Source organism: Ipomoea nil, unplaced genomic scaffold (assembly GCF_001879475.1).
Source record: "Ipomoea nil cultivar Tokyo-kokei standard unplaced genomic scaffold, Asagao_1.1 scaffold0642, whole genome shotgun sequence".
NCBI classification, from domain to species: domain Eukaryota; kingdom Viridiplantae; phylum Streptophyta; class Magnoliopsida; order Solanales; family Convolvulaceae; genus Ipomoea; species Ipomoea nil.
The window spans coordinates 6501555-6645733 of record NW_017617070.1 but is presented as its reverse complement, the minus strand read 5'-3'; the positions used below and the strand labels follow the sequence as shown (position 1 = coordinate 6645733).

The following is a 144179-nucleotide window of genomic DNA, read 5'->3' as shown; positions in this document are numbered from 1 at the left end:
TTTATTTATTTATTTATTGTAAGTACCTCCACTTGTCAACTTATCCACTACACTTCTCATTAATTAACCATGGTGCTAGAAGAATAACTAACATTGATTATGCATATATTTTCTCTTTAACTCATTCAAGAAGAGCATCCACAACATGCCTTCACCGTATGTATCAATAATTGTTTTTTTCAGGTTAACAATGAGAATAACGAGTTTCACCAAGTTAAAGTCCATAACGAATCAAATTTCAAATTTTGAACCTTTTTAAAATAAGCTTTTGAAAACTAATCCTCCAAGCTTCAATCTTATCCCAAAAAAATTGAATCTTTACCCTATTAGGACTCTATCATCATTAGTGTTCGTTACCTATTATTATTAGTAATTAGTGTTCGTTACCTATTATTATTAGTATTCGTCTTGTAATAGGTTTACTATTCACTACTATATATACTCCTGTACAAACTCATTATTATTCATTCAGATATATCGTATCCTCATCTGGTATCAGCAGGTTTCTCTCTCCTCTCTCTAATGGCGCACCTCGGATCTGATGACGGCTCTGTTGGTAGTTCTGAACGGACCGTTTCCGAGGCCGCGCTTGTTGCACCGCTGCAGTCGGGGGTGTCTTTCTCTTCGGCGCATCACTTCGTCTCCATCAAGTTGACATCCCGCAATTTTTTGTTTTGGCGTACTCAGCTTCTTCTGTTCTTGGATGGCCAAGGGTTGTTGGGTTTTGTCGATGGTACTTCGGTATGTCCGCCGATCACCGCGCTTGCCGTGCCGCCTGCCGAGGGAGCTGTTCCTGCCGTGCCTTCGTCGGCTTCGTCTTCCGCTGCTCGGAGTGCATGGCTCCGTCAAGATAAGGCCGTGCTCTCCTTATTAATCTCATCCTTGTCCGACGAGATGATGCACCTCGCAATCGGTAAGTCCACTTCTCAGCATTTGTGGTTGGCAATCGAACAGGTTCTTGGTTCGACTACACGGGCTCGTGCCCTCCGGTTGGTGGGCGAGTTGCAAGGATTACGGCAGGGGGATGCTTCGATCCCGGACTATCTTGGCCGTGCGCAGGTGCTTATCGAGGATTTAGCGCTTGCCGGCCATCCGGTGACGCTAGAGGATCAGAATATGTATATATTCCGAGGCTTGCGGTCCGAATATCGTCCTTTGGTGGCGTCGCTCACAAGGGGTGCTCCGGTGTCTCTGCCCGAGCTATCCGATTTTCTTGTTTCGCAGGCTTTTATATGTGCCGATGAAGCTGGTGATGTTGCTGCTGCTCCGGTCGCCATGGCGGCTCAGCGAGGTGGAGGCCGTTCGGGCGGGCAGCAGCGTGGAGGCGGCAACCGCGGCCGTGGTCGCGGCAAAGGGCGTGGCCGTGGTCGTGGCGGTGCCGGGGCTGTCCAGTGTCAAATTTGCTCCGGCGAGGGCCATTCGGCTGCTTCGTGCTTTCGCCGGTACGATGGAGCTCCGGGGCCGAGAGCGCATGTTGCGTATCCTGTGGATGATGCGGCTTCGGTTAGCACTCAGCAATGGTTTCCCGACACTGGTGCGTCGAACCATGCCACCCCAGATCCGTCTTTGATGTCCTCGACGATCTCTTATAACGGTCCAGATCATCTTCGTGTTGGTGACGGTAAGTGTTTACCTATTGTTGGTACTGGTTCGTCTTCGGTAGCCTATTCTAAAACACTGTTTCGGTTGTCTGATGTTCTTTTTGTTCCTGGGCTTTCTGCGTCTTTATTATCCGTGCAACGGTTTGCCCGTGATAATAATGTATTCTTTGAATTTCACCCTGATTGTTTCTTTGTGAAAGATCGTTCAACCAGGGAAGTTCTGTATAGAGGGCAGGCTTCGGGGGGTCTCTATTCTTGGCCTGTTTCTCGTTCGAGTCCCGCTGCGTTAGTGGCTTCGCGTGTCTCCTCTGACGTTTGGCATGGTCGGTTGGGTCACCCTCATCCTGTGTCTTGCGACAGATTTTGAATTCGTGTTCCATTGATTCTAGTTTTAGTAATAGTTCGGTGTCATGTCGTGCTTGTATGCTTGGGAAATCATCTCGGTTTCCCTTGCCTCGTGTCAATACTACTACGTCGCATGTTTTAGAGCTTATTTATACTGATATTTGGGGCCCATCGCCTTTTCTTTCTGTCAGTGGTTTTCGTTATTTTGTTTTGTTTGTTGATGACTACACACGCTATGTATGGTTTTATCCTATGCGATTAAAAACTGATGTGTATGCTATCTTCGAGCAGTTTCGGTCACTAGTTGAGCGTTCATATGGTCGTAAGATTGTCTCTATACAATCTGATTTAAGGGGAGAGTATAAACGGTTGCACCGTACTTTTGTCTCTTTGGGTATCAATCATAGGCAATCTTGTGCCTATACCCATGAGCATAATGGTAGAGTTGAGCGTCGGCATCGTCACGTTGTGGAAACGGGTCTGGCTCTCTTGGCTCAGGCTTCGGTTCCACAGCGATATTGGGATTATGCCTTTGAGACTGCGGTCTATCTCATCAATAAAATGCCTACTCGAGTTCTAGACAATGTCAGTCCTCATTATCGTTTGCATCATTCTAATCCTTCTTATTCCTTCTTACGTGTGTTTGGCTGTCTCTGTTATCCTCTGTTGCGCCCGTACAATCGTAACAAGTTGCAGTATCGGTCATCCCCGTGTGTGTTTCTTGGTTATCCGTCTTCGTTTCGTGGCTATCGTTGTTTAGATCCTGCTACTAACAAGGTATTCATTTGTCGTCATGTACGGTTTGATGAGACCGTATATCCGTTTGCTTCTTCTATGCCTTCTTAGGTCTCTAGCTCTCGCCCGGTTGAGCCGTGGGGTGTTGGTGCCGTTCGGGTTGGTGTTGGCTCCGATGTTTGTCCCACTGGACCTGATCCTCATCCAGAGTTGGACGCGGATTCCGGGGCTGCCGCAGCTGGTTCAGATTCTCGCACCGTGACTGCTACGGCTCCGGAAGGGGCGGTCTCGGGTGCTCCTACTGCGCCCAAGCGAGGCCGCCGTACGGCGAAGCCTGTTCAGCCTCGGTCTCATGTCATGGCAACCCGTTCTCAAGGACCGACGCAGCATGTGGCTCTTATGATTGTTCCTGAACCGACTTGTTATTCTCAGGCAGTTCGGTATCCGGAGTGGCGTGAGGCCATGGATCTTGAGTTTAATGCCTTGCTCCAGAATCACACTTGGCGTCTGGTTAGTCGTACACCTGGCATGAACGTTGTGGGGTGCAAATGGGTGTTCAGAACGAAGCGCAAGGCCGATGGCACGATTGAGCGGCACAAGGCTCGATTGGTCGCAAAGGGTTTCAATCAAGTCGCTGGGCAAGATTTTTTTGAGACTTTCAGTCCTGTTGTCAAACCCAACACCGTACGGCTTCTTCTCTCTTTAGCCGTTTCTCGCGGTTGGGTCATTCGGCAGTTGGATGTTCACAACGCCTTCCTCAATGGTAATCTTGCAGAGACAGTTTACATGAGACAGCCGCCCGGTTATGAAGACCAGTCACGGCCGGATGATGTGTGTTTGTTACAGAGGTCACTCTATGGTCTTAAGCAGGCTCCTCGAGCGTGGTTCAATAGGTTGCATGCTTTCTTGGTGTCGGTTGGTTTTTCACCCTCCAAGACTGATGTTTCTTTATTCATCTATACGCGTGCCTCTATTTGTTTATATTTGCTTGTCTATGTTGATGATATCCTTGTTATGGGGTCTGATGCTTCGTGTGTTACTCGGCTTCTTACTGACTTAGCCTCGGAGTTTAAGATTCGTGACATGGGTGCTCCGTCTTTTTTTCTTGGCATTGAGACGGTCTCCAAGGATGGTGGTTTGTTTCTTTCTCAGCAGCGATACATGCGAGATATTTTGAGCCGTGCAGGTATGGTGGATTGTAAACCGTTGGCTACTCCGGTTCCTGTGTCCCGACCTTCTTCTGATTCTGTGGTTCCCTATGCGGATCCCACGCAGTATCGCAGTCTTGCTGGGGCTCTACAGTATCTTACTGTTACTCGTCCGGATCTCTCTTTTGCCGTGAATCGGGTCTGTCAGCATATGCACTCTCCAACCACTGAGCATTGGGCTATGCTCAAGCGTGTTCTGCGGTATGTAAAAGGAACTCTGCACTTTGGTCTTTTTATTCGTCCTTCCTCCTCTGTTGCGGTTCATGCCTTTTTGGATTCGGACTGGGCTGGTGATCCAGCTGACAGGAAGTCTACTAGTGGTTTTGCGGTTTTTCTTGGTGGCAATCTGATTTCCTGGTCTTGTCGGAAGCAACGCACGGTTGCTCGTTCGTCTACAGAGGCTGAATACAAGGCTCTGGCTGATGTGTCTGCGGAGATCACCTGGTTGGTTTCTCTGTTGCACGAGCTTGGAGTGTCATTGGCTGCTCCTCCCACTCTCTGGTGTGATAATTTGGGTGCGACTTATCTCTGTTCCAACCCGGTGTTCCATGCTCGTACGAAGCATGTGGAAATTGACTACCACTTTGTTCGTGACAAAGTGGCGAAGAATGAGTTGCAGGTTAGCTTCATTTCCACAAAGGATCAGCTCGGTGATGTGTTCACTAAAGCTCTCCCTGGTCCGCGTTTCTCTACTCTATGTGGCAAGCTCAATGTTGTTGCTAGTCCACCTTGTGCTTGAGGGGGAGTATTAGGACTCTATCATCATTAGTGTTCGTTACCTATTATTATTAGTATTCGTCTTGTAATAGGTTTACTATTCACTACTATATATACTCCTGTACAGACTCATTATTATTCATTCAGATATATCATATCCTCATCTACCCAACAAAATAATGTAATAATAGTAATAGCTAGGTCAAACGGCATAACTGTGACTCTCCCAAATGAGATGTCACAGGTTTGAACCCCAGTTTGAGACATTGACTCTTTGTGTTTCAATAGGTTGAGAAAGTATATATAGACATATACTACATTGTAACAAAGCCAATAGTACTCAAAAGAAATATAAAGAGAGAGAGAGAGAGAGAGAGAGGGGTTTGCGTTTATATGATAACCATGTCTAGGTGAGAACCTGCGAACTACTGCATAAAATGCGAAAGTGCATTGTATACATGTGTGAACCCTAAAGTGCAATGCACTTTCGCATTTTTGCAAGTCTAATATAAACGCGACCCCGTCGTTTTTTTTTTTTTTTTTTTTTTTTTTAAATTATTATTATAATTTATTAAAAATTATTTTAAAATTATTAAAAATGTCAACTCAGCTGTTACGTAAGCAGGTAACCTGCTAAAATTGATGGTAACTTGCTATTAGGTAAAATTGCATACATTTAGAGTATTCAGTGGCCTAATTACACTTTTTTTTTTCCGTTCAGTGGCCTAATTGCATTTTCAGGTTACGTTCAGTGGCCAATTTGAACCTTATTCCTAATTAATATTTTCATGCAAAAAACTAGACCATATTTAATTGTTGGGTTGTAATTAATTGTTATACCATAGACCTTGGTTCATATTGCATTGTGAACCCTGATATAAAAATTATGTATCTCCAGTCAACACATTATGCATCTACAATTAACATGTAAACAAATAACTTGATAATTGCTGACACATAATATGATAGCTATAGGTACAGAAACTATCAACTGCAGATACAGGATACGTTAATTATATATACAAAATCTGACTTGATAATTGCTGACACATAATATGATAGCTATATGCATGTATGGAAACTATCAACTGCAGACAGAGAATATGTCAATTATAGATACAGAATCTGAAAATTATTTTTAAGTCAGGGTCTACAATGCAAGGTAGATCTTGGTGGTATAATTTGCCTGCCGTAACCTGTAGGGTTGATTTTTATTTATTTATTTATTTTTTTGAAAAGCCAACCTGTTGGGTTGATGAATGATGAGGACTATGCATGTTCTGCATACATAAAGAATTTTGTCTTTTAAAAATCTTTTAGTATTAAAGACATAATTATGTTGAATTCCTGGTGTAGCTAGCTTAGCTAGGTATCAATGGACAACGGTCCTCATCATTATATTATTAATTATTGATTATTGATTTCTTGCAATAATATTTGACTGCTTTACGTTGGCATCATTTTCAACAATTTCCATTATTAACCCAAACCCATTATTTACTGGGGACAGTGATTATTTTCCAATAATTGAACAAAAAAGATAAAGAATTGGTGTATGAAAGTGTTGATTGTCATTTTAGTTGTGCAAAGTTGTTAGGCATGTTGATATATGGTTTCTCAAATATGTGTTTTTTAAAAGGGCCGGGTATACAATATTAAAAATTATGCATAAATTATGGTGTGAGTGGTCATTTGAGACCCTATTTTAAATGAGCCACTAATGATTCAAGTTATTGGGTCAACGTGAATTTTATTTTCAAAAATGAAAATATGAATTTCATATATTTATAAGTTCAAAATGGTTCATAAACAAATAAGAAATTTATTCTCAAAATGTGTACTAATGAAATTGGAAAAATAGGTTAATTTGGTAGGGTTTTGGAAAAGTTTTTTTTTTTTTTTTTCCCTACATGAAAATAAAATATAAGTTTAAGACTAAGATAAATATATTTCTACTTTTAAAAGATGTAAAACATGTTATTGCGTATGTCATAGTTCTTGATTTTCTTATTTTGTTATGTGCATTATACCTTGTGAATTTGATTTTGTTTTTTTTTTTTAATTATTATTATTATTTTTTTAATTTTTAAACATAATATAGAAGGTTATGTGGAGAAGCCTAATAAAAAAAAAATTAAAAAAATTAAACTACTATTGAACCTAAGAGCTTCTTTTGACTAAGATTTAAATTCTTGCACACCCCACAAAAAGTCCTAACTATCTTCTTTTTATTAAGTTAATCATATTGGTGCTCCGGTCCTAACTATGTTATGGATAATGTTATTTGTATTAATTAAGAGGTGGTTCAGCCATAGGTCCTTGTACATAGAAAATCTTAAGATACCATTTCTAATTATGCCTTCTCTCGCTAAGTACAATATATATAAAATAAATCCAAAGTATTAACTTAATCTTTTAATTGAGACATAATACATCCTTCAATTTTAAAATATTTTGATTATCTCAATTAGGTTACTAGTCCTAAAAAAGTGGGTTGAGAATAAAAAGAGAAAAAAAATGAGAATTAATAAAAACAACTTCTGAATAAAATGAAACTACAATATTTTTTGTTAATAAAATGAAATTACAGTATTTTTGTTAATAAAATGAAATTAAACTACAGTGTTTTTTAAGATATAATATAACACTTACGATAAGATCTAAGTATGATATGATTTGACCACATCTATAATTGGAAGCATTAAATACATACATGATTTCTTGAAGTTGAATTTAAAGGTTGATATCATGATGATTGTTGATGAAAAACAATCCTTTCTCCCTACTAGGTCTCTCTATGTAATTCTCTCACATTGATATAGGACAGGGAGATAATTTTTGTAATAATGTATGTTAGTTATTCTCCACCCGGTTATAGCACCAAATTTATATAACGATCGTTATACAATAGACCATGTATAGTCCAAAATACGATTGTTTCTTTTAATGAAAAGAAACGAAAGTAGTTATTCTCCACCCGGTTATAGCACCAAATTTATATAACGATCGTTATACAATAGACCATGTATAGTCCAAAATACGATTGTTTCTTTTAATGAAAAGAAACGAAAGTTGTTATGCTTAACTAATTTCGTACTTATGGTGTGCTCAGAATAAAATGAAACTATAACATATTTAAAATGAAATTGAATAACATGTCTCACATCATATTGAGTATATATTGTCAAATGAAATTGTGGTTGAATTAAATGATACTTTAGTTGTGCTATAACGAAACTACAATGTGTATAAAATGAAATTGAATTACAGGTCTCACATATTGAGTATATATTGGCAAATGAACTGTAGTTCAATTAGAATGATACTTTAGTTATGCTATAATGAAACTACAATGTGTATAAAATGAAATTGAATAACAAGCCTCACATATTGAGTGTATATTGACAAATAAAACTGTAGTTGAATTAAAATGATACTTTAGTGGAACTGTAATGATAATACAATGTGTATAAAATAAAACGGAATAACATATCTCACATATTTGAGTGTATATTGTCCAATGAAACCGTAGTTTTGAATTAGAATTATACTTTAAATTAGTGGTGTTGTAATTAAACTATAATGTATATAAAATGAAATTTAATAACATGTCTCACATATTGAATGTATATTGTCAAATGAAATTATAGTTGAATTAAAATGATACTTTAATTGTGCTGTATTGAAACTATAGTGTAAATAAAATTAAACTGAATGCGTTATAAAAATATGACTAGTTGGATGTAACGGGTGTAATTTCTTTTCATTAAAAGAAATAACACTATTTTGGATCATGGTCCATAGTAAAATTTGCCTTTAAATAAAAGCCACATAGTGGGATTAGAAAACTCCAAACCTAGGCCTAACCCAAATCTTAGCAATTGTTATATAATGGACCAGGGTTCACACTATACTATGGATCCCGATACATGTGTTTGTGTTTTGTGTTATGACTTTTTATGTATTGCATTATGAAATTTTATACCTTAAACAAATTAGTAATTGTATCTTATGTTATGAATTTATGTGTCGTGTGTTGTGAAATTTTGTGCCTATGAACACAAATTATGTACCTAAATCAGATTTGAAAAATAAGTGCATATATAACATGTACCTCGTCTTTTTAATCCAGCTGGGTCCATAATGCAATGCTTTGTGTCTTGTTTTGTGATTTTTTTTTTTTTTTTTATGTTTTGTGTTATGAAATTATGTACTTTGCAAGTATGAATTATGTACCTCATTGTTTCAATTCATGATCCATAATGCTATGTGGACCCTGGTCCATGATATAAATTGCAAAACCTTTGTGTGTGTGTGTGTGTGTGTGTGTGTGTGTGTGTGTGTGTGTTGGGGGGGGGGGGGGGGGGGGGGGGGGGGGGGGGGTTATTTGATAAGTGTTAAATTGTGTCACTTTTAGGGGTTATTTGGGAGTCATATTTTGCTTAATTAGAGTCCTTTAGGCCTATTATGTGCTTAGAATAGCTTAATTTGACTAAAGTTAGGCATAAGGATTAATTTTGGTTATATTGGTGAAAACAGCAAAATATTGATAATTTTAGGACATTCTAGCGATGTTTCGGTAGAATAATCATATATGGATCTATGAGTGTCCAAACCAGGTGATTCAAGTGGTCATGGATCAGCATCGAAAAGATCTACAACTTTCATGAAGACCACGAAGGTCGATTCGGACGTCTAGGCAGTCAAATCCGGCGAAGAAAGCGTCATAATACCTAGTCACGCTGGCGTCACGCGAGTGACAGCCGGCGTGAATATGGTCATTAATCCATTCACGCCGGCGTCACGCGCGTGAGCGTGGCGTAAATAGGGTGCCGAAATCTGTAGGCGAGATTTAAAGGCAGAATTTTCAAATCTAGATCTATCATTCTTCATTGTTCATTTTGCAATTTTTCTCTCTCTAGATTTTAAGGTTAGATTAGGTTAGAATTCTCTCTACATTCTCTCTAGAAATTAGCTCTCAATACTCTTGATTTGTAAGAAGAAGAGGCGGATTCAAGCAATTCCTTGCAAGATCTTCATCTTCTATTCCATTGGTTGACATTCTAGCTTAACCTCTTCATTTCTTTATTCTTTTGTTGCCTATTTTGCAAATGTTTAGATTGTTGATCTTGATCATGAGTAGCTAAGCTTCTAGGGACTAGGATTGCGGTGTAGATTGCAATTATTATGATTGGCTTGATTTGATTTGTGAAATTGTGGTGATTGAATGATGTTGTCATGAATGTCTTGTTGTGGAAGATGATTTTTTTAGCATCCTTGGAGTGGCGCGCAACTCCATGGATGATCTTGGAGTCCTAGGCTTAGGCAAGAGATTGCTAAGCCTAGGTGAGCCTCTTGATCTTCCTACATTCCCCGCCCTAGATCCGAGAGGACATGGTCCAGGAAGGAATGTAGGCAGGGTGTTTGTTAAAATGCCTTGTAGAGGATGTGAGCACTTGGGTGTCATATCTACCTACGGGAGGCGTATAGATCGAAATGACTACACACTAGCAAGCCATTCCTCTTGACTTGTGTCACAACACGCAATCACCACCCAACCTTTAGGTAGCTAATCTCACATTGCAATTAGCACACACAATCCTAATCCGCCTTTCTTTCTATTGTTTTACTTTCACTCATGCCTTCCTTACTTTGTTTCCTTGTATCCCTCTACTTGATAATGCAATCCGTTGACCAAGAACCTCAAGCCCAAACATCCTTACCATAACACTCTCTCAACACTTCCAAGTTATCACTCATTGAGTACGACACTCGGGGTTGTTCTCACTCCCGTTTTACATCCATTCATTCATCTTCACGACCCTTGCATACTTACACTTTTGACGGCGCGATAAAAAGAGAACCGTAACAAAAATCGTTTGTTAAAATGGCATCATTGACGGGGAGTGGTAAACGGTAGCTTGTTGAGTTTGTAATATAGTGAGGAAGTTTGACGCTTTGAATCTTGAGTTGAGTTTTCTTTTGCATTTGTTTGTTTTTGATTTTTTTTTCTTGTTTTTGTGTACTTGTGAGCAACTCCTTGTGGTTGCAAAATGCTTTTCTCAATATTGCGATTTTAGGAGACTTGAAATGATGAACTCTCAATATTGTGATTTTGGGAATCCTTCCCATTACTCCCACCAAACATACACCCTACCCTTTTCACATGACTACACCCCACCACCACAACCGTACTTTCAAAATGATTTTTCCTATGACCCCTACTATCAAGACTACCATTACACCCTACCGCCTTCATACTTTCATGAGCATCAAGGCTATATTCCATCCCTGCATCACCAATTCGAAAGGGTGCCTACTATCTATTCATTTACACTCCAACCGGCTTACCCAACTGAGAGCCAGCCTCACCTAGACCCACCTTTCAAGCCTCACCTAGACCCACCTTTCAATATGAGGATAATATCATTGACCCCTCAAGTGATTATGCTTGCTGGAATGAATCGAGCTATGCTATTCAACCATTGTTTGTGTTCATAGAAGAGTATGGTTGCCTCGACAGAAGAGTTGATGAATTTATACAGGAAGACAAAGAGGTCATAGCAGACCCCATGACTTCGATAAAGAAGGAAATAAAGGACGAAATGGCTGCCTGTCGAGAAGAAACTCAACAACCATTAAGAATGATGGAGGCTACACTAGCCAGGGATAATCCATTGGAAAACCACAATGAGTCTTACGGTCGTAACCATGTGCATTCAAATCATGGTCCATTTCATGAGGATACGCACCACGGTTGTGAGGACCAAATCTATGATTACCAGGTGGACTCCTTGAATGAAAGGACGGTGAATCCAACGGAGGAAAACAATCACGACTTGGCTAAGCTTGAGCAAGATGGTATACAAGCCTTCTGAGATGAGGACGTTCCTCGCGGGTGGGGCGGCGGGTAGGCCTCTGCCCGCCGTTCCGCCCGCGGGTACCACCTCTGTACACAATAATCCCTTCGGGGATTTTCAACAGCAAGTCCAAATTCAAGTCCAAAACACCCAAAATCTCACACACAACAACAATATGACTTGAACCCAAGAAATAGCCAAGCAATGGCATTCAAGAACCCTAAGAACAAGCTCTAAACATGCATCACCACAAGACAATGCATCAAATCTCACAAATCAACACAAGAATCACAAGTAGAAGCCAAGAATCATCATATAAGTAAGAAAATAGGTTTTGTAAAGCATGGGTTACCTTTGTAGCCTAATAACTTCCTTTTTTCACCCTTAGAAAGCCTTTCCTAAAGCTCCTCTTCCACACCAACTTCATACAAAAACCAAATCACAACAAAGATCCTATCTTTAGAAAAAGACACCTAAAAGGAGGTTAAAAACACCAAAAGACCAAGGATCATACCCTCCCCTATGCTTAAGATTAAGAAAGTAGGAATCTTGGGAGGCAATCTTGCAAGACTTGGATGCTCAACTTCTAGCATGGAGAAGAAGCTAAACCATTTTAGAGAGAGGCTAGAGGTTTTGTGTTTAGATTGTAGGGTGAATGAAATGAAAGAATATTGCTAGGTTAGCTTGAATCACAAACCTTAGGTAGAAAGACATTCCTACCCTTACTAATGTTGGAAAGACAAGGGAATAAGGGCACAACTCAAGAAGCACAAGGTACAACCCTTTGACTTAAGTGACTAGTCAAAATCTAGTCCCTCGACTATTAAATTTTAGGATTTTTAGGAATAGATTAGCAAAGAGAATTGGATTAATTCTTTAATTAATCATTGATTAGTGTTTGGATTTACGGGGTGTAACATCCTCTCCCCCTAACAAGAAGCTTCGTCCCCGAAGCTTGGGCACGACGAGTTCATTCAAACGGGTAACAACGAATCAACAATGTGAGAAAAGGAAGCAAGAATACCATTAAACAAGACTTCAAGGATCCAAAAGGTGAAAGGTTTTGCAAGAATCGAGAATTTGCAAGGTTCCAAATTACGGGGAAAACTTCTCGAGCACAAAGCCACTAAAAAACCAACTACCCATCACCCGACATAAGACTACACACCAAGAAAGATAACGCGAGGTACCTGAGGTAAACATATCTGGATAACGCTCCCTCATGGCGGACTCTAGCTCCCAGGTTGCCTCTTCTACTCCATGATGCGACCACCACACCTTTACCATCTTTACCGACTTCCTGCGGGTCTCTCTCATTTTGAAATCCAGAATCCAGTGCAGTCTCTCCTCATAACACATAGTGCCGTCAAGAGGTACTACTTCTGACGAAATCACATGAGAAGGGTCGTGTACATATTTCTTCAACTGGGACACATGGAAAACATTATGCACTCTCTCCAACTCCATTGGCAGCGCCATACGATAAGCTAGGTTCCCTATCCTCTCGAGAATCTTGTAGGGACCAATAAACCGGGGACTTAGCTTGCCTTTCTTTCCGAACCTCATTACTCCCCAGGTGGGAGAAACCTTCAACCAAACCTTGTCCCCAACGGCGAACTCTGCCTTCCTTCCTAAATCCGCATAGGACTTTTGCCGATCCTGTGCCATTTTAATTCTCCCTTGGATATGCTTGATTTTCTCTATGGTATCCTGTAAGTACCGCGGTCCCAACATCACCGGGTTAACCAAATTCTCCCAACATAGTAGGTTTCGGCATTTCTGACCATAGAGCGCTTCATAAGGTGCCATCTGTATGCTTGCATGGTAACTGTTATTGTAGGAGAACTCGATCAGGTCCAAGTGTTCCTCCCACAAGCCTTGAAAATCCAACATGCACACCCTTAGCATGTCTTCAATTGTCTGGATGGTCCTCTCGGTTTGTCCATCCGTGGCTGGGTGAAAGGCAGTGTTCAGATTCAACTTCGTTCCCAAAGTGGCTTGCAAAGACTTCCAGAATTGAGATAGAAACCTAGGATCACGGTCGGAGACAATATCTCGGGGTACTCCGTGGTACTTCACTACCTGACTTACGTACGCTCGGGCCAACTGTGTCATTGACCACGTTTCCTTCATGGCCATGAGCTGAGCTGTCTTAGTTAAACGGTCCACTATCACCCAAATCTTGTCCTTGCCTGTACAGGTCACGGGTAAACCACCAACAAAATCCATAGAAATGGAGTCCCACTTTCCTTGGGGTACCTCTAACGGTTGCACCAAACCCTTGGACCTACATCGTTCAGCTTTGACCTTTTGACAATTCAGACACCGGCTCACGAATTCAGCTATCTCTTTCTTCATGTTGGGCCACCAAAAGAGCTTTTTCACGTCCTTGTATAGCTTGTCACCCCCAGGGTGTACCAAATAAGGTGTGTTGTGACTTTCTTCCAGAATTTGTCGTTTCAAGCGGTCACAAGACACGGGTATGCACCAACGACCTTTGTATCTTAAACCCCCATCTTTGGATAATTCAAAAGATCCCTTCTTTCCCCCTACCAGTTCGCTTTTCAATCTTGCTAGACCGGCATCCTTCATTTGCTCGTCCTTTATCTCCTCCAAGAGGGTAGGTACGATCTTCAAATTGAACAGACGGACTTCATCTTCTACCTCGCCTTGCTCCACTACCTCCAAGTTCATCTTTTGCATTTCCTTACACAATTCGTCGGCCACCACCCAGATGGAGCTGATAGAATGCTTAGATTTCCTGCTCAGCGCGTCGGCAACTACGTTTGCCTTTCCCTTGTGATACTGAATATCCAACTCGTAGTTCTTGATGAGTTCTAGCCAAAGTCTTTGGCGCATGTTTAGGTCCTTTTGCGTGAAAATGTACTTGAGGCTTTTGTGATCCGTGAAGATTTTACAACGCACTCCGTATAAGTAGCGTCTCCAGATTTTTAGGGCAAAGACCACCGCTGCCAATTCCAAGTCGTGTGTGGGATAAATCTCTTCATGCACCTTAAGTTGTCTAGAAGTATAAGCGATCACTCTCCTATTCTGCATCAAAACACACCCCAAACCCTTCTTGGACGCATCACTGTACACTTCAAATCCTTCTATTCCCGACGGAAAGGTTAACACAGGCGCCGTAGTTAGCTTATCCTTTAATTCTTGAAATGCTGAGTCACAGTTCGGACTCCACTGAAAAGGAGTACCTTTCTTTAACAGCTTGGTTAACGGTTGTGCCACTTTGGCAAAACCCAACACGAACCTACGGTAATATCATGCCAACCCAAGGAAACTTCTTACTTCTCCAACTGTTGTCGGTACTGCCCAATCCTTTACTGCTCGGATCTTATCCGGATCCACCAAGATGCCATTGCTATTGATCACATGCCCCAATAACATTATACTGTCCTTCCAAAACTTGCACTTTGAAAGCTTGGCGTAAAGCTGTTTCTCCCTCAGAGTGTGAAGCACGATACGAAGATGTCTTTCGTGATCCTCCTTGCTCCGAGAGTACACGAGAATATCGTCGATGAACACGATCACAAAGTCATCTAGATGTGGTTTGAAGACTCGGTTCATCAAATCCATGAACACTGCCGGCGCATTGGTTAAACCGAATGGCATCACCGTGAACTCGTAATGCCCATAGCGAGTCCTGAAAGCCGTCTTGGGTACATCTTTATCGACCACTTTTAACTGGTGATAGCCCGACCTCAAATAAATCTTAGAGAATACGCCTGCACCCTTGAGCTGGTCAAACAGATCATCGATCCTCGGAAGTGGATACTTATTCTTAATGGTCACCTAGTTTAACTCCCGGTAGTCTATACACAACCTCATGCTTCCATCCTTCTTTTTAACGAATAGAACCGGTGCTCCCCATGACGAGGTGCTCGGCCGGATATAACCCTTGTCCAGTAACTCTTGTAACTGCGCTTTCAGTTCTTGCATCTCCTTGGGCGCCAACCGGTATGGGGCCTTTGAGATGGGCGCGGTCCCGGGTACAAGATCCACCGAAAATTCCACCTCCCTTGGTGGAGGCATACCCGGAATTTCTTCGGGAAAGACGTCAAGGTACTCACACACCACCGGTATCGATTGAGCCTTGCTCTCTTTGGCCTCCAAATTCTCGACGGTGCAAAGGAAAACTTCATGTCCCTTCTCCACATACTTCTTCATCCTAATCATAGATACCATCTTGATTTCAGGTTCCACCGCGAGGCCTCGGTATGTTACTCTCCTTCCGCCCGGTCCTCTTAACACGACCTTCTATTCCCCACAGAGAATTTGGGTTTTGTGTTGACCCAGCCAGTTTATCCCTAAGACTACATCCACTCCGTCCAAGTCGAACTGTATGAGGTTGCACAAGAATTCTTCTCCATTGATAACTATCCTGACATCCTTGAACATACGGTCACAAGACTTGGTTGCTCCCGAGGCCACCTTTACGCTGAACCGCACTTCTAGACCATCGGTCAAACCCAGCTTGGCAACTAGCTCCGGAGATACGAACGAACTAGACGCCCCGGAGTCGAACAGGACTAAAGCCGGAATCGATTGTACCAAAAAGGTCCCGGTCACGACCTCGCCGTCTCCGACATGAGCTTCACTTAACGCAAGGATCTTCCCTTGAGGCGATTCCCCTCTCAAACTCTGTACTCCCAAGCTCCCAAACGATTGTTGTCTCCGAGGGGGCGGTGCTACAACCGCACTGGGGCTGACCTGAGTGGAGACACCACTCCTGATCCAACGCTCGACCACGCTAGGGGTGCTGGGGGCTCCCACCAAACGAGGTTTCTTAAACGAATCGCTGGTAACATCTAACGTCTGAGCGCGAATACGGGGCAGAGTCATGACGAGACTTCTACAGAAACAACACAGTTACGGAAGACACAAACAAACAACGCACCCTTACCCGGCGCTAACAGCTAACTAGGCCCACAGGCCAACAAAACAACGTCTACACAGGACAGCTAATCTATCTAGCGATCCACGTCTAGTGCTCTCAGACATCTACTCAAAACCTGTAGAACAAGGGAATAAACATGGGGATAACACCCGGTCAGCGAATATTGCAGGTAACCCATCATTACGCGTTAAATAAAATATATAGATAAGTATAAATCAAAACCATTTCGAAACGGAATACAGTATATAACATTTCAAAACCACGGATAGAAGTCAACTTCAAAGACTCATCAAACACTCTCAAAAGAAATGGGAATTACCATCCTCACCACAACGAAAAGACATCAAACATGAAAGACAAACAACTCAGGATGCATTCTACTGATCACAAAGTAGAATACATCAAGACATGCTCATAAGCAAAGAATTCACATTCAAACAGTGGCAACTACATGCCACAGTGACAACTACATGTCACAAGTATCATAGTTCCAACCTTATGCCTTGTTCCAACCTTATGGCTACCCCCGGCCTTATTTCAGTTCCAACTATTACCTCCAAGTAACCCCTGTACTTCTGAGTCCAACCTTATGCCTCCGGGGACCGTCGTCCCCCCACCTGCATCCACCCACATTCCACCTACATTTCAGTACACGAGGGTACTATTCATTTCATTCACACAACCACCTACATGTGAGCAAAGCTCAAGTAACAACCACCCACATTCAAATCATAGTCACACAAGGTCATCATCATTACCAAGAAGACTAAGGCTCAACAATAGCCTCAATCAAGTATCAACAAAGAGTACAACGATTTGCATACGTTCACATCATAGGAATCAATCAAAAGATCACAATCAAGACATGAGACCATACTCAACAACAAATGATTACAATCCAACACCAAATGATTGTCAACACAAGTTGCCAATCCCAATAAGAAGGAACAAACCACCATACTAGCATTTCAACATCAAACTAGCATGCTTATCAAACGGGTAAACCAAAATTAGTTCCAAATAACATTCAAGACTCATATTTAGCCCAACGAATCACAAGGTTGGACCCTTAGCACGATTAAAGACACCAACTCCTACATGGATTCCTAACACACCGTTTTAGACATACGAAACATCAAGAAGACTCACAAATAGCCCAATAAAACAACATCGGGAGGTCAAAACATCAATACCGAGAAGAAAGAATCACGGGGAACAAATCCCCGACAACAACCAACAACGTTCCCTACGGGTGGACAACCACCCGCGTGTACATACACCCGAGAGCCACGTTCCCCGCGGGTGGGGCGGCGGGTAGGCCTCTGCCCACTGTTCCGCCCGCGGGTACCACCTCCTGTACACAATAATCCCTTCAGGGATTTTCAACAACAAGTCCAAATTCAAGTCCAAAAATTCAAGTCAAAAAATTCAAGTCCAAAACACCCAAAATCTCACACACAACAGCAATATGACTTGAACCCAAGAAATAGCCAAGCAATGGCATTCAAGAACCCTAAGAACAAGCTCTAAACATGCATCACCACAAGACAATGCATCAAATCTCACAAATCAACACAAGAATCATCATATAAGTAAGAAAATAGGTTTTGTAAAGCATGGGTTGCCTTTGTAGCCTAATAACTTCCTCTTTTCACCCTTAGAAAGCCTTTCCTAAAGCTCCTCTTCCACACCAACTTCATACAAAAACCAAATCACAACAAAGATCCTATCTTTAGAAAAAGACACCTAAAAGGAGGTTAAAAACACCAAAAGACCAAGGATCTTACCCTCCCCTATGCTCAAGATTAAGAAAGTAGGAATCTTGGGAGACAATATTGCAAGACTTGGATGCTCAACTTCTAGCTTGGAGAAAAAGCTAAACCATTTTAGAGAGGGGTTAGATGTTTTGTGTTCAGATTGTAGGGTGAATGAAATGAAAGAATATTGCTAGGTTAGCTTGAATCACAAACCTTAGGTAGAAAGACATTCCTACCCTTACTAATGTTGGAAAGACAAGGGAACAAGGACACAACTCAAGAAGCACAAGGTACAACCCTTTGACTTAAGTGACTAGTCAAAATCTAGTCCCTCGACTATTAAATTTCAGGATTTTTAGGAATAGATTAGCAAAGAGACTTGGATTAATTCTTTAATTAATCCTTGATTAGTATTTGGATTTACGGGGTGTCACGCGTGTCTTGTCTGATAAGTCTCCTCACTACTTCTTGCATCGGTCTCCGCCCTCTTACTCATACTTACGGGTTTTTGGTGTCTATGTTTTCCTAATCTGCGGCCCTATAATCGCAACAAACTGCAGTTTCGGTCGTCTCCTTGTGGCTTTCTAGGATATCCTCCGTCTTTTCGTGGCTATCGTTGTTTATACACTAACACTAACAAGGTTTTTATCTGTCGCCATGTGCGATTCGATGAGACTGTCTTTCCTTTTGTTGCTTCTGTTGATTCACAGGTACCCGCACCACGCCCAGAGCCATGGGGTGTTGCGCCGGTTGTGCTTCCTGGTGAGCCGAGTGCTGTCTCGGCCTTTGATCCTCCTGCCGTGCCCATAACCAGACCCGAGCCACACTGCCAGCAACTCGTTTTTGCTGAGCCGTCCGTGACCAAGTCCGAGCGGACAGTCACGGACCAGCTACATGCTCGGCCGAGGGGCCGACCCCGTGGTTGATCCCGTCCTGCGCCCTCGCCCGTTCGATCTCATACGATGAATACGCGGAGCTCGGGACCGCATGACCATGTTGCTCTATCTACTAACGTCACTACTGAGCCTACATGTTTTACTCAAGCGGTCAAATTTCCCGAGTGGCGGGATGCAATGGATTTGAAATTTAATGCCTTGGTTCACAACAATACATGGCGGCTTGTTCCTTTTAAATCGGGTATGAATGTGGTTGGATGTAAGTGAGTGTTTAGAACCAAGAGGAAAACTGATGGTTCGATTGAGCGTTACAAGGCTCGTTTAGTTGCCAAGGGATTCAATCAGGTTGTTGGTGAGGATTTCTTTGAGACCTTTAGTCCCGTGGTTAAACCGACTACGGTACGTCTTCTTTTATCTTTGGCTATTTCTCGTAGATGGACTATTCGACAGTTGGACATACACAATTCTTTCCTAAATGGCAATCTCGCTGAGACGGTTTATATGCGCCAGCGCCCTGGCTATGAAGACAAAACGATGCCCGGACACGTTTGTCTCCTTCAACGTTCTTTATATGGGCTTAAGCAAGCTCCCCGTGCTTGGTTCACTCGTTTGCATGATTTTCTGGATTCTGTTGGTTTCTCACCTTCCAAGACGGATGTCTCTTTATTTATATATTCACATGGCAATACTCGTCTATATTTTCTGGTTTATGTGGATGATATTTTGGTTATGGGTTCTAATTCGGCTCATGTGACTGCTCTTATTGACAAGTTGGCTCTTGAGTTTAACGTTCGTGATATGGCTGTGCCCTCGTTTTTTCTGGGTATTGAGACCGTTCTGTTGTCTGATGGCATGCTTCTGTCTTAACAACGGCACATGAAGGATATTCTAAAACGAGCAGGTATGGTTGATTGCAAGCCCGTGGCCACTCCGGTTTCAACCACGAAGGCCGAGACTGATGTCGTGGTACCATACGCTGATCCCACTCAGTATCGCAACTTTGCAAGTGCTCTGCAATATCTTACGGTAACTCGGCCTGATCTTTCCTATGCAGTCAATCGTTTGTGTCAGCACATGCACTCTCCCTCTACTACGGATTGGGCGGCTCTCAAAAGGGTGTTACGGTATGTAAATGGGACACTACATCTTGCTCTTAAGATTGCTTCTTCTCCTTCTCTGGATATTCATGTATATTCTGATTCGGATTGGGCTGGCAATCCTGATGATCGCAAATCTACTAGTGTTTTTGCTGTGTTTTTAGGACCAATCTTGTCTCATAGGTTTGTCGAAAACAGCGTACTGTGGCTCGTTCATCAACTGAGGCTGAATACAAAGGACTGACTGATGTCTCTGCAGAGGTTACTTGGCTCGTCTCTCCGATGAAGGAAATCGGGTTTGCGCCACCTTCTGTGCCCAAACTCTGGTGTGACAATCTGGGAGCTACTTATCTGTGTGCTAATCCGGTGTTTCATGCTCGCACCAAGCACATTGAGATCGACTACCACTTTGTTCGTGATAAAGTCCCAAAGAAGGAATTACAAGTCAATTTTATTTTTACCAAAGATCAGATAACGGATATTTTTACTAAGTCTCTTTCGTCTGTACGTTTTAATTTACTCCGTTGCAAGCTCAATGTTTTGACTGACCAACCTTGTGCTTGAGGGGGAGTATTAGGACTCTACTAGTAGTATTAGACTAGATCTCTATTATATTAGTAGTATTAGACTAGATCTCTATTTCATGTCTTTATATACTTTGTATCCGCTGCTCTGATCAATACACAGAAAATATATTCTCATCCATTAACCTACTTTTATTATAATTTATTTTGATATAAGCAGCAACGTTTTCGCAACATAATTTTTTATGTTGCGAACAACAACGAGCTAGATTTCTTACTGCTGTTCGTAGCAACAAATTTTTTTGTTGCGAGCATCAACAAAGTCTTGTTGCTATTCACAACAATGAATTCTTGCTAGGAATAGTAGCCTGTTCATAGCAACAAAAAAAAAAAAAAAAATTGTTACAAATAGGTTGTTCGTAGCAAAATAAATGAAGAATATTTAAATATATATAAACATAAAAAGATAAAAGTCAAAGTATATGAGTATTTATAAAACTTATGAAATGTATCATAAAATTTGGTGGAAAAAGATAAAAAGTTTGTATGGTTCAGACACGGAGAAAAATGATCGATAAAAAAAGTTAAAAAGTTTGGGGTTGTAAGGTTGATTTCAACTATTTATATTTAAGAGAAAAAAGTCAACATATATTATAATTTAATAGTCTTTAAAAGTAATAGACTTTTTAAAGATTCATTACAAGTTTAGATGATATATCATCATATGTTTAATTGTTTAAAGTTTTAGTCTTAATTGAATATACCCATTTAATTATCTATCAAAAATATGAGTTATTATATTACTTGATCAAACTTTTATAATACATGAATTACATATGGAGTAATAGTTCACAGGTTCGAATCATAGTGGGTGACTCTTTATACTTCAATAAGTTGAGAAAGTATGAATGGAGAGATACTATATTGTAATAAAGTCAGTAGTGCTAAAAAACATATGGAGTAATAGTTAATAGAGTTAATTACTAAAATGGTTCATTGACTATAGCGAAATTACCAATTTGGTCATTGACTATATTTTTTTGCCTAATTAAGTCCCTCAAGTTTAAAATTTTTAATCAATTTGGTCCTCCGTTTGTTTAGCCGTCAAACGTCCGTTTACTTGGGACCAAATTGGTAATTTCGCTATAGTCAAAGGACCATTTTTGTAATTAACTCTTCGGTTTAATAAGAGAGGAAATGGTGCATATGATGATCGAAATGGTCCCTTGACTATCACAAAATTACTAATTTAATTTAGTCCCGAGTAAATGGATGTATGGTTGCTAAACAAACGGATGACCAATTTGGTTAAGATTTTTAAAGTTGAAGGACTTAATTTAGCAAAAAAAAAAAAAAAAGTCAATAACCAAATTGGTAGTTTTGCTATAGTCAAGTGACCATTTAGATAATGAACTCTAGTTAATATTCTAAAGGTTTCTTAGAAATAGAAAGTTTAAAGAAAAAAATTGTCAGTTTCCCCACCCTCCCCACTGGTCACCGCAGAGATGAACAATAACACCACGAGTTCTATTACATGTACTCCCAAATTTTACTCGTTCAATTTTATTTTTTGATGTAGCAGGCTCTAATAAGCTGGCAATTTATATCGTGCACCAGGGCGCACATTGCATTGTGCGCACGGTGCAAAACGACGTCGTTTTGTATTTCTTTTTTTTTTTTGGAAATTCTATTTTTTCGTGTCTGTTGTTAAATTTTTAAAAAAAAATTCTCATGTTTCGAATGTACATAATTGTATAATAGAATGTACATAATTGTATAACAGAATACACATACTCTTTTTGAAAAGATAATACACATAATCTAACATAATACATAATACATTGGTATCCGGTTTGGCCCCTTATATGAGAGGTTTAGTGTTCGAGCCTCAGTGTAGGCGAATATTGTGTATATGTGGTGGATGTCCCCCTTCTTTTGTAATAAAAAAAAAAAACATAATACATAATACACATAAACTACGAACTTTTAACTCTTAAAAAATATCTCCAGTTTTGAATTTATATAATTGTATAATAGAATATACATAATTGTATAACAGAGTACACATGCACTCTGTCGCGTCAACTTCTTACACAACTTAATAAAACGACGTCGTTTTGGGCAGGGCGGGGTGCACAATGCAGTGTGCGCCCTGGTGCACGATATAACGATTGTAATAAGTTATTTTGTATTTTTTTTTATATGAGTCTCAATACAAGTGTCTACATCAAAATTTTGTATGTGAGAGTAAAAGTTTGAGAGTATAAAATGAAAATAAACATGTATTTTCCTAAGAGCATCTCCAATGTAGCGGTAAAATGGCAAAAATTCACGCCATCTCGCCATCTCTCTTAATTTGTGATCTCCAAGGTGAATCTGCATTACGGTATAACGCCAAAATATTTGGCGTTAATGAACAGTGTCACGCCATATATGGCGCGGCACTGTTCATCCACGCCAAATATGAGTGGGGCTGCAAAATTACATCTCTACCCTTTTTTTTTTTCTAATTCCAAATATATCTTTATTTGTTTTGCATGTAAATTTTATATTTTGTTAAATATTTATATTTAAAGTTTGTAAAATAAATATAAATTATACCATGTTAAAGATCTCATCGAGACGATCAAAACAAGACTAATATTGAATATATATTAATTAAAATTTCAAATACGTCATACATAAATAGAACAAAATAAAAAATAAAATACATAGACATAATATTGATATTAGAGAATAAAATAAAATTAATAATTTCCTAACCTACTCTCACTTTAAAAATTAATGTTAATAAAAATTATTATTTACATCACAAGTTATATTGTATATTAAACTAAAGTAGTTTAAATTAAATTATATTAAACTAATTAAATTTGAATTAATAATTGCGAAATCAAATTATTTTAGTGTAAAAATTTGGTGTTTTGGTGTTTTGGTGTAATTGGGTTGGAGATGAATAAAATTTGGTGTGAGAATATGCTGAGAATATTCCTTCTGATGTGACATTTGCTGGAAAAATTTAGTGTTTTGGAGTTAGATTGGTTGGAGATGCTCTAACACCACACCCACCATATGTACATGAAATCCAAAGAAAAATGATTGGCTTCAATTATGTAGCTGCAGATGAGATATGATTGATGTAATTTAGGTGACATCTCCATCTCTCAAAAGTACTGTTCAGTTGACTTGAGTGATGCTAAATTTGGATCTTTCACCATCACTCCCAAACAAAAAACACACTATCTTCTTACCACCCACTGCCACATGCCTCCATGTGAGAGCCCACATAATCAATCCATTCACACTCTTTTTCGACCTTAGCCCCTTCCCTGTCCAGGGCTAGACCTGTCACTTTTTGTGTGATGCCATGTGATACTTTATAATTGATCCAATGTATTTATCTTTGGGTAAAATTATAATTTACCATTATATTAATATAGTTGCCCTAGAAAAATTGTGGTATCCAACTATACCCACTAAACATGTACAACTGGAGCATCATATTTTTTTAATTAATAAAAGAAATTCACAATCACTATCTATAATAAAGATCAGTTTAAGTTGTTCATAACTGATCGGTTCAAACTAAGAAGGTTAATAGATTGCTCCCATTGAGAGTTGAATTTGTAATTTTATGATTAACAAGTCAATAATCTAACTAACTTGGTTAGGGTTACCCCACATCATCATATTTATATGATGTATGAGACAAATAAAAAAGGAAAATCTTATGTCTAAATAAAGGGTTTGAATACAAAAACCTAAACATATTGATATTGGCATTAGCATTACGATTAAAAAAAAAAAATGTATTGCGTCTAAAATAAAAATATTTAATGATAATTGTACTATACAATTATGTTTAATTTGTATATGCATATATATGATTAATATGGTTTTTTTTTTTTTTCTTTTTCATTCGGTGAGTCAAGATTCAAACTCATGATCTCGTGCATGAGATTATTTCTCATACTAATTAAGGGTGACGCTTTCTCTCAAATTTAACTTGGTTCTCATTTATGAAAGGTAAAAATATATTGGATGGACTACAACGACGTAACAGGTTGGCAAACATAGGATACATTTATGTTAATGTTAATTATGATTATTATATATGCGCATGGTTCTGTCTCTTTTGGCTTTGGCATTTGCTAAAATGACAAATAATGGTTCACGAAGTCTTTTATTTTAATCTTGAGGGTTCACAAATTACTAGACATGTGTGTTGTTGATTAGCTCCACATTATATATATATTATATATATATATATATATTATATATATATATATATATATATATATATATATATAGAGAGAGAGAGAGAGGAATCAGAAAATTAATAAATTTGATCATGTCTTTCTATAACATAATGAGACGATATATAGTGATTCAAGTAAAAAGACAAAACTCATACCCTTATTTAAACCTACTATGTTATAATGGGATAGAACTAAATTTGATCTAAATGACCTTTTATTCTTCTCCCATAGTGTGATGACGATATTTTTTATTGCAGACAACGGTCTTGTTTTAAGCAATGTATATGTCCCCTTACAGTAGAAACTATATATATATATTAATTTAAAAATGCCCTTTTTTTTTTTTTTTTTTTTTGATCAATTCCTAACTATACATAATGGCCCTATTTGATAAAATAATTAGTCTATTACTTAATTTTAACTTATTTGACTACTATTAGCTATTTGACTTAGTTAAACAATCGAGTTTCTTTTATTAATTAGCTTTTTGTAACAACTTTTATTACTCCAAAATGCTAAAATTTAAAAAGCTGTTCAAAGTAACTTTTTCGATCAACTTTTTAAGAAAGTTATTTTGTATGTAATAAGCTAACAACTAATTTATCAAACACTTTTCCACAATAAGCTAATGTTATCAACTAGCTAAACACACTAACTCAATTAGCTAACAGCTAACAACCATTTACCAAACACCTCCAATATGTTTTAAATCAAACTATTCTAATAATAATAAACATATTGGTCCTATTGCGTTATTATAATATAATAACACCATATTAATTCAAGTTAAAAAAAAAAGTTACGCAATTATTAAAATCAATTCGAGCATGCTAATGACTTTGTGGTCTAGTGACCACGAAGTGACTCTCCTACGCGCTGTTAGATCAGGGTGTGGAAACCCTTGAGATTAGAGATTCAACCTTTTGGGAGAACATTTCACACACTAAAGTGAACAAATCACAAATATCCTTGCAAAAATGTAGGTATGCAGAAAAGAAATATAATGTTACATATATTGACACAGATGAGAATTGAAGGAAACTGTATTATATGAATAGTAATTACAATGGTACAGACATGGGGAATATATACAAGAGGAATCATAGGAAGACTAGAATAGGGAGTCATACTATGACTCAAATACTAAAATCCTAATACTAGTCATAATACTCCCCCTCAAGCACATGGTACACTTGTAACTTGTAGCTTGTCTCTGAGAAAAGAAAATCTAGGACCAAGCAAGACTTTGATGAATATGTCTGCAAGCTGATCTTTTGTTGAGATGAAATTTACTTGAATCTCTCAAGTAGCAACTTTATCTCGCACAAAGTGATAATCTATTTCGACATGCTTGTGTGGGCATGAAAGATGGGATTTGCACACATATATGTAACTCCTAGATTTTCACACCATAATTTGGGAACCGAAATCCCTGGAACACAGATTTCACGCAGAAGAGACATGATCCAAATTACCTCAGCACAAACATCTGCTAGAGCTTTATATTCAGCCTCAGTAGAAGATCTAGCAACAGTTTTTTCTTTTTTTGCAGACCCATGATACAAGATTTATGTGTGCAGGCATGTAAGGTTTGATGAGACAATTTATTCTTTTGCTACTAAAAATACTGTGCAGTCATCTCAACCTGTGCAGCTTTATCCGTGGGCTGAGTCAGTCCTTCATCTCGCTGCAGTCTCTCCGCCTCTCGGCACTGTCGCTGACCAGCCCAGCTCTGCCGACAGCGATTCCGACTCGCCTCCACCACCACCCACTACCATCGGTGATTAGCCTGCCTCGCCGAACCGTGAGCTGCCTGCCGAGGCGATCCAACCCGTCAAACGCCCACATGGTCATCCTCGCAGGAAAACGATCAAGTCCACGGTCCGGACTCATGAGATGCACACTCGGAGCCAGTCTCAGGCTCCAACTTCTACTTTAACAGCTCATGTTTGTTATTTGGATCCCACTTGTTACACTCAGGCTGTTAAATTTTCATAATGGCGGGAAGCTATGAATAAGGAATTTAATGCCCTCCTACAAAATCAGACATGGAAGCTTGTGCCATCTCAGCCAGGCATGAACATTATTTGGTGTAAGTGGGTTTTTCGTACAAAATGAAAAGCCGATGGTTCTATTGAGAGGCATAAGGCAAGACTTGTAGCAAAAGGATTTAATCAAGTGCCAAGTCAGGACTTCTTTGACACTTTCAGCCAACCACAGTCAGATTACTTCTTTCTCTTGCTTTATCATCTGGGTGGACTATTAAGCAATTAGATGTTCATAATTCTTTCTTAAAGGACATCTCTCATAAACCTCCCGTGACGTACGACGACCAACGGCGAGGTGCATAACTTCTTCACCGAGAGAAGAAATCAGCATAGACATAAGAGCTCGATCATGCCGAAACCATGTTGCATGATTGGGATTAGGCTTCGGCAAGCCTCCTTCGACAGCGGGAAGGAAGGCCGGCGGACTGGGATTGGTCCCATCAACGAACGACATGAGACCATGTCCGTCAAGAAACGGAACGACTTGAGTTCTCCAAAATAGATAATTTTTATGGGTAAGCTTAATACTGATAAAGTGATGAGCAGTAGAAAGCGAAGAAACAGCAGGGCTAGCGGAAGACGTAATAGCTGCATCGGATACGGTCCGTTCGATGGAGTGAATAGATTCGTCAGCCATTGGGAGAGAGGAAAAGAAAAAACCTAGCGTAACTAATACTAGATGAGAACTGAAGAAAACTGTATTATATGAACAATAATTACAATGGTACAGACAGGGAGAATATATATGAGGAATCATAGGAAGACTAGAATAGGGAGTCATACTATGACTCAAATACAAGAATCCTAATACTAGTCCTAATAACACAAATTTAGGGGAAAAGCAAAGGAAAAATCGGCATGTTTCTTGTTGGTACAACTCTCCATACATCCACCTGGAGCTTGAATATATAATTATTAGGGCTACTGCACAGATTTCATCATTATCACTCATAATTAGGCCCATAATCAGGAAATTTCCTCTACCTTTCTTTTCACTTGTTTTACGAGAATCAAGCTGGGCATGCCATTAAACAATTCACGCACATGCATGCTGCGAATTTTGTTTATATATTTCTGATTTGAATTTAGAATCGCATGCTTTCTTCATTCAATACTAATTGGCCTATTGATTCGTGAGGTATAGTATAGGATTATTGGAGTATTCTGGACATAATAATTAAGTTTTTAGTTATCATAAGAGTTTAATTAAAAATTAGTGTTTTATCCGTGGATCACGCAGAAAAAAATTATGTTATCATTAATTTAAATTAAAATTTAAAAACTTAAAAAATGTTAAAATGTATAATTTAATAATAAAATTGGTATTCCATATATTTGGTCATGTATATATTTTTATAGCATACAAAATAAAAATAAAAATTTTGTATGGTTATGATGGTTAGTTTTATTGGGATGGAACCGGGTGGGAATATACAAAATGGTGGGAGGGGAGGGTAAGAACTTAATAATAATATTGATCGGGCCCTAAGCTCAAAAGAGTATACAACGGACCAAGATAACGATCCAAGATATAAATAAATAATAAATAGAAAAAATTACATTTTTCATCCCTAAGTTATACAGTAATTGTAGGATTCGTCACTAATTATTGGTCATGCTCATTTTTCATCCCTAAGCTATTATTGGCATTGCACTTTTTCGTCTTTTTACTAACAAAACATTAGGGACAAAATCTGCAACATTAGTATAGCTTAGAGACGAAAAGTGTGCATGGAAAGTTAATAAAAAGGATGAAAATGAGCACGACCATTAATTAGAGAAGAATTCTACAATTACCCTATAACTTAGGGATAAAAAATGTAATTTTCCTAATAAATAATGGAGCCCAAATGATGAGCTATGAATAATGTGAACTTATAAGGAATTGAACGCAGGTCTTTAAGTTGGAAGTTAGGACCAAACACCACCGAACTAGTTAAGATGTAGTGAACCAGATCGTTATGTCCAAGAGGGAGACAGGAAAGCCCTTTTATAGTGTCAAGACCCCATCCCTCGTTTCCATGTGTGATATCTATTCGCCCTTCATCTCCTCCACCCATGTGTCCCATGCATTCATGTCATGCCTCCACTACGTACCTCACCCCCTCCTTCCTTACCCCTTGCATCACCCCTTTCACCACCCCTGTCAGCAGGGGTGCCATCGGTAGGTCCAGGAGCACTCGGCCCTCGCTGGCCAAGCCACGACCCGGGGAGTCTGGCGGACCCTTACGCTAGCCAGCCGAGGCCGATCTCGACCCCCTCCTTATTGGGCCACCATGCTCACCCACCTAGCCTAACACATACTCCTTCACCCCCTGATAGGCTACTAAACCTCCCCCCCCCCCCCCCCCCCTCCCTTTTTTCCAACCCAACTACACCTCTTTACCTCCTCCTTTTGGGTCTCTCTACCTTCCCTCTTTCAAGCCCAAAATCACCCTCATCCTTTATTCTTCTTAGGCAAGACTTTGCCAACAATCCAATTAGCCCATGAGCCACCTATGATCCTATTACAAATCTCTCACTTTCGTTAGTTGTCTTTGACAGGCAAATGAAGTATAAACACCCTTGAACTCTTACACACCTTGACCCCCAGACTTCTTCAGTGATGGGAATTCTAGGCATCCATGTGTACTTATTTAATTTATTATTATTTTTACTTGGACTTGGCCCACTTGAAACTTAAAACCCTAACCTATAAAAAAAAAAAAAAAAACCCCTTTTCTCCCCCCCTCCCTCCCCCTCACTTTTTCTCTCTTTTCCTCCCCTCACCCCTTTCGGTGCTAATTTTCTCCTTTCCTTCTCCACTACTGAACTTCGTTCCTCGCCCCACCCATTCCACTGGTGATGGCATCCACCCACCTCACAATCCTCCATTGGTCTCCAATGCCACCACCTCACCCCAGATTCCAATCGCCCCCAGTCACACCATACCATCACCGCCATCCCCATCTTCCCTTCGACTTCTCGCACCGCTAGAGTCCACACCACCCCGCCAACTTCTCCGCCCCCCGCCCCTCTCATGGGGTTCAGTGCATTCGGGAGTCCTTTTAGGCCACAATCCATAAATAAACAGTCATTCTAAGTGGACAATGAATAGGTTTAAGGCTAAAGTGTGTGTAACGATTAGTATTTTGTTATATGACTTATATCCAAAGAGGCAAACATACGAGGCTATGTCCCTTGCTAAGGCTACATACTATTAAAGGAGACTGGAAGATTATTTCAATAAGTTTTTGATATATTACCTTAAGATACAAAGAATTAACCCAATTCAAACACAGCTTTTGTAATAAAGTCGAGTAATGTAGTGGTCAAGAAAGAAAAAAAGAAGAAGAAGAAATTTATGAGGTGATATATGTGTTGGGAAGCATCCAAAGAGGGATTTAAGCAACGTAGGAAAGTTATAGGAATTGATGGTCGCCATCTTAAGGCAAAATACGGGGGACAATTACTAACAACCAATACAATGGATCCTAATGAGGATATTTTTCCCATTGTTAGTTTATGCAATTTTGGAATGAGAGAATAAGGATTATTGGATTTGTGTTTTTACAATTGCTAAAACATGACTTGGGGATTACAAAAGTTGGACAACATTACTTTACTTTCGTATCTAACAAATAAAAATGTCTTATTTATGCATTTCAAACTATTTTTTCTGTGAGACACTTGTGTGCTAATATAAAGGTTGTTGGTTTCCCTGGAAAAGTAATTAAGTGAACAATTTTGAGTGATAGCATGGTAGTGAGAGTAAATGACTTTAGTGCAGCTTTGAGAAAAATGAAAACCATAGATTTAAAAGCATTTGAGTGTTTATCAGACAAACATCTACCGAACTAAATGGTCTAGATTACACTTCAATATAATGATCATGATGTGTGATATATTAGTGAACAATATTTCAGAGTGTTGCAAGGCATTGATATTGGAGGCAAGGGAAAATGCTATAATTAATTGTCTTGAGCGTTTGAGGTAGATTTGAATGAAAAGATTATTTGAGAAAAGGGAGCAAGTAAGACAGTGAAAAGAGCTAATTTTCCCCAATATCTTGAAGAAATTAGTTACCAATGAGGAAGGTGTCGAAAGATACATGCCTATGCAGTGTGATTTGATGTTGTTCGAAGTGAAACAAAATGTATATTGATGAAAAAGAAAAAGTTGATTTTGGGGAAATGGACATGTTCATGTAGGAAGTGAGATCTCATTGGAATCCCTTGCAAGCATGTTGTTATTGTTCTACATATGAAGAAAGAAAAACCCACTTATTATTAAGGTTGTTGAAAGTTGTGTACATATAGAAATAAAGTGTCTGAGAGAGTATCCTCACACCGGATATTGTCTCAAGGAGTGGACCGGAAGGGTGTTGAATAGTAGGTGATTAAGCACAAGAGTGTAGAGTGTTTGGAAGCTAGTTCAAGAGTGAGTTGCAAGCTATTAATGAACAACTAGGTGCAATGGTACAGCAATTGAGTAAGGTAATTAACAACCAATAGCAAAACTAAGAGCTTGGAATAAGTCACTAAAGTGTAGATGGTATAGTGTATCCTTGGTTAGAGCTCATAAAGGGAACTTGTTTTAAAGCCGAATCCTTTTTCGATTTTTTTTTTTTTTTTTTTTTTTTTTTTTTTTTTTTGCGCTAGCCTTCTCCACCGCAGCTTTCGCTTCTCACTTAACTACAAAGTCACCAAAAAACAGTGAACTCGGGTAATATCCCCTACTGACTCCGTAACCATTGTATCGCACAAATAACAAAAAACATGCCTGGAAATAAAATATATAAATAATATTATAAAATTATTGTTTTAAACAAAGCAATAATACAAAAAAAAATACATATAATACAATTTTTTTTAAAAAAAAAATAATTAAAAACAAAACAATAATTAAAAACTATGGAAGATCAATTACATACAAAAATAATACGAAAAAAAATAATTTTCTAAAAAAATTGAACTTTTTTGCATCGGCTTAGTTGGAGCAACTACAGTTGGTCTGGAGTGGCATCGATCCGGACAAATCCATAATAAAGAATGTAAATGAAAAAATAATAACTTTTTTTTCAAAGAGATAGAAATAGCTAGAAGAGAAATTGTACCTTTAATGCATTGAAATATGCATATTAGTTTGAGCAACTATTGAACCACAATGATTAAATTGGTGATGAGAGAGTCACCTGCAAGGGAAAAGAGTGATGCAATGTAAAATGAAGACTTTAATTTTTTTAGTCATCAACTCATTGTATTTATAGGTGAAAAATATGAGAATTATAAATTTGGAAGATTTTTTAAAAGGAAATTGTATTTATTTATTTAAGGTATTGCCATAATTAATTTATTATATTGATATTCCTAATCAAGTCATTATATTAATATTCCTAATTAATTTTATTCCTAATTAATTCATAATATTGATATTACTAAATTACCCTTAAGTTTGAGCAGGAAAATGAAATAGGAGAATTATATATATATATATATATATATATATATATATATATATATATATATATATATATAGATAATATCAATTAGCCATTCAAATAACTATATACTTTCAAATATTAGAATTATTTATAATTTTATCATTAATTTTATAATTTAAATATATAATAAAAAAATATATCCGTGGATCGCATGGGTAATTTACCAGTAATAATAATAACAATCACCTACTTTTGTCATTCTTTTTGTATTTTTCCCTTTCCCACAAACATTGAATTATTCAACAAAAGAAATGAATTGCAATTCCCTCCAACCAAACAATGTAATTGAGACCTTCATTGAATTACAATTCAATTACAACTCAATTACATTCAACCAAACACCCTGTAAGTGCCGTGATGGTGATGAATGGGATGATGTTAGATGGGGAAAATGAGCCCTATTTATAGTGTATACACCTCCGTGAAACGAGAATTTATCATGCCTCGATCAACGTCAATAAATAAGAGGCCGAGATATAGAGGATGTCAATTGTTGATGGATAATAGAGGGCCGTACATGGCAAATTATTGTGTGGACTATGAATATAAAGTATATTTTTAATTTATTAAAAGTACATTATTTTTGTGCTGAAGGTAATTATATAAAATAATGTACCCTTAGTATATTAAAAATATACGTTCAAAAAATATATCTTACGTATATAAATAATGTACTCTTAATATATTAAAAATATATTTTTTATTTATGATCCACAGAATTGTGTGGACCATAGTCCATGCAATAATGATGGCCATACATAGAGGACCACCAGAAATCATGCATGTTATTGTCAAACTTTGGATTTGAAGGTGGTCAGCACTCAGCTGTCACATACCTTTGTGACTTGGGTCGGTCTCCTACAATAATTCAATGAATCTGTGTTTCATTAATGCCAGCATATTATTGTTCCATTACGACTTTTCTTTTTAAAGTCGATCACACCCCATCTTTTCTTATATTATAAAGAACAAATTGCACTTTTAGTCCTATGACTATTAGGGTACTGATAATTTAAGTACGTGACTTTCAAAATTCTCAATTTAAACCTTTAACTACGCAATTATTAGCAGATTTGGTCCTGCCGGCCAATTTTGGCCGGAAAAATGTAATTCTTTTAAAATTATTTATTTATAAAGGCAAAATGGTCATTTAACGTCATTTCTTCTTCTTCTTCTTCTTGCGACTGCGGAAAAACAAATCCCCGGCAACCACCGTTTGGGTCTCTGCTGGGGTCGTAGAAATAGTGCCACAGAGCTTCTGGGATGGATCCTGTAGTCTGATTGAACCTTTCGCCGCCACCGCAGCCATATGTTTGCGGCGCAGAGCAGCCGCCGGACAGGGCAACTCCACGGCGGAGCGCTTCATCAGGGTCACACACGACCACCACCAGTGGCTCAACAATTTTAGTCGTCGCGTTCCAGATGAACGCGTCGATTCCTCCACGGGAGTTTAGTCGAATGAAACTGTATCCATTTGGACCATTTCCCACTTGAGAGCCACCACCCGAAAGGCTAAAATAGGCCTTTTTGGCACTGGAGTAATTGGTCATGTTGGCACCGGAACCCGCCGGGAAATCAAGAAAGGTGAAATTTTGGCGCTTCCACTCCCCACTTCGCCAATAAACAACCCCTCTTCGCTTGATAATAAACTCGTTTGTCTGGTTTGGATTCACCCCTAACTCAAACCCTCCCGGAGAAGGATTTCCGTCGCTTATCCACGACGTGATGGTGCGATTAGACGGCGTTTGTGTATCAGTGCCTGACAACCCAAGCTTCATCCCGGGGAAGAAAATGTTGTCGGGATGATCAAAGCTCTGCCAACAAAGATGGCTTCCGTTTGCCGATGCCGTCAGGACTAAATTCCCATCGTCTCGCAGAGTTGCACTCGTGTTGTTAAACACCGAACTCTGCCTATTGTTCACCACAAAAGACTTGTGGCTCGATCCGTCGCCGACTATCAGCCGCCCATTCCCTTTCATTTTCAAGAAAAGGCTTCCGGAAAATATGTCATTGGCATTAGAGATCCAAACGGTGGTTGCCGGGGATTTGATTTCCGCAGACGCAAGAAGAAGAAGAAGAAATGACGTTAAATGACCATTTTGCCCTTATAAATAAATAATTTTAAAAGAATTACATTTTTTCGGCCAAAATTGGCCGGCAGGACCAAATCTGCTAATAATTGCGTAGTTAAAGGTTTAAATTGAGAGTTTTGAAAGTCACGTACTCAAATTATCAGTACCCTAATAGTCATAGGACCAAAAGTGCAATTTGTTCTATTATAAATTACTCAAATATAAATTGATATTACAAGATTAAATAAAATCTTAATTGTCAACTAGCATGTAACGTGATAGCATCGCGATTCCCATTCTAACTAGGTGGCCATATTTCGAACTCCGGTTGTAGGGCTTAGATTTTTTGAGCTGAAAATGTTAAAAAAAAAGTATAAAATAGATACTATAATATATATAAAAATATACAAATATGTTCATAATTGTTGGTCTTGTAACCGATCTATTCTACTCATCATTTTCTTATCTCGATCGATGAATTCTAAGCGGCTAAAACCCTTTCATAGAAATCTTCTATATAATCAATCCTGTTGTTACTCGACTTCTGATTGTCCACCAAGTCCCCTTGCAATTGCAATGCTCATTGGGAACATCTACAAAGTCCCATTGGCCATTATATTGCTTGTAGAACATGACCTTTTTTTCATAAGAATCAATGATTAAGTACATTTGCAATATTCAGTCACCAACTATTTTTCTTCTCTCAAAAATAATATAATGTTCACAACTCACACGTTTATGCATGTTGTTTCACTTAAAAATTGTTGAAATTTGACAAGTTTCAAGTTTGACACTTAGAATCTAGATGCATGATTTTGTTAAGCTGAGAGACAGAAAGCTAGATGTTGCTTTTTGAAGAGTTATCTATTTATCTCTTGTAAGAAACAAATTTGTTCATTTTGAATTCAAATCAATTTAAATTTTTATGTTGGCTCTCATTTAAGAGCTAGTTATATCAAAACTTTACACCATATGTCCGTATCATATGTTTTTCTTCAAATTTTTAACAAATTTTGAGACTAATATTTTTTATTTTTTTGAAAAGTGTTGTTGTGACTTTCTTCACATTTGTCAAGATATACCTTTTCTTTTTTTTTTTTTTTGGGATAATTGTGTCCAATAGCTCATTTTCATGAACTAGGGGTATTTTGGTTTACCCTTTACAAAATATTATTCTTTCTTGTACTACTTCCTCATATTGCTTGGTTGAAATCCTTCGAAAATTATTATAGTTGTGATATGAACCTAGTCCAAGATTCAAATAAGATGGAATATTGTTCCAAGAATGCTCTCAAAAGTAAAGATAGAGATGAATCAAAATACCTTAAACCTCACGAGAAACACTTAGTCCCGAATCCTCAAAGACTTTGAAAAATCCCATGTAGCTTCAAGTACCTCAATGATGCAATCTTCAATCAACTAGAGTCGGATCTAGTTTCCTTCGATTCAAGGACGATTCCACGAACCTAAATCTAAGGTTGAAGAAAGGAAAATTGATTCGAGTCCACGAATCAATTTGCTAGTCGAGTCCACGACTAGCCACTAATTGAGTCCACAATTAGCCATAAGGTTTCTTACACAAGTGTAAAGAAAAACTTAAGAATTTTATTGAATTAAAGCCTTGAGTTCTTCTTCATCTTTTGCATATGGGCTTGACTTGGATTTCCACCATCTTTGAACATCACCAATGAAGAGTTGCCTTAATTGTTTGGACTTGGGCCTTGTGATTGGCCCAATTGGTACTCTTACTGGATCTTCATTATGTTGGGCCGCAACATCCTCCCCTTCTTGAAAATGATTCGACCTCAAATCTTGTAAGCATTGTCTTCGATCCATGATATCACTTGAAATGGACCACTATAATACTTTCCTCTATCGAATGGGATTATTATTGGACTTTCTTGTTTCTTCCCCCAATGATGCTTGAAGGTCGTAGTTATGGGCCTTGTGATGAGCCCATTATAGACCCTTATTGGATTCCATGTGTGCTGGTTCCTATTATTCTCCCATTGTTGAAAAGGATTCATCCTCGAATCCAAATCTTCAATGAAAGACAAATTAGCAAGCCCATTTTGTGTTTTATCACGCTCATGGGACTTTTTCTTGGGATGCTTGACACGAGTCGCTCCAATCTTCATCCTACAATCAACAAGTAAGGCAATCAAGTCTAATGACACATCATGGAATTTAAACATTCTGGATTGTAATAGTTCAACAAAATGAGACGTATTAAATTTAGCCATCTTGTTTGAATTGTCAACAAGCACAAAATATTTCCTACTAGAGCTTAAGGGTAAACCAAACACAAAATCCATGAAAATATCAAGTAATGATTTAGATGTATTGTGGTGGTAAGTAGCACAATTATGAACATAAGATTCTACATCTTTTTTCTTCTTTGGCCAATGAAAATATCCATGCAAAACATCATCACTCTTTTGAAAACCAAATTGTCCCTTATGTGAATCAACAATTAAAGCATTGCCCAAAACAAAGCAAAAAGTGTCAATTCCATTGACTTTGAACCAAAATCCCTTGAGCAAATAGTATTTGCCATAAGAAGTTTTCAAATGTGCCTTATAACTTCCCAATGATTCCTTATCTCTATCAAATAAAGTTTTAGTAAAATCAAAGTTAAGGAATCTCGGATGTATGGATGAAAACAAATTTCTAACACATCTAGCAAGTATGTCATTAATAGAAACATGGCAAAGAAATTTAGAGAATTTTAATGCATGCTTTCGAAATAAAAGTGAGTAGAAAGTAACTCCCCTTCCTTCCTCTTGCATACTATCCTTTTTAATTACCAAGAGAGGTTGCACTTTGACACCTTGGGCTGGTCCTTTCCACTGTATCACTGATTGTGGTCCATTTGTTTGGCTACAAACTAAGTTAGAGGATTGGAGTGGATATTGCAATTCCAAACATGGAGGTTCCACTTTTCTCTCTTTGATTTCTTCCTTCTTTGAGGCTGATTTGAGAGCTTGCATCAATGTCAATTGAATTTCTTCTACTTGTTTAGGATACAAACGAGGCAAGACATATGTAACTCCATTCATGTGAAACACATAAGTGTTCCTCATTCCATCATAACTTATTTTTCTGTCAAATTGCCATGATCTACTTAAGAAGATACGAGCAGTCTGCATTGGGATATTATCACGCAAGATTTTATCAGAGTAACTGTTAATAGATAAAGGAATAAGAACCTGTTTGGTTACTCTAGCTTCTCCTGCATCAGTTAACCATTGCAAACAATAAGGATTTGGATGATTAAGCAAAGGTAACTGAAGAAATTTAACCATAGCTGCACTAGCCACATTTGTACAACTTCTAGAATCTATTACCATAGCACACACATTCTCTCTAATTGACCCTTTAGCACAAAATATATTTTCTCTTTGAGACTGATCTTCTTTTAAAGGGTGAACATTCAAAACCTCCTTAACAACAAGAGTATGACTAGACTCATTATCTGCATATTCATAATCAAAATCTAAAGGTATGCATGGTTCCCCCTCAACATGTTCATTGGGGGTTTCAAAATGGTCATAAACCTCATCCTCAAATTTATATTCAAGACAAGAAGTAAAATTTTCAAATTGTGTTGTTATCTTAACTACCCCCTTGTTAGGACAATCACGAGCTATGTGTCCTCTCCCATTACATCTATAACAAATCAATTCTCTGTCATGTTGAGGCCTCACTGCCTCACTTACCTTTTCCTTGCCTTTAACTCGTGAATCATCGCTTGGAGGAGGATGTTCATCACGCTTTTGAAGGGTGGAACAAGTGTTATTCCATCTTGATGCACTCATGCACCATTGTTGGACTTGTGCATTTTCATCTCTTTGATTTTTGCCTCAGATTTACGTGCAGCATATAAGGCATTATCAAGGGTGTCATATCTCAGAGTACTCATTCCACATCAAATTTCTAAGTTCAATCCATGTAAGAAACGAGCAATAGTTTTTGCCTCTTCTTCATGTATGTTTCGCTGTTTAAGCAAAATATTTAAAGTTTGGTGGTACTCATCAATTGACTTTGTTCCTTGCACCCTTCCCTGCAATTTTCTTTCAAGATCATAGAAAAAAGATTTAGGACGAAAGGTTAGGCGCATATCTTCTCTCACTTGAACCCAAGATTCATAGGGAATCAAATTAGCAACTCTCTCTCTATTTCTTTTTCTCCACCAAGATATTGCATACCCCTTAAAAGATGTAGCAACTAGCCTAATTTTTGTAAGATTAGAATAATGCTTTAAATAAAAAAGAGTTTCAACAGCATTCTCCCATTCTATGTATTCGGTAGGTCCTTTCTCACTGGTGAAGTTAGGAATTTCATATTTAATGTTTCCTAACTCCGCATTACGCTGCTGGATCCTTTGACATCTAGGATCCACTCTTCCTGCTGGTGGCAGGTGTCGCTCATCATTGTGTGGTGGTTTCACTTACTGTGTGAGTTGCTCCAAATTATTCATTCGTTTGAGTAACCTGTTTATCTTTTGTTCTAATGTCTGGGGCAGGTTTGGAACTTGTTCAGCCATCTGTATAGGGAAAAAAAATATCTAAAAAAAACAAGAAGATGTGTGAGTAGTCACGTTAGTGAAACCAAAAAGTTGGCTCGCTCCCTCACTATTCTCAGCTCGCAGGTAAGAGGTGGATTATATGGCTCTGGGGGTGCACTACACACTCTTACAAACCCACACTTCACTCGTGTATCGCTCAAGGTGGCAGATACTCTCACAAACCTTTTTCCTAAAAGGAAAATTCTAGTCCGGAACTCAAGTTGATATGGATTCAACCTCAAAGTTCAAGAAAACGTACCTTAGAAAACTTAACAAGCCTTTGAGAGTAAGGTGTATCGCGAGGTAGGTAATAAAATTGAGAGATAGAAGCAAAGAAAAAGGATAATACAAGCAAAGAAACTAAGCAAGATTTGAAAGAAAAAGGGTAACAAAGAAAGAAGTATGGCATAAAGATATGCAAGACCAATATCAAAAGATAGACACAAATAGAATGTAAAAGGGGTTCAAGTGCACCATAACCATATAGGAATATATCAAGAACTCCTTCCAACCTTATACTTTTCCCCTTCCTTTTCCCTCCAAAATTCTCCTACGAACCAGATTCTTTCCCCAACCTTATTCTTCTTCTTCATTGCTTTCTCTTTTTTGCTTTTTTTTTTTTTTTTTTTTTTTTCAAATTTCTTGATTTTTTTGATAAGTAGCCTCCAAATAACTACTGTAAATATCAACAAAAATTCCGGACCAAGAGGATCCACACAACCCCTTCAAAACAGAATCAAGAATTTCAAGAATCACCCATAAAAACAGAACGCAACCCTAATTTCAAAGATCAATATCTCAATGAACATAAGGAATTAGCAGGTTTATAATATATCAAAAGAACTCCCCAGAAGATATCTACAACATATCAAAATTTCAGATAAAACTAACTAGTGGATCTCTAGATATAGGTCATTCTTTGAAACTGATCACAGAACGCGGAAATCTGGACAGGGTATGATTGCGACATGATTGCGCATAAATGAGCATTGGATATAGGTAAGGGTGAGATGGGGTTGTTTTCGTAACAGAATTTGTGGTAATTTGGTGCTTAGAAGGTGTGAGGTCTCGTTAATATTGGACGGGAAAAAGGGAAAACTCTTTCGGGATTGTTTTTCAAGAAACTGGAGAACATGTATCAAGATTCAAGAACACAATCAAGAATGCAAATGAAAATTTTTGGGGGGTTTTTTAATGAATAAGACACGAAAAAAAGTAGTATGTAAGATAAGAATGAGATAAACCTAGGCTCTGAATACCAAATTGATATGAACCTAGTCCAAGATTCAAATAAGATGGAATATTGTCCCAAGAATTCTCCCGAAAGTAAAGATAGAGATGTATCAAAATACCTTAAACCTCACGAGAAACACTTATTCCCGAATCCTCAAAGACTTTGAAGAATCCCATGTAGCTTCAACTACCTCGATGATGCAATCTTCAATCAACTAGAGTCGGATCTAGTTTCCTTCGATTCAAGAACGAGTCCACGAACCTAAATCTAAGGTTGAAGAAAGGAAGATTGATTCGAGTCCACGAATCAATTTGCTAGTCGAGTCTACGACTAGCCACTAATTGAGTCCACAATTAGCCATAAGGTTTCTTACACAAGTGTAAAGAAAAACTTAAGAATTTTATTGAATTAAAGCCTTGAGTTCTTCTTCATCTTTTGCATATGGGCTTGACTTGGATTTCCACCATCTTTGAACATCACCAATGAAGAGTTGCCTTAATTGTTTGGACTTGGGCCTTGTGATTGGCCCAATTGGTACTCTTAATGGATCTTCATTATGTTGGGCCGCATCATCCTCCCCTTCTTGAAAATGATTCGACCTCAAATCTTGTAAACATTGTCTTCGATCCATGATATCACTTGAAATGGGCCACTATAATACTTTCCTCTATCGAATGGGATTATTATTGGACTTTCTTGTTTCTTCCCCCAATGATGCTTGAAGGTCGTAGTTATGGGCCTTGTGATGAGCCCATTATAGACCCTTATTGGATTCCATGTGTGCTGGTTCCTATTATTCTCCCATTGTTGAAAAGGATTCATCCTCGAATCCAAATCTTCAATGAAAGACAAAAGCGACACACCATTGGAAGGTACAAAGAAGAACCTTCTTCTCGGCCTCCAGAGCTAATGACGCGTTGAAGCGAAAGCATAATCCCGCTACAAGCTGCTCGTTAGAGTCCCTCAAACATGCACCTCCCGCGGCTTCATTCGAGGAATAAGTAGCGTCTGTGTTTAGTTTGAGCCTTCTTACAGGTGGTGCAAGCCACCTTACCCAAACCGTCACTCTTCGCGGCGGAGCTACCAATCTTGTTGCCAACCCAGCAGTTATCAGGATGTGAGCACGGGAATCTTTTCGAATTGGCCGATAGAGAGATAAAAAACACTTCTTGCTTAACCTTTTTTATTAGGCCAATAAATGAGAACGGTACATCTTCATAAAGCCACAGATTATATGAGCACCACATAAACTAGAAAACAAAGCATGGTATCAGCTGCGCCATAAAATCAACCCTGAACCTGGAGCCGCCAGAAGCCACCACGCGTGGCATTTCGCCCGTATCGAACTAGCAATTGTGGCTGTCAAACCAAAAATCCCCCGAAAATGCGCCCAGACCTGTTGAGCCTTGTCGCATTTGTAGAGGAAATGGTCAATCGTGGCTGATGCATTCAAGTAGAGCGGGCAAATAGAGGGCAGGCAGTATCCAAAACGTTGTACAACTTCTGGAAAAGGCAGCAGCTGTCTAAGCAATTTCCACATAAACATGGAGATTTTCGAAAGCAACCCACCACCCAGATGCGAGACGAGGACATGCTATGGCAGGCTTTGAGTCGGAGTTTTTCATAAGCCGTGGAGAAGGTGAAGTCACCGTAGGGGGATGGCGACCAAACCCAAGCTCCGTCCAGATCAAGTGCTACATTATCATCGACAAAGTTTCTCACAAGTTGCATCCTCGTCCACGTGATCAAAGTGGTCATCTGGGTATGGCCATCGGGGTATCTTGCATGTAAAAAAAACACTCCATAGCGACTTCCCGTGAAGAAAATTGAAATAAAGCTTTGACGAGAAGGCCTTTTGAATTGAATCCAGCGATCTGATGCCTAGGCCTCCCTCTTCAGTGGGAAATCATAACTTATTCCATGATGCCCAATGTCTCTTCGGTTTTCCATTCTCCGCCCCCCCCCCCCAAAAAAAGTGGCAAATCTGGACACAAGAGTCTTCACAGCCCTCTAGGCAAGAGGACCGAGGCAGCAGTATATAAAGGAATAACGGATAACACGTGGTTGATTAGAGTTAGGCGACCTCCTAGCAAAAGTAACTTGCGCTGCCAGACGAGTAATTTACCATCAACTTTTTCTATCAGATCCTGATAGTAAATTGGCCGGTTCCGGCCCTTGAATAGATTCACACCCATACTGAAGTTGATTTTCTGTCCCGACCCCTCCTGGTACTGCGCCAAAACCTCTGCTAGGGCCCTTAATGAGCTCGAAGCCCCATTCACGAATATTACAATGTCGTCAGCAAAGGCTAAATGTGTGATCAAAGGGCAGCCTATAGCCGACGAATACGGGGACAACATACCAGCTCCCACCTTAAGAATATGGGAGCGGGATAGGGCTTCTAAGGCGAGGATAAAATGAAGCGGCGAGAGCGGGTCTCCCTGCTTGACACCTCTAGTTGGTTGGAAAAACCTGCAGATGATCCCATTTACCAAGACAGACAGTCTCGTTGCCCCCAAATTATTCATAACAATGTTAACGAAAGAACTCGGGAAGCCACGCTTGATTAGCACCGCTCGAAGAAAAGGCCACGAAACCTTATCAAAGGCCTTCATCATATCCAGCTTGATCACAATATTCAAGCCCCGACACTTCTTATCAATGTACTGCAGCAGCTCAAACGCTAGAAGAACGTTGTCTTGAATACTTCGGCCCTTCACAAATCCTGATTGCTCCCTAGAGATTAGCATTGGCAGTATCGGACTCATTCGCGATGCTATAATCCTTGTGAAAACCTTGCTGATAAAAGTGCACAAGCATATCGGTCTGTAATCTGCAAAGGAGTCCGAATTGGCCTTTTTGGAATCAAAACAATCTGCACGCTTGCCAAGGCCCTAGGAACCAGAACCCCAGCAAAGAAGTCATGTACCGCATTGAAAACGTCGTCTTTTATCACTTCCCAATAGTCTCGGAAAAATGAGCCTGGGAAACTATCTGGCCCGGCTGCACTATCTGGATCCAGCTTCCAAACTACAGACTTAACTTCCTCTTGTGAAACCGGTGCAGTCAGGGCCGATGCCTCCGTAGCAGCTAAGTTCGCTGGAAGGGACTGGAGGAGAGTGTCCATGCCTTGGTTATCTTCGGCAGAAAACAGCTTTAAGAAAAACCGGACTACTTCATCTTGAATGTCTGTCTGGGAGGTGAGAAGAGTGTCATCAACGTTTTTTACATCACATATTCTTTGCCTGCGATGCCTGTCTTTAACCACCGAGTGGAAGAAGCGAGTATTAGCGTCCCCATCCTTCAACCACCGAACCCGAGCCTTTTGTCACCAGTAACATTCTTCTTGTTTCAAGGCTAAGAGAAGTTCAGCCTGCAGTGAATGAAGCACAGTCCGGTTTGCACCCGTAGGATAATCAGTATATCTACATTCCGCCTCAGCCACTCCCATTTCCAAACTTCTAACTCGATCAAACACATTGCCAAAGACCTCATTGTTCCAATTACGCAGGAACAATTTAAGTTGTTTTAACTTATAGGCCAGAGCTCTCATGCCACCTCCGTCCGCGGGCAAGTCCCAGTTGTGTTTCAGTGATGCAAAGTTAGGATGAGACAACCACATGTTTTGGAATCTCAATTGTTTTGGGCCTGACATGGTGTCGTTGGCGCCATTGAGCAAAATTGGCGCGTGGTCAGAATATGCTCTTGCCAAAATATTGATTCGCACTTCTGAGAAAAAATCACGCATCCGTGAGTTCATCAGGAAGCGGTCGAGCCTTTTCCATACAGCTCCCGTACTCTGACACCGTGCCAAGTGTACTGATTCCGCACAACTGGTAAATCAATTAAGCTGATGTCGCTGATGAAAGCCGAGAAATCAGTAATGCTATTTGTGTCTGGTATTGAGTTGCCCTGGTACTCCAAGATGCTTGAAATAACATTAAAGTCCCCTCCTAATAGGATTGGCTTCGATTCCTCTGCCAAAACCAAGAGCCTTTCCCAGAGTTGTGCCCTCTCTACTCTCGTGTGCTTCGCATAAACTGCAACATAACTAAAAGAAAACTGCCAAGGGTTGTAAATGACGTTACAGAACACGAACTGGTCACTATTGAGTACTATTTCCACCTCAAAACAATCGACCTAAAGAATCCAAATTTTCGATTATAAGGCTGCATAGCCTCCCACAAAGCTAAATTCCCGGACATAACCATCCAACCGATCCCGAGCCGGCATAGGCTCTATTATTGAGACAAAGCGAACATGCTCATGTCGAATGAGTCGTTTGAGCCTACGCTGTGAGGAAAGTAGGCCCCTGACGTTCCAACTAAGCACGTTCATTTTAAACGATGGGAGAAAGAAACTCTAGCGATTTTGCCCGCCGCAAGGCGGGTTGTAATCGAAGGGACATTTGCAGAGTAATCTTTCTGAGGGCGGCTTTTCTTCTTGGTGACAGTAACAAAGTCATCCGGTTTCGACCTTCCAATTTTTGAAGCAAACAGCCTACTTGCTTCCTTCCACGACTCCAACAAGGAAGATTGAATGATTGAGCATTTGGAATCTCGTCACCATCAGATAGATGACCAGGTTGAGACTCCGAGAGTGAAGAAAAATGTCGTAAACACTGGTCATCAATAATAGCTACCCCCAATGATGAATTAATTTACGGGATAATTAACGGTGCTGATGAGCTATCTGAGCCTTGCAGAGCACATTCTAGGGGTTTCTTGGTTCCATATTTTCCTGACAGGCTACTGTTTGGCTGGCAGCTGGACGCCATCGCTTCCGTGGAGGAACTAGAAGTGGTTGTTGGGTCAGTTGGGGCTCTTCGTGACGAATATTTACGGTTTCTCGGCGCGGTTCGTGATGTTGTTTATCCGTCTAAGACCGACACTCTGAAGCCAAGTGACCAAATTTGCAGCATCCCAGACAATATGGTGGCACATATTCATACATGACTTTCTAAGCAAAGCCGCCGTATGAACCATTGTTGATCCAAACTTGATCCATGAGGGCGGTACTAACATCCAATTCGACACAGATCCGAGCCACAGACAGCCGTTTGTGTGTAAGGGTGGAGGCGTCGACTTTTAGAGGGGATCCAATGAGATTGGCGATTGAATATATTGCTCATTTATCCTGAAGATGCGCCAGGAGGCCTTCAAACGCGATCCACACCGGGACGACTGTAGATTCAATATCTGGGCGAAAGTTGGGTGCTCATTTGAAGACACGCATTAGAGCACCTTTGATCGACCATGTCTTCCACAGCCAGCAACGCTGGAAGTCGGTTTCATGATCGAAATTTATTAGGACATGGCGTTGATCGATCAAACCTAGAGAGAAGGCTCCACCAAAGCCAATTTGATCAAAAGCCTTCCTGATATCTGCCATCGGAGGTCTATTCTTCGCGAATTTGCCAACCAATGCAAATCTGAATTTGTGAGAAAACATATGGACATCTTCATTAGAGAAAGAAACTGCGGGCATTCCTTTGTATCTTCCAGGTGGGCGTAGAGGAGAGGGTGACGAAGAGTTTGAGAGGATATCCGCGAAGGTGCGGGGAGGGGGAGCACAAATCGCGGAGCGTCTAACGAATATTTTGAAAATAGTAGGATATGTTATCTCGAAATATAGAACTTATATATATACATTTTTTATTTCTCTTTTTTATTTCTTTTTTATTTCTTTTTTTTTTCTCAAACCTTATTAACAACATTTATTTCAGTAGGCCCGAAATTCTCTTGTAACACATCATTTAGGAATCAGGATAGTCCATTGCAAGATTCCATGAATTAATGACAGTTTTCCTAATAAATCTCCTCTTTCCATGCATCATGCAAATGTAACTGGAATTCTCTTCTTCATGTGCATATCACTTTTTCAAAATTCAAATATCCTCAATTATTCCCTCTTTATTTTTTACCTTAATTTCCTCATAATGACAGTTAATCACACTTTAAAAGCCCTACATTCCTTGTTTGTGTCTGGGTATATTATATTATATAAGAAGAAGAAAAACCAGCCAATACTCATGCACAACTCTCCCGTTACAGTTACAAGAACATGGCAGATTCAAGATTGGGCATCTTATCTTTATGCCTGTAGGTTTCCACCAGGTAACCATCTCCCCAGCCTACTTTTCAATCTTTCATGAATCTTTCATATGATATGATGTTTTTGTTTGACAGAGGAAGAACTAGACACAAAACTTTATGCCAAGAACATGAATCCCAATCCCATGAATGGTGACACAAGCAAAGAAAGTGATGGGAAGTTGTTGCAGGAGACAGAAGAAGCAGGTGGAGATGACACAAGTTGGCCGCATTTGGAAGCAAAAGATTACATAGTTTTCTGTTTATTAGTATCAAAATGCTAACCTCCTCCTTAGACAAGGTGAGTCTTAACGTACCCTTTATATATTCCACATCCATGTACATTGTGTTGTGAACAATATATAATATTAATTATATATTGTGTTTCTTTATAACATTATTTATTAATATATGTAGTAATCTAAATTGAAAACAATTTTACATTGTCCATTAACTGCAAAATTTCTAGGAAAATGAGAATGCATATCAACAAAATTGTTAGGCTTCTGAAAAAGTATATTACCAGCCACCTCTAGACAAAAAATTTAAAAATGAAAAGTCTTATGTTTCTATAAATGCTGGATTATATGAAACTATGATTTCTTCTTGAAAAATCTTTCTACTTTGCATAGAAAAAACATTTCCTACGATATGTAGAAATTAAAGACTTCAACGATTATTGGAACCAAGAGGAAACAACCATCAGTCAAAGTTAAGCTTTTTTTTACTTAATTTGTACTAAACATTGGTCATGTAACAATTCATCCTCATAATGTAAGCACTATTGACGAGAATATATTAACAGTTAAAATTACACTTTATATTTATAATCTGCTGTTGAAAGTAGAAATGTTCATAGATAGAATGTATATAACCAAGACAATTTAGGAGATAACACGTAGGTAATAGAGAAAGAGATTTTTGGATAAATACTTATCTTAGTGCGAATTCCTTCCGTTATACATAAAGCTTTTTCCACCTTATTCGTAAAAGCAGTCATGTATACTTTTTATACAGCTGTAAAAATTCAATTTAGTTTTCTGTAAGTAGTAACCTATGTTAATACAGAGTAAAGTTGTAAAAATCATAAATAAGTGTTTTAGACATATTTTTGGGTTTAAGGTTAAGCTACTAATATGTATTCCTTCTACGAATAATACCAAAAAAATCATAGAAATCCTAACCCTTATATTTATTTGAATATATATGTTTTTATTAACAATTTATAAAGTTTAATATTAATGTTTAGTCATTTTTTTAAAAAAAAATTAATATTAACTATATTTAAATTATTTTGTAATACATGAATTGTATCTATGTTTATGTTAAGTTGTGTATTTTTGAATTATTATAATGTTGTCTAATATTCATTCCGTGCAAGGTGAAAATACTAGGGTATTTGTGAATGATCAGTTGTATCAGTTACGTGACTGCATCTTGAATTAGCAATCACAAAGGATTAAAAATATTGGTATGTAGTGATTCAAATAAAGTTAGTACTTCAACTACTAACGTTGTTTATCATGAAGTTTTTTTTTTTTAATTTATAATTTTTATTCTTCTTTTTCAAAAAAATCTCTGCATTTCACATTCCTTTTATTTACAAATTTATGCAGAAGTTGAAATTCCAAGTCATATGCTACTACCTTACTCTGGTGACCATATTGTTACAATTGTACAAAGTACATTTCTTATGTTTTTGAATGGCAATTCTGATCTCAGTTATCTTCAAGGTCGTGCTATACTTGTAACACCCCCAAAACAACAAGACCTAAAAACAAGTCTTAACACATGCAGATTAACACAAACACTAGCACAGCGGAAGGAAACGGAAACTAGATAAAAGATATCCAAAACAGGGGTGTTATGCCACGTCTACCATACCCGGTAAACGCTAAGGCGAACAATCTGCAAGTGTATCACTATCCCAAAACATCAAACTACAAACAATCTAAAACCATTGGCTCGCAGGCCACAAGAACACAATCTAAAGGTACAGGCGCTAAGCTACCGGCTCTAGACATCGCGCTCGACTACTCAACACCTGAAAGAACACAAAGATAAACATCGGGGCGACGCCCGGTCAGCGAAAGATGCTGGTAACCCACCAATATCATAAATAGGTAGATATAAGATATAAAAACCATTTTCGAAACGGAATACATATATATAAGTCAAAAGCCGAGATCAAAAGACAACACAAGACTCACCACTCGCAAGGATAACACCGGGAACACATCCCAACCACAAAGGTTAACCACACACAAGGATAAAGACTCACCCAACGGCATCACATGCCAAACAACACAAGCCTCCGTGACTACACACGTCACGAGAGAAGAGAACTCACCACAACGGCTACACAAGCCCTCGTGACATCACCCATCACGAGTTGATATGCCTTCCTTATGCCATGTTCCAACCTTATGGCTACCCCCAACCTTGTACCTTCAAAGCCAACCATTACCTCCAGAAATCCCCTGTACAGCCAAGTCCAACCTTATTCCACCGGGACCGTCGTCCCCTACCTATAACCACCAACAAAAACCCACCAATCACGGCAACACATGCCCGGATAACACAATGTTATCCCCCAATCACGTGGACTCAGCCACAACTCCATAATCACGTCACGGCCACCACGAGGACCGCTGCAATACCTTGGTGACTAGCGTCCCATACCACTAATCGTGCAATCCAGGTAGAGCCACACACGCGCTACCACTCACACGAAACAATCAACAGATTGCAAAGAAGGTATGAAACACACTCGATCAAGGAACGGGTCACAACCCAACGACAACAACGATGAATAACGCAAGTTATCATCAACCAAACGGAAGGTACGAACAACACACACGCTAGCATTAAGACAACAAACTAGCATGCTTATCAACGGGGAAACTCAAGATAGTTCCGAGGAACACACAAGACACTTCTTGGTTCAACGAAACACAAAGTTGAACACTTAGCACGAATCAAGACACCAAAGATCCTACATGGATACCTACCATAAAGCTCTAGACCTACGAAACATCAAGAAGACACTCAAATAGTTCCACAAAAGAACAACGGGAAGTCAAAAGATCAAACACCGAGACAAACGAATCACGGGGAACAAATCCAGAACCAACTCCATCGTGTTCCCCGCGGGTGGACCCACGGGTAGCCCCTACCCGTGGTTCTGCCCGCGGGTACAACACCCACATTCCCGTGTACTGGCGGGTGGGCGGCGGGTAGGGCTCTCCCCGCCGTTCCGCCCGCGGGTACACGCTCTTGTGTCAAACAATCCCTTCGGGGATTTTCTTCTCCAAACACAAATTCAAGTCCAAAACACACCAAATCTCACCACACACAACAAAATGACTTGAACCAAGGAAAATGCCAAGCAATGGCACAAAGGAACCCTAAACACAAGCTCTAGATATGCAATATCACAAGATAAATGCATAAACTCTCACATTTCATAGCAAAACACAAATAGAAGCCAAGAAATCATATATAGGTAAGCAAAATAGGTTTTGTAGAGCATGGGTTACCTCTTGAAGACCAAAAGACTCTTCTTACACCACAACAAGCTCTCCACTAAACTCACTAGCCAAACCCACTTCAAGATCAAACCAAAAGATCATAAAGATCCCACCTTTAAGAAAAGACAACTAAGATGGAACCAAAAAGACTAGACAAGCTTAGATCTTACCCTTCTAGATGCCCAAATAGAGGAAAGATTGAATCTTTGAAGCAAAACTTGGAATCTTGGCAAAGGTCTCACTAGGCTTGAAGAACAAGCTACTCTTCTTTTCTAGAGAGAAGGTAGATATATTTTATAGGAATTGTAAAGGATGAAAAATGAAGAAGTCTTCTAGGTTTAGGTTACAAAACTAACTCTTGGTGAAAAGACAAGAATACCCTTACTAACTCTTAGAAAGTGTAAGGAACAAGGGAACTCCTATCAAAGCACAAGGTACAACACCACTTAAAGATTGACTAGTCAAATACTAGTCCTTGTAACACCCCAAAATATCAGAACGTTTAAAACTTATAAAATAAAGGTGAAGTCTCATTAATTCCCAAAAACGTAACATAAAGAGTACGGGGTGCTATGCCACACCTGAGCTAGAGAACTCAGGTGCACAGGCCAACTAACTAATATCCTTAATCAAGTAAATGCATAACATGGCACGCAGGCCGAAAAGGGGAACTATCTACTTCTACGCTCCAAGATCTAGCGCGCTCCAGTGACTTATTCTTCTGTGCCTGAAAGCCAAATATATCTGTTCAGCGAGAGATGCTGGTAACCCACTCTAACGCGTTGAAATACAATACAATACATACATATATATATATATATATATATATATATATATATATATATATATATATATATATATATATATATATATATATACACATAGATATACGAAAAGTCATTTCGAAGCATGAAGATATATCCTAAGAGACTCTAGCTTTCAAATCAGGGAACCGACTCGACAAATAGGGGTACACACAATCTACAGTCATAACCAGCATATACAATTCTCACATAGGAAACAGTCATAGATAAGCACAACCAATAATCACAATTAAGCATTTCTAGCAAGAGCCCTATAACAGTCACAACATCAATCCTTCTTATCTCATCATATAGCACACTTTGTTGGCGCCACAGGACCAATCGCATGCCCATACATGAGGGTCAGCGCATATAGCTCTGACACGGCCCCGCAGCATCCTGCCCCGTCTCACAATACGGAGGGGTCGATCGCAACCGACCGATGAACCGCAGTTCTATATAATATTTATATACCTGACCGGTCTTTACCAGCCTGGTTAACAATTGGGATGGTTCTCAACCCATTCAACTGCCTGTATAGTGGACCTTTGTCCTATATAATATTTATATACCTGACCGGTCTCTACCAGCCTGGTTAACAGTTGGGATGGTTCTCAACCCATTCAACTGCCCGTATAGTGGACCTTAGTCCTATATAATATTTATATACCTGATCGGTCTCTACCAGCCTGGTTAACAGCCGATATGGTTCTCAGCCCACCCGACTGCCCGTATAGCCCGATTGGTCTCAACCAAATCGGGGTAACATGCACACATAACACATAGCAAGCACATGCAACCCACATTAACACATTGGGAAGGGGGGAGAAAACGTATAGCAAAACCTATGCGTGATCCTTCACATACTAAGAATAGTCCTAAGGGGTTCATACTCCTTTCACCTAGGTCAACGGGATACCAATTCAACTAGCATGCAATATATAAGACTCATACGACCTACGAACGGTACCCGAAAATCAAACTAGACATAGGCACGATAGACGGAGTCCGTTGGGACACCACGGGGGTCGGGGGAACATCAAACGGGGAAGCCGGGATCCCGAAGTGGGGTACAAACCAGCGGGTAGCCGGTGGGTGGGGGTCACCCGCCGGCGTTCTACTATTCCGGGCAGCTGCCCGCTGCCGGCGTTGCCCAACTAGGCCATGGGTAGGTGGCGGGTCCCTACCCCCCACTGACTCTTATTCACCAAAAACGCCCCGGGAACCTTTGTGGAACCCGAAACCATACTTAGACACTTTTAAACACAATTGATAACACACGTAGACAATTAACGGATCAAAATCAAGAAACGTATGGCGCATAACCTATCATGCTTTTCTAAACATAATCAACACCCAATCATGCGAATTCCCACCCAATATACCAAGAATAATACCATACGGATTCCACGATATAACCTAGGGTTCTAATTATTTTTAAATCAACAAGAACACAATTCATCTTCCAAAATCAAGATTCGGTAGGAATATCATATGATCATCAAGAATCTCATATAATCATTAAGAACATCAAGATCACCATATAATTATCAAGAACGTCATATAATCATCAAGAACACCATAATTATCAAGAACGTCATATAATCATCAAGAACACCATAATTATCAAGAACGTCATATAATCATCAAGAACACCATAATTATCAAGAACCTCTCCTCATCAAGATCACCCATGGAATTATCCCACCAATCATCAATAATATCACACATAAACAATACACAATATTATGGGAAAATCCTAAGAGGGGAATCATAGCTATGAAAATAGGTTTTGTTGAGACATGGGTTACCTCTTAGCCTTAATTAATTCCTTGGCTATGAAGGGTCTTTCTTTAAGCTTTCTTCTTTCTTGATTTCTCCTAAGGGGATTCTTGGAACTTCTTGTGTGGTGAGAGATTATTGTGGTGAAAGATCTAGGTGCCTTCTATATCCCTATTTATATATTTAAGACTCCTAATTAGGGCCTGAATGGTATGGGTTTACTAATTATATTCCTTATAGGACTAAGGACTTGTTTTAGGGATAAGGGTCCATGGTCCATAGTGGACCATATTAATTAATTAAAGAGAATCCTAATCATAATCTGAATAGTAAAAGGCCTACTTCCTTTATTCCTAATAGGCCTAAGACTCTCATTTAGGCAAGGGTCCACGGTTCATGGTGGACCTTATTAATTAATTAAAGGGAAACCTAACCGAATTAAATCATATTTAATTATTATTAACGGGATTAATTAAATAATTAATCCGGGATTGAATGCCGTAACACAGGGTGTTAGACTCTCCCCCCCTTACGAGAAGCTTCGTCCCCGAAGCTTAGAAATCATTGCAGGGGTAACGAGTCAAAGGTAGTACGGTGGTCCTATAGAGAAAGTATTCTGCGGGGAAACTGTATAATTGTATGTCTATGTGTGCTGGGTTTTTGGGAACGATTAGGTTTAAAGGGTTAAGAGAGTGGGTTTCAAACCTAAGGACAAAGTGAATTTAGGAATTAGGATCAAAGTTTTCAAGGTTGCAACTTAGGGTGTGAGGTTGCCACCTTGTATGGAATCGTTAAAATAGGGAATCAAGAATGTGGTTTGAAGGGTAGAAAGGGTTTTGAAATAAGGAGGGGGCCGATTTCCCGAGGGAGGGAAAGGAATTCGGCTAGGATGGGTTAAGGGTTCTCGATTTTAAGTGACTATTCTGGTTTGATGCTTTGATCCCGACGTATTGACGAACTGATGATCCTTCTTCCTTGGTGTTGGCACTTGCTTGACTTTAAGATCCTTGTTAGACCTTGCTTCCCAAGCTAAAGTTTCATCCTTCTCTCCTATCTTGAGGGAGTCTCCCGTGATGATTTAACACTTACTTCGTTAATGCGTCCAAGGTCTTGACCAAGTTTGGTCAACCAAGCCGATCTCTTAGGGCGCACTTCCCAAATTCTTCCCAGAGTCTCTTGGGAGTCGATAAGCTTTGGGTTGACTTTTTCTTATTGAATTTCATCTCTTCTTTAGTGAGTGAAATTCTTAGTAAGACTTCATGTCTTCTCCGAGGTTCGGCTTGTTGTGCCCTTTTGTGTTACTTTTAATGATGAAGGTGTCCTTGCATGCTCTTTTTCTTCTTGAAGCGCAGTTGGTTACCTAATCTCGTTGTGGAATGACTCGGTGAGTTTACGAGTCATCTCATTTCCTTGTGGGTCCTTAATGACCCTTGAGATCTTGGCACAAATGTGCTCTTTACTTTTTGCCTAGCACCACGGGCTACGTCGTTCTTGATTCCATACAACTTGTAAGGAGTTCTCTGATTTGCTTGAACGATATCCATGGTTTGGAGGAGTCCCGATCCATCCTTAGCATTTTGACTTTTAAGGCCTTTGTGAGTCCTTAGCACGAGTTCCCAACTCGTCTCCTTGGTCTGCACAATCCTTTATGCCAATCATCCCTAGTCGGTTGCATCGTAGAATCCAACTTCAACTCCACGTGTAATGCAATTGGTTGTGCCTTTCCGACGGTGTCTTGCGTGTCAAGGTCTTTTACTGATGACACCATGTTTGGGCGACCCATGGTTCCTTACCCAAGACTCGCGTTCATCAATTGAGGCACACAAGTGCGCCACGAATCAATAAAACGAGGGGTTAAGAAATCAGCACATTGTACCAGTGGGCGCGAGGTGGGCGGTCGTCCGCCTGCCAAGCTCCTGTCAGGGACCCGTCAAGGTCCCACCAAGGTCCCGTCCACGACCCGTTAGGGTCCCATCAAGGTCCCGTTGGGGACCCGTGGGAAGGTGACTAGGAAGAGTGAATTTCTTCGGGAAAAATCCCAAAAATGCACCGCTTCAAGTCCCGACAAGCCCCATGCCCATGTGCACAATAAAAAGGTACTTGAATACATAGGATGACCCATCGTATAGTTTTATTGATCCTTAAGTACGAGTTATAGATGAGTCAAGACTCTCGCATGTTCTTTCCGTTCAGTAGGTCGGGTCCGGTTTCCAATTAGCAACCTCGTCACCTTCACCGGGAAGTTGGTTATAAGCCAACTTTGTCTTTTCCTTGCTTGATTGATGACAAGCCTTCTTGGTTTTTCTTGGAGTTCGGCTTGTCGCTCGTTCTTTGTTCAATCCTTTGGTGCCATGTAACACCCCAAAATTTCAGAACGTTTAAAACTTATAAAATAAAGGTGAAGTCTCATTAATTCCCAAAAACGTAACATAAAGAGTACGGGGTGCTATGCCACACCTGAGCTAGAGAACTCAGGTGCACAGGCCAACTAACTAATATCCTTAATCAAGTAAATGCATAACATGGCACACAGGCCGAAAAGGGGAACTATCTACTTCTACGCTCCAAGATCTAGCGCGCTCCAGTGACTTATTCTTCTGTGCCTGAAAGCCAAATATATCTGTTCAGCGAGAGATGCTGGTAACCCACTCCAACGCATTGAAATACAATATATATATATATATATATATATATATATATATATATATATATATATATATATATATATATATATATATATACGAAAAGTCATTTCGAAGCATGAAGATATATCCTAAGAGACTCTAGCTTTCAAATCAGGGAACCGACTCGACAAATAGGGGTACACACAATCTACAGTCATAACCAGCATATACAATTCTCACATAGGAAATAGTCATAGATAAGCACAACCAATAATCACAATTAAGCATTTCTAGCAAGAGCCCTATAACAGTCACAACATCAATCCTTCTTATCTCATCATATAGCACACTTTGTTGGCGCCACAGGACCAATCGCATGCCCATACATGAGGTTCAACGCATATAGCTCTGACACGGCCTCGCAGCACCTTGCCCCGTCTCACAATACGGAGGGGTCGATCGCAACCGACCGATGAACCGCAGTTCTATATAATATTTTTATACCTGACCGGTCTTTACCAGCCTGGTTAACAGTTGGGATGGTTCTCAACCCATTCAACTACCCGTATTGTGGACTTTTGTCCTATATAATATTTATATACCTGACCGGTCTCTACCAGCCTGGTTAACAGTTGGGATGGTTCTCAACCCATTCAACTGCCCGTATAGTGGACCTCAGTCCTATATAATATTTATATACCTGACCGGTCTCTACCAGCCTGGTTAACAGCCGGTATGGTCCTCAGCCCACCTGACTGCCCGTATAGCCCAATTGGTCTCAACCAAATCGGGGTAACATGCACACATAACACATAGCAAGCACATGCAACCCACATTAACACATTGGGAAGGGGGAGAAAACGTATAGCAAAACCTATGCGTGATCCTTCACATACTAAGAATAGTCCTAAGGGGTTCATACTCCTTTCACCTAGGTCAACGGGATACCAATTCAACTAGCATGCAATATATAAGACTCATACGACCTACGAACGGTACCCGAAAATCAAACTAGACATAGGCACGATAGACGGAGTCCGTTGGGACACCACGGGGTCGGGGGAACATCAAACGGGGAAGCCGGGATCCCGAAGTGGGGTACAAACCAGCGGGTAGCCGGTGGGTGGGGGTCACCCGCCGGCGTTCTACTATTCCGGGCAGCGGGCGCCCGGCGGGCAGCTGCCCGCTGCCGGCGTTGCCCAACTAGGCCGTGGGTAGGTGGCGGGTCCCTACCCCCCACTGACTCTTATTCACCAAAAACGCCCCGGGAACCTTTGTGGAACCCGAAACCATGCTTCGACACTTTTAAACACAATTGATAACACACGTAGACAATTAACGGATCAAAATCAAGAAACGTATGGCGCATAACCTATCATGCTTTTCTAAACATAATCAACACCCAATCATGCGAATTCCCACCCAATATACCAAGAATAATACCATACGGATTCCACGATATAACCTAGGGTTCTAATTATTTTTAAATCAACAAGAACACAATTCATCTTCCAAAATCAAGATTCGGTAGGAATATCATATGATCATCAAGAATCTCATATAATCATTAAGAACATCAAGATCACCATATAATTATCAAGAACGTCATATAATCATCAAGAACACCATAATTATCAAGAACGTCATATAATCATCAAGAACACCATAATTATCAAGAACGTCATATAATCATCAAGAACACCATAATTATCAAGAACCTCTCCTCATCAAGATCACCCATGGAATTATCCCACCAATCATCAATAATAATATCACACATAAACAATACACAATATTATGGGGAAATCCTAAGAGGGGAATCATAGCTATGAAAATAGGTTTTGTTGAGACATGGGTTACCTCTTAGCCTTAATTAATTCCTTGGCTATGAAGGGTCTTTCTTTAAGCTTTCTTCTTTCTTGATTTCTCCTAAGGGGATTCTTGGAACTTCTTGTGTGGTGAGAGATTATTGTGGTGAAAGATCTAGGTGCCTTCTATATCCCTATTTATATATTTAAGACTCCTAATTAGGGCCTGAATGGTATGGGTTTACTAATTATATTCCTTATAGGACTAAGGACTTGTTTTAGGGATAAGGGTCCATGGTCTATAGTGGACCATATTAATTAATTAAAGAGAATCCTAATCATAATCTGAATAGTAAAAGGCCTACTTCCTTTATTCCTAATAGGCCTAAGACTCTCATTTAGGCAAGGGTCCACGGTTCATGGTGGACCTCATTAATTAATTAAAGGGAAACCTAACTGAATTAAATCATATTTAATTATTATTAACGGGATTAATTAAATAATTAATCCGGGATTGAAGGCCGTAACACGGGGTGTTACAGTCCTTGAGTATCAAAATTCAGGATTTTAGGAATCAATTCCTCAAGAGAAATAGAATTAATTACTCAATTAATTCATGGATTGGAGTGTGGATTTTTGGGGTGTCATAATACTAGCACCAACACTAAATGTTGTGAACTTTGTAAATGAATATATGAGTGCGTTGCATACTTCTGAAAGTAGGACATACTTTTGTTGTTACACAGTTTGCAAAGCTGATTCAACCAATGGAATACTTGGAGATGTACACACACTATAGTTTTTAAATGGCATTAGAGTTTCAGGTGCACCAAACCATTCATTAACTTTGAAAATTGGTTCACCGGTCATGTTATTAAGAAATATAGACCATTCCCTTGGTCTACGTAATGGGACTAGATTGGTAATCACCTAAGTTAGCAAACCATGTTATTGAAGCCGGGATAATAATGTCTAGTGCTAATAAAGGATCAAAAGTCTTGATTCTCCGCATGTTTATGACACCGTCTGATCCAAGATTACCATTCAAATTTCAAATAAAACAGTTCCGATTGATGATATCATATGCAATGACCATTAATAAAAGTCAAGATCAAACGCTGTCACATGTGGAATTGCTATTAAAGAAATCGATTTTTGTACATGGTCAGTTGTACGTTATTGCATCTCGGATCAACAATCTAGATGGTCTTAAAATATTAATTGAGAATGACTCAAGTACAATTTGTACATCAACAACTAACGTTGTGTACCATGAAGTTTTCAATAATTTGTAATTTTATAATATTTTGCTTTTCACGTTTAACAGATGTAGTAATTTCCTATTAATTGTGTTCCATTTAGATGTCAAATTTTTATTAATTAAATTCTAAAACTTATATAAAATTTGAAGTTTTTAGAATATGAAATTTTAAATTAATAAAAACAATATTAATTACCATCTATAATTTAACAATAATATTACTAATATTTAGTCCGTGCATCGCACGGGTATCATACTAGTTTCTTTTTAAAATTGATCACACCGCATCTTTTCTTATATTATAAATTACTCAAATATATATTTATATTACACGATTAAATAAAATCTTAATTGTCAACTACCATGTAGTGTGATGTCATATCGATTACCATTCTAAATAAGTGGTCATATGTTCGAACCCCGGTGAAACTTAGACTCTTTGAGCTGAAAATGTTTAAAAAAGTGAAGAATATATACTATCTTGTAAAGAATGATGAGTGTTTAAAAATAATAACGAAATCTTAATTAAAATAGTAAAATTACAAGATAAGAATACTAAAAATAATCAATATAACATAAATAAATAAATAAAACATAACATTGGAAAAAGAAAAATATATATATATATAAATATACAAAAATGTTCATAATTGTTGGTCTTAATCTAGTTTAAAAGGGGTAAATATTTTTTTTTAATTTAAAAATTATATAGAGTGTGCACGTTGGAAGTCTTTTACTAGCCTTGTTTCGGTGAAATTTATATACATCATGATTTGATAAAATGTTACCGTCGTTTGAGTTTGTTTTGTATTGTTTTTAAAATAAATAATAGAATGTAAAGTGTAATAATTAGTAAAGATTATATGTTTTCAAAAAAAAAAAGTAGTAAATTAAATTAAAGATTATATAGAGAAATAATTTTGATAGTTGTCGGTAGATGGTGTAACCCATCTAATCTACTCATTATTTTCTTATCTCGATCGACGAATTCTAAGTGACTACAACCCTTTCATAGAAATATTCTATATAATCCCCAAGAATCGTCCACCATGTCTCCTTGCTATTGCAATGCTCATTGAGAACATCCACAAAGTCCCATTGGCCATTATATTACTTGTAGAACATGAGTACATGACCTTTTTTATAAGAATCAATGATCAAGTTCCTTTGCATTATTCAGTCAAAAACTATTGTTCTTCTCTCAAGAATAATGTTCACAACTCCACAAGTTTATGCATGTTGTCTCACTTAAAAAATTGTTAAAATTTGATAAGTTTCAAGTTTGACACTTAGAATCTAGATGCATGATTTTGTTAAGCATAGAATTAGATGTTGCTTTTTGAAGAGTTATCTATTTATCTCTGGTAAGAAACAAATTTGTTCATTTTGAAACAAATTGTGTCCAATAGCTCATTTTCATGAACTAGAGGTATTTTGGTTTACCATTTACAAAATATTATTCTTTCTTGTACTACTTCATCATATTGCATGGTTAACATTCTTCGAAAATTATTATAATTCCATCATTTATTTGGTCTTTTTTAAAGGTCACTATTGTTTATCAAATACTCTCATTTGTTCTTGAATACTTTTAGCATCTTTTAATGTGTTAACCCTTCTAACAATACTATCCTTTTGCTTTACTTAATTACTACTCTCCTCTCAGAATATCTCTTTTGATAAGTCAACTCTTTTATTTGACCTTTTTTATTTGTTTATTTGTTTATAAACATCTTCAATTTTCCTAAGTCTTGTAATGGAACTAATGTAACTTTTCGGTTGAAAGAAGTTTATTTGCTCAAACAACGTTTTATGTCGGTTCTCTTTGAATTGATAGCTTGATTCTTTAGTTAGATCGAGTAAGTCTACTTATTTTCCTTCTATTCTTCATTGCCAAGTCATATGATGATATATGTTATGATTGTCAAGACATTATCTTTTGAATCAATGCCTCTTTTGTTCAAAATTATTTTGGGCAAACAACTCTTTTGTTTGGAGGGTACTTTTCTGATCAATCATGTATTATGTAAGCTAAGATTACTCTTATGACTTGGCCTGGTGATATTTTTTATTTTTAAAATTGACTTGTATTTACTTTTGCAATATTAAATGATTTGGTTTCTATTGTAACTTTAACCTAAAGTATGTTTTTAGGGTTATATTATGTCTGTCCTATTTTTTAATATTCTTTTTGTAATTTTTTTTTTCAGAAAACAAGCTATGTAATAGAGTAGTATATACCACTGAGTAATTTGAAGACTATTCTTATCTTCCGGAATAAAGAATACTAACCAATCAAGGTATTCAGCAAAAAATTATGTGTCCGTTTTTTTCATTAGATTAAGTCCATTGTTCATATAACATGAACTATGTAATCTGTATTTCAATTAAAAAGTTATGAAATAGAGTATTATGCACTAGATTTTTTTCTTTAGATTAAGTCCATAGTTCATGTAACATGAACTATGTAAGCTGTATTTCAATTAAAAAGTTATGTAACAGTGTAGTATGTTATATGATTTTTTGCTCTCTCTCTAGAATCTTCTTCTCACCCTTCATTCTCTGATATCTCTCTACCTCCATTTATGAAAATTGTAGTGATTTTACATTGTTTTCTCACTAATCGGTTGTTTCCTAGCACTACCATTGTTCGTCTGAGCTAGATCTATGTTAGCTATGTTAGATTGTAAAAATTTGTTTGTTATAAGACTGATTTTGCAGTGTCTGGTCTCGCCGGGTTATTCATCTGAGAAGAGCTCTCCGACTATGAAGGCAATCGGTATACTCTCTCACCATTAATGACATAAAATGTTTTTTATACATGATAACCGATTGATTTCCCTAAATTTAGGTTTTACTAACTTAGGTCTTATTTTTTGAATAATGATCTTTTTAGTGATTGATTTGAACATGCATGCATGACTTTGAACCTATATGTATTCTCCCTCTGAGTTTCTTCATACTCTCATATTTGCAGAGAATAATTTCTTTGCCATCAGTATTATTAGAATAAATAGTATGCATGCTTTAACTTGCACTTTAGCAAAAATGGATTAGTTTTATAGCTTGATATTTTGAATTTAATATTGGTCGATGTAGTGGAATACTAACAGTTAACTGGGAATATGCAAATATCATGTTCCATTATTGTTGAGATTATTCAGATCTACATATCACTTAGGGCTGTTCCAACAAAAAAAAAAAAAAAAAAAAAAAAAAAAAAAAAAAAGGAGGTTTTGTGCAATATTCTAAATTGGGCCCCTTTCTTTCAATATATATTTTTTCTTTCAAAAGTTGTTCTTGAGTCACTTTATCAATTATCTCACGTTTTTGTAATCTAAGACACAACTCCATCCAAGTTGTCATATTAGTTATATGATCTACACACGTTTTATGCTCTTTAAGTCTAACACAAAGATGTGTCCAGTCCCTAAAACCTTCATTGACCAAAACACATTTTCCTATACTTTTTTTAAAAAAAAAAAATCTTGCAACAAAACAAAACACCTTGTCAAGTTCTTTTGAATATACAAGCTAATCTTGATCACACTTCTCTCCATTTGACAAATATCTTGTGTAAAATGCTGATGAAAATCTTCTAGAGAATTTATCTTTAGGACCTTTATTTATTGATAAATCTCTTTTAGGACCATTTTTCACAAAAATATCTATTAATTTAGAATCAAGGGCATCCCAATTTCTTAGATCATATATGTCAAATAAAAGCAAATCATTTGGTTTATCACAGTGATACCTATCATTGTTGTGCACAATATCATTTAAATTTTTTTCAATCTCACAATCATCTTGTTCTTCTATATGAAGATTAGCATCTGACGGAAGCGGAGCGGTTACATGTTGAAGCTATGAAGAGGGATGAAAATGCAGAAAATGTTATTGCTGTTACTTAGCTTTGGTGGTTTACAAGCTGGGAGATGGATATATATATATATATATATATATATATATATATATATATATATATATATATATATATATATATATATATATATATATATATACATGAGTTGGAAGGGGGAACAAACAGAATGCTCTACCATTATTTTCATGCTCGACCACCCCCCCCCCCCCCCGGTAAGCTGGAGCGTGTAGATCCTGCACGCCCAGCTTAGATACAAAAGGACTGTTGATCTGGTTCCACATTTGGTTTAATGAATTTTTGCTGATCCTTATCCTGTATTACAATTACAGGTGCCTGATCTTCCTTGAGCCCAAAGTACTGAAGTGCACCATCACCGGTCTCAAGATCTCCCAAAAGAAAGCTAACTCCCTTTCCCTTATAAAGCATAGCTACATCATTGTATTTGGATTTGAAAGCACTGAGCTCACTACTGAAGTTCACAAAAAGCATTGCCTTATCATTGGGACCATTAAAAAACTTGTTAACATATAGATGATTCTCTGGGTTTTGGTCAAAAATAGTGATAATAGGAATACTAGCTTCACCAATGAACTTCTCCATTACATCAACTTGGAAGTCCTGGAAATCAACAAAAAACTCATCAAATGGTTTAAGAAGACAAAGAGTGGGCTTATCCACTGGCTCGCCACGAGGAAGGAGTTTGGCATCAAGTGTGTGACCAAAATCATAGTCAGAGCGTAACTTTTCAGCCAAACTTATGAAGTTTTCAAACTTCTCTCCAGAAAATTCTTGAAAAACACCAACAACAAAAACTTTTTTCTCATCAATTATATTAGCAGCATCTTCCTTCGACTTGATTTCAGATGATGCAAGACCCACTTGCTTTTTCAAATAAGTAACTACACCATCAGCTTCACGAGGACCTTTATATTCTTGAACTGTCTTTCCTCCATCACGTAAGATCTTAATGATTGGGAAACCCTGGACCTCATATTGGCTTGCTAGATCTCTGTTTGAGTGCTCATTTGCATCAACTTTTGAATACTCTTCATTCTTCTCTCTTTCTCTCCCCCTTCCATTTATCCACATCTTTTTTCTCTTCTATTTTGCTTTGATGTTTGCCATACTACCTTCTGCAGAGACAAATTCAGCCTCTTTAACCACCTTTTCAGTAAAAATCTCATTGTTTTCTTGTTTCAGTGGCAAATTCTCATGCTGACTTGATGGAAAGACAAAGTGACCAGACATAAACAATGCACTGGAAGTTTCAGCTTCATACTCTCCACTATCTTTATGCTCATGATGTGCATCCTCTTGTTTTGAACCAAGAGCAGCAGCATATGCAGATGCAGTTAGTGATACAACCTCCCACTCATTTCCACGGGCAGCAATCTCTTCAGTGTCCTTATTACTCGCCATTAATAGGAAAGCAGAAGTGAAAAACAGAGAGATCGGAGCGCCAGTGAGGAGTCGAGAATGATTGGAAACTGTCTCTGAATTCATGTATCTCTTTTCATAAGGGGTTATATGGATGTTAACTAGAATGAAATAGATTCTCCAAAAATTTCTTTCTCTCATCACACAGGGGCATAACTCATACCTTAGTTTAGAGATTTCCTTCACCGATGTGAGAACAAGTTTTGCATGTCTCTCCTGGAACTCTGTAAGATCCTGGCGAACATTAGAGACTGTGGGAATGGAAGCCTCGACCACGATCTCCTTAGACTACTTGGACGCTTCGACGTCGATCTCTTTGGATCGCTTAGACGCCTCCAAAACAACGTCAGACAGCTTGGCGGAGCCTGCAATTGTCAGCTCCTGCGAGCGCTTAGCAGCTTCCTTTGTGAACTCCTGCGATCGCTTCGGAACGAGAGACACAGCCGTTGTGGCTGAGTCGGAAGACTGCTCCATCTGTTTCAGACTGAAAATCTCATTCTGTAGAACTGAGATTCGGTGTGAATTACAAACTCCTTCCTTCCGTTGCGGAACGTCTGTGGAGGTCACCTGAACTGGAGATCGACTTGGAATCGATGGACGAGCTCCTTCTTTTCGATGCGGAACTGCTGTGGAGGTCACCTAGACTGGAGATATAGCGATCGGATTCTCCATATCTTCTGGATTTTGGCTTCTTTGCTGCTGCGAATTCAGATTCCTCTGCAGAATCGTTGCTGATGCTGATCGGACTGGTGATCGAGCGTCGGCATTGTTGCTACTCTGCGTAGCAATAATCCTCTGCGGATTGATCATGAGTCGTCGGATGGCTTCTTCGACTGGACTCTCCGATGCCGGCGGCAATGTAGGTGAACCGCTGTGGTGGCTCTGATACCATGACGGAAGCGGAGCGGTTACATGTTGAAGCTATGAAGAGGGATGAAATGCAGAAAATGTTATTGTTGTTACTTAGCTTTGGTGGTTTACAAGCTGGGAGATGGAGATGTATATATACATGAGTTGGAAGGGGGAACTAACAGAATACTCTACCATTATTTTCATGCTCTAACAGCATCTAACAATTTTTTCCTTGGCATCATCTTTTTACTCATCTATCTGGGTTTTTTTTTTAATGAATTTTTCAAGAGCTCCCTTTTCAGATTGAGTTAGTTGCTCAATTCTTTTTTTTTTTTGTACGCTTCTCAAACACAGATGAATATTTTCTAGAAGACATAAAATCCTAATGAAAAAATAAAAAATTATTTAGAAACTCTATGAATAAATAATTAATCAAAAAACAAATTTTTGAATATATTATTCTGAAATCAGAATTATTAAGTTATGTAAATAAAATAATAAACAAGAATTGTGAAACAATAAGTAATTTTAATTACCTGGAGAATTGAAGAACTTGGGAGTTTGTATAATAAAAAAAGAATTAAATAAGCAATAGTACACTAGCTGAATCTATCATCTTTGCGTCAATTTACTAAATTGTGTTGCCTGAAAAACGTCAAAAACCAAAAAATAAAATCAAATTACGTGTTGCAAACTTGCAATTGCAAAGAATACAATTGAGAATTTTCGAATTTGATTTACCTAGTAACTCAGAAATAGCAGTACAACACTATACTGACTATAGTAACCTCAAATACTCAAATTAATTATTTAAATTTTAAATTAGTTCAATAAATTCAATTACCTAGGTAATTTGACAATTTGTTGTAGTCTCTGCTCTCGTTTGTCACTCTATTTGTGAGTTTGTCGTACATTAGATATTGCAAGGTTAAAACTTAAAAGTTTTATTTCGTATGTATGGTTGTGCAAACATTAGATATTGCAAAGTTAAAACTTAAAAGTTGCAAAAGTTATAACCTTGCAATATCTAATGTTTGCACAACCACATAGGAAATAAAATTGTTTAGAGTATGATACAGAGTAATATCAGAGTTTAAGTTGCAAAGTCATAGTCATAGGATTTAGAATTGATTAGGCTCTCCTACAAAGTGATATCAGAGTCTACGTTGCGAGATCTTGGACGTAGAAAACAAAATTGGTTAGACTCAATTACACGGTGGTTATAGAAATTAAAAATTGACTAGGAATTTAAAAGTTGGAACAACCGCAGAGAGGAAGTGTGTCATGAAATTTAATACTAATTAAGTTGAATGTTTATTTTCCAAAATAGCTTCCATTGAAGGTACGATAACTGACCATCTTCCCATTGTGCTTTGACATATACCAACGGTTAAGAGTAGATTTCAAGAGAGGATAAGATTTGAAAATCCGTAGTTAAAATAAAATCAATGTCGAAAATAGTTCAACATTACATGCAATTTTTTTGTTCAATTAAGCTCTGATACAAAGTGGTATCAGAGGTTAGATTGCAAAATCTTGGTCATAAGAAATATAATTGATTAAGCTATGATATAAAATAGTATCAGAGCTTAGTTGCAAATTTTGGACATAGGAAATAAAATTTGTTAGACTTTAATAGATATCAATGTTTATGATGCAAAATTTTAGGCACCCCAGACTATGAACACCCCAGATTATGGGTAGTAAGATGTGAAAGATTTTTTATGCTTGCTAGAATACCTAGGGATGAAATAATGAATGTGTTGTGTGTGAATTTAACAGGAAAGGTGGGGGTATGGTTTGAAGGGTACCTTAATGGCTTAATAGTGGGATTCCAGTGGGTTGTGTTTTCAAGGGCTGTATGTAAGAGATTCTGTGAAAACAATGTTGATGTAATGGAGGAGTTCTCTAACTTTAAACAGTGGGAAAGTGTCATAGTAGTATTTTTTGGATATTTTTGTGGTGAGATTGAAACAACACTTAAGGTGCTTTGTGAGAACATCTAGACCTGGCAGTTTGGAAGATGCAATATGGTTAGCCAGGTAGTTTGAGAAAGGCTTGAAGGGGAATGAACCACAGAAAACAACCTCTTATCATACCCAAAAACCAACCCTCACTGGCCAAAGAACCCTACAATCCCAGAAACCCTGAGCCATATAATTCCCAAACCAGCCAAAACCTACCTAAAACCTCAGCCTCAAATACTCTCCAATCGAATGCCAGAACCTCTGAAGTTAGAAGATTTAAAAACCAACTTAGGGAGCAAAATAGATGTTTCAGATGTTTTGAACCTTGGAGCCCTGGAATATAATTAAGGGAACTGATCTCCAAGAACAGGAAGAGGAGACCAATAGGGATCAACCTGAGAATGAAGAAGTTGTGGTTAGTCTGGAACCAGAAAAGGTGGAAGTGACATTATGTGTTGTTATTGGTGGTGAAGGAATAAACACCATCAAGTTGGTTGGAACCATTAGCAAGCAACCAGTCACCATTCTAGTGGATAGTAGGAGCACACACAGCTTTATAGACCCTAAACTACTCATTCAAATGAGAATTATACCTGAGAAGGCTAAAACTCTCATGGTGACAGTGGCCAATGGAGATAGAATAGCATGTGATTCCATCTGTTGTGAGCTGAAATGGCAGGTACAAAGTGAGACTTCTAAGAGAGATGTCAGAGTACTCAAGTTGGGAGGGTGTGGCATGGTCTTAGGAATGGATTGGATTGATTCTTATGCACCAATCCAACTGCATACTAAGCCACCTGGAATATCATTTCATAAAGAGGGAAAGAATGTGTTATTGGAGGGATTGACTAAGGGAGTTACTTTGCAACAAGCCTCCAAGAAGGAGGTCAGAAGGTGGAAAAAAGAAGGGGTAAAAGGGTACTTGGTGCAAGGTATGATGCACAGTACTCAAACAGAAAAGTTAGACAATGCTCATCACTACAATTCAGAAACAGACACACATGAGCTATCTACAATCTTAAAGGAATTTCAGGAGTTGTTTGAGGAGCCTACAACACTATCTACAATCTTTTGACCATGAGATTCCACTAACCCTGGGAGCCATACCTGTAAATTTCAAGCCTTACAGATACTCTTTTGTGCAAAAAAAATATAATTGAAAAGATGGTGGAAGAAATGTTAACAGCAGGTATTATTTCCCACAGCACTTCTCGCAGCTTCCTTCAGTAGAGATGTTAAAGCCTTGAATGGAATAACTATCAAAAACAAGTTTCCTATTCCCTTGGTTGAAGACTTATTTTCAAAACTGGCCAATGCTAAGATCTTTACCAAGTTGGATCTGAGAGCTGGGTATCATCAAGTTAAAATGAAGGAGGGGATGAATACAAAACAGCCTTCAAAACACACCAAGGGTTGTATGAGTTCAAGGTGATGCCTTTTGGTTTGACAAATGCCTAAGCTACATTCCAAGACCTGTTGAACTATGTATTCAAGCCCCTAATTGGAAAAAAAGTATTGGTTTTCTTTGATGACATCCTGATATACAGTCCTACCTTGGAGAGCCCTTGGGATCATCTAGGGGAAGTTTTAAGAATAATGAAAGGTAACCAGCTGTTTGCCAAGCTTAGCAAGTGTTCTTTTGCCAAGACAGAAGTAGAGTACCTTGTGCATATTATTTCAGAGAAGAGTTTTCAAACTTATCCAAAGTGGTATCAGAGTTTAGATTGCAAAAATAGAATTGATTACGCTCTGATACAAAATAGTATCATAGCTTAGTTGCGAATTTTGGGCATAGGAAATAAAATTGGTTAGACTTTGATAGATATTAGAGCTTAAGATGCAAAATTTTGGGCATAAGAATATATTGGCCAACTTGGGAGACCACCCGACAACGGCCCCTGTAGCGGGTTTACAGGCAATGGCTCCTGCTGCGGGTTTATATGCAATGGCCAATGCTGCCACAACTCATACTTAGAACTATTTTTACTCCTTACCAGCAATATATTATGGAGTGTTTTTTTTTATACTAATAAACCTAATCAAAACTCGTTTAAGTTTGAAGGGAAAGAAAGAAATATTACATTGAGTTGTATACTAACGGAGTCTTGCTGGGTAGTCACTAGAACGTATCTGCCTGATTTCAAATTCACTTTGGCATTTGAAATGTGTGTGGTAAGCCATTAGTAAAAGGCATTCCCTTCACCTAGAATCAATTATTTTGTTTAGAGTTTTCAAACACATAAACCTAAACGACCTATAGCATGTGAGTAGAAGGAGTTGCCATAGAGTATTCATACATACACTCTAATTAAAAGGTAAGTAAAGGGTCTAACCCCTAGAAAAGCAATCGTTATGCCATGGAACCGTGTTCACCATTCATGGTGAACACGGTTCCAACGGTGTTAGTACACCGTTATCTTTTTTTTTTTTTAATTTCTTTCTTTTTCTTAATTAATTGCGTGACTTTTCTTCTTCATTTTCACATTTCGCGGTTTCACTTTAATTTGAGGTGAGCAATGATTTCGGACATTCATAAATTATGAATTCATGCCTGCACATTCACTTTGGAACCATGCCTACACATTCCCGTCCGAAATCACGGATATTCATAAATTATGAATCCATGCCTGCACATTCACTTTGGAACCATGCCTACACATTCACTTTGGAACCATGAGATTATGAATTTTCTGTTATAAGATTATGAATTTTCAGTTATGAGATTATGAATTTTCAGTTATGAGATTATGAATTTTCTGTTATGAGATTATGAATTTTCTGTTATGAAATTATGAATTTTCTGTTATGAGATTATGAATCTACATTACATTCATAATCTCATTCTCATAACAGAAAATTCATAATCTCATAACAGAAAATTCATAATTTAATAAATATTTTACTTTTATGCGATTATGAATTTTCTGTTATGAGATTATCAATTTTCATTACATTCATAATCTCATAACAGAAAATTCATAATTTGATCAAACGGCGCCGTTAACTCCACATCCGCGATTTTTTTTTTTTTTTTGCGTAAAAACGACGTTGTTTGGACTTGTGTTCACCATTCACGGTGAACACGTTTCCAGGGCATAATTTGCGCTAGAAAAGAGCCATTGCTAGGGGTGGGAATAGGCTAGGCCCTTACGCAGGGGCCTATGGCTTAGCCTATTTAGGGCCTGTCCTATTTAATAAAAAGGCCTGACTTAGGCCTATTTAAAAGCCTATTTAGTTAAATAGGCTCAGGCCTATATATAAAGGCCTGGCCTACAAGCCTGCAGGCCTGGCCTGTTTATATATAATATATACAAAATATATATTTAATATTTAATTATTATATATTATATTTTATACCTATTATCTTTTAATATTTATAATAATATAACATACTATATAAACCAAAGTATAGTTGTATATTGTATACCTTAATAACCCTAGTCAAACTCATCCAGTCATCTCCTTCATCGACTCATTGAGCGAAACGGCGACGGACTCATCCACTTAGGACTGCGACTCTGCGAAACGGAAACCTTTACAACGAGCCAACGACTCACGACTTGGCGGCGAGACGACGGGGCGACGAGGTGGTGAAGCGGCGAGGCGGTGACTCCGGTGAGGTTAGCTGTTCCTATTTCAAGTGTATCGTGTGTTGATTTTTGTAAATCAATGATTTTTTCTTAAAACTACATCTATTTCTAAGTTTTTATGATTTTTTTATTGTAATATATGCAGATGTTTGATTTAAATTATGATTTCCACAGATCTTTATAATCGGAACCTGCATGTCTGATGTACTAACAGATCTGGGAATTTAACCATGATGTGGTCAGATTTCAATCACCAAAAGCACGAATCTAAGCTTGTATTTGAGGTATATTCAAGATATCAAGATATATTATTATGCGTCTAGGAATTTCCTTTGCGTGGTCTATTTTTCCTTAATTTCCCGAAGTGAAATTTCTTGCTACCGGCGGAAAATCTGTTATTTCTATGGACCTAATTAAACAAAGTGAATTGAGGAATTAATTATTAAACAAAGTGAATTGAGAAATTAATTATTAAACAGAGTGAATTGAGGAATTAAAGAATTAAACAACCCGAAAGAATAAATTGTTGCTAGTGGATATACTTGTCCATCCAAGTATATCCAATTAAAAAAAGATAATGTAGTGGCTCTATCCATGTAAGGTACTTATATAATGTAGTGGCTCCATCCATATACTTTGAGTTTTGGATATACTTAATTTATTTCTATGGACCACGTTCATAAAACATATTTGGATATGCATCCAGTTTAAATGGTACATTGATGGCTCTGGCTTTCTAGTTGAATTGCAATGTAATAAATAAATAAATCAATGAAAATTGTACTCCATTCTTGAAAACCAGATAGTTGTATATTTGGTCTCACTTAGGCTCTAGAGTTGGGGGCTGGTTAAGCCGTGCCTCGTCTCCTTTTAGAGGACTTAAAAATTAGTACCCGCTGATTACCTTGTAATTTATCATGGTAACCCCATCCTCAGAATCTCCTAAAAAATAGAAGCTTATATTTCAATTAATTTTGTGATTTTCTAGTTGGTAGACTAAATTTCATTGTCCAATTCTTTGCTTGCTGTGACCATGAATTTGCTGATTCATTGTCTCTTTCGATATCTTTAGGATGGACCTTAGGCAGGGCAGTCTATTCCTCATGTTCATGTTCACATCATCCCTCGCAAAAGTGGTGACTTTGAGAAAAATGATGAAATTTATGATGTTGTAAGGATCAAAATCTGCATTGTTTTGCTATTTTCAACTCTTTGCTTCATTTGCTGATAATTATCAATACTTTGCGCATGGTTCAGTTGGATGGAAAAGAGAAGGAACTGAAGCAATCTCTTGATTTAGATAAGGAAAGGATGGACATAAGCATGGAGGAGATGGCTCAAGAGGCTGATGAATACAAAAAAAAAAAAAAAAAAAAAAAAAAAAAAAAAAAAAAAACCTCTTTTTGTGAATATAATAGAAATATCCTAATATTTTGATTGTTGCTAAATGCTAATAGTGGTTTTGGATAATCGAGTCTGGTTTATCCAGAGTTCTCTTGTTTGGTGACCAATTTCAATTGAACCTTGTGCAATTTATGCCAGGCCTAGACTTTAGATTTTCCTGACAGGCCCATGCCTAATTTTCAAAAGTCTGACTCGACCTGGCCTATTTCCACCCCTAGCCATTGCAGACAGCAACAGCTTTAACCTATCAATATGTAAGGTTTACACAACCACGTAGGAAATAAAATTGTTTAAGGTTATTTAGGTTCTGAAATAGAGTGATATAAGAGCTTAGGTTGTAAAATCTTGGTCATAGGATTTTGAATTTATTATGCTCTGCTATAAAGTGGTATCAGAGCCTACGTTGCGAGATCTTGGACGTAGGAAACAAACTTGGTTAGGCTAAATTACAAGGTGGTTATAGAAATTAAAAATTGGCTATGAATTTAAAATTTGGAACAACCGCGGAGAGGATGTGTGTCATGACATTTCATACTAATATAGTTGAATGATTATTTTCTAAAGCAACATCCATTGAACTCTCCACGGTGTGCTTTGAGCTATACCAACTGTTAAGATTAGATTTTAGGAAAGGTTTAGATTTAAAAATTCGTGGCTAAAATAAAATCAGTGTCTAAAATAATTCAACATTACATGCAATTTCTTTGTTCAATTAAGATTATATTCAAAGTGGTATCAGAGTTTAGATTACAAAATTTTAGGCATAGGAAACAGAATTATTTAGGCTCTGATACAAAATAGTATCATAGCTTAGTTGTGAATTTTGGGCATATGTAATAAAATTGGTTAGAATTTGATAGATATCAGAGCTTAGGATGCGAAATTTTGGGTATAGGAATATATTGGCCAACTTGGGATGTATTTAAATGTAATTCTTGGTTTTGATCCATTACTTGACTACGTGGTGTCGTCGTTTGTGCTTAAAAGTGTCTAAACATGGTTTCGGGTTCCACGAAAGATCTTGGGACCAAAGTATTGCAAAAGAGTCAGTGGGGGGTAGGTGGGGGTAGGGGAACCCGCCACCTACCCGCTGCCCCTAAGGGTGTCGCCGGCAGCGGGCAGCCGGCGGGCAGGCAACTGCCCGCCGGGCACCCTCTGCCCAGCAGTTCGCCGCCGACGGGTGGTCCTCCACCCGCTGGAAATTCCCAATGTGGGATGGTGGTTTTCCCCGTTTGATGTTTCCCCGACCCCCGAGGTGTCCCAACGGACCCCATTTGTCGTGCCTGAGTCTAGTTTGATGTTTCGGGTACCATTCATAGGATAAAAGAGTCTTGTGTATTGCATGCTAGTTGAATTGGTATCCCGTTGGCCTAGGTGAAAGATGTATGAACCCTTAGGAATATTCCTAGTATGTGGATGACCACGCATAAGTTTATTTATACGTTTTCTCCCCCTTCCCAATGTGCTAATGTGGGTTGCATGTGCTTGCTATGTGTTATGTGTACATGATACCCCAATTTGGTTGCGATCAAATTGGCTATACGGGCAGTTGGATGGGTTGAGAACCATCGGCCGTTAACTAGGCTGGTTGCGATCGGTCAGGTATATAAATATTATATAGGGTTGCGGTCCACCGTTTGGTTGCGATCAAACGTTATACATGAGCTGCGGTTCATAATCTGGTTGTGATCGGTCAGGTATATAAATATTATATAGGGCTGCGGTCCACCGTTTGGTTGCGATCAAACGTTATGATGAGCTACTGTTCATCGGTTGGTTGCGATCAACCCCTTCGTGCTGCAGTACGAGGCAGGGTGCTGTGGGGCCGTATTAGCGCTATATGCGCTGACCCTCATGTATGGGCATGCGATTGGTCCTGTGGCGCCACCAAAGTGTGCTTATGTGTTGAGATGATGATAATGATATGAATGATGTAAAATAAATCTTGTGAACTTAGGATATATGCTAGTATCTCTATATGCATGATTATAACTGTTAAATGTACTTGTCCCTACTTGTTGAGTCTATTCTCGGTTTTAAAGCTAGAGTCTCCTAAGTATATATCTTCCGGCTTCAAAATGGTTTTCCTATATCTATATACTAGTGTTTGACCCGTGCGATGAACGTGATGTAAATTACATATTATTAATTATGTTTATGTTATGTTAAAAATTGGTTGAAGCAATACAGTAAGAATTTGGAATATAATCATTAAGTATATTCGGGAGCTCAACAAAAACCAACTGAAAATGGTATGTTAGAAATAGTATAAAGGTGATGGTAATATAAAAATAATACATTAGAAAACTACAAATTATTGAAAACTTCATGATATACAACATTAGTGGTTGAGGTTGTAGTTGAACTTGAGTCTTTTGCTATCAATATTTTGAGACCGTCTGGATTATTAACCCGAGATGCAGCTACGTACAACTGACCGTGTACAAAAACCGGTTTCTTTAGTACTAAACCTACATGAGTCAACGTTTGGCCTTGACTTTTGTTTATGGTCATCGCATATGAAAGCATCAATGGGAATTTCTTTCGTTAAAACTTGAACGGCAATCTTGGATCCGAGGGTGCCATTGACATTCGGGGGATTAACACTTTTGTACCTTTGTTGGGACCAGTCAGAATCTCGCCTTCAATCACATGATCTGCTAGCTTTGTGATTATCAACCGAGTTCCATTGCAAAAACCAAGAGAATGGTCAATATTTCTCATTAACATTACTGGTGATCCCATTTTCAAAGTCAGTGTATGATTTGGTAGACCTGAAACCCGAATGCTATTTAGAAACTCCGGTGTGTGTACATCTCCAAATATACCGTTATCGCCATCTGCTTTGCATACTGCGTCTGAACTATAGTATGACCTACTTTCGGCATTGTGCAACTCAGTCATATAGTCATTAACAGCGTTGACAACGTCGAGCGTTGGTGCTAATATGGCACGACCCAACAGGTGCTCGGGGTCAGTGTTTCCACTTGCAAACATAGGAAATGTACTGTGCACAATTGCTTTAATGTCGTCCCCCCCGGATGACACTAACATGTGCATTGGTATTTCAACATCTGCAAACCCGTTATTCCGGCCACCAAGCTTCCCATCGCCGATATTGGCAATCCAGTCAGCAAACTCTTGTAACGCCTGTCGGTTTCCACCATTTGGTACCGAGCTGAGCCTGAGGTTTTTAGTCAACCTTAACACTTTGCAACTATCCCATAGGTATGATGAATTGATTGCTGAAAAAACAATGTCTTGCCGTGTACCTTTGGGAACTACTGGAAGAATTTGGTGGAAATCTCCACCCAGGACAACTGTTTTACCACCAAACGTCTTCATTTCACTATTAGGGTCTACAAAACGCAACAAATCCCGCATGGTTCTATCTAAAGCTTCAAAGCAATGTTTGTGCATCATGGGAGCTTCATCCCAAATTATCAAGCTCGTCTTGATCAACAACTCAGCCAAGTCGCTACCTTGCTTAATGTTACAGGTAGAGTCCTCATTTATTGCAATAGGTATTGCAAATCTTGAGTGTGCAATCCGTCCACCTGGTAACAACAAAGAAGCTATGCCACTTGAAGCGACATTTAAAACGATTTGTCCTTTGCATCTGACTGCAGCTGATAAAGCTCTCCACAGGAAAGTCTTTCCTGTTCCACCGTAACCATAAACAAAAAATAAGCCACCCTTCTTGTTCTCAATATCTTCGATAACAGTATCATATATGAGACCCTGTTCTTCAGTTAGTTTGGCACAAAGGACCTCAGAATCTGTCTTCAACTGTTCCGAATCGTAAGACAACTCTTCAAAAACCAATCGATTTTGAAACAACCGTGAATTATCAGTACTTGGTGTTGGCATCGGGGGGTAGTCTTTTAAAGACTTGTTTTGTTGACCCAACAGGTTTTCCAGTTCAATTAATGCAAAGTTCTTTTTCTCTTCCGCTGTTAAGACCAAATCTGTTACAGTAACAACATCAAAATAGTTATAAGTATAATCTAGTAAAAATGTTGAAAACTTTATTGTATACTAAAGAAGTAACATTACCTTGTTGTTTTAATACTCTCTTTTGATAGTGTTGAGCATCTTCAGACAAATGTTCCCACACTTGATTCCAAACATTTTCGGGTCTAATAATTGATGATGATGTTAGTAAAACGACAAATAGCTTCCTCAATGAATGCGCACTTGACCAGTAGCTTGCTTCATTTATAGCATCAATGTACTCTTTATCATCGTCTAGCAATCCATGAGCATAACACGCATCTCTAAAGGTTAAGTACTCAACACTGTTAACTGTCCTAATATCTTTGTAACTTGTTGGACCACGGACTATGTTCAATAGACACCTCAAATAATATATTTCCCCTGAAGCTGGAGGCACATAGAATATTCTACCAATTGAGGAACCCTTCTTTCTTGGATGCCATTCACGGATGTCCTTCTTCCACACAAATTTGGTAGGCATCTCGATGTACGTCAGTAAACTCGCTTCTTTGAAATTCTGATTGGCTACAAACCATGCATTAAACATACTTTACCCAACGGTTTCCCTATTGAGGACATTATCAATCGTATCATCGTCTTGGAAAACAACTGATTGGCAGTCCGGCAAGTGAAAGCTTAATCGCTCAACCGGGGGAGTTCTGTACTGTATTTCAAAACTAAACAACCTCCATGTTACCTCACATGCAGATACGTATCTGCAATCATAGTACATGTTTATCTCATCGACAATCTCGTTACCAGCTCCATCGATCATAGCCTTATAAAACTCAGCAGTGACCCGGTCGTTGCCCTTGTTTACATACTTGAATAAGTACTTGATTGACCTGGATTGGTTACACCACTCAACATTAATATGGGATTTGTATTTAAAGAGCAAGTACCGATTATGTGGTACAACATATCTATTATCCAAATCTATTCCATTTTTTTTTATTGTCCTTTTATCATCCCTCCTCCGATACAACAGGTAACCATCTTGGTCAAAATGCGATGCATCAATGTATCTTTTTGGAAAATGCTTTGAACACTTGCCATTTGCCATGCACGGGGATTTGATTCTGGCAGCACCACACGGGCCATGCAACATGAATTCTCCAACATGTTTGTAGTATTCATTCTCTGTCACCTTGTCAGGGATCTCGGCTGAAATGATCGTGTCCATAAAGGCCGGGTCTGCAAATTCGCTGTTCGCTTGGAGGAATAGTAATATGTGAGCATGCGGAAGACCACGTTTCTGGAACTCAATTGTGTATATAACTGTCAATCATGTATTGATATTGTCAGTTATAAGGTTACTATATTAATTATTAAGCGAAAAAAACACTTCTTATGAACTACGTTACACACCTGCCTTTACGCGACCAAATAGTTTCCCATTTTTTATTTCCTTTATTAAACAGTCTAGCTTCATTTTGAAAACACGGCAAACAATGTCCGGGCGATCTTCAGCTTTCAAGTTTCTTTTCTCCAAGAAGCGTTCTATCTCAGGCCATTTAGGATTACATGTAAATGTAATAAAAAGATTGGGATAGCCTATAAATCTACAAATTACCATGGCATCTTGGTAGTTTTGTATCATGTACCTTGCTCCTCCAGTGAAACTTGATGGTAATATTATTCTTTTACCTTGAGAACTGGGTTGAACTTCACCTCGCGTCAGCGCATCAGAGAGACCTTTGTAGGCCTCACACCTCAAAGCTTTTTGATTTAACCGAATATAGAGTAACCTCGAAGATTCAACCATAGTATATGCATCAACCAAGAATTGCTGGAATAACCTTTTAGCATACATTATAGTTGAAATCTCATTTGATCTTTCGTGTATACGGATCGCGAAGTACTCTCTTTGTGAAACACTCTTTTCTTGAAAAGTCTTGTTTAGTACCATGTGTAGCAAAATGTATATCTTCCCTGAAACCATCCTCTCCATATGGAAATAATATTGGGTATTGCAATGGTAAATAAGCCGGGTTTAATTCACTTATTCGTTTCAGGACTCCGGATCTAGACTCGACAATAATATCACGTTGTCCCATGTAAGGGTCTATATCTCCAACAATGAGAGCGGCAACCTCGGATGTAGTTGGAAGCGCATAAGTTCTGGCATCTTTGGTCCTCTTTCCTATTAATCTCATTCTTATATGAGTTTGAGGATTAGATTCAATAAACGACTTGGCCATTCGGAATGACTTAACCAACACATTGTGTTCATTTAGCGTTTGCTTAATGTCGTGTACTACCTCAACATGCAATGTAGAACCATTGTTTTGCGCCCTAAATAATGAAGAATATAAAATATTAGATATTCCGTATTCAGCCATGATCTAACTAAAATATATTTAGTTAACACAAAACAATATACCTCAAAGAGTTGAATCGATTTTCTATCTCATTTTCTGTATCGTGAATGTATAATTGGGCAAATTTAGGTTGAATGCCAACTGAAGGGACTAAGCTCCCAATGCGATGAAAATTTTGACCATTAATACGGAATATAGGCGGTGATGTTCCGTTGTTAATAGTTCTATCAATTTTCCCACCCATGGACGTGAAGCAGAACAGGTTGTTGTAGGACCGTATATTCTTTAAAAAACATTTGTTTTTATCACTGGTTGTAAAGAATAGGTCATGCAACTTCTGAGGAGGCTTTGTCATTAATGGCAACTTTATCTTCCCATTGACACAACATGCAGAGTATTTTGGGTTTTCAGAACCCCTGGAATTGCTTGACCGCTCATTGTACCAAAAAAAACGAATTACAATGCTCGCAAACATAATCTGGATCACCAATATCAAAATAATAACCTAGTCAAAAGAAAAAATGTATTAGTTCGTATGTAAAATAATAATGTAAGATATTCCCTTAATACAAAGAGAATACGTTCTGGTCATAGCATATCACAAATGAACTCGCCATTATTTGAGGGCATATTGTCATGTAACGGTTCAACAACTTCCTGAAAATCATGCATCAGATTTCGGCAATGCTCGATGGGTTGACTCTCCGGCTCTACAACAACTATTTGCATATTATTGTCATTTGTAATACAACCATTACTTTCAAACCCTAAAAAAAACAATATGTCATTAAAAGTCAATATGATTACATATTTACTTAAACATTATAACTGCCTAAATTTAAAAATTTATCTTCTATCCCTCGATATATATTTATACCTATTTGCGAATTTGGTGTTCGGTTTAAGTCGAAGGCGCAAGTTTGACGGTTACAGGTAGGCGTTTTGCCGTGGTCATCATTGACCGTACCGCAATTTGCTATAATGAAACAGATATTTTAGACAAAGTTTGTTAGACTAATAATTAAACGATTTGACTATATACTCTTATTACAATATTTATTTATATTTGTTGAAGTTCATACTATTTGCTACGTTGCTAAACGGCATTCTGCTACTAAAATTTTCCGTTGATGTAGTATGTATTGTCCTTCGTATCCGAGAAGAAATTGTCAAAATGCAGAAACAACGACTATTATTAACAAATAAATAAGAAAGATCCTTACAAAAAACTGAACTCAAGGGTTTTATTTTAATATAAGTAATAAGTATATTATTATTTAATTAACAATTTATACCTAGTTGCGAATCTGGTGATCTATTTAGGTCGAACGAACGATTGCGACGCTTTGTACTAAGTGGTTTATCACGACCCCCCTCATCTCGAGCGCAATTTGCCTTAATCGTATAAAAGCCACACAAAACATATGTTAGAATGTTAAGTATAGCATTTTACTAATTCCATTCATATCATCTACAAAACTGAACGCGAAAAGTAATGTTTGAGATTCGTACTATTTGATATGTTGCTTAACGGTATTCTGCAACTCAACTCTTGCAGCGGTGTATGCCGAATTGTCGTACTAATTACGCTTGAAGTTGTGGATTACAGTATGAAGTCTATATTACCAACTTATTGACTAAGGATATACATTGTTTTAAAGGCCAAACTTACCATTTGTAACAATACTTAATGGCGTACTTAGCGAACTTTGGAAAACACCAATAAGCGGTTTACTATTGCCTGCATTCCGGCTGGATTCAATTGGCGACATATAGGCTTCATCAATGATATTACTATTCTCATTCGCTGCAGCGTAAACACATATATCTATCAAATATCATAAATCGTTCGTTGGAACACTTTTTGACAATAATAACAAATTATACTGTAATTATCCAATAAGAGTTCGTAAATGATGTCACTATTGTACTGTATAATAATACCGATAATTTTAAACTAATCTTGCAATTTTTATATTTAACCATATTATCACATTATTTTTTTCGTAATATGTCATGATAATATTATATAATTATATATCTTTTAATAATATAATAATAATAATACTAATAATAATAATAATGCAAATCTTTTTGTATAGCAATGTCTCGATTTTTAGAAATAAGGAAAATGCTATTAATCTTCGTAATAGTTTTATTATTTTTATTACTAATAACCTTTAAATATTAAATAGCATAATTGGAACGCATTTGTTCTTATAATAAGCACATTGATGATGGAGATTAATATTTGGCTAACAATTATTTATAAGAACAATAATAACCAAAATACTAATAATAACAATCATACTAATAATAGAAATCATCAGAAACTTTTAGACTAATAATACTATAACAATTATACTAATACTAATAATAATTCTAATAATAATAATAATACAAAGAATAATAACAGTACTAATAATAATAATAATAATAATAATAATAATAATAATAATAATAATAATAATAATAATAATAATAATAATAATAATAATAATAATAATAATAATAATAATAATAATAATAATAATAATAATAATTAAAATGGAAATGACAGTGAGATGGGTCTCGATGATGTCGCTTTCCTAATCCCTTGAACGCTCAGTTGTGAGCTCATTTCGCCGGGCAATCAACCTGGTTTCTCTCTCTAAAAATGGAGCTAAGTAAGGGGTTAGGGTTCGATTGGTGAGTCTCGTGTACTCTGTACTATGGATTGACGATGAAGATGATGTTTGTGTGGAGAATCGACTGACAAATAGCTCTCGGCATACTCGACGTCTGAGTGTTCATAGTACGGTCACAGCCACAAATCGGAGGTTTGATCTGGACTATCAACGCATTGCTTCGATCCGGTGAACACTATAGTCTCCGGAGTTCATGGGTACATAGAGATCGGACATTCTTGGTCAACAATGTGTTTGATTCGAGTCGGTGACCATTTTTCAGAATCGGTGGTTCAGCTATTCGATTTGGAAACTAACAACAAAATTGGGTATGTATTTCTAACCTAATTAATCTACGTTGTTCAGATGTATATATAAATAGGGATTTTGATACCGTTTATCTACTAAATATGTAGAAGTAATCCGAGTATACAACACATGCATATGAATTTTGCTAACCGTTGAATTTATAGGATGATTTTTAATTTGGAGTCCGAGAAGTTAGAATCCGTTGTTTAATAAGTATATTTTTATTATTTTTTTTACAGTGTACCCATAAATTTCTTATAATCTCTATCTATATAGGAAGACAGATAGCTATAATAAAGATAGAAGTGTATATAGATTTACCTTGGTTGTTGCTGGGATGCTTCCTCTTCGAACCAATGGTTGTTGTAGATGTAAGTTTCCTCATGTGTTCTTAGGGAGATGTATTGGTTAGAATAAGGAATTGTTTAGGTGGTGTTTAAAACAGGTGTTTAATCTCTCTGTGTTGATTATATAGTTGTAAAGAACTACTCAATTAATATTTGGAAGCAACATTGGAAACTGGCCATTATAATGGCTTTTGGAATACTGAAAGGGTTAGTTGTGGTACTTAATGCACCTGGAAGTCCATTAACATAAGTAGATGAATATTATTAGTAATTGCTTTCATACTAAACTGGAATTATCAAATTTGATTGGAATGTGAATAGGTTTCTTATTTAGGTAACATAATATCATAATATATATGTTGTTTTGCAGGTAGACAGTAGTCGGTTCAAGCCCACAAATACTTATGGTTGTGATAGGTTTTATTTGATAAAGATCTGTGTTTGAGACTGTTGTATTTACACATGCTTCGGGGGGGGGGGGGGGGGGGGGGGGCCTTAAAGATAAGTTTGTTGTCCATCTAATGTGATTTACAATAAAGATACACACGAATAATGATATTCTTTGAGTGTTGATAAATTATCTAATGTTAATGATGATTTAATTTGTTTAATTGTAATCCTCCAATTGCAGGTAAGCTGGTACACCTACATTGTATTTATGTCCAATAATTTGTGGATGCTTCATAGATACAAAGTTGGAGTCCAGAATATTGTATTAACAGTTGCTTCGGACGTCTAAAAGATAAGTTTTAATACCCTGGTATGGCTCAATCTAATGTGATTTCACATGTTAGTTAAGCAGAATAATTTCCTTACATTGTTCCTAACCAAGTAGTACTTTAAGGCAGTTATTCAGTTAATTCGAAATCCCCCAAATGCAGGTAAACTGCACATCAAAAGGTCTTCAACTAACATTAATTGAGGACGCTTGCTTTTCACCAAAATTGTTGTCAACAATTGGTAAGTCCCTAATAAGCACTAAGATCCTAATTAAGTTGCTGCAAGTCGTATTTTAAATTTAACGGTTGTTGGTTCAACTGCAGGTAAGATGCAACACAATCTATATTGTATAAAAGGTCATTGAGGAGATAATCAACTGTAGATTGTTGTCAACAACTGGTAAGTCCCTTAGTTCTCAATTATGAGTACTTGGAAACACATTTTTACTTTACTTTCCAACAATAGCTTTAGGTCACTGATAGCTGTTACTGTACTTCATTGAAAACTAATGTATTATATAGTTTACTTAATCTAGTGTTGATATTGTGGAGTGATAAGACTATTTTTTATATACACGTGTCCCTTTGTTCTTTTGTTTACTATTATTTGTCCTCTAATATGATTAAGTGATAGAACTTTTTTTTTTGCTTTTCTCACACATTCATCTTTTAAATAATTGAATGCCTGTTAATTTATGACACTTTGCCAAATTGTTGAGAGATCAAATACAGTTGCACTGTATTGCTTTAATCCTAATACGAATTTAGTAATAGATTGTTGAGAGACCAAATACACTTGGATTTACAGTTGCAGTGTAGTACTACTAACTTTGGCTGCCTTATATGATCTACTAAATTTAATATTCAGTTTTTATTAGTTTAGTTACATTTCTTTGGATGACAACATGCTTCCATGTGAGTGTATCCAACTGTATAAGTGACATAATTAACAAAGTATAGACTTAGGGATAACCAATATTTATAAGTTTTACAAATAGTCATTAGAATAAAAATAGTCTTATTTAATCATTAAAATTTAGAGCACAAAAAGCTTCCAAATGTAAAACTTGTATGTTCCTAATGAGTACCCTACACTAATGTTCCTTAATCTTACATAATTATAAAGTGTCAGCTATATTACATGCTAACATAAACCATTTGATGGTCCTTTTGAATGTTGATTTCAGCTACTTCAATTGACTTGTGTGCCATCAGTTTGGTCTTTAGGGATATGCCTGCCATCTGCTTGACCTTTTCCCACCATGTCTGCAAGCGTTTGCATTCTTTTACCATGATCTCTTCAATCTTTCTATGCATGTGCCATCAATTTCTGGAAAAAAAAAAATCTGCAATAGGAATATCACAAATCGAGTACGTTTAACATGTTTGGTACTAAAACAAAAAAACCATACTGCATATCAAAAGGTTCAGTCCAGCTGATGTTCGAAAAACACAATAATGTCACCAAAAACCATCATTCAAAAAAAAAAAAAAACCAAAAGAGCACATTGTCAGCCATTTAATTCATTACAAATCTGTTTCTTTCTCAATCTTCACAACACTGTCCTTGCTTTTTTTAGAACTTTGTGTGCTGGAAAACTCATCAATTAGCGATCTCTTCACGGTTCCATTCTCAATACTGTTATCTTCGTTCAGTCTCTGTGCAACAACTTGGAGAGGGCTTTAAGCTTCATTTGCTGGGTCTATATCCTACACATCAAAATGGTGAAAATGTAAATGTAAAATACTCTTAGTTTATAAAGGAATTCTTATAACATGTTTCTGGATCAGCAAGTATACCTCTATATCCCATAGGTCCTCATCCGTAAGCTCCAACTCCAACTTTGATGAGAGGTCCCTGTCCCAAACTTGGATTAGCTCTGGTGCGTGCTTCTCTACAATCTTTTCATCAGTGATGATTCTCATAACAGGGAAAGCATTGAGATAGTTTTGGAACTGTTCCTTACGCACAGCAATTCGAAATAACAGATTCTGTCCGATTAGAGTTTCAAGCTCCTTAGGTAAACCCTTTCTTCCCTGCAGGTAATTCAATTAGTTAACAGAGATACAATACTTATGAAAGCTATAGTATATTAATGTTTTTCATTTAGGTGGTCCAAAGAGAATTAACTGGATACTTAGGTAGACCCTTTCATTTGGATCATTATATTAATGTTTTTCATGAGATAGCTTAGTTGGTAGTACTAAGCTAATAGTATAGGACATGATGAAATAGTATTAGTACCTTTGTATGGGTATCCTTCAAATCATCTGCACTAATTCCAATTAGATCGAGGCACTCCCTGTCCCATAGAAGAAAATGAGCATTGCCATCCAAGTCCACAACTCTAACCTTAACTCTGTACCTCAGTGTCCCATCACCCCAATTTCTGTCACATGTACTACACCACAGCCACTTCCCTTTCAGCTTAAGCTTTTTGTTGCAACCCTTGGTTCGACACGAAGCATAGTACCACTCTGGATCATCAATGAACACAATCCTAGCTGCAACCCAGAAATCTCCAAACTGCATTCAACTTTATACAATTAGAGATGCAACTATAATATAATATATAATTCTGAAAATCTTTAGCTATCAGTAATTATTAATCATCATTAGGTTATATAACTAACAAATATCAGTTCTGATTTTGCAGGTTTGGGTTTATTAGAGAGTATATGCTTGCAAAAACCAAAAAACATAACTGCCACAACAGATGGTGGTCTAAAATTCTTAAATTAGATAAGTAACCAATGTTAGGCTCTATAAGACTTTATCACACTCCACAATTTCTGTTACCATTTATCTGATCCAAAACTAACAAATATCAGTTCTAATTTTGCAGGTTTGGGTTTATTAGAGAGTATATGCTTGCAAAAACCAAAAAACAGAACTGCCACAACAGATGGTGGTCTAAAATTCTTAAATTAGATAAGTAACCAATGTTAGGCTCTATAAGACTTTATCACACTCCACAATTTCTGTTACCATTTATCTGATCCAAAACTAACAAATATCAGTTCTGATTTTGCAGGTTTGGGTTTATTAGAGAGTATATGCTTGCAAAAACCAAAAAAAAAAAATAGAACTGCCACAACAGATGGTGGTCTAAAATTCTTCAATTAGATAAGTAACCAATGTTATGATCTATAAGACTTTATAAATCTCCACAATTTGTGTTACCATTTATCTGATCCAAAATATGAAATGCAGGCATAAGACTACAGATTGTAGTGCCCAGTGTACTGAGGAGTTCAGCAATTGACATTCAGACAGGACACATTTTCCAAATGTGAAGATGACAGCATATATCTCTTAAAGTAAGTTTAAATTTATGTAAATACTACCTCCTTGTCTCTGTAGATCTCACTGATAGTACGCACTTCCATATCACCAGATAGTGCAACTGAATATGAACTACATTCCTTAAAACTTGATTGCGATATAATACTGCGCATTGGTGTCTGTTCATGACTCGTCCTGTAATATATAAGTAATACAGAACATAATATAAGAATTAGAGATAAGAATGGAATATAATGTAACTGATAGTAGTGCAATAATTTTAATTGACTAACCTCTTCCTGAACTCCTCAAAGGGGGGAGATTCTTGGTTGAAAAGCAGCTGTGTTACATCATAGGAGCTACAAATCTTGACATCACCACCTTTTAGAAAATAGTATTAGTACGCATTAGGCTATAAAGATGTTTTAAGAAGACTTTTTAAGATGTAATTGATAATATAAGATAGTTACAGACACAATATGTAATGTACTTACTTTTTAAACACACCCTTGCCCTACAAAACTGTACCAAGACCAACAATGGTTCTTGTGAAGTAGAATTGTAGAATGCCTCAATCTTGCTTACGTGTTCATCCCACAAAGTACACATTAGTTGTATTCCACTACAAATTTTTTGATAATATATTAGAAAAACAGCATTAATAAAAAATGATAGAAAGGTAGTGATTTTCAGTAGTACTCGGTGTCTTCAAGAGTGAAGTCAATCAGCCTGAAGTTCTTCCCATTAATTAATTTCTCCTCTGGGCAGTGTATTTCAATAACTCGACCAATAACATCTACAAAACAATGGATTAGATGATATAATAATAGTAAAATTACTAATTATTTGGAAAGGATAGACTGAATGAGAGAACAGATTACCAAATAGGTGTTTCTCATCAAGGCCTTCAGTAGATTTGATCTCTTTAAAGGTCTTCAGTCGATACATTTTCATAGGAAACTTCACATGCTTTAAATCCTTAACCATAGTCTGATAGTTAAATTTTATCATGTACTTCTGTGGGCTGGTTTTGTATGAGTAAAAGTTTGTGATCACACAAAAATTTTTTATAGCATACACTGAACCTTCTGAAAAACAGCTAAGGTACTTTTCAACATACTCTTTGGGTACATGAGCATGCAAGAAGGAACCCTGTGTGTTTGTAAATAACAAAAATAGGACCTGTAAATATATATCTAATCTATGTGTATAGATAACAACAATCATCACTGTAAATGTAAAAAGACTGTATGTAAGGCTCTTTAAAAAACTATTATAGATAAGCTGAACTGCTTATCTCTATCTACTGTTAAATGGTGCTTACCTCTTCATCATGGAAAACAATTTCTTTTGATCTAATCTTCGATGGATCATTTCTCTCAGGAATCTGATATGCTCGGACCACCCTTAGCCTAAGAGCCTGCCTGGTATTCATCGGAGATATTTGGCTAGCAAGGACAAACATTTTGTGGAAGGGAAGAAGAATCAGAGTATCTCTATCTATGGAAATTTCGAATGTATTGAGTAGCTTTGTATATTGAGTATGTGATGTATATATAAGGTCTGATGACCTTTCGTTATATTTCCTTCGAAATAAACAGCTAGTAAATACCTAGAGAATATGTATGGGTTCGTGGGCTCAATCTCCCATATGTCCCATAGTAAATTCCTAGAGATTATGTATGGATTAAATAGATTCTCCAATCCAATTGGATGGGAGAGTGATCAGCCGTAAATATATTTTAAAAAAAATAGGTTTTATATAAACTGTAGGTATTATACTCAAATCGGAGACCTTTCGTTTTTCGAAGCTTTAACAATAAATTATCCGCCTTTGTCAAAACGTCGCCGTTCCATTTGGGCGGGATTTTTTGCTCCCTTTGTTTTGCTTTAATATAGATAGATAGATAGATATATATATATATATATATATATATATATATATATATATATATATATATATATATATATATATATATATATATATATATATATATATATATATATATATATATATATTGTATTTTAACGCGTTGGAGTGGATTACCAGCATTATTCGCTGAACAGATATATTTGGCTTTCAGGCACAGATGAGTAGCTCCGGAGCGCACTAGAGGACCCGAAGCTTAGTTAGTTAGTTTTCTTATCGGTCTGCGTGCCATGATGATGTATTGACACTGTTTTGAGGATATTTAGATAGTATAGCCTGTGCATCTGAGTTTTCCAGCTCAGATGTGGCATAGCACCTCAAACACTTATGTTTAGTTATGCACTGTTTCGAGGTTTAATGATAGAATTGCCTTTATTTCATAAGCATTTAAGGTTTTAAATTTTAGGGGTGTTACAATATTGGTCTGTTTATAGCAGTTCTTTATCAGCTTTGGAGGGCCCGAAATACTGCAGTCTGGGAAAGAAGCCTTGTCGTGGCTAAAAAAATGCAGGGTCACATCCGTTGATTTCTTCACCGACTGCTCGGAGCTCCGGGGTTCACTACAACCCTCTCATACTGCTATTCGTTCGTATGCGGGCATCGTACTGCCCGACTCTTGATGTCGTGAATCATTTTTTCTAGATTTTACGTTTAAAGGGGAGTTAGAATATTTTATCCTGAAGCGTGCTTTGACAGATGCAAATCCAAAACCGTCCAAGTGATGACGGTTCGAGTCCTCGCAATAACATTTAAGATTGGTCTCATCATGTTGTTGTCATTTACACCCGTCAAGACCCATTAAATTAAAAGGAATTGCCATTTCTACTGCTAGGTTCGTAATTAAAAACAAAAACAAAAAGTTGTATTTTGATTTTTTTTTAGCAGTTACAAATTAAAGTGTCAACAAAAATCTGTGAATAATGGGAAAAAATAAAATACACTGAAAAAGGTTTCTTCTTGATCATCATATTGGCTCTGATCTTCATGACTTCATGCCCTTGATGGCTACAAGAAGATCGAAGATACCCCCACTTTCATTCTGCTTTCTTCAATTAAAGCATCCAGAAGGGCAGCTTGTAATGCTCAACCGCTTACTCTTACTGTCAGGTAGTTTCTTTGTCTGCTCGATTTTCTTTTTCAAAGATTCATATTCGCCCTTTGACAATTTGATCGTTCCATTTAACTTTGAAATTGCAGGTGGATCAGCAACTCCTCCAGGGGGCGCTGTTGATGAAGAATCTGCTGCAGTCAGCAGCCTGGTTGATTTTGCCTCTTTTAGAACACTTTCTAGTTTCTCCTCTGCCTCTTTGGCGGCAACCCTTGCGATTTCTGCTTCTTTCCTGAATGATTCAGCGTAACTCTTCATTTCTTCTGCTTCCCGGATAGCTAGCTCTGCTTCTGATGTTAGTTGCAGGATTTTTGAGGCTATATAATCACAATCCAAGTCCTCTTTGGTATCTGCTTCTTTAATGGTTTCTTTGAGCTCCTCTTTACTGGGATTATTATTGGTTTTCAATAACTTGGGTTGAGATTTGTTATCTGGGTTGTTTTCCAGTTCTTGCTGGAGGGAATCCACCTGGGTTCTAAGTGAGTTTTCCAGGGAAACTACTTCTTGCATGGCTTTCTTGGCGGTTTCAAGTTCAGAAGCTGCGGTTTTCCAGGCATTCAAGTCTGCAGATTTGGCGTTCTTTAGTTTCTCTCTCAAAACTTCGATCTCGTTATTTGTTTCGTCCAGCTTTAGCTTGAGATGTTGGGTGAGATTATCCGGGTCAAATTCTTCATTGATAGCCTGCATCTTTGCCTCCGCGTCTTCCTTGGCCTTCTGGAGAGATTTGAGGGAAGCCTGTTTGGCGGCGATGACGGCTTCTTCTTGGGATTGGGAGTGGATAGACGAGGTGAGCTTAGCTAAGGCCTCACGCAAGGTGGCCACCTCTTTGGAAAGCTCGATGACTCGCTCGCGGTTAACCACGGCGGAATTCTGGGCGCGCGAGGCCTTCTGGATGGCCGCGGTTTTGGCTTCCATGGCGGCGTCGAAGTCGTGCCGGAGTTGCGCCAGCTGTTGCTTTATGGAGTTGAGTTCTTCGGCGGAAGCGATGTTGTCAATGGTGAGCTGGTCTGTTTCGCGGCGGCGTTGCGGGGAGGAGTCGTCGGTGGCGGTGGCGGTAGGCGGGGGTTGGGTTGGTGGTTGTTGTTCGGAGCGATTATTGATGGTTCCAATCTTGGCGGATAGATCTTGGAGGGTTTTCCTGGCTTCCTCAAGGTCACGTAGGGCTTCGGCTTTTGTGGCTTCCGAGTTTCGGAGTTGGAGCTTGTAGGCGTCCAGTTGGTTCAGGGCCATGTGAAGCTGGCTTTCCTTCTCCACCACTCTCTGCACAATCAACCAATGTATATATAATAGTCATCATATATATGTGAGAACCACTCCTCATGAGTCTATGAGTATCAATCTGGTGCATTAAAAAATTAGATCTATGGATTAGATTAGTTGGAGGAGTTTCCAACCACCTAAAAGTGATCTTAAATCGAGTAGAAAGCAAAAAGTTGTCCCAAATAGCAATAAAGATTTTTTTCGGATACCAAAAGTGGTCGGAACAAGACTTTCGCCTTGATTTAAGATCACTTTCAGGTGGTTGGAAATTCCATAATTTCCTGCAGTGGCAGATGGGGCATGTGTTGTGTAGATATCATATGTTGCACACAACACATGCTTAATATGCAAACACGAATTTTGAATCCCACAATTACATACAACACATGCCTCATATGCATACTCAAATTTTGGACTCCAATTGATCTCGTCATTCATAGATCTATTTTTTAATGCACTATATTAGTTCTCATAGACTCATTGGAGGATGGTTCTCATAGTAACACCACCCTCTATCTATATATATGTGTGTGTGTGTGAGAGAGATCAATTGAAAACTACTATTCTCAAAGATGAGAACATGTGAATTGCACAATCAGACATACAAGATGCACAATTCAAAACACAAATTAAAATAGTTACATAAATGTTGTAGAATGTATAATAATCTATAGGTAAATGCACAATCAGACATTATAAGTTACACAATTCACACATTGACACGGGAAATGTGGTTCTCATGCCCTAGCAAAACTTAATAATGAAGTAATGCTATGTGGTTGGTTGTTATGCATGCAATATGCATGGATACCTCTTCAGGAGATTTATTAGCCGTCGTCTTTTTAAAGGCGTGGGCTGCCGGCGATTTGGGAGAGGATCCCGCTTCTCCAAACAAACTAACAGCTGCTTTCACGGATTGAAAGGGAGCCCTGGTGTCTATCTCCCCCACCTCCGCCGTTCTCGGAGACCCTCTGAACGTCGGACTTCCAAAATATTGTCTAGGTGAAGCGCCCGTCGTCGGCGAACCGGCAGCCATCGGAGACCCGCCGGCCATCCTCGGAGAACCTGCGGCCATCCTCGGAGAACCGGCAGCCATCCTCGGAGAACCAGCAGCCATCCTCGGAGAACCGGCAGCTATCCTCGGAGAACCGGCGGCGGCGGTCTCCACTTTCTGGTTCTGCTGGCTCGTGTTTACGCTGATTCCATATATTTTTGGATTCACAGCTCACCTTCTTCACTGCCTGCCCTGCTGCACATTCTTAATACATATATATAATGAACAAAGAAATTAAAATCCGAGGATTAATGTAATTATATATATAGTACCTGATTAATTATATTAATTCAACGGCGGCGGCTTTCAGTTATGTCCCAAACGGAATGTTTGATCGATGAATGAAAGGTGAGAGCTGTTAATCGGCCATGTATGAACAGCCATAAAATGATGGGAGCAAGAAATGTGATGAGAGGTTTCTGCGGTTTTTGATATATAAATTTTTCCTTCCAAACCAATTTCTTTCTTGACCAAATATTTGTGCTTCAAATTGTCTTCTTCCCTATTAAAGGGTGGAGCAATATTTGGCGATTTCTGTGCAACAAAAATGTGGTACATTAATTTTGTATCTAAACGAGAATATTGTGCCGCTAATGCATTTAAAATTTAAACCAAACAAATGTATGCCTCCTAGTGTTAATGGTCACCTTCAAAGGATTGCATTTTTTAATTTGTACGTTCTTTATGTATGGCCTATGCTTTTAAATCTTCATGTCTAACTCTTTAATTATTTTAATTAATATGTTGGTTAAAAACAGCTAACTTTAGGGTGTGTTTGGTTCATACGTTTACACCACAAATGTGAATCAAAATTATAGTTAGTGTTTGGTTTACTACTTTTTTAAAACACAACTATATATGATATTTGATTACTGTACCTATTCGATTAAAAATCATATCCCCTAATTAAAAACGGGTCAGTGTTTCCTGTGCGGTTGGTACGGATTCACCATTAAGTATGCAAAAATGCATTCGTAGTGTTTAGAAATGCACCACAAGGAAATGCATCAATGCACGGTCGCACGAGAAGCACTGTCCGCACGGGAACCTGAATATATATATAATTGCACAATATTTTTATAATTCATTTGTTGAACATAATGTTACAACATCTTCAATTTCTCCTATTAATTCATGCTTTGACTCAATCAAAGATGTCACTCCAATAAAATAAAGTTGGCAAATTTGGGTAAGATTAGTCACCCATTAGCCAATAAATAGTGTTTTCAACAATCACTGGATTACAGTACGTGTTTCATATGAACTATTATTGATTAACAAAAAGGTAAACATTTTGGCCCTGTTTGGTAAAAAATTGGTCTATAGGCCAATTTTAGCTTATTTGACCACTATTAATTATTTGATTTAATTAAAATATCAATATAAATGTTTGGTTAATTAGCTTTTTGCAACTTCAAAAGGCTAAAATTAAAAAAGCTACTCCTAGCAATTTTTTCAATTAGCTTTTTGAGAAAAGAAATTATACCAAACAGCTATCAGCTAACAGCTAATTTACCAAACACTTTTCTACAATCAGCTAATGTTATCAACTATTTACACCCTTTAATTAACACAATCAGCTAACAGCAAACAGCTATCAGCTAACAGCCATTTTACCAAACATGACCTTTATGTTTGCTTGTAAATTTAATATTAATTATGTGTAAATTGTTTAATTGTTACGTAGTGAAATTGTAATATTTATAATGAAAAATATTATACTTCTCATAATTGAAGCATGTGCTCCATCTCAACTAAAAGCCTAAGCTGATAGTTGGATTGCACGTTAATAGCTATATGCTCACACGTGGACCGGTAAACCGTTGTCGCTTATGAGTGACGTTGAGATTTGAACCCATGACCTTTGATCTGGCTCTGATACCAAATTGAAGCATGTGCTCCATCTCAACTAAAAGGCTAAGCTGATAGTTGGATTGCACGTTAATGGCTATATGCTCACACTCATGAAAAATGTAATATTTTTAAATCAAAATGTAATATTAAGAGTTGAAGGGCAAATTATTATGTGAATCATAAAAAAATACATTTTTAATATATTAAAAGTACATTATTTGTGTACTGAATGTACATTATACAAAATAATATACTTTTAATATTCAAATAATGTACATTCCCTCAATATAATGTACATTTTTAATATACTAAAAGTGTATTATTTATATACTGAATGTACATTAGTTAATAGTATACAAATAATGTACTTTCAATACTCAAATAATGTATTTTATGTATACAAATAATGTAACTTTTATTTATGGTTCACACAATAATGACTGGAGTTGAAGTGTTACTTAGAGCATCTCCATCAGAGAAGCATTCACGGTATACAAGAAATGTTTGCCTACATGGAAGAGAGAGAACCAAGAGAGAAAAAGAAAAAGTCGTCCTTGCAAGGGGTTGAGATGTTTTCTATTTCCATGGGAAGAGAAATATCAGAGAAGCATTGGTTGCTGCCCTTACGGGCGTCAAGCGTGCCTAATTGACCATGCTTTTTATATTATTTTTTAAAATAAAAAATCAGTTTTGATTTTTTTTCTCTCTCATCCCACATTTTCTTTCATAATCACTTTTACAATAACTTCTTAATATCCCCAACTGATATTGATACTCTTATGATAAAAATTGTACTCCGTAATATTTATATAGTTGCTTAAAAAAAAATAAAAAAAATTGACCAGCTTCACACACAATCTCATAGGAAAATTTGAAAAATTTTCTTATCCAAAATCTGACTATTTTGCGTATTTGAATAATATTATTATGGGGCCTCACGATTCACGAAGAATGTCACAATTACTACTGGATGATAGCCCACTATCAACAATGGAGGGTTAGCCCACACAAACCAAGAATTCCGGCCTCACCGTCGTGGAAGCCGCGAAGCGTACATTTCCCCCTTCACCCCTTCGCCTCTTCGCATTGCCTTCTCGTGGCGATGGAGTCCAACTCCGATGATCACCAGTCTCCGCCACTAGCCACCGCTACGTCTCCACCACCAGCCACCGCCGCGTCTCCACCACCAGCCACCGCCGCGTCTCCACCACCAGCCACCGCAACGTCTCCACCACCAGCCACCACTGCGTCTCCGCCACCAGCCACCACTGCGTCTCCACCGCAGTCTGCGCCTGACCAGCAACCGCCCCTATCAAAGAGAGCACAGAAGAAGCTGCTGAAGCAGCAGCGGTTCGAGGCCAAGAAGGCGGAGAAGAAGGCACAATTGAAGGAGCACAAGCAGAGGGAGGCTGAGCGGAAGCGGAGGGAATGGGCGGAGAGGCTAGCGGGGATGAGCGAAGAGGAGAAGCTGAAGCTGATTGAGGAGCGGAAGAGCGTGAGGAGAGAGAGGATGGAGAAGAGGTCCGAAGAGAAAGGGAAGAAGATAGAGAGACTGACTAGAGCAAAAGAAAGCGGTCAGAATTTCATTATCGATCTCGAGTTCTCTGATCTCATGACCTCCAATGAACTCCATAGCCTCGTCCAACAGGTATCTTCCTCAAATTATCACGAATTTCTTGAGTATATTCTGTTAAACTCTGTTATCTTACTGGTATTCTTGAGTATATTGTGTTGAACTGGAAGTAGATTCAGGGAGGGGGATGGCATAGAAATCAGTTAGTATATTATATTTGTTCAGAAGGAATAATATATATATATATATATATATATATATATATATATATATATATATATATATATATATATATCATGATCACTCTTCTGATTTTGAATGTAGATTATGTACTGTTATGCCGTGAATGGAAGATGTGCTTCTCCTGCACACCTTTGGTTGGCAGGCTATCAAGGTGAAATGCAAAACCTATTGGAAAAAACACCAGGGTACGATAAGTGGTTAATTGAGAAGGAAAGCCGTCCATATATTGAGGCATTCGAAGATCAGAAGGAAGATCTTGTATATCTCACTGCCGACTCTGTGAACGTTCTAGATGAACTTGATCCAAAGAAGCTCTATATAATTGGTGGGTTGGTGGATCGGAATCGGTGGAAAGGCATAACCATGAAGAAAGCAGAAGAGCAAGGGATTCAAACAGCAAAGCTCCCTATTGGAAACTACTTAAAGATGTCGAGTTCTCAGGTAGTTTTTCGTCTTATGCATCATCTATCCCTGCTCACTTGATAAATTATTTTTGCATTCTGCATATTGTAATAAAATTAAGTCTCAAGTCATGAATATTGATCATTGATTGCAATTCACTACCTGCTAATTTCAATTTAATTTGAGAACCTGTTATATATTATGAGGGAATGCCTATGTTAGAAATATTCCTTGTAATGTTTAACACTTCTTGCACTACATTCTTCTGTTCAACATTACTTATTTGAGCCCCTAATTATGTTAGTGAAATGGTAAGAACATATGAAAATATTTGTATGGTTTTGATTATGAAATTACCATGCCACTAAAGAGGGATGAAACATGCTTTTCCTAGATAGAGCTTGTCAGTTTGACCTTGTTACTTGTGCTGCATAGAATGGGAGGTGCTTAGTTCTAACAACTATTCTTAGTATTATAGTTCCATAATACCACTATTGTAAGTAATAAAGATTAAACTTATTAAGTAGGTAAATCATATACAATGTTGTTCAACCAAAACAATTGCCCATAATGAGTTTGAAATAGTAGATATAAGAGATCCATGGATAGGGACATAGGGTTACATCTGTTGTGTTTAGATGTAGCATTTGTGTTAGTATGGTCAAAGGCTATGTGATTAACAGTCACCTATCAAATTTTAGTACTATTAACAACACATTTGGTTCATGAAATAGGTTATAAATCGAATAGCATTCCTGGGAATAAACCTATTCTATTGTTTGGTTTAGCTTTATATTCATATTTCATAGGAGGAATAGTCATTCTAAGGAATAAGGAGGGTTTGGTATTAGCTATTCCTGAGTTTTCAATAATAGCAATTTTATTGTAATATTGAAAATGCCCTTTCATGAGTGCGTGCGCTCACACACTCACACACAAATATGTGTGTATTTATTTAAATAAATAAATAAACATATTCAAACAGTCAAATACATAATATATGTGTGTGTATTTAGTTATTTATACATTTGATTTGCACAAAATGGTTTTTGTGGGTCCTGCAGGAAAAAAAAAAAAAAAAAAAAAAAAAAAACTTGCCTTGGGTGTGTGAGTGCACACGCGTTAATAGCCTTTTTTTCCCCCTTTTTTCTTTCCCTCTTTTTCTCTCCCCCTTTCCCTCCTATGTGGCAAAAAACCCTGACAAAAACCTTGGGCTGTTGAGGCTTCTCTAAGGAAGGATACCTTATCCTTCCTGGTGAAAAGCATAACTAGGTATATTTTTGGACAGCGGTTTTTGTTGACACTTAAACTGGCGTATATTTTTTCATTTGTATGTATATTGTGGAGGTTCGAAATTTAGTAATGATTATCTGTACATGCATATATATATATATATATATATATATATATATATATATATATATACACACACACACACACACTTTCCTTCCTGTGAATAAAGTGCTAGATTTACAGTTGTTAATATTGCTTATTCTGGTTGTTCACTTGTCGGTCTCTGATTCTTTTCCTTTTAGAAAGAAACTGTGTTATCCCTTCTAGTTCACGAAAAAAATAACAAGTGACGTGGACTTGTCAAAGCATTCATTAGGTGGATTATTAGCCTGCAGCTCATGTTGTCACTTATAATGCATGTATACGTGTTGTTTCTACCAGTATTCATAACAGATGTTCTATGTTTAGTAGTGGCGTGCTATTTTTGTATTGCTATAGATACATAAATCTAGTTTCCTTTTAATGAATCAATCAATAGATTTATAACTATCAAATTCACTGCATATGATTGTGCAATTGTCTGAGTTATATAGAATGAAAAGTTTTGAGATAATGGAATAAATTAGTGAATTGTTAGTAGTAGAATATGTTACCCATGTTTTTCTGTCACTAAGATCATATTAACAGAAATATGCAATTTTTGCATTCATTTGTTTAGGAAAGCAGTAGTCCCAATCTGATACATCCGTGATATGTGACCATTTGCTGCTGCTTAAGAGTGTTACACACTCTGTTACGATTCTAATGTGGAATTATCACGGCCTGCCTGATTTAGAGCATTCCAGTTTTGAAAATGATTTCAAATTCCGCTCTTTGCACATTCCTCCCTAACCAAGCACAATACATTTGGGTGTGAATACAGGTCCTCACTGTTAATCAAGTAGTAGAGATACTTTTAAAGTTCTTGGAATTGAGAGATTGGAAGGCTTCATTTTTCGAAGTCATCCCTCAAAGGAAAAGATGTGGGGCAGACTCTGAAGATGTTGACGATGAAGCAGAAGGGGAAGACAATGCACCAGAAGAGGGTGATGATCACCAAGACATGAAAAGACAGTGCATTGAAGGAGTGTGCAATATAAACAGCTAAGTAATCCAGTCTAGACGATTGCTCTCTAGTGAAATTCGGATGAGAGATTTTTTTTCAGGTTTCTTCCTTTCTGTAGCTTGAAAGTTTCTGGGAAATTGGTCAAATTGCACAATACCATACTTTATGTTTTTGACAATTACTTGATAAAATTCAAAATCTACAATTAGAAACATCAATCTTGAGAGTTGGGGCAATGCAGCAGACCAAACATTCTAAATTAAAATCCTAATCATTACATCACAAAGCCTAGCAGAGACAAGTTCAATTTCAATTTGTTTTTAGAAAAAAAAAATAGTAATTATTTCTCTGCTCTTGATGATTCACTCACTCACTCCTTGCAGTGAGGGTAAGGAGGGTCGATATTAGCAGCAGGTGCAGGCTGGGAAGAGCCTGCATTTGATTCATCTCTCTGCAGGTACCCACCGCCGTTCATCGGCGGTGGAAACCCGAAGTAAGCATGGTGGTGGCCCACCGGGAACGGCTGCACAAACGGTGGGTAGTTCACCGGATCAACCATTGTCCGTTTAAGCAGGGGGTCGCCTCTGAGGGAGCCACGGTCGCCGCCATCATACTCGCGGTAGCGGTGGAGGTAGAGCGTGAGCGGCTCAATGTAGTCGTCAAACCCCAGCTTGCTCATGGCCCACAGCACATCCTCGGCAGTGATGGTCTTGCGCTGCTCGCGCTGGCAACGCTCGTTGGCCTCGCCAGTGATAAAGCTGATGTACTCCGACACGCATTCCTGGATGGTCTCCTTGGCGTCGTCGGAGATTTTGGCGTGTGGGGGCAGGATCTTGCGCATGATCCTGATCACGTTGGCGATGGGCATGAAGCGGTCTTGCTCCCTCACCGTGCATTCTCCGTCGTCAGCAGCAGCGGCAACTGGGTTGTTCCCGGTGCCGCCGTGGTTGAACATCTTGAGCTGAGGCGACGACGCACCCACCGGCAGTCCCATGTTCATCTCCAGTGGCACTTTCATCTCTGTGCATGCCATAATACATCAAATCAAAATTACAACGTAACAACACTACTGCTGTACTCACTCTATAAATTAATATAGAAGAAATTTGTGGTTTTCATCATCTTTCTCACTAATCATGAAAACCAAATTTCGGTGCATGAATTTCATCAGTACACGAAATTCATTATTATATTGCTCACAAAATATATATACCAAATGATAAAAACCGCTAGAGATTACAATAAAGTGAATGAGTACCTTTAATTTCTTTCAATATATAATTATGGCCCCATTTGGTTAAAAACTGGTCTATAGATCAATTTTGACTTATTTAACCACTATTAATTGTTTGATTTAGTTAAAATATCAATATAAATATTTGGTTAATTAACTTTTTGTAACTTCAAAATGCTAAACAGCTCAGCTAACAGCTATCAATTATCAGCCATTTACCACACAGGCCTTATATGTTGTATATGTATGTAGTTTAATTAGTATATACAGTACAGAATTACATTTACATATACCTTGCAGTAGTACTAGTAGTACTGATAGGACTAAATTAAAGTGGATTAGTTAGTAAAAAAAAAAAAAAAAAAAGTAGGTTGATGATGGGGTAATTAAGAAAGTGATTAAATTAAGGATAGGAGGGTGGGAAAGGGGGCATGAGTGACATGTGGTGAAGTAGGGTAGAGACGAGATATAGTGGGGCCAAGCACTGCATGCATGCCACTTGTTATCACACTTTAATTTCTCTTTGTAACGTTCTATGATGAACCAAGAATTGATTGGCCATTTCTGAAACCGTCAAAACTTAGTCTTAATTCATCAACCTCCGCTCCCACTCTCGTCGTCTTTACTCAATCTTTGCCTTTCTTCATTTCAAACACCTTTTTTTTTTTTTTTTTTTTTAAACATATATACAAGCTAAGCTAAAGATTAATGGTGGGAAAAACTCACCACCATCACCAACTAGCGACTTGTGACCTCTCTTATTTAGAGTGATGAGTGGATAGATGGTGATGGTGGACTGGTGGTAGAGTAGTGATGAGTGGATCGATTTATGACAACTACTTATCAGTTATTTAATTGCAATATAATGAAAATTGAGAAGTGAGCTCAGGAATTTACCCAAATTAGCATAAGAAGAAAACCATGACCACTACAAGATACAAGATCTGAAGGGCAGTACACAAGCATTATATTATATATATTTGGTATGAGCTAGTCCAAGTGATGATAGATGATGGAATTGGAAGTATATGTATATGTGTTTAGCTGCTAAAATCTTTTTTTTTTTTTTGAAACGAAACCCTAGCCCTAGGCCTATCTAATTAATTAAGCTAGATGTTGTTATTTGGAGAGTGGAGAAAGAATAGGAAGGGACTAAAACAAGAAGAAAAATCGAATCTTGGAAACCACTGCACATCAGATAGATCAACCACAACATACAACACATTATATATATGTGTGTGTGGAGAGAAATTTTCAGATCATTCTTTGTGCTTCACAACACCTAAACGTAAACTTACATTTCAGTTCTTAAAAAATGTCCTAAGTTGCAGTGCTAGCTAGCTTTAAAATACCCAACCAAACAAAAAAAAACTTAGAAATATATATAATCCCTTAAGAGTTGCGGCAGTTTTTGGAACAGAAAAGTGAGAAATGAAATCAGACACAACTCACCACCAAGCTAAGCCATCCAAACTGGAAAAACCCATGTATATATATATGTTTTATTTGTAAAAAATGAAATGTGAATGTGTAGGTATATACCATACCAGAAGTTGGGTGAGGGAGCCTGGTGCGGTAGCCATGGAAGCCAGCTCCATTTCCTCCAAGATCCATCTCGATCGATCAATCTCAAGCAAGCTAGCCTACCCTTATGTGTGTAAGTGTATGTATGTATGGATCTCTCTATCTTGCTGTGTATATATGGAGGTGAAGGAAGATCAGAAGAAGTTCTTGGCCTGGTGTGAAAGTATATAGTAGGAAATGGGAAATGGGCATGAAAATGATTATAAAGAAAAACTGGAGAAGAAGAAGCAAAAAGGAAGAGAAAATTAAAGGGCGGGCCTGGCGGCCACGTGGCGGTAGGCGTTGTGAACGAGAGCAAGGCATTCGCCGGTACCAAATGGCCTTCTCAGTTGGCCAGAACAGCATTGACCCACCGCCATCCGCATGCATCCCTCCCCAATCCCTCTTTTTCTTATTAACTACTATACTCCTAAAACTTATACTTTAATTAATTGCTATGTTTTTTCCAAGTTTATAGTTCCAACCCCATTCATCTTCAATTCCTTGCAAATTCAACTCCATTAACCATTTAAACATATTAATATTAAAAAATAAAAAAGACATATTACTTTCTAAGATCTACTATGCATACTCTCAAATTTTACTCTCTAATGTGGAAAATAATGATTGGTTATTTTCATCATGTGGGTCTATATATAAGTGTACATCAAGAACTTGTGAGATGAAGTAAAAATTGAGAGTATAAAATGAGAGTCCACCAAGTATTTTCTTTAAAGCATCCACAATAGTGGATTTTAAGTGGTTTTTGCATATTTTAGTGCACATGTGGAGGAGAAAGAATGAGGGGAGAAAAGATTAGAGATTTTTGCATGGAGATCTGGTGTTTATCTCTACAGTGAACCCCACCATAATGAAAAAGTTTGTTGCACTCCACGCCTGAAGCGCACTAAACGCACCCATTTGTGTTAGGACTCTTATGTTTGTAGTCCATTAGGATTCTCTCTCTATCTCTCTATATCTCTATTGTATAGACTTGTATTACGTGACCACTGTTAATCTAATCCTCATCTGTTATCAGTATCCAGGTTTTTTCCATGGCAGCCTTGGGAGAGAATGATGGCGGTTCTGTTTGCAATTCTTCAGAACGGACTGTCTCCGAGGTTGCTCCTACACCCGTTTTAGGGGTGTGCAAACCCAACAAAACCGTCGGGTCAACCTGATCCGATCGGGTAAACCAGCCCTTCCAGACCGAATCGACACCCGAATTCATTAAACCGAACCAAGCCAGCCATTTTAGCGGTATAATGAATTCGGTTAGGGTCTTGTGTTTGCCCACCCGAGCCGTCCGAAAACCCGATGAAACCTAGGGTTAGATGTGGTATGCAGTAAACGGCGTCGTGTCCATAGTTTATATATATGAGTGTTTGTACGCTGCGCAGCCTTGGCCCTTCAGTCTTCACTCTCTCATAGTCTCATTCTCTGATTTCTCTCTCGACTCTCAAGTCTCAACCTAGGGTTTCTCAGTTCTCAGAGTTTGAGACTCAGAATCTCCGATTCTCCGGTGGAAGCCTTTTCTCTGATAGTCTGATTCACTATTTCTGTCTTGAGTTCTATGAGTCTGTGTCTATGAGACTGTGACTTTGTCTCTGAGTTCTCTCAATGAGATTCTGATAGTTCGGTGGAAGCCCTTTCTCTGATTCTCTCTTCGATATTCTCTGGGGTCTCAGCTGTTTTGGTGTTCTCTTTGAGTCAGTGAGTCTGTTGACTCTTGAGTCTTGAGTCTTGAGTCTTGACTCTCTGTGAGTCTGTGGTGGAAGCCTGAACCTTTGTTCAGTTGTTGACTGACTCACTTGTGGACGACTGGACGTTGCTTGAAGGCCCTTGTTCTCCGAGGAAATTCTGTGAGAAAAGAAGTAAATCTCCAACCCTAGTTATTTTATTTTATTAATTTATTCATTATAATGTGAATTATGTGATATAATATGAGATTCAGGGTTGTGATTCTTGTGAACTTGTGATAATGTGATATATTATGAATATCTGAAAATGTTATTGTGATTTGTGAGTGGAAGCACAATCCTACTGAAAATATTATTTATTTACTTGCATTAGTTGTATACTCTGTGACTCTGTGAGTATGTGAAAATGTGAAATACAGTCCTACTGAAAAATGAAAATATCATCTCTGTTGTCTTTCTTGTTTATGGATTGAGGACCCTTAAATATTATGCTATATATTGCCTCTTAAATGTGGAAGCTAATTGTGTCATTTGTTTGAATACATGATAAGTGTCTAACTGCTTATGTGTTGTCCATACGATGAGCATTCAGAGATGAGAGACCTTTTGTTGTCTTTGATAGTTCGAATGTTTGATGAATACCTGATGGAAATATGGAGTTGTGTTGCACTTCTTAGTGCTACACAGTTAAGTGTTAAATGTTAATATGTTATATGTGTGTTATGATTTCCCATCTCCTACTATGTGTACTGATAATGTTCCACACTTTATAGATGGACAATATCAGTATACCTAGTACTGCTTGTGAACTTACCAATTCTTCTGCTCAAGGAGCAACAGCAGTGGAAGCCCAAACTGTTGATATAATTACTCAACAGATTGTGCTCTCTATTGCTGCAGTTCATGCAAAGAAAAGGAAAGCGGTTGAAGCCAGATCAAGAGTTTGGGATCATTTTCAAAAGATTTCTGATAGTAATGGTGTTACTATAGAAACAAAGTGTATCTATTGTGCAAAGTTGTATCAATGTCAATCAAAAAAACATGGTACTACATCTTTAAGGAACCACATGGTTAGCTGTATGAAAAACCCTCACTCTAAAGATACTAGACAGTCCCTTATGATATTTCAAGTTGTTGCTACTAGTGATGCATCTGAACCAACTGTGGGAGAGTTGGGGACATGGGGATTTAATCAGGAAACCATTAGGAGAGGCTGAGAGCCTTGGTAGAAATGATTATCATAGATGAACTTCCCTTTATATATTGTTGAGGGGAAAGGGTTTAGGAGGTTCATTGCAGTGGCTTGTCCTAGGTTTAAAATTCCATCTAGGTGGACAATCAGTAGGGATATCAATGTCATTTATGAAGAAGAAAAATTGAAGTTAAAGTGCTTGTTTAGGGGAAACACTCAAAGAGTCAGTATTACAACTGACTCTTGGACATCTATTCAGAGGATAAACTAAATGGTTATAACTGCACATTTTATAGATGATGAGTGGAAGCTGCGTATAAAAATAATCTCTTTTGTCCCTGTTACATCACATAAGGGTGAATATATTGCAAAAGCACTTGAAAGTTGTTTGATAGAGTGGGGGCTGAGGAATGTGTTTACTGTGACAGTAGATAATGCTTCATCAAATGATGTTGCACTTGGTTTTTTAAAAAGGAAAGTGTTGTCTTGGGGATCATCTAGTGTGAAGAGTAAGTATCTTCACATGAGATGCATTGCTCATATTCTGAACTTAGTGGTACAAGATGGTCTAAAACAATGTGATATTACTGTTAAGAGGGTTAGGGAGGTTGTTAGATATGTCAGAAACTCTCCTTCTAGGTTGAAGAAATTTAGGGATTTGGCAGAGTATAGTGAAATTGAGCAAAAAACATCCTTGTGTCTTGATGTGCCAACAAGGTGGAATTCCACATATTTGATGTTACAGTCTGCTTTGATCTACCAGAAAGTATTTGATGACTATGAATACAGTGATAACTCTTTTAAATATGATCTGGGTGATTCTATTCCTACTTCTCTGGATTGGGAGTCTGTGAACAACTTGGTTAAGTTGTTGAAATGTTTCTATGAGATGACTATCAGAATTTCAGGGTCCTTATATGTGACAGCTAACACCTTTTTCTCTAAAATGTCTGATCTGTACTGTATCTTGAATGGAATGGTAGAAGCTGATGGGGCTGTGAAACTAATGGGGGCTAACATGAAAGCAAAATTTGAAAAATATTGGGGTGATATTGACAAAATGAATTATATGATTTTCTTTGCAAACATTTTAGACCCCAGGGACAAGTTAGAATATATGCCAACTCAATTACTTCATATGTATGGTGAGAAAAAAAGGAAAAAGATTACCTTGAGAAATTGTTGACTGCTTTGAATGAATTGTATGATGATTATGCTGTGAGTTATAACCCTACTGTTGTCCCAGCTACTAGTTCTGGTTCTGTAGCATCTGTTACTCCTGTTGTTGAGTCTGTTTTTACCCCTGTTGGGAGGCCACAACATCTACTGAAGGCCCAAATTAAGAAACAAAGAATGGAAATTGGTGGGAGGAAAAAAACTGAGTTGGAATATTATTTGAGTGAGGCAATAACTGAAGATGAAGGTTCATTTGATATACTAAGATGGTGGAAGGTCAATTCTGCAAGGTTTCCTATCCTTTCTAAGATTGCTAGGGATATCTTAGCTATACCTATCTCAACTGTTGTCTCAGAATTTGCCTTTAGTACATCTGGGAGGGTTTTAGATCCTTTTAGGAGTTCTTTAACTCCTAAAATTGTGGAAGCCTTAGTATGTACTCAGGATTGGCTTAAGCTGCCAAATACCCCCATTTCAATTGAAGAAAATCTAGAAGAATTAGAAAGATTTGAGAAAGGTAAAATAATGTATTATTTCAATCATTCAATTTAAGTTTTTTTTTTTCATTGAATTGAATTCTAACAATCTTCTACTTATTTGATTTAATTGCAGAATTTAGTGTTGATGGTGGAAGTGCATCTGGTGGGAGGACTTGTGGTTCTACACTTCCAAGTATTCATGTAATTGTCTTCCCCAATCTCTATACTTTATATGATATATTAATATCTTAATCTTGTATTCAACTATTCAACTGACTTTATATTCTGATGTTAAGGCAATGAAACTTGGTGACTTTAAGTTGCTTCCCTTGATGAGTTTTTAGCCCCTAACCACTGCTCTTAAATCCTGTAAAATGGTAATGTTCTATTTACAGTTTAGACTGTAAAGGTTTGGTAGCTTACTAACTTGTAAGAGTAAGTAAAGTTGCTGCCTTTTGCAGTTTTGCATTACTGTAAATCTGTAATTCTGGTAATGATATTTATGACAAATTGGCAATGATGAAGCTTCCACCAATGATCTGAAATAAGGATTAAGCTGGTATGTTGCTCAATGTTCAATTGTTCATGGTGATATTGAAGATTTGAAGCAATTTGCCCTTAATCCATACATTGATATAGACAAATATGCTTACTGAGCCAATTTTATAATCTCATTTTCTCATTTGTTAAGTAATTATTATTGACTTATTGTTTTTTACTTGTTTAGTTGTTTGTTTCCTTTACTAAATTGCACTAAGTTTTAACAGGAAGAAGAATAGCAGTCTAGAACACTAGGAGTATTACAGATTTACATATTTAGAGTAGGATCAAGATTCAGGAATCAGGATGGCTTTTTGTGATCAGGAATCTGGATGGCTTTTGTATGATATCCGTTGATCTGCATGATGGAAATCTGGAATGGTTTATTGAATTGTGCAAATCTCTATGTGGATTTGTAAATTTGTAATTTTGGTTTTTTGTGAAGTGTAAAGTGTAAACTGTAAATCATTCATTTTTGGAGTTTTAAGGTTTTTTGTATGGCATATTGGCATTAAGGCATTTTGTCTTGTGTACACTAGTTTAGAATTTAAGTTTAGTTTTTAATTGAATTTACCTTAAATTTTTAAATTTTTATTATTCTTATTTCTATTTTGCTTAATCCGAACAGTAGTCGGATATCTGACCAAACTAACCGAATCCGAAAACTTAAAAAACCGAATGATTTAATATATAAAAAGCTAGGACCGGTTTTACATTCACCAAACTGAAATCCGAGTGGTTTAGCCAATCCCAACCTCGAACCGAACCGAACCACCCGATGCACACCCCTAACCCGTTTACCCAAATACTAGCCTTTCTTTGGCACACCACTTTGTTTCCATTAAAATCACTGCCCGTAATTATCTTTTTGGAGGATACAAATGATTCAATTCTTGGAGGGTCAAGGTTTGCTTGGCTTTGTCGATGGCACTATACCGTGTCCGAAGGTTACTGCACCGGCAGCCTTGACGGCAGACAGCGGCGACGTTGAACTGCTGGCATCCTCCTCTTCTCGTGTTCAATGGTGTCGACAGGATTAGGCCATCTTGTCGCTTCTGATTTCTTCACTGTCCGACGAGATGATGCCCTTGGCTGTTGGCCGAACGACGTCGCAGGCGTTGTGGAAAGCTGTTGAACAGTCGCTGGGTCGGGGACGAGATCTCGTGCTCTGCGGCTGCTCGGTGAGTTGCAGGGGCTAACGCAAGGTGATTCTTCCGTTTCCGATTACCTTGGGCGAGCGCAAATGCTGGTGGATGACTTGGCCTTGGCTGGGCGTCCGGTCACACTCGACGACTAGAATATATACATCTTCCGTGGTTTGCGGCCGGAGCTCCGTCCTCTTATTGCGCCGTTGACGCGCGGTCCTCCGGTAACATTAACTGAACTTGCTGATTATTTAATTTCCCAGGAGTATATTTGTGCGGCTGGTGGCGGTGATTCTGGTGCGCCGGCTGCCATGGCAGCGCGACAAGGTCACGGTGGCAGCAGCTACTACCGTAGTGGTGGTGGCTCGAGCGGTGGTGGTCGCGAACGAGGAGGCCTGGGGCGTGGTCGAGGTCGCTCTCGGTCTAATGTTCGTTGTCAGATATGTAATAGTCAGGGACATTCTACGCTAAATTGTTATCGTAGGTTTTCTGAGTCGCCTGGACCCCAGACACATATGACTTATTCTGCTGATGATGGTGGTTCTGTTAATTCTCATCAGTGGTTTTCTGACACCGGTGCCACCAATCATGCTACGTCTGATTCTTCTGTGATGACTTCTGCCGTTGGTTATGACGGCCATGACACTCTACGAGTTGGCAATGGTACAGGTATGCCTATACTTAGTGTTGGTTCTGTATTGATAACATCTCCTTCTAGATTGTTTAAATTGAATGATGTTTTGCATGTTCGCGGTCTGTCATCTTCTTTGCTTTCTGTTCAGAAATTTGCTAGGGATAATCGTGTTTTTTTTTAGTTTCACCCTACATGTTTCTTTATGAAGGATCTTTTGACTAGGGAGGTGCTTTTTAAGGGGAGTACTTCGGGCGGTTTATATACTTGGCCTACTTCGTGTCATAGTCTGTCTGCTTATGTTGCTACGCGTGCATAGTCGTCTGTTTGGCACAAGCGGCTTGGTCATCCCCACACTCGGGTTCTGCGTCAAATTTTACAGTCTTCTGGTGTTAGTCAATTTAATTCTAGTGATTTGTCAAATATTTGTTCTGCGTGTCAGTTAGGGAAGTCTTCCCGTTTTCCATTGCCTCGTGTTGTCACTTCGAGTACTCGTGTCTTAGAACTTATTTATACTGACATTTGGGGCCTTGGGCCAATGCACTCTGTGAATGGTTTTCGTTATTTCGTATTATTTGTGGATGATTATACGCGATATGTATGGTTTTATCTTATGCGTGCAAAAATTGATATTTATTCTATCTTTGAGCATATTCGGTCGCTTGTTGAGCGTTCGTTTTCCCATAAAATTATCTCTATTCAGTCTGATTTAGGGGGAGAATACAAAAAGCTTCATTCCACTTTTGAGTCTCTCGGTATTCGTCACAGGCAGTCCTATGCGTATACGCATGAGCAAAATGGACGAGTAGAGCGTAGGCATCGGCATATAGTCGAAACTGGGTTAGCATTAATGGCTCAAGCGTCTATTCCCTCTTGTTTTTGGGACTATGTGTTTGAGACCACTGTCTACTTAATTAACAAAATGCCTACTCGTGTGTTCAACGATGAGTCTCCTCATTTTCGTTTGCATCGTTCTCCTCCGTCTTACTCTTTCTTACGTGTTAGTATCGCTGTTTAGATACTAACACTAATAAGGTTTTTATCTGTCGCCATGTGCGATTCGATGAGTCTTTTTTTCCTTTTGCTGTTTCTGATTCTTTGCAGGCTGTTGATGCACCCCGGGAAGTGCCTTGGGGAGTTGCTCCGGTTGTTTTGGTTGTTGAACCGGTCTTGCTCGAAGTACCGTTTTGTTCAAATGCTCAGCCTATAGGTCCAGTCTCATACTCCAGTGAATGGACGGTCTCTGATTGTGTGCAGCCTCGAGCCGGTCGGTCTCGATGTGGTGCTAAGGCGGTCGGGTTTCGTTCTCACGTGATGGCCACACGGAGTTTGGGCCCTAAGGAGCATGTTGCCTTAGTGTCAACCGCAAGTGTGTATGAGCCAACTTGCTACTCCCAGGCAGTGCAACATCCAGAATGGCGTGAAGCCATGGACGTGGAATTCAATGTCCTGCTTCAGAACAGTACATGGCGGCCGGTTCCTTACACCCCTGGTATGAATGTTGTGGGGTGTAAGTGGGTGTTTCGGACTAAGAGGAATGCTGACAGCTCCGTTGAACACCACAAAGCTCGGTTGGTGGCTAAGGGCTTTAATCAGGTTACAGGGAAGGACTTCTTTGAGACTTTCAGTCCGGTTGTCAAGCCCACCACGGTTCGCCTGCTCCTTTCACTGGCTTATTCGCGAGGTTGGTCTAGTCGTCAACTGGACGTTCATAACGCGTTCCTGAATGGTAATATTGCTGAGACTGTGTATATGCGTCAGCCGCCCGGTTATGAGGACAAGTCGAAGGCTGATCACGTGCGCTTGCTTCAGCGTTCGTTGTATGGGCTGAAACAGGCCCGCCGTGCATGGTTTACTCGGTTACACAATTTCTAGTTTCGTTCCCTCTAAAACTGATGTCTCGTTATTTATTTATTCCAGTGGTGGTGCGCAACTTTATTTTTTGGTGTATGTAGATGACATCCTTGTCATGGGTTCAGATTCACACCGTGTGACAGGTCTTGTGGCTAGGCTGGCTCAAGAGTTCAAGATTTGTGATATGGGAGCTCTGTTCTTTTTCCTTGGTATTGAGATTGTGCCGCTATCTGACGGTGTGTTTCTTTCTCAGCAGCGTTACATGCAAGATATTCTTAAGCGTGCGGGTATGGTTGAGTGCAAAACTGTTTCTACACCAATTTCACTCGCCAAGTCTGATGATGTTGCGCCAACTCCTTATGTTGATCCTACTCAATACCGGAGTCTGGCTGGTGCGCTACAGTATTTGACAGTAACTCGCCTGGACTTGTCTTATGTTGTTAATAGGCTTTGTCAGCATATGCATGCTCCCACCACAACTGACTGGAATATGTTGAAGCGGGTCTTGCGGTATGTTAGAGGTACGCTTGGTTTTGGCCTTTGTATTCGCATGTCTGTATCTGCTGATATTCATGCATTCTCGGACTCGGATTGGGCTGGTAATCCGGATGACCGGAAGTCAACGAGTGGTTTCGCGATTTATCTAGGTAACGACTTGGTCTCTTTGTCGTGTCGAAAATAGCGCACCATGGCACGTTCCTCCACTGAGGCTGAGTACAAGGCCTTGGCAGATGTGTCAACTGAGGTCACTACCTGGCTCGTTTCTCTGCTCAAGGAGATTGGGTTACCACCTGTTTCTGCGCCTATGCTGTTGTGTGACAATCTGGGTGCCACCTATTTGTGTGCCAACCCAATTTTTCATGCCCGAACGAAGCATGTGGACATTGATTATCATTTCATTCGTGAAAAGGTGTCCAAGAAGGAGATTCAGCTCCACTTTATTTCTACAAAGGATCAGCTAGCTGATATTTTCACAAAGGCTCTCCCATCTACTCGTTTTTCTTATCTGCGTGGCAAGCTCAATGTTGCAGCTAATCAACCTTGTGCTTGAGGGGGAGTGTTAGGACTCTTATGTTTGTAGTCCATTAGGATTTTCTCTCTATCTCTCTCTATCTCTATTGTACAGGCTTGTATTACGTGACCACTGTTAATCTAATCCTCATCATCTGGACGAGTAATACTTTTGTTTGGTTTTTTTTTTCCCTTCTATCCCTTCTCTCTCCCATGTTCTCTCTCATACTCATCTCTGCCACTAATGAGGATGCTCTTACTTTCGTGATAAAATATTCATAATTTGGGTTGTACCATGCATGATTAGTTTAATATTAAATAAGTCAATTTTTAATTATATAGTTAATCAATACGTCAAGAAGTAGTTTTATTATTAAGAGCATCTTCATTAGTTGAAGTTTATCGTTATTTTTAGATGCCAACCATGATAGAGGGTTGGGGGAAAATGAAAAACAAAAAAAAAAAAAAAAAAAAAAAAAAAACAAAGAGAATAATAAAAGAAAAGAAATATGCAGGTCTTTTAAGCGCCAACCTGGCACGTGGAGTGTGCACGCGCCTGCTAGGCGCGACAAGTGCGCTCAACGCATACCTATTGCAACTGTTTCTGAATTTTTTGTAAGTGATACAAAAAATCACAATTTGCACAATATAATGTATTTCTCTATTCTCTCTCCTTTCACCTTTCTCTTCCACTTAAGCTAAAAATTAAAAAAAAAAAAAAAAACAATCTTAAAAAATTCGTCTTGGTTGCTCTAAAGTACACTTAAGACTAATTTTACTATGGGAGAAAGACTAATTTTACTATTAAAACAAAATTATTTTGGCTCACTGACTATGCTACTTTGATTATTTGGTTTAATTTGGTCTTGTGGTGCTATTATATGATGCAATTGACAAGCCCGCATAGAATAAGATCAATCATTATTAGATGGGCCATGGTCCATACAATTGTATGAACCATAAATGAAAAGTACATTTTTAATATAATAAGGGTACATTATTTATATACGTAAGGTACATTTTTTTAAAGTATATTTTTAATATATTAAGGGTACATTATTTTATATAATGTGCTTTCAGTACAAAAATAATGTACTTTTAATATATTAAAAATGTACCTGATATTCATGGTCTACACAATTATGTGGACCATGGTCCACACAATAATTTGTTGAATAACATTCCCCTTTAGTTTCTAGTCCATTAATTGTTTATACATTCTTACTTAACTAGTTCAAATTCAGTCTAAGCTATACTAAAATTATATATTTTATTAGATTCATTGCACAAGATCAAGTGTGGTGCAAATTCAGTTTAAGCTATACTAAAATTATATATTTTATTAGATTCATTGCACAAGATTAAGTGTTGATCTAGATCAACGGCTCAAATCAATAAAAATTAAAAAAAAAAAAACGCATGTTTGGAAGAAAGCCACGCACTTTTAAGTGTTAGATCTTAAGCATAAACTCACGCACATTAAGTACAAAACCCACGCACATTAAGCACAATCTCACGCAGATTAAGCACAAAACTCACGCATTTAAGTATTAACTCACAGACCTTAAGTTTCAACAACTACTGACATTAAGCACAAACTCACGCACATTAAGTACAAAATCCACGCACATTAAGCACAATCTCACGCACATTAAGCACAAAACCCACACACTTTAAGTATTAACTCACAGACTTTAAGTTTCAACAATTACTGACATTAATCACTAACCTCACACATATTAAGCACAAGCACTACGCAAATTAAGCACAAACTCCACTCACATTAAGAACAAATCTCACGCACCTTAAACACAAAAGCCCACACTTTAAATTTTACCAACTACTCACATTAAGCACAACCCCACGCACATTAAGCACAAAACTCACGCACCTTATGCACAAGACTCACGCATCTTATATACAAAACTAACGCACATTAATTATAGAACCGTTCACATTAATTTTGACCTAGATTCAAAAATGACAAAATTGCCACCGCGTTTTTTTTTTTTAATCTTGAACGTTGATTTAAGCGAGATGAATGGCCCAAATTAAACCGCACAACCGCACCTGAGCACTTTAACCGCACCAGAACCTAATTCTATATATATATATATATATATATATATATATGTGTGTGTGTGTGTGTGTGTGTGTATATATATATATAGATGTGTATTCAAATGAGGACAAGTATATTATAGAGGACTGTGAGGACAGATGTAGTGTGTGCCATTAGCCGGTATGACGTGTGCATGGCCGAATGTAGTCGTGTGCCACAGTCTGTATGTCGCGTGCTAGATTTGTTAATTTATAGAGCCTGGGTTCGAAACCTGATGTTTACATTTATTCTTGTGTGCCATTATGTATTAAGTTGTGTGCCAGAAATTAATTTGTTGTGTGCCCATTATTTGTCCTCACAGTCCTCTATATATTGTTGTCCTCATTTGAACTCAACCCTATATATATATATATATATATATATATATATTTATTTATTTATTTATTTATTTTTCTTATTTGGCTAATACTCCGTAGAATTTCTCCGGTCTCTCTCTACGACTCTGCTCGCCCTCGGTCTCCGGTCTCTCTATAGTCTCTACGACTCCTCATCTCCGGCAACAGCGGCAAGGCACAACACGGCAAGTCGGCACGACGGCAACACCACTCAAGACTCGACCCTCAAGCTCTCAGCGCCTAAGCCTCTCCAAAACTCAGGTCTTTAATTTTGCCCTAATTTCTTTAATTTCCCTAATTACTCAAATTTTATTTTAATCAATTTATGTTTGATTGAATACTTGAATACATAAATTTGTTTATCAGTTTGTGTTTATGAATTATCAATTATGAATTTATGAATGTGAATTTATAATTGGTGTTGCAGTGTATGAATGTGAATTTATAATTGGTGTTGCAGTGGCTTGAAAAATAATTGAATGGCAGTGGCTTGAAAAATATGTATGGCAGTGGCTTAGCTTGAAAAATAAATATATGTTTCATGTTTGATTTTTCTAGAGGCATATAGGCAGTGTCGCAGTGATGGCCGAATGAGGCAGTGGCCTGGGCCTAATTTTTATAATATTAATTTTCTAGAGGCAGTGATGGCCAATTTGGTGCATTTGTTTTTGTCATAATTTTCTTAAATCTTAGACTCTTAGTTATATTGTATTTTATTGATTCAGCTATGGAAAATTTTTTCAAAAGAAAATAAACTTTTGGGGATTCATCTAATCAAAGTAGTCCCGAAGTGTCAAGTGCAAGGCCTCGTATTGAAGTAGACAGAGATGAACTTGAAGTTGATCCAGGTAAAAGAAAAAATATATATGAATATCATATCAATGATAGAGATATTGTGCGGAGACGGTATCTACAAATGGGTCCTTGTCAACCAAAAAATCATGTCTTTCCTTCTAGAGTGATTACGGGTGTTAATAGGAGATTTAATCCTAAATGGTTTGAAGATCATAGCAATTGGTTGGAGTATAGTGTATCTGAAGATGCAGCATATTGCTTATGTTGTTATCTATTCAAAGATGAAAGTATTGGACAACAAGCTGGGGGAGAATCATTTGTCACAGAAGGATTCAACAATTGGAAAAAAGGACCGGAAAAGTTGCGTGGACATGTTGGTAATCATAATAGTGTTCACGCAAGGAACGTACAAGCTTGTCGAGATTTAATGACTCAAGAGCAACACTTACAAGTTTGTGTATCAAAACACTCGGAGCAATCGAAACAAGACTACCGTGTTCGATTGACTTCATCAGTTAAATGCATCCGGTTACTTTTGAGGCAAGGACTTGCTTTTCGTGGAAATGATGAAAGTTACGACTCTCTTAATCGGGGAAACTTCCTTGAACTCTTAAAGTTTCTTGCAGATAATAATGAAGATGTTGGCAGAGTAGTGATGCGAAATGCACCGGAAAATCACCAAATGACTTCTCCTTGCATTCAAAAAGATATAGTTAATGCAATTGCAAGTGAGATAACTGAAATGATAATCAATGATCTTGGTGGAGAATTATTTGGAATAATAGTTGATGAGTCAAGAGATATATCGGTGAAAGAGCAGATGATTGTGTTTATTCGGTATGTGGATTCAAGTGGGCATATTATTGAGCGTCTTCTTGGAATTACTCATGTTCGTGATACCACATCTATGTCTCTTAAAGTAGCAATTGAACATCTTCTAACAAGGCATGGATTAAGCATTTCAAGAATACGAGGCCAAGGCTATGATGGAGCAAGTAATATGCGAGGTGAGTTCAATGGTCTTAGGACTTTGATTATGAATGAGAATCCAAGTGCTTTTTATGTTCATTGTTTTGCTCATCAACTACAACTAGCACTTGTGGGTGTTGCAAAGGAAAATGAGGATGTTGGAGATTTTTTTGTCACTGTCTCGCAATTGTGCAATATTATATGTGCTTCATGTAAGCGAAGGGATAGCTTACGAGACAAACAATTACAGGTTTTGATTGATTCAATTTCTGCTGATACAATTGAAACGGGAATTGGTTTGAATCAAGAAGTAGTTTTACAACGTCCTGGTGATACACGTTGGGGATCTCATTATGGTGCACTTGTGAGCATTCTGAAATTATTTTCTCCGGTGATTGATGTTCTTGACGAATTAAGGCAAGATCCAAAACAAAGGCTAGAAGCATTTAGAGTATTGAAGAATATCCTATGTTTTGATTTTGTATTCTTTTTGCACTTAATGAAGGATGTTTTAGCAATTACCAATGACTTGTCACAGGCATTACAGAGGAAAGATCAAAACATTGTGAATGCCATGAGACTAGTTGATGTCTCAAAACAAAGGTTGCAAATGATGAGGGATGATGGGTGGGAAGCTCTTTTAAAAGAAGTTTCACTATTTTGCAACAAGAATGCAATTTCCATACCTAATATGGATGAAGTTTATGTAGTTCCTGGAAGACCTCGCCGTAATGTGGAAGAAAGGACTCATCTTCATAGGTACCGCGTTGAAAGGTTTTGTGCGGTTTTAGATCTACAACTTCAAGAGCTAAACAACCGTTTCAATGAGAAGAATACAAAGTTGCTCTTATGCGTGGCATGTTTTGATCCAAGGAATTCCTTTGCTATGTTTGATAAAGATAAGTTATGGCATGTTTTGATCCAAGGAATTCCTTTGCTATGTTTGATAAAGATAAGTTAATTCGATTGGCACAGTTCTATCCAAATGATTTTTCTGATATTGAACTTGAATTACTAGATAATCAACTGCAGACTTATTTTATTGATGTAAGTTCTGATCCTGCTTTCTCTAAATTGGATGGTATTGATCAATTAGCTCAAAAACTTGTGGAAACGAGAAGACATTTGGACTATACATTAGTGTATTTGCTTCTAAAGTTGTCTTTGATCCTACCGGTTGCAACTGCTAGTGTGGAAAGAGCATTTTCTGCTATGAAGTTAATTAAGACATCTTTACGCAACCGGATGAGTGATGATTTCTTACATGATTGCTTAGTGCCATATGTTGAAAAGGATGTTTTTGATCAAGTTTCAAATGAAGCAATTCTACAACGATTTCAAAAGATGAGAGAGCGTAGAGGAGTATTATCCCGTACTTCATCATAAACTTTGTATTGTAATTTATAATGTATTTTATATGTTGACAATTATATTCGTATTAGATATTTTGTATTTGAACCTTGTATTTGAACATTTTTAAATTTATGTTGCCTTTACTTCTTCGCCCCCCTGAGAAAAATTCCTGGCTTCGTCCCTGTATATATATATATATATATATATATATATATATATATATATATATATATATATATATATATATATATATATATATATATATATATATATATATATATATATATATATATATATATATATATATTCAAATGAGGGCAACTATATTGTAGAGGACTATGAGGACAAATATGGTGTAGATTAAGAGGGGATTGGAAAAGGTTTTCGTTAACTGAAACGTGACATCAGGATTACAAGATATATCTCAGTGTAACTAATCCTAGTAGATAGCTAAACTGAGTCAAACTACCTAAGCCACAAAATATTAAAACAATACAAGAGAAATGAATAATAATAATTCCTTATGCTAACACACCCCCTCAAGCACAAGGTTGGAGGGCTACAACATTGAGCTTGTCACGCATAGCAGCGAACCGCGGTGCTGGTAACGGCTTCGTGAAGATATCTGCAAGCTGGTCTGTCGTAGAAACGTAATTAACTAGAAAATCACCGGAAGCCACTTTGTCACGAACAAAATGATAGTCGATTTCAACGTGTTTGGTACGAGCATGGAAAACCGGGTTGGCGCACAGATAGGTGGCCCCAAGGTTGTCACACCATAGCGTTGCATGCTTCCCTGAGTGTAACCCAAGCTCTCGCAACAACGAAACAATCCAAGTAACTTCTGCCGAGACATCTGCTAGGGCCTTGTACTCAGCCTCAGTGGATGACCTAGCCACAGTGCGCTGCTTCTTCGAGAGCCAAGAGATTAAGTTGTCACCTAAGTAGACCGCAAACCCACTCGTGCTCTTCCTATCCACAGGACACCCAGCCCAGTCGGAGTCCGAATAGGCGTGGATGTCAAATGATGCAGACGCCGATATCCGTAGCCCATAACTCAGAGTCCCTTTCACATACCGCATGACTCGTTTTACCAAGCCCCAATGCTCATCCGTAGGTGAATGCATGTACTGACAAAGACGGTTGACTGCGAAACTCAAGTCCGGCCTTGTAATAGTTAAGTATTGCAAAGCCCCCACAATGCGCCGATACTGAGTAGGATTGTCAAAAAGTTGTTCGGATAGTGAAACAGCTTTTGTGACAGCAGCCGGGGTAGAAAGGGGTTTACAGTCGGCCATGCCCGAACGCCCCAGCAGATCAGCCATATAACGCCGTTGAGACAGGAACATGCCAGTGGAGGAAGATACTGTCTCGGTACCCAAGAAGAAACCCGGTGAGCCTAGGTCTCGAATCTTGAACGTAGAAGCAAGCCGCTGGAGGATAGTGTCTACTAGTGTACTGTCGTTGCCCATCATAATAATATCATCGACGTAGACTAGTAGGTATACACGAGAGATACCTGCAGTGTAATAAAATAAGGACGCATCCGTCTTTGACGATTGAAAACCCGCAGACAGTAAGAAATCGTGAAGCCGCTTAAACCAGGCCCGTAGAGCCTGTTTGAGTCCATACAATGACCGCTGTAAATGACACACGTGCCCGGGTGTTGATGGATCCTCATACCCCGGTGGTTGCTTCATATAAACAGTTTTTGCTAAATGCCCGTTGAGAAAAGCATTGTGAACGTCTAGTTGCCGGAGAGTCCACTGTTTGGTTACGGCTAGAGAAAACAAGAGTAGTACCGTGGTTGGCTTAACTACTGGGCTGAATGTATCAAAGAAATCCTCTCCTGCTACCTGATTGAACCCTTTAGCTACCAACCTAGCCTTATACCGTTCAACTGACCCATCTGCAGTGCGCTTCGTTCGGAATACCCATTTACACCCGATGATATTCATATGTGGCTCCGGAGGGACCAGACGCCAGGTTTGATTATGTAATAGTGCGTTGAACTCTTGGTCCATGGCTTCGCGCCAGTGCGGGTGGCCCACGGCTTGTGAATAGCAAGTTGGGTCAGCAACAGCTGTCAAGGCATGAAAGGGCTTAGCCGTGCCTTTAGTCATATGACGAAGGCGCATAACATGATCACGACCCTATGGTTGTGCACGCCTTTTGCGAGGCCTTACCGGAGCAGTCTGTGTAATTGCTAACTGAGGGGGGTCCCTCGCTAGCGGTATGGGCTCACTTTCAGAGAGCACAGGACTGGGTGGGACAACACGGCTATCACTTGGTGCGGGTAGACATAAGGGTGCCACCGCCCAAGGTGCCTCCGGTGTTGGCGCAACTTGTGAACAATCACCTGCTACTGCAAAAGGAAAATTAGCCTCGTCAAAACGCACATGGCGGCAAATGTAGGTTTTCCCGGTCGCCAAGTCAACACATCTGTATCCCCTAAAGGAGGGTGGGTAACCTAGGAAGACACACGGTATAGACCGGTACTCGATTTTGTGCCGATTGTATGGACGGAGATGTGGGTAGCACCGACATCCAAAGACACGTAAAAAATTATAGGGTGGTGGGACTTTGAATAATTTAGTGTAGGGACTTTCATAATTAAGTGCGGAAGACGGTAAGTAGTTGATTAGGCACGTTGCTGTTTCAAAAGCGTAGTCCCAATATTGTTGCGGGACTTTGCCTTCAGCAAGTAATGTGAGTCCTGTTTCAACTACATGCCTGTTACGGTGTTCAACTGTGCTATTTTGTTCATGTGTATAGGCACATAACTGGCGATGATTTATACCTAAGGTTTGGAAAATGGTGTGGAGTTTGCGGTATTCACCCCCTAGATCATATTGAATAGACTTGATAGAGCGCGAAAACTGCTGCTCTACCAAAACTCGAAACGACTCAAACACTTTATATATATCTGATTTCACCCTTAATGGGTAAAACCAGCAGAACCTGGAATAGTCGTCTACAAATAAGCAAAAATACCGATTACCACTACTAGACAATTCAGGGGACGGACCCCAAATATCTGTAAAAATTAAATCGAGTACATTTGCACTGGAATGGGAAACACTATCTAGCTTGAATCTTGACGACTTGCCGAGATGACATGATGCACACGATTCTGGAGTGACATTTTTATTGACCGTGACAGGACAATTTTTCAGAATTTTATTTAACACTTGAATGTGCGGGTGTCCAAGCCTGTTATGCCAAACGGTGGGTGTAGTACGGGAACTGACGAACGCGTATTGTGACCGAGACTGTGGAAACTTGTACAACCCGCCAGAAGTGGACCCCTTAAGCAGCACCTCCTTGGTTGTGGAATCCTTCACAAAGAAAGAATTGTGATGAAATTCAAAAAATACGTTGTCATTAGTAAATTTATGAACAGACAACAACGGGACAGATAAACGCGGGACATGTAAGACATCGTTTAAATGAAGATTTTTAGTTTCGGATGGAATAGACGTGTGACCGACTCGCGAGATCGCCAAACCTGCCCCATTTCCAACTCGTAGCACGTCCAGTCCACCATACTCCTCCGAATTCCCCATCATTGACGCATCCGGGGTTGCATGCGCAGTGGCCCCAGTGTCGGGGTACCACCCATCGGGAGCATGTGACGCTGATGATGATGGTGCTTCTCCGGACACGGCTACATGAGCCTGAGCAGGTGGTTGCGTAGAGTAACTCTTAAAACAGTACACGGCCGTGTGACCGTGTGACCGACAAATCTGACAACGTGGATTCCCACGGCCACCACGGCCGCCTCCGCGATTGTGACTCCGGCCGCCACTGCCGCTGGTAGCATTCCGACCGCCCCTGTTGTGATTCCGGCCACCATTCGAACCATGAGATCCACGCCCGGGGCCGGCATACATTGCAGTGTGCACCACACCGCTATCAACCGATGGATAATCATCCACCAAAATGAATTCATGTGCCTGCAAATAGTTAGACAGATGAGATAACGTAACGGGACTGCCGGTTGCAGTGAGAGCAGTCGCAAGCGTCTTCAGCTCCGGACGGAGGCCACGGATGATGTAGAGATTCTGCTCCATCAAGGTTAGCGGCCGGCCAGCTTGGATTAAGGATTCCACCAACACTCCGGCACGGCCAAGATAGTCTGCAGTAGTCAAATTCCCCTGCCTCAACATCTGAAATTGCGATAGTAAATTCAAGCATCTTGCCTGGCTCGAGGAACCCAGTGCGCCGGTAATGGAAGCCCAGATTTCGGCCGAGGTGTTCCTCCCAAGGGCCAGATGCAACGTCTCATCCGCCATCGACGACACCAAGAGGGAGATGATCGTCTGGTCCTGCCGCACCCAAGCTTTGAAGGCTGGGTTCGGGGCTTCGGACTGGGCGGCTGCGCTGGACGTCGCGTCGTCAGACGCCGGTGTACCGACGATGAGCTCCGGCGGGCATGGAAGAGTGCCATCAACGAATCCCAGTAGCTCCTGGCCACGGAGGAAGGAGACAATTTGCATACGCCAAAATAGATAATTTTTGAGCGTGAGTTTCATTGTGACGTAGTGGTGTGCTCCGGCGAGGGAGCCACCGGCGGCCGGAGCTTGGCCGTCTGACGCCGTGCAATCGGATCCAGCAGAAGACATGGCTGTTTGAGGTGCGGGAAGAGAGGGGGAAAAATTGTGGGGGAGGTTTTGAGAGAGATTGAAGAACCTAGTCTGATACCAGATTGGAAAAGGTTTTCGTTAACTGAAACGTGACATCAGGATTACAAGATATATCTCAGTGTAACTAATCCTAGTAGATAGCTAAACTGAGTCAAACTACCTAAGCCACATAATATTAAAACAATACAAGAGAAATGAATAATAATAATTCCTTATGCTAACAGAGGGAGTATTTCATTAAATAGGGCTTTTTTTTTATTCAGAATCATGTAGTATTATTGTGGGGTGGGGTATTAGGGTAATTGCATAAGTGTGTTTAATGTTGAACCCCCCCCCCCCCCCCCCCCCCTTTTTTTTTTGCCCGCGTGATTCCTGGTTACTTACTATGGCACACAACATAATATTAAGATGCACACGATTTCTTCAAATATGGCACACGAGATGTACAAATATATGACTCAATAAAAGATAATCAGTGAAGCATATATTAGAGTTAATACCTCCAATGGTCCTCCGAGTATTAACGATTTACCAGCTGTGGTCATCCGTGTTTTAAATGACCTCCAATGGTTCTCCATGTTTTAAAGAATAACCACCCATGGTCCTTTTAGGACGTCTCGTGGTCATTTTAAACTCATATTTTTTTTAAGAATTAGGACCACATGTGGTTATTTTTTAAAACATGGAGGACCATTGGAGGTCATTCAAAACACGGATGACCACATCTGGTAAATCGCTAATACTCGGAGGACCATTGGATGTATTACCTCCATATATTAAGTACTGCAACCACTTGTTCACTTTAACCTATATTCTGTTATGTGCTTGGTTTTAGTACTAATGCACACCATTTATATATATCATTAATTAAACAATTACGCCAAACACTATGTGCAAAGTTATGCAGTTTGTATTGTGGTCTTATTGTGTCACACGACTTAATATCATATGCACACGATTTCCTCAAATATGGCACACGAGATGTACATACATATGACTCAATAAAAGATAATCAGTGAAGCATATATTAATTACTGAAACCACTTGTTCACTCGAACTTATATTCTTTTATGTGCTTGGTTTTAGTACTAATACACACCATTTATATATATCATTAAACAATTACGCCCAACACTGTGTGCAAAGTTATGTAGTTTGTATTGTGGTTTTATTATGGCACACGACTTAATATCATCAGGCACACGATATACTAAATCATGGCACACATGTTTATCATGCATGACTCACGGTTTCCTAACCCGTTACCCTGCATTCCTGCACTCACTGAGAGGGTATTGCTCTTCCAGTAAATATTACATTCACAGAGTTGAGGTCCTTACTGTTGACCATGGCGTTAATGCTATGTTTGTTAATTATACTCTACCATAATTATACTCCTTCGTCAATGCTATGTTGGTTAATTAGAATCCTTTCATAATTATAATTGATCTCAAATGTCTTGTTTGCCCTCTCTAATTATTTTCAGGCGTGAATCACACCATTATATGGACAATATCTCAGCCATTAAATCTCTAGGATTATATTGAATGGGTATGATTTGTACTCATAGTCCTCTATATATTAGTGTTTTCATGTGAACTAGGGCATATATATATATATATATATATATATATATATATATATATATATATATATATAGAGAGAGAGAGAGAGAGAGAGAGAGAAAGATGTGCGTTCTGAGTAAAAGATGTATTGTGGCCTTAATCGACAAATTAAAGAACCACAATGAGGTAAACTAGCCTAGGTTTTCCATAGTTATTTAACATCAAACTTGAAACCTTGTGATTACCAATTTAGCTACTTGACTAACTAGACTAGATGTCAACTCAATAGATTAATAATAACTTGTTTTTTTTCAAGAAAGGTTAATGATAACGTGTTAAAAGTGCTAAGAGTATCCATCTGTGATTTTTTTTTCACAATTTTTGAGGAGAAAATAGCTTATGCGGAGGAGGGAGGGAGAGAGAGAGAGAGAGAGAGAGTTTGGATCTTCCTACAATAACGGTTTTTTGTGGGGCCCACTAGGAAGGAAAAAGGGAAAGGAGAAGCGAAGCCGCGTACGTGGCCTACACAGACCGCGCCCAGCCGGGCGCGTACAGTACACACACCTACTATAGCGTCTGTTGTTATGTTATGTTTTGTTTTTATTTTTATTTATTTTTTTTTTTCACGTACGACCTGTTTTTTAAAAATTTTTTTGCCTATTTTTCCTTCTTCTGTCTTCCCCTCCTCTCCATCTTAATTGGCATCTCAAAAGCCACAAAAAAAAAATCACTACTATTGAGATGCTCTAATTGCACTTTTATTTTTTAAGTTCAAATTTTTTATCAGTTCATAACTACTTTTTCAACCTACTTAAAGCTTAAAGAGTTAATACCTTAAAAAAAAAGTTCATATTTTTTTAAAAGAATTTTATACGGAGTATTTTTTTATTTTTATTTTTATTTTTTTGAAAGAAACAAACTGCTGTATAAATTATACGGAGTATTTGTTTATTTATTTAAAAAAAAAAATCAGAATCAAAATTAAAAAATGTAGTAGGGACGTGAATTTCCCGCCAAAGTTGAGAAAACCTAAAAGGGGTGTAAGAAGCCACATTTTCCAACTCCAAACAACCCGCGCAGGCTCAACTCCAAACAACCCGCGCAGGCTCAACTCCAAACCATCAATGGCAGAAGAACTCCCCGAAGAAAATGGCGTAGAACGGACCTGCCGCCTCCAAATCCCCACGGGTCGGATCAAGAAGATCATGAAGATGGACGACGAGGTTAAGAAGGTGAATTCGGAGGCACTGTTTCTCATCTCCCGATCCACCGAGCTCTTTCTCGAATTCCTCGCCGAGAAATCGGTGGAAGTCGCAGTAGAGAAGAAGAGGAAGACTGTGAAGCTGGAGCACTTACGGGTCGCCGTCAAGAGGCACCGCCCCACCAGCGATTTCCTCCTAGACTCTCTCCCGATGCCTTCCCAGCCGTCCCATCAACCGTCCAAAGCAAGCCGCAGTCGCTCCGACGAGAAGCCAGTTCCCCACGGGACACGAAAAATCGACGCCTTCTTTAAGAAATGCACTTAGGATTATGAGTTAGTTTCCGAACCTTTGTTTAGGAATATGTAATTTCTAGAAGAAATCAAGACAAAAATTTCAACTAATGTTTTTGTGAGAACTTTATTTGTTTATAGTATAATTATAATCTTTATATCCTTGATCTAGATGGATTATCCCAATTTCAACAGGCTATTCAGTTTTTGCTATATACACAGTGCAAATTAACCTTCTCAGAGAAATCTCTCATTTCTCTTGCTAGGGAAATCTGTCAGCCAGTATTAGATTTACTGCAACAATTGTATCATTCTAATGTATTCACCTTTCCGTAATTATATTAGTCCATATTTTTTTACCTGTTGGCTTTGCTTTTGTTTTGATCATCGTTTCCAGTGAACAAATCTTTTGCTTCTGTTGGGTGGGATTTGTTTTAGTTTACTGAATATTAATTACTGTATTTCTGTTTTTTCCAACTGCTGGGTCCTTTATTAATTTGTTGAAGCTTGGACCAACTATCCGATTTATCAATCACTATAACCTGACCACAGTCAATCTTACTATGATTTATCAAGTATTCTGGCTATGAGTACTTGTCATGAAACTAATATTTGTTGGTAATATCCCCTGGAGCTCAAGCAAGACATTGCTGGACCAGAATCCTCTTACCCATTGTAGATATGCAAATCAGGAAGGAGGTTGATGGAAGAAAATGATTGAGAGATTGCAAGTCCAAAGAAAAAGAGTTTCTGAGCTAAACACTTCCAAAGGAAGCAGAAGTCAGGTTAGTATGACAGGTAATATGTACAAGTGCCTTGTTAACTTTGATTGATTGAGTTGTTACTTTTTGTTTTACTTGGGATCTATAACTGAAAATTCAACTATTGCTGTAGGGGGTGTAACATATCTTTGTAACACTTCCCCAAATTCCCAATTTATTAATTATTAAAAAAAAAAATTGCCAATTGCTAGATCTAGTCATGGTCAAAGATAATGGCCATTACATATTGCCATCAGGAATGATGGCTGGCTGAATGGTATGGCCATCAGTGATTAGTAACAATGGACCCAATGGTTATTTATTATATTCATCCTAGCCTCCAGGAATGAATGCCACATTACCTTTAGTCATGACCACCAACATTCATGGGTATCTGTTTGTTTGTTTGTTTTCGAGAATTTTGGGGAAGAATGTGGGGAACTGTCCATTATAACACCACTGTTATGGCACATGCATGCCTTGTGACTTTTTTCATCTCTACTTAACAGAACCTGAGGAACTAAAACTGGTTAATTTGGAATGGTCAATATTAAATTTGGTCAAATTGATAATTGAGGACAAACTGTAGAAATTTCACTATAGTCAAGGGGCCAAAAATGGAGTTAGTCCCAAAAAATTTAAGAAGGTTGATGTTTTATGCTGTATGCTAAGGAATTTAAATAGATTCAAGAGTATGAAAGGCCAAAGGGTTATTGAAGATTCTAGCTTTTGGCTTCAAGTTTTTTCCTTGTTTGCCACCAGTTTTATCATGAATAGCTGAGCAGTTAAAGGGAATGGAAAGTATAAGAAAAGGGTGAGCCTTGATGGTATTGGATATCTATGCTGAAAGTTCAAAGTATTTTTAGTTCTTACCTCTTTTTGGGTTACACAAATACTCCAATGCATATATGCCTGGATGAATCTTTTGGAGGCACTGAGGCAGTAATCCTCTCATAACTCCCTACTTTTTCACACCTGTTGGTGCTTTCGTTGATATTAGAAGATGACTTATCCAAAGGAAAAATGCAGTGGAAGTTGAAGCCTCAAGCACTGAATTTGTTATACGAGGGTTACTAATGTCATAAAAACTGCTGAAAGAAGTGAAAATTGTCCACCTTTGTGTCATAATTCATCTGTTTTGTTCTTTTGTTAGAGGATTTATTTCTAACTTTTAACTTATGCATATGGACTTCTATTTTTTTGACATGGGACTTGCTTGTGACTCTGTTAATTGTCACTTGTCAGGAAGTCACACATCACCACATCACCACATCACCACATCATTCATCTGGACCATAAATTATCACCAGCATCCACAATCTCAAAAGTGCATGGTTGCCATTACTCCTTTTGGACTGCATCTTTTGTTTCATTGAACTTCTGGCCCTCATATCGGAGCCTTAAGCAGGGAGGCTACATAAACATTGACATTTTGCCATATTCATCTGGACCTTAATTCATTGACATTTTGGCTCTCAACATACTATACCTTTATTCATTAGAATGCACTGAAATTCCCTTTTGAATGTTATCTTTATTCTTCCTTGATGGTAATCTACTAATCTATGTGCATCAATACTCCTACTTTTCCCCCACTAACCCCGAAATTTCCTTTAAAATTATTTTTTAGGAAAACAAGATGAGGTCCGAATGGCTTCATTTTTCAAACTGACTAATTGTTTTCCCTTTTTCTTTTTCTGCTGGCATTGTCAACCCCTACCTTCTGGATTAGATCATCCATATGCATCTCACCCAGATGGAGAACACCATTGTTATGGAATGCATGCAATCTGCTGCAAGAAATATCCAGCAGGTACCTAGAAAATTTGTGCTTATAACATAATTAAGTCCTAAAATCAACTTTTGCAGGAGTACAGCTTGATAGCAAAACTACTTTCTGACTTTGAACCAATGTTGTAAAAATCAGACTAGTCGCTAGGCGCCCCTAGGCCGAGGGGATTTCACCCCTAGGCGGCCAACTTGGCCAAGTGTTTTTTTTTTTTTTTTTAATTACCTCACCTGTACATCATCGCCTACTCGGCTTCTCCTCTTCCATATTCCTCCAGCCAGGTACTCAACTAAAGTCTAACATATGTAGTTGACTGGTTTAGGGGATTATAACAATCTAACAACTCACAACTCACAACTCACTGCCTTTTAAAAAAAAATAAAATACTCTAGCGCCTAGCGCCTTCTGCAATATTGCTTTGAACTTCTTAGTAAGATATGAATGAACTTCCTTTCCATTCTCCTTTTATATTTAAATATCCCTTGGGGAGGAGGGGTGGGGGGTGGGGGGGTGTTAATTACTACTCCGTATAATCTTTATCTACATTAGGTAAGAGCTGTCTCATCTTATATATCAGCTTGACGTTGTGTTACAAAGAAAGAGAGTGGAAAACCTGTGTCATCTTGGAGTACATGCATTTAAATCTACCTATTTTTTCTTTGCAGATGCGCCTTGATAGCTCCTGAGGAGGTATTTTTTATTATGGAAATCACACTGAGAAGGTACATCACTATATATTGGTGATATTAACACATCTGGTGGAGTCACCCTAATTTTGCTATGCCCCACTTTCTGGAACTCCTTTAGTCATTTGGCTGCTACCTCTTTGTTCCTTGTCATCTTCTCTGGATAGATTGAGCGTCAGCAAAGGGAATATATTTTATTCTTAACAATCTTCCTACTTTGTAGTTTCAGTTATCAGCAAAGAGAAGTCTTACTCTTAGAGCAGCCTGTGTTAAGGCTGGCTCATGACAGATGTGTCAGCCTTTTCGCATCAATGGCCAAGCTCATTTCTCCTCTCAATGAGATATTCTTTCAGTTTAACTATAGCTCTTACAGTTCCTTTTTTTTTTTCCTCCCAATATTATTTCCTTTAAGATTCATCTTGATGTTGATTTATGTGTTAACTTGCACACAGGAATCATGGATATTAGAGAAACACTTATACCTGATTGCAAATGGAAGCATTTTGTCTACAGATTTTGGTCTCAGGTCTCTTGCCAAAACAAGGTGGTTATACAAACACTTTTTGAATGTACAAATGAAATGTTTTTTTTAGGGTTTTTTTTTTTTTTTTCCCAGAATATATTAAAGCGTGTGGTCTTGCTTATTTGATTGCTCAACACAGATCATGACCCTGGTACACTAATAAGAATGGAAGAAGTTTGAAACTACTCTGATCCCTTTCCCTTATTTACTTAATCTCCTTTATCTTATTGTAGAGCATGGACCTATAAAGAGAGCCAAAACTATCTAGCAGAGCCTGAGAAGCAATTTGATAAGGTAAGTTTGTTGCATTCCAAGGTTGGTTTTGCTTTAAATTGGTTTTGTGTATTTTCAACTATAGTAATGTTAACTCCATTGTGACACAAATGTTGAAAACTCGATCTCACAAGACTGAATAACTCTGGGAACAGTATGATAAGAAAAATGGCAATGGAAAAGGTGCACAATTTACTAACTGGAAGCTCTAGTGCTTTTGAATTTTGATCATGTCACAAGGCAGTGCTGAGGTCTACCTTTACATATAGAATTACATTAAGTCTGAAATGAATATTGAGTAGATGACCTCTACTGCAAGGCCCTTTTATCTTCTCTTTCTCCTTTTTCCTTTTATTCAAGAGATGCTAATACAAATAATGAATAGTTTGTTTGATATGGAGATAATAGTAGCCTTGGGCACAAATGAGAGATGTCTCCCAATTATTCTTGTAACATCAGATAGTTATTATTCATATAGTGTTGCCACTTGACAGATCCAAACATTATATTTTTTTTGGGCGTAAGGGTATCCACCGTCGGACACGGTGACTAATCCCCTGGCTGAATTGTAGGCACCTCTAAGAGCATCCACAACTGTGAATTTTTTATGATTTTTTCAGAAGTAAAAAATGGTGCTTGATTTTTCAACTGATGTGGAGGTTGGCAAGAGCTAAATTTTTGTGGGGTCCATAATTTGAGAAAGGAAAACAATCGGACAACAAGCGCCCTACGTGTGGGTGACAGTAGGCACCTGCTGGTGCGTTAACTACTGTTTTTTTTTTGTTTTTTGTTTTTTGTTTTTGTTTTTTTTTTTTTAATTTTTTGTTTTTTGTTTTTTTTTTTTTCTGATTTCTGTGTCAGATTAATTGTTTTTTTTTTTTCATCCGTTTTTGTTCTCCTTCCTCTCTCTACTAATGTCAACTAAAAAATTGTGTAAAATCCACCACTGATATGGATGTTCTAAGGTAAGACAGTTGGTCTGGAGATTTAAGATTACTCCATATTCAAAGCCAAGAGCCCTTGAAGTTTGGATGAGTCATTTCCACTCAACCACACATTATATAATTGCAGGGTTATTCTATTTACACCACCTATTTTACTATTTGCACTACTTACTTAGTAGGTCAAATAGCTTTATAGGTGGTGTAAATGCCAGCATTAATAAATGTAGTCAAAGTAACATTTATTATTTATTATTTTTTAACAATAAACATTAAAAAAAAAAAAAAAAAGAATAAATCATCGCCTTCTCCGGTGAGAAGGACTGCCTTCTCACCGGAGAAGGCAACTGGGCTGCCTTCTCGGGCGAGAAGGCAGCCCACACAGTGGGCTGCCTTCTCCGGCGAGAAGGCGACCCACTGGGCTGCCTTCTCGCCGGAGAAGGCAGCCCAGTTGCCTTCTCCGGTGAGAAGGCAGTCCTTCTCACCGGAGAAGGCGATGATTTATTCTTTTTTTTTTTTTTTTTTTTTTTTAAATTATTTGTGTAATTGTTTTTAAAATTTTTATTTTCAATACATATGTTTTTAAATTTTATTTTCAATACTTATTTTTTTTGTTCAATATAATTTTTTTAACTTTCTATTTTCAATACTTGTTTTTGTTTATGGTTTAATTTTTAAATAAAAAATAATGATTAATTTTGTTATTTTAATATTTTTTATAACTTAAATTTGTTGTATTCATTATTTTATCCTTTTTTATAGAGATATAATAAATTAAATTTGAATCGCTAAAAATTGTAAAAATATATTAACTTCACAATAAAAAAAAAAATAAATTCATTCAATTTCAATCTAATATAACATTTTCCCGAGTACAATTAGAGCGTACATGCTCATTGTAACTTTCAATCCTATTCATATATGGAGTCATTCATGTATTTGCACCATATCTAAAATAAGCCCATTGTGGAGCAATTGTAGGCATTGGGTACCCTCCTGTCAATGTTACCTTGACATAATGGTTATTATTAACATAACCAAGGGTTATTGCTACATGCTCGTACCAAGGTGGTGGGCTAGATCGAAGTTGTAAATATGTTGTACTGCCGGCCATACTCAAAACATGTAGTATCACATTGTATCGGGAAGCAATTAGTACACCCATCTCCGGCATAGTCATCCAGTGCTCAACTGGTGCACACCGATCTTGTGCAAAAAAATTCAACATGTTATAGACATTATACCATCCTTGAGTTCCAAACATATCGGTATATTCCATTGTGTGAGACTCTAGTTCTTCGATTAAATTGGATCGAATTTTGAACCATTCGTCCTCCTTAAAACCGAGACAGAGAGCTACGGCTCGAAATCCACAGTTTTCGTCAGATTTCACATCTTGCACTTGCATGATGAAAGGATGGAATATAACCGGAAGTTGAAGCATATATGGATGGTAAAAGTGTCTATCACCTGAAGTTGGTGCAGCTGAACAACTATTCCGAGCTTGTTCTTGAAATTGAATATTATTTGGCTCGGCTTTAGTTTTTCTGAGAGATAGAGTTCTTATGAGAGATTTGTTTTTTGAAGTGGGACGCCCACGAACATTTATTTGCACGGGTGGCTCACGGATCGAAGTTGTAGATGGCGCGATCAACTCCCTCAACTTTCTCAATATGTTGAATTTACCAGTTCTTGATTGTTTCTTGAACTGATCCTTAAACATATGAAGCTCATGCTCAACACCAAAATCTTCATTGGTTAGAGAGATGGAAGATGATAAGTCGAGCTTCCTCCAAAAGATATCAATCGAATCAAGTGGGATAGGCTTACCACAGTTAAAATATGTTACCTGCTCGTGTGCACATGGAAGCCCGCAACTTGTTCGCAATCGACATCCACAATTTTCAAAAGTAATCCCGCCAGCCCGTGACCTCTCAAACTCATTAAAAATGAGATTCAGTGCATGAATAGACACAAATCCTCGCAATTCTTGAAAATGTGACGTGTTGAACCGATGTCGAATCAAAATTTTGCTTTGTTCAAGACTTGCTTTGATGGATGTGTCCTGTGACTGAATGACTCTGTCGATATAAACCAATGATGTCTCCAAATCTGACTGCGATGACTCCAAGTATTTTTTTAACTTGGCATGCTGACTCTCAACTCTGTTCGTGGTGTGATTTCCAAAATTGAGATATCGATCAGTCCAAACAGATACAAACATTTCTTTATACGGTTGCAGCCAATTATCATCAATATAACCAAAAACACCTGAAAATGTGAATAATTGAAGAAATAATTACAGTAGTTGAACAAATATGCCTTGTTAAAAAAAATATTAAAATATACATCGAATAATACGTGGAAAGTCAACCAAAACTGCTTGTATTTGAGCTAAATGGAACATATATGATTCATGAGTCTGAGACTCAACTAATGCGTTCCATGATTTGTAGAATAAATCCCAATGATGGTTTGAGGGGATCGATGCCCTGCACTTTCTCAAAATACTTCTATAGATGTGCCATCTACAAAGTAATCCTTTAGCATCCGGATACACATTTTTACATGCTTTCATCAATGCCAACTCTCGATCCGTGACGATAACACGCGGGGTAATGCATCCCTCAATTGTGGCTTTGAGACAATTTAATGCCCAAGTATAATTGGACTCATTCTCTTTGTGCATGAAGGCGAACGCTATGCAAAATGTCATGTTGGTCGAAGTTACACCAACCATTTCGACGAGAGGCATCGAGTACCTATTTGTCTTATAGGTTGCATCTATCAACAGGACATGTGTAAATGCACGCCACTTCTCCATAGATTTAGGATGAACGAAGAATAAATCTTCTAACTCATCTGTTGCATTATTAGTTCGACTCTCATGCACATAACCATTGTTATGTAAAAAAGACATAACAACTTGCATTTGAGTTTTACCTGCATTATCCATCATCCGGAATTTTTGGCGTGCATTGTATATGGTTTTTGTGATGGAAACATTATCCGGATTTTGCATCTTCACCGACGTTAAAATATCTCGTGGTTTCACATGCATCGCTGACAAATTTTCCACCAATTCGACTTCATTTCCTGATAATCGCCTTGCATACGGGTGACCTTCAAGGTGCAATGCAGGATCATGATTATGTACTCCACATATTACCCTAACCCTCCAGCAACCATCAACACGTATGTATTTCCCCTCCAATTGGAATGGACAATCAATTTTTCTTGTACCCGTGTTTTTAGATGAGATTTTTTTTGGCACGTAAGTACCACCACGGTCACACTGAAATATAATTGTAGGACTTTTATTCCGGGATCTTTTAATCACAATAACATATCCGAGATCCCGACCTCTACTTTGAACCCATTCAATTAAATCTTCGCGAGACATGAATGCCTAATAAAAAAATTATTTGTATCAATAATAAAAATACCTAATTAATTAATTATAATCATAAAAAGTGGGTATAAGATTATAAAATGTTAAGTTGAGTATTAAGGCGTGAATGACTACATGCATGTATACCAACAAATTAAAAAAAATACAAACAAACAAAAACAAAAACAGAAATTAAGTATACGTACTAATTAATAATCATAATAATAATTACATGCATGTATACCAACAAATTAAAAAAACAAACAAACAAAAACAAAAACAGAAATTAAGTATACGTACTAATTAATAATAATAATAATAATAATAATAATAATAATAATAATAATAATAATATTAATAATTACATGCTTACAATAATAATAAGTATGCGTATGAATTTTGTTTACCGTTTCTGTAGACAATTCGCATGCAACCTCGAGATTTAGGTTCACTTGATCATCATCTTTAGTTCTATTGTCATCATAAATTTCGATTGCATTTTCGTCCTAAACAAACAAACAAATAACAACTCTTAATATATAAAGACAAAATAATATATTCAATATTGATATATTAAAGCAATGAATTTCTAATCAAAAATAAATATACATATCTAAATTTCTAAATAATATATAAAAGCAATGAATATATAAATAATACGTAATATTCAATTTACTAAGTTCACACACACACACACACACACACACACACACATATATATATATATATATATATATATATATATATATATATATATATATATATATATATATATATATGAAATTAATGAACATATATGAAAGCAATGAACTTAAATTTCTAAATAATATATGAAAGCAATGAACTTAAATTTTTAAATAATATATAAAAGCAATGAACAAATATACATAAGTTCAATTGTAACATTTCAGTAACAATTCAAATAAAAAAAAAATTAAAATACCTCGTAATGTTGTTGATTTTGATTTGGACCATTGTAACTAAGAAATTGGCTTTGATTTTGATCGTTGTAGCTAAACAAATTATCTATCCAACCGTCCATCACACACACACGAATTTTGATTTTGATTTTGATTGTATGACATGTACATCACACACACACACACCACATATATATAGAGCCATTTAAGTCTTTTGGATTCCTTGCCATTCATTCTACACGTAGTTTCATTTCACAAACAACAATATTAACTAAAAAATATGAATTGAAATTGTAAATTTACAAAATATATGTATTAAAATTATAAAGTTCAAAAAACTATCTGTTGAGATTAATAAGAACAAGAAAAATAATAATGGCAGTAAAGGATAAAGAAGACAAGATTTACGTGGTTCGGCAATGTGCCTACATCTACGGGAGTGAAAGTATTCTCTTATTATTTGTGATGGTGTACAAGGTGATGAGATACATTGATTATATTTATAGGCAAATAATCTCCCTTTCACTCCTATTCCTTATATGAGACAAACTCATATTCCTAATCCTTATATGAGACAAACTCATATTCCTAATCCTTATATGAGACAAACACAACAAATCTCCACCTTGGCGAATATGCTCTCTAGGAGAAAAAGATAACTCAACAAATCTCCGCCTTGGCGAATAAGCCCTTTAGGAGAAAATACTTATCTAACCATCTCCACCTTCACAAATAAGCCCTTTAGGAGAAAAAACCCATCTCATAGTCTCCCTGGATTAGGACCACCATGTTCATTTAACATCTGGAAACACCCAACAAGTCCAAACAATGTTTGAACTTGTCACTAGTAACTGCCTTTGTCAACATGTCTGCTGCATTCTCACTTGTATGAATTTTCTGCAACAAAATCTCACCAGAAGCAACCAACTCTCTGACCTTATGAAACCTTACATCAATATGTTTGGTTCTGGCATGGTATACTTGATTTTTAGCTAAGAAAATGGCACTTTGATTGTCACAGTGTAATTGAACTCCATCTTGCTCAATACCCAACTCCTTAATCAAACCTGAAAGCCACAAAGCCTCTTTAGCTGCCTCAGTCACAGCCATGTATTCTGCTTCAGTTGTAGACAAAGCTATAATAGACTGAACTGATGATCTCCAGCAAATAGGACCACCCCCAAGAGTAAAAACATACCCTGTTGTAGAACGTCTATTATCCATGTCACCAGCATAATCAGAATCCACATATCCCATGAGTACATGCTCATTCTGTTGACTTCCAAATACAATACCATGCTCCATAGTGCCCCTTAAGTACCGGAGAATCCATTTAACTGCTTCCCAATGCTGCTTCCCAGGTTTAGACATGTACTTACTAACTTGGCTAACAGCATGAGCCAAATCAGGTCGAGTACAAACCATTGCATACATTAAACAGCCAACTGCACTAGCATAAGGAACCTTTGCCATATTTTCAATCTCACTAACTGTTTGGGGACACTGACTGGATGAGAGTTTAAAATGATTAGCCAAAGGGGTACTAACCGGTTTAGACTTACTCATCCCAAACCTGTCAAGAATTTTCTCTATATAACTCTGTTGAGTTAGCCACAACTTTCTTGCACCTCTATCCCTGTGAATTTCCATGCCAAGAATTTTCTGTGCAACTCCTAAGTCTTTCATATCAAATTCCTGACCCAACAACACTTTCAATGCAGTAATATCATTCATACTCTTAGCAGCAATCAACATATCATCCACATACAGTAACAGAAAAATAAAAGAACCATCACCAAGGCTTTTAACATAGACACAACAATCATACTCACAACGAGTATAGCCAATTTGAATCATGTAAGCATCGAACCGCTTGTACCACTGCCGTGGAGCCTGTTTCAGCCCATACAAAGACCTCTTGAGTCGACAAACCAGATGCTCACCTCCGGTTTTAACAAACCCTTCAGGTTGCTTCATGTAAATTTGCTCATCTAGATCACCATGTAGAAAAGCAGTTTTCACATCCATTTGTTCCAAATGCAAATCCCAAATGGCTACCAAAGCAAGTACTAATCTGATAGAAGTATGTCTAACAATAGGAGAGAAAACCTCATCATAATCTATCCCCTTCTGTTGAGAAAACCCCTTCGCAACTAACCTAGCCTTAAACCTTTCCCCTTCTTTTTCTGATACTGGTGGCTTCTTCCTATAGACCCACTTGCACCCTATAGCCTTCTTTCCTTGAGGAAGTTGAGCTAACTCCCAAGTATGATTATGATGTAAAGACTCCATCTCCTCAATCATACCTGCCATCCATTTATCTTTCTCCTGGCTAGAAATAGCCTCTTGAAAGGTAACTGGATCATTACTAGAAACAAGAAGTGCAAAAGAAACCATATCCTCAAACCCATACCTACTAGGTGGTTTGACATTGGTGCGTCTCGGTCTATCTCTAGCCAAACTGTAATCTTGTAAATTTTCTGAACCCGAACCTGCTGCAGATGTAGAATCTGCAACTTCTTGAGTCTCAACCGTAGGTGGATTAACTACTTTCTCACTCAAAGGTACACGATCCATATCCACTTCTACTGTGCTAGAACCATCAACTAGTGTATCTTCTTTCTTTGACTGGAACATGAAATTCTCATCAAACACTGCATCTCTGCTAATCACCACCTTTTTGGTTGCAGGATCCCAAAACTTATATCGTTTTACACCTTTCTTATAACCCAAAAAGATACACTTTTTCGACTTGGGATCTAACTTTGATCTCTCATCACCTGGAATAAGAACATAGCTAGGACAACCAAAAACTCGTAAGTGATCAAAACTTACAGGATTACCTAACCAAACCTCCTCAGGAACCTTGCCACCAAGTGATGTCCGTGGTGATCTATTGATCAAGTAACATGCCATGTTCACTGCTTCTGCCCAAAAACACTTAGAGAGCCCAGCATTCAATCTGAGACACCTTGCTCTCTCAGCAATGGTTCTATTCAGCCGCTCAGCAACACCATTCTGTTGTGGTGTCTTACGCACTGTATAGTGCCTTTGAATTCCATGTTCTGCACAGAATTTCTGAAATTCTTTCTCAGTATATTCTGTCCCGTTGTCAGACCTCAGGTACTTGATTTTTCTTCTAGTCTGGTTCTCAACCTCGGCTTTCCACAACTTAAATTTCTCAAACACTTCAGATTTATGTTTCAAGAAATACACCCAGACTTTCCTAGAAAAATCGTCAGTAAATGTAACATAATATCGAGAGCCACCCATTGAAGGTTCCCTGGTAGGTCCCCAAACATCAGAATGCACATAATCCAGAATCCCTTTAGTTTTATGCTGCCCAGTAGAAAAACTGACTCTAGTATGTTTCCCAAGGACACAGAACTCACAGAAATCTAGCTTACAACATTTAACTCCTTTTAACAAATTCCTTTTGTGCAAATCAAACAGACCACGTTCACCAAGGTGACCCAAACGTAAATGCCACAACCTAGTAGTATCATCACTAGACTCAACAGAATGTGCTCCACCTACAACAGTACTACCCAACAACCTATAAATGTTCCCTGTGGTCCTTTTCCCTTTCATCACAGTTAAAGCACCCTTACTAATTTTAATGGTTTCCTTATCACTCTCAGACTTATGAATAAAACCATTAGCATGCAAACTGCCAAGAGAAATCAGGTTCTTAGTTAATCCTGGTATATGTCTGACATCATGCAAAGTTCTGACAATACCATCATACATCTGGATGTTAACATCACCAATACCTATGATATTATGACATCTATCATCACCCAGAAAAACAGAACCGAAAGTACCTGACTTATAGGTTGTGAACCACTCCCTGTTAGGTGTAATATGATAAGAGCATCCTGAGTCTAGAATCCAAGCATCTGACAACTTACTCGATGAAACTGCTAGAACATCACCTTCACTATAATCTGAGTCATCAGCATGCACCACGTTCGCCGCCTCTTGTTGTTTTTTCAACTTTGGACAATCTCTCTTTATGTGTCCAATCTCATAACACTTATAGCACCGGATTTTCCTGCTATTTCTGGACTTAGACCTAGAGTTTCTCCTCCCAGAATTACCCTTCTCTTGTTTCCTTCCACGATCCTGACCCTCTTTAGCATACAAACTTTCACCAACAGACGATCCATCTCCTACACTCTGCAAGCGCTTATTATGAGCCTGCAGGGCCGCAGAGATCTCACTGTATTTAACCGTGCTTTTCCCGTATGTTAGAGTAGTCACCAGATGTTCAAAGGAAAAAGGTAATGAACATAGCAAGATCATCGCCTTGTCTTCATCTTCAATCTTGACATCAAGCCTGGCCAGATCTGAGATTATCTGATTGAAGACATTAATATGATGCACCAAGTCTGAACCCTCCTGCATCTTAAGCCCATAAAGCCTTTGCTTTAGATACAGTTTGTTCGTTAGAGATTTTTCCATGAACTGAGTTTCCAATTTATCCCAAATTTCTTTTGGGGCTTCCAGGGCCATAACGTGATACACAATTCCATCGTCTAGGCATAACCGAATGGTTCCTGCCGCACGCTCCTTCAAATCTTCCCAATCATCCTCTTCCAGATTAGCTGGCTTATCCGCCTTCAAAGTTTTCAGAAGACCCTGTTGTGCCAACAAATCCTTTACCCTAGATTGCCATAACCCAAAATTCCTTGTACCATCAAATTTTGATACCTCGAATTTTGTGCTTGAACTGGTCATCTCAACAGTGCTCTGATACCAATTTGTTGAGATTAATAAGAACAAGAAAAATAATAATGGCAGTAAAGGATAAAGAAGACAAGATTTACGTGGTTCGGCAATGTGCCTACATCCACGGGAGTGAAAGTATTCTCTTATTATTTGTGATGGTGTACAAGGTGATGAGATACATTGATTATATTTATAGGCAAATAATCTCCCTTTCACTCCTATTCCTTATATGAGACAAACTCATATTCCTAATCCTTATATGAGACAAACTCATATTCCTAATCCTTATATGAGACAAACACAACACTATCTATTGAAATCATAAATTTAAAATAAACATATATCGAAAAACAAAAAAAATGGACCAGGAAGGCAAGGAGGCAGAAAAAAAAAAAAAAAAAAAAAAAAAAAAAAAAAAAAAAAAAGGAGCAGCCATCGCCTTCTCCGGTGAGAAGGCGACGGACTGCCTTCTCACCGGAGAAGGCAACTGGGCTGCCTTCTCACCGGAGAAGGCGATGGCTGCTCCGTTTTTGTTTTTTTTTTTTTTAATAATTAAATTTTGATGTCATAAATGTAAATTTAATAAGGTGGTGCAAATAGCATTTTGACCACCCATTAGGCTATTTGCACCACCCATATTTACTACCTTTTTACATTTTCAAAGTGCTTTATACCTCATTTTAGTCAATGGGTGGTGCAAATAGCAACACCCATAATTACATATGCAAACTGCTGAAAGACATATTTACTCCACCATACTGCTTTTGTCCCTTTGGCCTTGCCAATCCATCCATTATCAATAATTTGGGTTGTTGACCTTATTAATGTTTTGCATTAATTTCCCAGTATTAAACAAATTAATATTATCATTGAGAGTCTGAAATCAATTCTCAAATAAGCTCATTGCATTTTCACTATACTTGTTAACCATATCAACAATTTCCATAATGAAATGGTACGATCTGGATCAAACAACTCCAATGGTTGTTGCAACATGCATTAACCTCAATGACAATTTGAGTCGGTAAACCCAAGGTTTCTTCATCTTCATCTTCATCATCATCAACCCAAGGATATGATACCTTTTCTAACATTTTCATTTGATTGATTCCATTTTGCAGAATTTTTGGATGCTTTGTTCATTTGCATTTTCTGGCTTAAGAATCCTATCAATGACATTGGCCCTGTTTGGTAAAATGGCTGTTAGCTGATAGCTGTTAGATGTTAGCTGATTGCGTTAATTAGTGAGTATAAATAGTTGATAACATTAGCTGATTGTAGAAAAGTGTTTGGTAAATTAGCTGTTAGCTGATAGCTGTTTGGTATAATTTCTTTTATCAAAAAAGCTAATTGAAAAAGTTGTTTGGAGTAGCTTTTTGAATTTTAGCCTTTTGGAGTTGCAAAAAGCTAATTAACCAAACATTTATATTGATATTTTAACTAAATCAAACAATTACTAGTTGTCAAATAAGTCAAAATTAGCCTATAGACCAATTTTTTACCAAACAGAGCCATTCCCTAAATGGCTAAATCTATTTACTCAACTATCATTATGTATTTGGTACATAATTTACGCTTTCTAGGTACATGTAAAATTACACTATTCCTACAATGAAGACCATATACCCGTTTCAATTAGGTATATAATTTATGAACTATATAATAGGTTAATAAATTCATACAAATTATTTACTTATCTTTAAGTATGTCCATAAACGGTGTCGATCTACAAACTAATGAAATCAAAACTGAAGGTAAATAAAGACACAAGTACAAGTTAATCATTTGAAATATAAGTCATCAGAAAACCTAATTGTTTGCTAGTCAATCAAATTCTCTTAAATCCATGTCAAATGTGTAAAGATATTGTTTTTAAGTTGTGGTATTAACATGATATTTAAAAGTGATTATCAAGTTAATGAACTTCGTTCAACTTTGTTGCCGTAATTTTTTTTGAATCAGAATGTGATGAACTGCTAGCTAGCTTCAACAAGCTAAGTGCAAATCTTCTGTTATGTGATTCTTATGGAGATCTTGTTCTTGTATTTCTTTTTTTGCTTTGGAATGTCATAGAAGTTGAAGATCTAAAATGCAAAGTAGAGAGAAATGAGATGAAGAAGATGATGAATCTAATTCTATATTTTAAAAAACACTATTCTTAATTGTGGTAGGTCATAGAAAATGATGACTCTTATTGGCTCTGTTTAATTTTTAAATGAATCCTATTTCAATACTAGTCATAAATCGCCTCGTATTAGACCAGTGTCCACATTGATATGTGGACCTTGGTCCATAGTATAAGACCAGGCCAAAGCCCGTGTGGTGGGCCATGGGGTAGGCCAAAATCCAGTTGCCTTGGCCCTTGAGCCTAGAGGCGGGCTCCGAGGCAAAACAGCGATCACCTGGGACCAGCTAGACCCCTGTACCAAAAACTTGGGCACCGGGCCCCTCTTTTGGGTCTAACCACCCGATTCAGATAGTCTCATCTTAGTCCCTTTCGTCCATTTTCAGCTTTCAGATCTCTCTGTTTTTTTTTTTGGGCCAGTTCCAATATCTCCATCAATTTCCTTTTCGCTCTAGAGTGTCGTAAAAGTTGAAGATGCAGAATGCAAAGTACAGAGAAACGAGATGAAGATGATGATGAATCTGATTATATATTTTTAAAAGAACACTATTCTTAATTGTGATTGGTTGAAGAAAATGAGGACCTTTAACGTCACTGTTTAATTTTTAAATGAACCGTACTTTGACGTTACCCATAAACCTTATCGTATATGACCAGAGTAATGTGGACCCCGGTCCATGGTATAAGCTAGAATTGGGCAAATTATTGTATGGACCATGGTCCACACAATGTTATGTGGACCATAACAAAAAGTATATTTTTAATATACTAAATATACATTATTTTTATACTGAATGTACATTATATAATATAATGTACACTCAGAACAAAAATAATGTATATCCCATGTATACAATATACATTATTTTTGTATTGAATGTACATTAGTTTTGTACTGAATGTACATTATTTTATAGTAGACAAAATATGATCCACACAACTTGTGTGGACGATCGTCCACAGAATAATGATTGCTAGAAATCTAGAATTGATGATGTGTTGTTAACTCATATTTTAATTGCTAGTTTTTATATCAGTAAAATTTCCATTGATTAAACTCTACAAGAGCAAAAATCAAAGTAATACTACTGACCACAGCAAAATATCTACAAAAATATCCCCGTTTATTCTTCTCCTAGTAATATAAAGATCTTAGTCAATAATTCTTTCCAAAAAAAGAATGAATTTCCGATATTTATGGTTTAGTAGAATGCAGTTTGGCTGTTCGCCATTTGCAACACTGGGAATAACTATTGTAGGATATTTTAATCATAATTTAATACTTGTTAATATAATTTTTGGTTATATGAATTTAATAGTTGTTGATTTTTTATATTTAAAAATATTCATTTAATTTGGTTAGTTGTATATATTTATAATCATCTGGACTTTTAAGATTTTATATATATATTTCTATAATCATGCTATAAAGATCAAAATTTTTCACCATTTAATATAAAGATCAAAATTTTTCACCATTTAATATAACATAATAAGTAGATTCCTTTTTTTTTTTTTTGTTTTTTTTTAAAGTGGGATTAATTGGAGCATGTACTCCATCTCAACTATATATATATATATATATATATATATATATATATATATATATATATATGCTCAACGAACTGTCCAATTTATAATAATCAATGAACAAAAAGAATTTATATTAAAAATTTTGGGTTCTTCACTTCTAATTTTATCCACATCTTATGCTTGACCTGTTCCTTTACGTTTGTGGACCAAAATTTTGTTTTATTGATGAAATAATAAGGGACGATATATCAAATTGAAGGAATTATTTCATTTTAACTAATAATAGAAATATAGATATAAATTCATTTTCACTAATAATAGAAATATGGATATATATTGAATTTTATCCGTTCATAGTCAATTGTCATAATTGATGAATTTTTTTTAAAAAAATGTAGGATGCCAAAAATAGAAATGAATATCGTCATTATCTCTTAAATTCAATGAGCGTGGGCAGATGTAAATCATTAAGTATTTGCATTTTGTGAAGTAAGTATCATCTTCTATTCATGGTATTGTATATATATATATAGTTGAAAAGCAATTCAAGGGTGCTTAAAGCTGCCAGCTTAAGGCCAGCAGAAGAAAAATTAAAGCTAAGGAAGAAGAAGAAGAAGAAGAAGAAGAAGAAGAAATGGAGGATTTTGGAGATATGGAGTACGGATGGGGAGTCGGGTCTGCGGCAGTGATGATGGTGATGATGATATGCGTGCTGTTTTTGCCGTCGGTGGCGGGTTCGTGGTTGTTGCAGCCGCCTCCGTTCTTTGTCGTTGTTCTCTTTCCCCTTTTCATCGTCGCCATTGTCGTCTACCTTTCTCATGTCTCACACCTCCATTATTAACATATCTTCTCTTACAAATTCAGTTCATCTCTGATCTGCGTCAGATCGATCAGTTGGCTTGTTTAGTTTGTTTAAGAAAAGAAAATGTAGTTATGCATGTAATTAAGCTTATGTACCCTACCCAGTTCTCTGCCTTATTTTGGACCTTAGCTTGCTACACTCCCCTAAATGTGTGGTTTTTGTAGGGGGAACATCCGAACATTTCCCTTCTTTTTTCAATGCTTTAGAGTTATAAATTTGTGTTATTTCACTATAAAATTTGTAATGAATGTTTTTGTCATTTTTGTAAAAGAAAATGTTATTTATCTTTCCTACATTTTTCTTATATTTTTCTTCCATGATGTGATTTATATTGATTGGGTGTCATGAATTGACATGGCTGACGCCACACACTTTTAATAAAATGTTAAATAATCTAATTAAATTGTACTACATTTGGGAGGAATGAAGTTTTTAGGAAGGGTACGGGTACCTAGTATTATTCATTTGTAATTCCTACTTTTGTACCTTATAATTAAGTTATAACACAATTTTTTTTTTTTTTAAATTTTTAACCCAAAAAACGCACACACACAAACACAAAATTGTTAGAGGAAGAAAACTTTAGTATGTTGGGGATGTGCAAAGTTTTATTTAGGGGAACAGAAAATGAAAAGACAAGACTACCCCTCCTTAAATCACATTTAGAAACTCTTATATATTATTGTAGTTAATTACAAGGGTTCAATCATGTATCATTGTCTAGAATTTATCATCAAGCTAAGAAACCAATTGAGCAGCACATGCAAACAATAATATTAGTAGTTCACCTAATCATATGTTGATAACATCATATTAACCGCGTCTCGACTTGATTTCTTGAGGGTGTTTGGTTATTGGCTGGTTTGACCAAGTTTAGCTATTTGACTCATCAATAAACTGTTTTGGAGTGTTTGGTAAATGACTGATTGACATTGGCTAATTGAGCCAATCAGCTAAAAACAGAAAAGCTAGTGAATGTAGCGTTTCTTCTTCAGCTGCTCGGAATTAATTTTGAAATTGACTAATTTATCCTTTGTAATCCATCATCTCTCACATAAAATTTTCTCCTTCATCTAACATTGAACTCTCTTACATCATACTTATCCGTCTTTGGTTCATCTGTTTTCCCACTATTTCTCCACCCACCATCAATGACTTCTCCATCCACCATCCTTCACACCGATCACCGCTACTCGCGCTGAAGTCATTATCATCCAGATTAAAAATAAATAAATAAATAAAATAAAATAAAAAAAGAAAGAAAAAAACTACAACAACAAAATTGGAAAAGACTAACCCGAGCCATATTAATCCTTCCTGCCATCTCCGGTTCAATCAGCGTAGTTATGGGGTCACCGTCCTGAGGTTCAGCTAAAGAATTCTCAACGGGACGTCAGCGTTTTCTCAAATGATGATCCTTATCGTCTCTGTTTAATTTTTAAATGAACCGTATTTCGACGCTAGCCATAAACCGCCTCGTATTAGACTAGAGTCCACATTGCTATGTGTATCTTGGTCCATGGTATAAGACCGGGTCAAGGCCCGTGTAGTGGGCCATCGAGGTTGGCCCAAATCCAGCTGCCCTAGCCCCGAAGGTGGGTTTCGAGGCAAAATGACGATCACCCGGGGCTAGCTAGACCCTTGGACCCAAGACTGGGTCTCGGGTCCCCTTTTCCGGGTCCAATCACCTAGCTCGGGTAGTCTCACCTAGATCCCTTTCGTCCATCTTTAGTTTCCGGGTCTTGTTTAATTTTTAAATGGACCGTACTTTGACGCTAGCCATAAATCTTATCGTATACAACTAGGGTCCACATTGCTATGTGGACCCTGGTCCATATTGCTATGTGGACCTTGGTCCATAGTATAAGCTAAAATTGATGATGTGTCGTTAACTCATATTTTAATTGCTAGGTTTTATATCAGCAAAACTTCCATTGATTAAACTCTACAAAAGCAAAAATATAAGTAATTCTACTAATCCCAGCAAAATATCTACAAAAATATCCCTGTTTATTCTTCTCCTAGTAATATAAAGATCTTAGTCAATAATTCTTTCCAAAAAAAGAATGAATTTCCGATATTTATAGTTTAGTAGAATGCAGTTTGGCTGTTTGCCAATCGCCATTTGCAACTCTGGGAATGACTCTTGTAGGATATTTTAATCATAATTTAATACTCGTTAATATAATTTTTGGGTATATGAATTTAATAGTTGTTGATTTTTATATTTAAAAATATTCATTTAATTTTGTTAGTTGTATATATTTATAATCATCTGGACTTTTAAGATTATATATATATATATATATATATATATATATATATATATATATATATATATATATATATATATATATATATATATATAGAATCGCACTCAGGTGCGAATGCTTCGCCCAGGCGCGAAATAGGAATGAATTCTGTCCGTCCACGTGTCCAGATCTAATGGATGAGAAACACTGATTTTTTTTTAAAACGCGGTGGCATTTTCGTAAATAATTGAACATCGAAGTGCAAGTAAAATGTATTACAAGTGCATGTAAAATGTATTATAGGTGCAAGTAAAAATTTACAATGAGCATCAATACTTAGTTGCACCTATAGTTCTAAGTAGTTGCACCTATATTTCTAAGTAGTTGCACACATAGTTATAAGTAGTTGCACCTAGGTGTATGAATGTTTGCGAGTGATTTTCAGGGGTACTACTACCTGCTGAACTCAGACCAATGAATGTTAACTAGGCAAAATTACATGCACTTATAGGTGAAAGTAGGTGCACCTATAGTTATAAGTAGTTGCACCTATAGTTATAAATAGTTGCACATATAGTTATAAGCACACCCAGGTGCATGAATGTTTGCGGAAAGTGAATGTTAACAAGGAAAAATTACATGCACTTATAGGTGAAAGTAGATGCACTTGTTAATGATTTTACTTGCACCTAGATGTTCAATTATTTACGAAAATGCCACCGCGTTTTTTTTTAATTTATTAGATCTGGACACGTGTCGCGCGCTGATTCGTTCGCATTTCCTTCCTGGGCACTTATTCGCACCTGAGTGCGTCCCTATATATATATATATATATAT

The 144179-nt window shown here is 37.8% G+C and overlaps 10 protein-coding genes across 13 annotated transcripts; 4 read left to right on the top strand and 6 right to left on the bottom strand.

Annotated features, from left to right (window-relative positions):
- Positions 1–42532: 42532 nt before the first annotated feature.
- LOC109174491 (protein disulfide-isomerase-like) lies at positions 42533–63186 on the bottom strand. The gene is made up of 5 exons (XM_019323725.1): positions 62360–63186; positions 61247–61251; positions 49813–49824; positions 48280–48281; positions 42533–42545 (listed from the first exon to the last, which is right to left on the bottom strand). Exons 1-3 carry the CDS (start codon positions 63184–63186, stop codon positions 49814–49816), a joined length of 843 nt encoding a protein of 280 aa, XP_019179270.1. The 3' UTR covers positions 42533–42545; positions 48280–48281; position 49813.
- Positions 63187–73894: 10708 nt separating this feature from the next.
- Positions 73895–75890, bottom strand: LOC109174490. Its single transcript, XM_019323724.1, has 2 exons — positions 75404–75890; positions 73895–75315 (listed from the first exon to the last, which is right to left on the bottom strand). Exons 1-2 carry the CDS (start codon positions 75888–75890, stop codon positions 73895–73897), a joined length of 1908 nt encoding a protein of 635 aa, XP_019179269.1.
- Positions 75891–75893: 3 nt separating this feature from the next.
- Positions 75894–77908, bottom strand: LOC109174489. Its single transcript, XM_019323723.1, has 5 exons — positions 77727–77908; positions 77391–77638; positions 76991–77275; positions 76712–76843; positions 75894–76621 (listed from the first exon to the last, which is right to left on the bottom strand). Exons 1-5 carry the CDS (start codon positions 77906–77908, stop codon positions 75894–75896), a joined length of 1575 nt encoding a protein of 524 aa, XP_019179268.1.
- A 5324-nt stretch (positions 77909–83232) lies between these two features.
- Positions 83233–84238, bottom strand: LOC109174488. The gene is made up of 3 exons (XM_019323722.1): positions 83951–84238; positions 83506–83742; positions 83233–83364 (listed from the first exon to the last, which is right to left on the bottom strand). The coding sequence occupies exons 1-3, from the start codon at positions 84236–84238 to the stop codon at positions 83233–83235; spliced, it is 657 nt and encodes a 218-aa protein (XP_019179267.1).
- Positions 84239–87811: 3573 nt separating this feature from the next.
- Positions 87812–90792, bottom strand: LOC109174638 (WEB family protein At1g12150-like). 2 transcript variants are annotated; one of them, XM_019323904.1, is made up of 4 exons: positions 90616–90792; positions 90101–90538; positions 87954–89289; positions 87812–87909 (listed from the first exon to the last, which is right to left on the bottom strand). In XM_019323904.1, the coding sequence occupies exons 2-3, from the start codon at positions 90404–90406 to the stop codon at positions 87970–87972; spliced, it is 1626 nt and encodes a 541-aa protein (XP_019179449.1). In that variant the 5' UTR covers positions 90407–90538; positions 90616–90792; the 3' UTR covers positions 87812–87909; positions 87954–87969. The 2 variants fall into 2 exon arrangements, with proteins under 2 accessions (XP_019179449.1, XP_019179450.1); XM_019323905.1 differs by having other exon boundaries at positions 90101–90530.
- A 2359-nt stretch (positions 90793–93151) lies between these two features.
- On the top strand, positions 93152–96971 carry LOC109174639 (tRNA (guanine(9)-N1)-methyltransferase). Of its 3 annotated transcripts, none has more exons than XM_019323908.1 (4): positions 93153–93368; positions 93483–93845; positions 94095–94454; positions 96571–96971. In XM_019323908.1, the coding sequence occupies exons 1-4, from the start codon at positions 93168–93170 to the stop codon at positions 96793–96795; spliced, it is 1149 nt and encodes a 382-aa protein (XP_019179453.1). In that variant the 5' UTR covers positions 93153–93167; the 3' UTR covers positions 96796–96971. The 3 variants fall into 3 exon arrangements, with proteins under 3 accessions (XP_019179451.1, XP_019179453.1, XP_019179452.1); XM_019323907.1 differs by having other exon boundaries at positions 93153–93392; XM_019323906.1 differs by having other exon boundaries at positions 93152–93845.
- A 1-nt stretch (position 96972) lies between these two features.
- On the bottom strand, positions 96973–99729 carry LOC109174641 (nuclear transcription factor Y subunit B-6-like). Its single transcript, XM_019323909.1, has 2 exons — positions 99535–99729; positions 96973–97773 (listed from the first exon to the last, which is right to left on the bottom strand). The coding sequence occupies exons 1-2, from the start codon at positions 99599–99601 to the stop codon at positions 97124–97126; spliced, it is 717 nt and encodes a 238-aa protein (XP_019179454.1). The 5' UTR covers positions 99602–99729; the 3' UTR covers positions 96973–97123.
- A 2294-nt stretch (positions 99730–102023) lies between these two features.
- On the top strand, positions 102024–102467 carry LOC109174487. Its single transcript, XM_019323721.1, has one exon. It carries the CDS (start codon positions 102024–102026, stop codon positions 102465–102467), a length of 444 nt encoding a protein of 147 aa, XP_019179266.1.
- Positions 102468–113340: 10873 nt separating this feature from the next.
- On the top strand, positions 113341–114167 carry LOC109174539 (zinc finger MYM-type protein 1-like). Its single transcript, XM_019323757.1, has 2 exons — positions 113341–113916; positions 114005–114167. Exons 1-2 carry the CDS (start codon positions 113351–113353, stop codon positions 114012–114014), a joined length of 576 nt encoding a protein of 191 aa, XP_019179302.1. The 5' UTR covers positions 113341–113350; the 3' UTR covers positions 114015–114167.
- Positions 114168–122011: 7844 nt separating this feature from the next.
- On the top strand, positions 122012–122735 carry LOC109174504 (chromatin accessibility complex protein 1-like). The gene has a single exon (XM_019323737.1). It carries the CDS (start codon positions 122188–122190, stop codon positions 122587–122589), a length of 402 nt encoding a protein of 133 aa, XP_019179282.1. The 5' UTR covers positions 122012–122187; the 3' UTR covers positions 122590–122735.
- Positions 122736–144179: the final 21444 nt, after the last annotated feature.

Excerpts from the sequence above, each read along its gene's own strand:
- LOC109174491 (XM_019323725.1), bottom strand. The coding sequence starts at position 63,186 with ATGTGGATAAATGGAAGGGGGAGAGAAAGAGAGAAGAATGAAGAGTAT.
- LOC109174490 (XM_019323724.1), bottom strand. The coding sequence starts at position 75,890 with ATGTTTAATGCATGGTTTGTAGCCAATCAGAATTTCAAAGAAGCGAGT. Across the intron at positions 75,316-75,403 it reads GAGAGTATTAAAACAACAAG|ATTTGGTCTTAACAGCGGAA; the intron begins GTAATGTTACTT and ends TTACTGTAACAG.
- LOC109174489 (XM_019323723.1), bottom strand. The coding sequence starts at position 77,908 with ATGGGTGGGAAAATTGATAGAACTATTAACAACGGAACATCACCGCCT. Across the intron at positions 77,639-77,726 it reads AATCGATTCAACTCTTTGAG|GGCGCAAAACAATGGTTCTA; the intron begins GTATATTGTTTT and ends TTCATTATTTAG. Across the intron at positions 76,844-76,990 it reads AGTTCAACCCAGTTCTCAAG|AACGCTTCTTGGAGAAAAGA; the intron begins GTAAAAGAATAA and ends GGCCTGAGATAG.
- LOC109174488 (XM_019323722.1), bottom strand. The coding sequence starts at position 84,238 with ATGCAGTTTGGAGATTTCTGGGTTGCAGCTAGGATTGTGTTCATTGAT. Across the intron at positions 83,743-83,950 it reads TGAAGGATACCCATACAAAG|GGAAGAAAGGGTTTACCTAA; the intron begins GTACTAATACTA and ends AATTACCTGCAG. Across the intron at positions 83,365-83,505 it reads AGGACCTATGGGATATAGAG|AGACTGAACGAAGATAACAG; the intron begins GTATACTTGCTG and ends GTTGTTGCACAG.
- LOC109174638 (XM_019323904.1), bottom strand. The coding sequence starts at position 90,406 with ATGGCTGCTGGTTCTCCGAGGATGGCTGCCGGTTCTCCGAGGATGGCC. Across the intron at positions 89,290-90,100 it reads CTAATAAATCTCCTGAAGAG|AGAGTGGTGGAGAAGGAAAG; the intron begins GTATCCATGCAT and ends TTGATTGTGCAG.
- LOC109174639 (XM_019323906.1), top strand. The coding sequence starts at position 93,168 with ATGATAGCCCACTATCAACAATGGAGGGTTAGCCCACACAAACCAAGA. Across the intron at positions 93,846-94,094 it reads TCCATAGCCTCGTCCAACAG|ATTATGTACTGTTATGCCGT; the intron begins GTATCTTCCTCA and ends TTTTGAATGTAG. Across the intron at positions 94,455-96,570 it reads TAAAGATGTCGAGTTCTCAG|GTCCTCACTGTTAATCAAGT; the intron begins GTAGTTTTTCGT and ends GTGTGAATACAG.
- LOC109174641 (XM_019323909.1), bottom strand. The coding sequence starts at position 99,601 with ATGGATCTTGGAGGAAATGGAGCTGGCTTCCATGGCTACCGCACCAGG. Across the intron at positions 97,774-99,534 it reads GCTCCCTCACCCAACTTCTG|AGATGAAAGTGCCACTGGAG; the intron begins GTATGGTATATA and ends TGGCATGCACAG.
- LOC109174487 (XM_019323721.1), top strand. The coding sequence starts at position 102,024 with ATGGACAATATCAGTATACCTAGTACTGCTTGTGAACTTACCAATTCT.
- LOC109174539 (XM_019323757.1), top strand. The coding sequence starts at position 113,351 with ATGATTGTGTTTATTCGGTATGTGGATTCAAGTGGGCATATTATTGAG.
- LOC109174504 (XM_019323737.1), top strand. The coding sequence starts at position 122,188 with ATGGCAGAAGAACTCCCCGAAGAAAATGGCGTAGAACGGACCTGCCGC.